General features: G+C 42.1%; 1 protein-coding gene across 5 annotated transcripts; it reads right to left on the minus strand.

Annotated features, from left to right (window-relative positions):
- Positions 1-18,978: 18,978 nt before the first annotated feature.
- Positions 18,979-109,339, minus strand: KIT (KIT proto-oncogene, receptor tyrosine kinase). Of its 5 annotated transcripts, none has more exons than XM_043906740.1 (21): positions 109,122-109,339; positions 65,885-66,154; positions 62,614-62,895; positions 61,401-61,537; positions 57,039-57,210; positions 51,493-51,682; positions 49,274-49,389; positions 35,116-35,230; positions 33,226-33,419; positions 31,916-32,022; positions 31,695-31,821; positions 31,317-31,421; positions 31,122-31,232; positions 29,645-29,795; positions 27,614-27,702; positions 27,047-27,174; positions 25,916-26,038; positions 22,959-23,070; positions 22,745-22,844; positions 22,288-22,393; positions 18,979-21,210 (listed from the first exon to the last, which is right to left on the minus strand). In XM_043906740.1, the coding sequence occupies exons 1-21, from the start codon at positions 109,186-109,188 to the stop codon at positions 21,082-21,084; spliced, it is 2,931 nt and encodes a 976-aa protein (XP_043762675.1). In that variant the 5' UTR covers positions 109,189-109,339; the 3' UTR covers positions 18,979-21,081. The 5 variants fall into 5 exon arrangements, with proteins under 5 accessions (XP_043762675.1, XP_043762673.1, XP_043762677.1 ...); XM_043906738.1 differs by having other exon boundaries at positions 27,614-27,705; positions 109,122-109,338; XM_043906742.1 differs by having other exon boundaries at positions 33,238-33,419; positions 109,122-109,337.
- Positions 109,340-144,179: the final 34,840 nt, after the last annotated feature.

Consider the following 144,179-nt stretch of genomic DNA (forward strand, 5'->3'; position numbering starts at 1 on the left):
ATGCAGAGTACATCATGAGAAACACTGGGCTGGAGGAAGCACAAGCTGGAATCAAGATTGCCAGGAGAAATATCAATAACCTCAGATATGCAGATGACACCACCCTTATGGCAGAAAGTGAAGAGGAACTAAAAAGCCTCTTGATGAAAGTGAAAGAGGAGAGTGAAAAAGTTGGCTTAAAGCTCAACATTCAGAAAACTAAGATCATGGCATCTGGTCCCATCACTTCATGACAAATAGATGGGGAAACAATGTCAGACTTTATTTTTTATGGCTCCAAAATCACTGCAGATGGTGATTGCAGCCATGAAATTAAAAGACGCTTACTCCGTGGAAGAAAAGTCATGACCAACCTAGACAGAATATTAAAAAGCAGAGACATTACATTGCCAACAAAGGTCCGTCTGGTCAAGGCTATGGTTTTTCCACTGGTCATGTATGGATGTGAGAGTTGGAATGTGAAGAAAGCTAAGTGCCAAAGAATTGATGCTTCTGAACTGTGGTGTTGGAGAAGACTCTTGAGAGTCCCTTGGACTGCAAGGAGATCCAACCAGTCCATCCTAAAGGAGATCAGTCCTGGGTGTTCATTGGAAGGACTGATGCTGAAGCTGAAACTCCAGTACTTTGGTCACCTCATGTGAAGAGTTGACTCATTGGAAAAGACCCTGATGCTGGGAGGGATTGGGGGCAGGAGGAGAAGGGGATGACAGAGGATGAGATGGCTGGATGGCATCACTGACTCGATGGACATGAGTTTGAGTAAACTCCAGGAGTTTGTGATGGACAGGAAGGCCTGGCATGCTGCAGTTCATGGGGTTGCAAAGAATCGGACACGACTGAGCAACTGAACTGAACTGATGATTAAAACTATTCAAGAAATAGTCATAGAAGGAACCTACCTCAACATAGTAAAGGGCATATATGATACGACTACAGCAAACATTATTCTCAATGGTAAAAAATTGAAACCATTCCCCCTCAGTTCAGGAACAAGCCAACGGTGTCCACTTTTACTGCTATTATTCAACATAGTTCTGGAAGTCCTAGCTACAGCAATCAGAGAAGAAAAAGAAATAAAAGGAATCCAGATCAGAAAGAAGTAAAACTCTGTTTGCAGATGACATGATACTGAATATAGAAAATCCTAAAGATAGTATCAAAAAATTACTAGAGCTAATCAGTGAATTTAGCAAAGATGCAGGATACAAAATCAATACACAGAAATCACTTGCACTTCTATATATTAACAATGAAAAATCAGAAAGAGAAATTAAGGAATCAATCTCATTCACCATTGCAATAAAAAGAATAAACTATCTAGGGTTAAACTTACCTAAGGAGACAAAAGAACTGTACACAGAAAATTATAAGACACTAATGAAAGAAATCAAAGGCAACATAAACACATGGAGAGATAGTCCATGTTCCTGGGTAGGAAGAATTAATATTGTGAAAATGACTATACTACGAAACACAATCTATAGATTCAATGTGATCCCTATCAAATTGCCAATGGCATTTTTCACAGAACCAGAACAAAAACTTTCACAATTCATATGGAAATACAAAAGACCCCTAATATCCAAAGCAGTCTAGAGAAAGAATGGAGCTGGAGGAATCAGCCTTCCTGACTTCAGATCATACTACAAAGCTACAGTCATCAAGACAGTATGGTACTGGGACAAAAACAGAAATACAGACCAACGGAGCAAGATAGAAAGCCCAGAAATAAACCCATGCACCTATGGGTACCTTATTGTTGACAAAGGAGGCAAGACTATACAATGGGGAAAAGACAGCCTCTTCAATAAATGGTGCTGGGAAAACTGGACAGATACATGTAAAAGAATGAAATTAGAACACTACCTAACACCATATACAAAAATAAACTCAAAATGGATTAAAGACCTAAATGTAAGACCAGAAACTATAAAACTCTTAGAGGAAAACATAGGCAGACCACTCGATGACATAAATCAAAGCAAGATCCTCTATGACCCACCTCCTAGAGTAATGGAAATAAAAACAAAAGTAAACAAGTGGGACTTGATTAAACTTAAAAGCTTTTGCACAGCAAAGGAAACTTTAAGCAAGGTAAAAAGACAACCCTCAGAATGGGAGAAAATAATAGCAAATGGAGCTACTGACAAAGGATCAATTTCCAAAATATACAAGCAGCTCATACAACTCAATGCTAGAAAAACAAACAACCTAATCCCAAAGAGGGGAAAAGACCTAAATAGACATTTTTCCAAAGAAGACATACAGATGGCTAACAAACACATGAAAAGATGCTCAGCATCACTCATTATTAGAGAAATGCAAATCAAAACCACAATGAGATATCCCCTCACACCAGTCAGATTGGCCACCATCAAAAAGTCTACAAACAATAAATGCTGGAGAGGCTGTGGAGAAAAGGGAATGCCCTAGCACTGTTGATGGGAATGGAAATTGATATAGCCACTATGGAAGATGGTATGGAGATTCCTTTAAAAACTAGGAATAAAACCATCATATGACCCAGCAATCCCACTCCTAGGCATATACACTGAGGAAACCAAAATTGAAAAAGACACATGGATCCCATTGTTCATTGCAGCACTGTTTACAATAGTTAGAACATGGAAGCAACCTAGATGTCCATTGACAGAGGAATGGATAAAGAAGGTGTGGTACAAATATACAATGGAATATTAATCAGCCATAGAAAGGAATGCATTTGAGTCAGTTCTAAATAGTTGGATGAACCTAGAACCTATTATATACAGTGAAGTAAGAAGGAAAAAGATAAACATCATATTCTAATGCACATATACAGAATCTAAAAAAATGGTACTGAAGAATTTACTTACAGGGTAGCAATGGAGAAACAGACATAGAGAATAGACTTATGGACATGGGGAGAGGGGAGGAGAGGGTGAGATGTATGGAAGGAGTAACATGGAAACTTATATTATCATATGTAAAACAGATAGCCAACGGAATTTGCTGTATGGCTCATGAAATTCAAACACAGGCCCTGTATCAACCTAGAAGGGTGGAATTGGGAGGGAGATGGGAGGGAGGTTCAAAAGGGAGGAGATATATGTATACCTATGGCTGATTCATGTTGAGTTTTACAGAAAACAGCAAAAGTCTGTAAAGCAATTATCCTTCATTTTAAAAATACATAAATTTTTAAAAAAAGATTGCCAGCAGAAATATCAGTCACCTCAGATATGCAGATGACACCATCCTTATGGCAGAAAGTGAAGAGAAACTAAAGAGCTTCTTGATGAAAGTGAAAGAATAGAGTGAAAAAGCTGGCTTAAAACTCAATGTTCAAAAAATGAAGATCATGGCATCTGGTTCCATCACCGCATGGCAAATAGATGGGAAACAATGGAAATAGTGACATACTTTATTTTCTTGGGCTCCAAAATTGCAGATGATGGCTGCAGCCATGAAATTTAGATGCTTGCTCTTTGGAAGAAAAGCTATGACTAACCTAGACAGCATATTAAAAAGAAAGAGACATTACATTACCATATAGTCAAAGCTATGGTTTTCCCAGCAGTCATGTATGGATATGAGAGTTGGACCAAAAAGAAAGCTGAGTGCTGAAGAATTGATGCTTTTGAACTGTTGTGTTGGAGAAGACTCTTGAGAGTCCCTTGGACTGCAAGGAGATCCAACCAGTCCATCCTAAAGGAGATCAGTCCTGAATATTCATTGGAAGGACTGATGCTGAAGCTCCAACACTTTGGCCACCTGATGCAAAGAACTGACTCATTTGAAAAGACCCTGATCCTGGGAAAGACTGAAGGCAGGAGGAGAAGGGGATGACAGGGGATGAGATGGTTGGATGTCATCACCGACTTGATGGACCTGAGTTTGAGCAAGCTCCAGGAGTTGGTGATGGATAGGGTATCCTGGTGTGCTGCAGTCCATGAGGTCACAAAGACAACTGAGTGATTGAACTGAACTGAGGACACTGGAGCTCAAAGATCTTATGCAATTTGCTCAGAGTCATACAACTAGTAATTAGCAGACTCGAAAGTCCAAGCAAAGCTGTCTGGTTCCAAAGCTCATCCTGCCAATTTGTATCTTCAGCCTTGACCACTCTCCTGAGTCATAGCTGGAATATATAGATGTCTGCTTTATATTGTCACTTGCCTGATGATGGGCATCTCTTCCACATCAAAATGAGCACGTCCAAAATAAATTCTTAATGTCCCCCCTTTCCTCTTTACCCCCAGAGTCCTCTCTTAGTAACTTTATCACCATCCACCAGATTTTCTCAATGAAAAACTACAGTTGCTATTGATTACTTTCATTCCCTAATCCCATAGTGCTAATTCATCAGCCAGTCCTGTTCACTTTGTCTCCAAACTACATCCTGAAAACTACATACCCTCATGTACCACCTTCACTGTAAGCACACTCAAGTCAGCACAGCTCCTGCAGCAACCTGCTGCTTTCCCCTCTTGCCCCCTAACCATCCACCTAGCAGCCAGGATGACCTTTTAATAATGTAAATCAGAGCAAGTCACTTCCTACTGAAAGTCCCCAATGACTTTCCGTTGCACTTAAAAAGCTAACTCTTGCATGACAGAGGTAGGTATCAGTCATTTCTTTGGTTATCCAGAATCCTATCCTACTTTGCATATTAGAGAAATTCCCTGACTTTTCGGTTTTGATGGGTGATAGACTCTACATCTCACTCAAGAATGCATCAGATACTCACTTTCAGACTCTTTGGTGAAGTGAGTAACTGACCACTTAGCCAATCAGCTCTCCTTGTCTGCCATGATGGTTATATTTATGTGTCAACTTGACTGGGCCATAGTATGCCCAGGTATTGGGTGAACCATTATTCTGGGCGTGTCTGTGAGGGTGTTTCTGGATGAGATTAGCATCTGAATCTTTAAGGATTAAAGCAGACTGCCCTTCCCAATGTGCACACTCAGTCACTTAGTCATGGCCAACTCTTTGTGACCTCATGGACTGTAGCCAGCCAGAGTCCTCCGTCCATGGAATTTTCCAGGCAAGAATACTGGAGTGAGTTGCCATTTCCTCTCCAGGAGATCTTCCCAATCCAGGAATCGAACCCAGGTCTCTTGCATCTCCTGCATATGTAGGTAGATTCTTTAGCACTGCACCATCTGGGAAGCCCCCTAGACCTCATTCCATCACCAAAAGCTTTACTTGACCAATTGGCTGAGAAAGGAAGAATTCCCTTTCTCTGCCTGTCTTCGAGCTTAGACACTGTCTTGCAGAAGACTGGTCGTCTTCTGCCTTCAGGCTTAGACTGAAATTTATACCATCTGCCATCTTGGTTCTCCAGCTTGCCAACTACAGATCTTGGCACTTGTCAGCTCTATAATCATGTGACTCAATTCTTTATGATAGAACAGATGATGGGTAGATAGACAGATAGACATCTCACGTCTTATGGGTTCTGTCCCTCTGGAGAACCCTAACAGGCCCACATACCCAGCATGTGACACAAGCTTGGGTGAGTGCAGGGACTCTGCGGGTGGCAGCAGCAGGGGCATTGGCTGCCACCCAGCGGAGTGTCCAGTGACAGGGACGGCAGCACAAGCACCGTCAGTGTCCAGCTGCTGGTCCTTGTTCTTGTCACTTTTCTACATCTGTCCCTCACAATCCTGTGGGCTATCTAAGCTCCTTACAGCAAATTCCTTTTCTGATATAATTATCCAATCATCCTCTATTACTTACTGTTACTTACAGAAGGGCTTATAAATGTGGCTAATGAAAGCTGGTCTCTGCCTCCTCCTCCAGTTTCATCACGTACCACCTCCCCACTCAGTCCCTATGCTCCATCCCTTGGAGTCCTTTTCTCCAAACTCTTCCCATCTTGATGCTTGGGTCTTCCCTGGGTATATGTAGAGGCTCCTTCTTGTTATTAAAGATTCAGCTCAATGGATCCCTTTCAGGGAGAACTTTCCTGACTCTGTGACTTAACGCAAATCCTTCTTCATCAAAGTGCATTTACTGATTACTCTAGTCTGTTTTCTTTATTGCACTAGTAACTACCTGAAAGTTTATTACTCATTGCTTTTACTTGTGTATGGTCTACCTCGTCCATTAGAAGTTACCCCAGTGGAGCAGGGACCCCTTCTGTCCTGTCAATGCTGCCTCTGCAGAACACTGGTGTCAGGCACATAAGCAACCTGCAGGAATCATTTGCAGAAGGCAGAAAAGGGAGGCCCCTTGAGGGAGAGCCATGGTGGCCAGACTTCTCAGAGGGAAGGGGTCGCTCTTCATTCTTGAGCATTGATTTCTAAGTGCAGTAAATGAATTTTGTCTTTCTGAGGATCCAAGCTTTGCCCCCTCAGGGTGTCAGCAGGGGTGGTTCTGTCCATGTGGATTGCTGCCATTCAAACCTTGAAAACCGCTAGAGTGTTTGACAGTAAAAAGTGAACAGGCCAAAAGCCACAATCGCCCCGAGCTACAAATGTTATCAAGAGAGCCCTGGCTGTGTTGTCAAGAAAGGGCATCTGGGGGTACTTTTCACTGAGAAGCAACAATAACAAGAACAAAAGATTTATTTTTTTGCTCTGGTCTGTCTTCATCTCTTCCTGCCTTTTGCATAGGAAGGGGCGCGAAGAGGAAGGGGGACAAAGAGCAGAGGAGGGTCTGGTTTTCCAGGGTTGGGAGCAATGTCTATAGGGCCAGCTTGGCTGACATGGGCAGGGAGAAAGACCAAGGCTACAGGGAAAGGAGGAGGGGAGAGAGAGGGTGGATGAAAATAACAGACCTCAGAGGGCTGAAGGGAGCTGGAGGGAATGAGAGGAGGGAGCAGAAAGGACAAGGAAACAGAGGGAAGTAGAAGAGGATGGAGAAGGGAAAAGGAGAGGAAAGGAGGAAAGGAAATGAAAAGGAGGGGTGGGAAAGAGCATGAGGCTGGGGAAGGGAGGGCAAATTCAGGGGACTGTGCATCCCAGGCCAGGTTTTTATTTTGTTTTTGTTTTCTTGAATGCTAATAAGAGCAAGTTTCATCTGGGAGTTACTGAAAGGAACTCCTGTGTTTTTAGTCTGGATCCCATCTTCCCCTCCTTTCTCTACTCCTTCCAGTGAAGTGAAAGTTGCTCAGTCATGTCTGACTCTTTGCAACCCCATGCTCCTCTGTTCATGGAATTGCAACACCAGGCTCCTCTGTTCATGGGATTCTCCAGGCAAGAATACTGGCGTGGGTTGGCATTCACGTCTCCAGGGGATCTTCCCTGCCCAGAGATCAAACCTGGGTCTCCCGCATGGCAGGCAGATTCTTTACCATCTGAGCCATCATGCCTGTTCAGTACCCATGGTAACCAACAGGCCCGTGTATTGCACTGACCCACGGACCTTGCGCCAAACACTGATCTACATGCGTTGACTCATTTTGGAAAAGACCTTATTGTAGCATAACTGATTGACAATGTTGTGTCATTTTCCGCTGTGCAGCAAAGTGACTCAGTTACACACATACACACATTTTTTCATGTTACTTTCCATTAGGATTTATCACAGGACACTGAATATACTTCCCTCTACTCTACAGCAAGACCTTGCCGTTTGTCTATCCTACATGTAATAGTTGGCACTGGCTAAAAAACTTTGTTCACTCTTAATCCTCAAAGCAACCCTATGAGGTAAGGTCAGTACTGTCAGCCCCATTTTTTCAGACGGGAAAACTGAAGCATAGAGGGGCTACCTAACTTGCCAAAGGTCACACAACAAAGTGAAGGAGCTGGAGTTCAATTCTAAGCAGTCTACATCCAGAGTCCACCTTCTCAAATATCCACTCATTCACTATATATTTATTGAGGAGATACTATATTCCAAGCACTATAAAGTCTCTTCCAACTCTCCAGGCACAGCTAACTGTTCCTGTCTCTTTGCTTCCAAGGCGTTGTACGCACCCTTATCCCACAGTGCTAAGTTGAACGCGTGCGATCCGCCACCCCCAGGAACCCATGCATTTCTTGAAGTCACCATCCATGTCTTATTTTTCACCCAGTCCTCTTCTTTCTACAGAGCAGGTCCTGAGAAAATAGTTGTTGGGTAATTGGGATTCAGTGATTGATTGATCAATATTATTTGGTGTGACTTTGGAAACAGTGCCCCCGAATTCTAGAATCGCAGGCTTCAGGTAGGGAAAATGGCAAAGCAGCAGTTAAGGCAGCCAGAAGAGAAAGTATCTATGTGCCTGTCTGAGTCCTGATGCATCCACAGCAAAGGGGTGCAGCCCAAGGGAAGGTTGGGGTCGGGGAGGGGGAAGCAAGGAAGAGTGATCTTGAAAACCAGGGTAGGAGGAATTTTGCCACAATTTCTAAGGAGCTGTGCACATCCCAGAAGGGTTCAGTTCTGACGTTGTGTGTCTGGGTTCTGAAGTCACGGCTGGGGCTGCACCTATTATTTGCTTACATCTAGGAAAGGGCCTGGGTGGAAAGACACACAAGAGAAAGGTCATCATCTGTTCTCGGCTGATTCTGAGAATCTGAACTGCAGACCCTAGAGATCAACCAATCCAGTGGTTTTTTACAACCTTTTTCTTGCTTTGGGTAGCAGATCTCTTTCTTCTAACCAGATATATAGATCAGATAAACATCAGGTAGCTCTGGGTAAATCAAGGGTGGGGACTCAAAGTCCCACCTACTCCCATCCCCGAGCTTACTGAGTATTTTGAAAACCACTGATATATCATGACCATCTCATTTCAAAAACGGTTAAGTCCAACCCCACAGAACTTAAATGACACCATCTGAAGTCACCTCGGTGCTGAACAGACTTTGGGTGGGGTTCAACGGATCTGAAGAAGTTTCCTGCATTATGTCCTTCTGCTTCTTTTGTAATAAATACAACGGTGAGGACGCTATCCTGTGCTGGCCAGCATGTGGTCTGCAGGGCACTCTTCTGGGGCCCACAGCTGAACCCTGCTGCTCACTGGGACATCAACAGACTTCAGACAAAGAGTGAATCCCTGAGTTATATTCAGCACACTTGTCGACTTGTTGGCAGATCGACAAACTCTTTTTCAGATGTGGCAGTATAATTTGTTGGAAGATTAATTTGTGTGACAGGCAGGAGCTGCCAGAAGACAACATTCCCTCCCTTTTGGAGCCTTCATTTTTTAAAGCCTAGGTTCATAGAAGTCATTATGCCAGCTTTTCCCAGAATGAATGAGGAGGCAAATGGGGACCTGCCAGGGAGGCTGGGGATGTAACTGGGGAGACCGTTGGAGACTCAAAGGGTGTAGGAAATGGAAAGCCTGGCCCCCAGGTATCTAGATCCTCAGCCAAGAAGACCAGGAATTGAGTACCAGCCTGCCAACACTTAGCCTGGATTATCTCATTTAATTCTACAAACAGCCAAAGAGCTAGAAGCTGTTTTTATTTCTATTTAATAAATGAGGCAGCCGAGGCTCAGAGAAATTACATGACTCACCTGAAGTCTTAAAGCTAACAAATGGCAGAGCTGAGATTAAAATTCAGGTCTTCTTGACTCCAAACACCAAACATTCATCACTATAATGTTCTTTTTACAATTTTCTTAATCTAAGGTAGAAGCTGATGGAATACTCCAAAGTATAATTCGGCAAAAACATTTCTGGGGTTATGGTTCAATATAGCCTTGTCCATGCAAACAACTTTCTTATGTTCGTGGAGAGAACTTACATTTCATAGGAGAGAAGAGATGAACTTATTATCCTTTAGATGATTGTGCATAAGTGCTGTTTCCAACAACTAGTCTTCTGATGGATTCGGAAAGTCAGGGAGTTGGAGGTTGTACGGCTTGACAGCTATGGGTGTGCAGCTATTATATTTTGTTGGTTATAAGCAGCCTAATGCTTAACTAATCAGTCCAAACAGGGGTAAGGATTGACATTCTTATGAGTAGGGGAACTGCAATCATTGGAGAGCAGTTCAAGGAAGGAAGTGATAACTCATTGCTATCAGAGCAGTGAATATCTAATGTAACCCTGGTGGGGTCTGGCTTTATTTTAATCATAGGCAACTGAACTGTAGATGCGTGTGTATGATTGGAAAATACCTCCTTTTCTTTCAATTTCCTTTAGACATCTAAAAAAAAGCTAATAATCTTCCTTTTAAAATTCACTGAATAAAAAAAAATAAAATAAAATAAAATTCACTGAATAAAAATCAATCCAGGCACACTTAATGTACCTTCTACTTTCTCGGCCTCTTTTTACTTACTAAAGGATATTATACTTTCAGATTTAATTAACCTTTAATGAACACACACACCTTACCTGGCGTTGCTCTAGGCCTTCTAATATGGATCATCTTTATCTAATAAATGGACTAAAATCTATTAGCACATACTTCCCCAACTCTGTTTTTAACCCAAGCAAACAAATACATGCCAACTTCTACATTTGTTAGAGGTAGGCCCCAAAATATACAATCTATAAACTTTCGGTAGCTAAAGTGATCTTTCTTATCTGAAAATGTCAGGTTTTTGGTATGTCCATGCAAAGCAAAATTGCAAGTTTCATTTACATGTGGTGATCTAGAGTGATAATCATCATACAGTAGAAGTTAAAAACATAAGTTGCAGAATATATAATCCCATTTCTTTAAAGAACAAGAAATACATACATAAATACATATGCAAAGAGAGCTAGATAGATGATAGAGGTAAAGATATATATTTGTATAAAATAGAAAGCTATGGAAGGAATCATATCAGAGTTCACACTGTTGATCTAAGAGGGATTAACAGTTAATTTGAAAGCGACAGCCTTGGTGCTGGAGAGAACTGGAAAACTTGCAGACAAGGAGGGTGTGATTCCTCCAGTATCTTCCTATTGAGTCAAAAGAGTCTCTGTTTAATGACTGAGAAATGTTACCCAAATGCCCCTGGACAGGAAACCTTCTAGCAAGAGGAGCCATCAGCTAGTCAACCACCTGGAAATGGGACAGAATTTTAAGCTACTTAACTGTCGGGAGCTTCTGTGGTTTCCCAACTGTGGTCTGTGATGGACTAGTCAGGGGTGACTGTGGAGAAGGGGAATAAAAGTCTGCCAGGCACACCTCTGGGACCCCATTGCCACGGAATGTTTTGCTTCCTAAAATTTCCTTTTAACTGGGGATTCCACAGCAACCCAGCAAGACAAGTTGAAAATTTCTGATTCCATTGAGAGAGACTTTGGAGCCAAACAAAATTTGCTTGAATTCCCTGCATCTTAGTTTCCTCATTTGTGTGATGGAGACAAAGTCCTACCTCCCAGGACTGTTGTGAGGATATGATGAAACAATGCAGGACTTCCCTGGTGGCTAAGACTCTGCTCCCAATGCAGGGGGCCCAGGTTTGATCCCTGATCAGGGAACTAGATCTCAAGTGCCACAATTAAGACACAGCACAACCAAAAGGGAAAAAAAAAATGAAATAATGCAAGTGCTTAGCACTTAATAAATGGTTGTCTAAAAGAAAAAGAGCTCACTTGAACTGTAAACAAAAGCACAGGTAGAGCAAGTGATGGGCTTGGAATACCTTTCATAGCATCATTAGCTTCAACTTTCCCTGTCAGCTTTAAACATTATGCATTTCAGAGACCTGGGTTACCCTGGACTTGTGGTTTTTACCCACACATGTTGAGCACCTGGGGAATTCCTCCTTCTCATCCTGGGGACTTCCACCTCCGCTGTGACTCACGAATAGATACCTTCTTGTATCTGAGGCCAAGGGAAAACATGTGAGGCTTTTACTGAGTGAGTGAGCCTAGCCCATGTAGTCTGTCTTGACTGAAACAGGACAACAGAGGCAGTCTGACAGAGTGCTTTAGAACCAAACTCCAAAGCCAGACTCCCTGGATTCAAATTCTGCCTTGGCAACTTACTACGTCAAGTTACTTGACCCCGCTATGCCTTGGTTTCCTCATCTATAAAATATTAAGCATGGTCATTGAGAGGATCATAAATGTGTTACATGGGTTAACAAATATACAGCATCCCCCACACCCCTGTCCAGACAGACATCACTCATCGACGGCAGCATCCTTTCTCACTGAACCTGTTTGAGGTTCTAGTATCCTTCTCGAGAAAGCCACTTGAAGAAGCTATCGAGAGATTAGGTCACCAAATGAAATCCGTTTTCACAGACTAATATCATATCAACTGGATGTAAGCAGTAGAGAAAGTCAGTTTACCCATACCCGTTTTTTAGACCACCCACCCCCTCAAGAGTAACATACACCCTGATTAGAGCAAATGATGCCATATAAGGGAGGTTTGGCACTCAGGTCTGGTGACTTGTCATGTCAACATCAATGTTTTCAGCTGCCCTAGAATGTCTATTCACATCCTGAGACAAATAACCACCGCCAAAGTGCTTGCCTGTCCTCATTCTTCATTAGCTATAGAACAAAAGCAGCTGCTAAGCCACAGACCACAGAGAAAAAGGTCAGCCTCATACAATACACCAGGGTCTTGCTGATGTGCTTGAAAAAGCACGCACAGACTTCAAAGCCAACGGTGGACAGAGACACCTAGAAGAGCCACTTGAGAACATGCATTTCAATTAGGAGCCTTTACTCTGAAGACCCAGCCCTTGGGAGGTTAACACCGCCTCCCCCAACAGCCCCGTCAAATCCACATCATGAAAGCTGCACTTAACCAACAAAAGTGGAATCAACAGTGGAGGAGACATATGGGCAACAGCTTGTTAATTTATAAGCAACAATAACAACTGCTGGAGCAAAGGAAAGGTGGTATTTTCACCCCCACTTTCACTGATCTGCAATTCCTGATTTACCCTCTTTCTCCAATGCTTCTCTGCATTTCGGACTCCAGCCCCTGCTGCAAACACTATTATGTTTTTCTCACAAGGCTGGAATGAACAAGACTGTTCTTTTAAATACAAAGGGGAAAATGTCCTTGAAGGATACGAGGGTCACATGCTACATAGGTGAGAGAGCAGACCGCGAACCTGGGAAATCAGTGGTTGATTCTGGAGCCTCACATTAAGTTTGACTTCAACCACCATTCTCACCAACATTCAGAGGAGCTGGTATTAACAATAGGAAGCAAAATGGTTGATTCGCTTTCTCTCTCTTTGCAAAATTGAAGGTGAAATGGCTAAAACCTCCTCCAAAGCGCAGAGGATACATGGAGCTTGCCTGTCTATATAACCAGCTAGTTTATAGTGACGTTGCTGTTTAAAATTCAGAGATCAAATGTACTAGAGCTTGCCTCTCAACTCCACCGCTCCTAGCTGCGGGGTTTAAGGCAAGACAGCGAGCCTCTCCGAGGCAGTTTTCTGATCTTTGACTGGAGATAATTCATACCTACCACCTAGTGTTATTTTGAGGCTTAAATAAGGTAATCTGTGTAAAACATCTGTTGAAGGACAGGGAGAATAAAAAATACCTATCAAACTAAGAAGTTATCCTGAGACCAAAAAATGAGTCAGGCAGCTCCATTTAATCAATGAACCAGTTTATTATAGAGTAACTTACACGATGGATTGACCAGACAAAGATCTGGAAGCATTTGCACTGCACCCCACACTGCTGAGGGGCCACTGGGGCAATTTTATACATAACCTAGGGTATGGGGGTACTTGCTTGGAATCAGGGAGTGCATTCCTAAGTCAAGATTTATGAAAGGGTAACTAGTCTCGTGGGTACTGGGAATACGTCAACAAAGGCCTTTGTCACTGTTTGGAGACTATCAGAGCATAGAGGTCACCTGGTTGTAATGGTTGTAAGCGATATCTTATTAACTACAAAGCTGTTCGCAACAAAGGACTTTACCACAGAGCACAGTCCTGGGTAGGAACAGTGGAAGGACAGGAGGAACTGTGTGGGTCCAAGATGGTGTCAGTTATGTTAACCAGCCATAGAGCATCCAGCGTAGACCCAGGTACATAGTAGGCATTCAACAAATGGTAGCTATCATTACCATCATCACCATTGTCTGCATCATCACTGATAACATCCAAACAAGGCAACCTATCATTTATCACTGTTATTTGATCAAAACATTTAGAGAGATCCCACTTATCTAAATAACCGAGTGAATTCTATGAGTCAAATATGTGGTGCCATCTCACAAGGAAAGAGTAATCAAAAATTAATTCATTAAAATTATTTGAATACTCATTAAGTGCAAACAAGCATGAGATAAATTTTGGAGAAAATGTTCTAAACTATATCATGGGGATGGCTGCACAACTCTATGAATTTAATAAAACCACTGAACTGTACACTTACAATGAGTAGATTTTTTATAGTATGCTAATTATACTTCAATAATGGTGCTTAAAAAAAAAAAAGTTCTCCCTGGGCAGGAGCTGAAGGGGGATTCAGATAACAGGAAGAATAAAAATTACCTTGTAAATAGCATAAAAAGACAAAAAGAAGGGAAATATGAAAGATTAAGTGACATGGAGGGTAGAGTGAGATGCTCTAAGATGCAATGAATTGAAATTCTAGATGGAGAAGAGAAACAGGATGGGCAGAGGCAGTTTTAGAAGAGCTAAGAAATACCCCGTATCCATGAAAAACATCAATCCCTAGATTCAGTGTCCAAAAAAATCTCAGTAAGAAATAGAAATTTGATCTCGTCTGTTTCTGTTTTGTAAGTTCATTTGTATCAATCAGAGCTTAGACATTTCATAGTGAAATCAAAGACTGTTAGAAGCAATAAAGAAAAAAGATAACTATCTTCAAAAGAACAATACATTGATCTGACTTTTCAATGACGACAATAGAAATCAGAAGAGGGCATGGAAATAAGGATGCTGAAAAATTTAACTGCCATTCTTGAGTTTTATATCCAGTGAGAAATGTTTTCAAGAATGAAGGTGAAGACATCACCTTTAGACAGCAAACACAAGGAGACCTGACATCTACAGATCTTCACTAAAATAAAGTTCCTCCTCTGGTTTTTTACAATCATCAAAACTCTTCATTTCTTCCACATGCTGGAGCTTGATTCCACAAATCTAGACAAGGGTTATCAGATTTAGCAAACAAAATATAGGGACATCCAGTTACATTTGGATTTCAGATAAACTATAAATATTTCTTTAGTATCTATGTCCCCAATATTGCATGGGACAGTTAACTGGGTGTCTTCTATTTTATCTCACAACCCTAGTCTAGACAGGGACAGAAATATCAGAGACCGAGTTGGAATCATCTTACTATGACAGCCACATCCCAGAGATATGAAATAGATCAGGGGTTGATGGGAGCATATCAGATGAGAGAAGACATTAAGGACCAGACCCTGTGCAATTCTGATCCTTGAAGGGGTGATGGAGGAAAACAGAGGAGGAAGACGAAAGGGGGTAAGGGGCGCAAGTTTCAAGGAGGAGCATGAAGTTTCCCTCATTCAAGAAGTATTGCGTGTCTTCTGCAGACTAGGCACTGTTCTAAATAATAAAATAACTGAAAAGTGTGCTCTGAAATTGGCATTTTGGAGATCATTTATTTTCTTAGTTTTTCAGAGAGCCAATTTCAGTACACTAGTGAGGATCAGGTCACCTGCTACAGTACGGAAGGTTTTTGAGAATGTTCTGCTATGCACTGAATTGGTATCCCACCAATTCATATTGAAGTCATAACAGTAATTTCCAGGATGTCAAAACTGACCTTATTGGAAATAAGACCATTGCAGACATACATAATTAGCTAAGATGAGGTCATACGAGAGGAGTTGGCTAACCCAACATGACTGCCATTCTCAAAGAGGAAATTGGATACACATATACACACACAGAGGGAGAACACCATATGAAGAAAATAGAGATCTACAAGCCAAGGAACGCCAAAGATGGCTAGCGAACCACAGGGAGCCTGGTGACAGGCAATAAACAGACTGACAACCTTCAGAAGGAATCAACCCAACCCTGCCAGCACCCTGATCCAGGACCTCTAGCCTCCAGAAGACAATGGAAGTCTGTTGTTTCGGCCTCCCAGTTTGTGATTCATCATTACGGCAGGTGTAACAGACTAATACACTTTCCTTTACAGGTATCCACTGGAAGGCTGCCCAGCTGCTACTAGCCAGGCTGGTCCCAACGCCCCTCCTGGGGGTGGGTGTGCAGGGTGTTTCTTCATGGAGATGCTGGCCCTGATGGGCCCTCCCAAGTTCAAGTCTAGGGTGTAGGTCTCCTGTCTTGTTTCTGTTAACTCCAGCCCAGGAGGGTGTTTGTAGCCTCCACACTGCACAAGAAAGAGAACTTCTGTCTCTTTCCCTTCCTCCCCAACCCTGCCCCAGCTACCCAAGCCCTCCTTTTCTCTACTTCTCTTCTTCTCTTTCCCACGAGGCAGCTGGGTGTTCCTCGGTGAGGCTGCCAGAAAGAACGTTCTTAGTTCCCCTTCCCTCTTCTCCCCAAAGCCTCAGCCCTAGGATGAAATGAAGCTGCATTTCCAAGGGGCTGCTCTGGGTAAACGCTGTACATTTCCTGTCTTTCCGAGACCCATTTCCTCCCAGACAGCTCTCCCTTACTCTGTGCTGATGGAATGTTTAATTATTCATTCAAAAAAGATTAATTAATCACTCATGAAACATTGTTACTAGAAGCCTCAGGAGCATCTGAGAACACCTGTTTCTCAAGAAATCTTGAAACATGGTGATCATTTAAGGGTGACGGGTGAATCTCTCCTTAGGCTAACTCCCACTGACAAGTACAGGCTTCCTAGAGAAGCTGAGACTAAGGCATCTCCATGGGACCGAGTGCTGTGATAGAAGAGGGATGACTACATGGACACAGATGGGGAGATGCCGTCACGGTAAGACCAGGTACTTCTCACCATGGAGGTGCAGAGCTCCACAGACCACGGAGTGAACTTGGGCTAGTCTTCACTCCCAGCAACTTCTCAAGCAACTTAACCTCTGGAGTGTCTAATTAAATATTTTAACAAGTGAATGATAACCTGTGAAACCAGAGACCCTAGCCCATATAGGTATGCTAATTCTAACACTGAATATAGTATAGGTGGGGAGAAGCTAACTCAAGAATCAAAATAATTACAGTACCAGGCAGAATAGATTGTAAGAGCAATAAAAAGGATGGGTACCAAGTGTCACGGAGATTCAGAGGAACTTTCAATGAGATGATTTGCCCGGTCTTGAAAGCTGGGGGCTTGCTGGGAAAGAAGAGACAACATGAAGTCGGAATGAATGGAAACAGAAGCGTGGCGCATGTTTATGAGTCTATGGTAACATGAGAGAAGAATGGAGGGAAGGCTGGAGCAAAAATAAGAGCCTTGAATTCCTGGTGATTTTAATAAAATTTTAATAAAACAGAGACATCTCTCTAGCAAAGTCAAGCTTCACAGCAAACTAGTACAGTTTTTGTTTGCATTTTAGAGGAAGATAGTAGCTAGAAGCACACTTCTGACCACGGAGTTCTACGTGGGGTAACTGCTGGGTTACGTGGGTAGTTGGTACAGGAGCATCTTCTTCCTTCTTAAGGAGCCTAATCAGTCATGACAAAACTTACCATTTTTGAGTGCTTTTTATGTAATAGGCACATGAACAGACTTCAGTTGAGTATAATGAGGCAGTCACCACTGTCATGGGAGATGAGCTTTCAAGAGCTCATCTGTTCACTGCCACAGAGCAGTAAGAGGTTGGGACAAGGCTGGCACCTCTGAACCCAGAACGCTGACACCAAGCATCTACTTGATTAAAGCTGGGTCAGTGAAGGAAACACCTAGACTAATAGAACAGGGGCCCTGGACTGCTGCTAACTCGAGACTGCACATACATGAAAAAGTCTAAATGACACTGAAAATATGTATAAAGGATTTTCTTGTTTTGTGGTCAATTAGCATTCATTCTTGTCTGTAATAAAATAATGGAAAATGCTTAACTGAAATGTGGGTCTATTTTTCATTGATTATTGGTATGTTTCTGGTCACACCATTCGCCCTCAAGACTTTAAAAGGATTCCTCTTTATTACAGGTCACCTTTAACCCCTCTTCCCTCTCCTTTCAGGAATTACTTCTGCAGGAGTAGAAGCCATGACAGTAAAAAAATAAATAAATAAAAATTGATGGTATCTGGTGTGCTTACCTCATTTTTAATAGGATTTTGTGGTTCAGGGTGAGTCTTTATTTTAAGCTGGAATAACTCTTAGGCTCTATGCAGGGTTCACTGGTCTGGACAGTCCCTCCTGAATACAAAGGATGCTCCAGTCACAAAACATACTGAATTAAACAATACAAGTCACCTCCCTCCAAGCAACTGATAGAATTTTGTCCCAGAAACAAGTGAGAATAAAGACTGAAAGGTGGAGCGTGAACATCTCAGGACGGATGTTCCAAATCTAAGCCAAAAAGAATACAAACCATTTTCTCAGGATTCCTCATGTCAACGTTGTGAATTACTTCACTGTTCATATTAATTTTTAGACAATCTCTTTTAGGAGGAAACAGGCTAGTTACATCAGTCTGAACCACATAAAATTGCTAACCAAGAAGGGTCATTTCACATGAATCAACTTAATAATCATCTTAGCAATGTTTTCTATATTCACTTTTCAATTTAAATGGAGATCTTGGGTTATAAAAATAAAATGAGAAAACACAGCACATACTAATTCTTAATAAATGTTTATCGAATCTTTAAGTATACAAATTCTAGTGATCTGATAGCCCTGCAAGCATCTTACACGCACGCATGTGTGCGTGTGCTCAGTTGCAAGGTTGTGTCTGACTTTTTGTGACCTGTGGACTACAGACCACCAGGCTCCTCTGTCCATGGGATTTTTCAGGCAAGAATATTGGAGTGGGTTGCCATTTCCTTCTCCAGGGGATCTTCCTGACCCAGGGATCAAACCCAAGTCGCCTGCATCTCTTGCCTTGGCAGGCGGGTTCTTTACCTATGAGCCACATGGGAAACCTCAACTTACACATACTAGGTACAAACCATTCTAATGTCAGGGTGAATGCACTTTAACACTTTCAAGTTTAATTTCACTGACTCTGAAATAATAAAATAAAAATTCCATTTGACTTTATATTTACACTTTTATTAGAATTCTTCAGAACTGTGAACAACTGGACAACATATCAGGAAAAAACACATAGAACATCAACATCCTTTAAACTTGCACCGCTTACATATTTACACATAAAGTTACTGTATATATAAAAAATATTTTCAAGGACCCATGGGCTTGGGAATATTCAAAAGACATTATTGCTACATTTCAATATTTACAAAAAAAAAGCCACAAAATAATTTCAAACATTAAGCTACTGCAAAGAAACATCAGATGTAAAAAAAAAAATATATAAAAATATAAACTTTCAAGAATATCCGAGACAAAACTCTCAGTGAAGTGCCCCTGAAGTACCTAGACATCTACAATTAACAACCACTTTTCTTACTATAACCAAAGTCAATAGAAACGCAAAGGAAATTTTCAGACAAAGTGTGGCAAACAGCAAAAATGTCTTACATTAGCAACAAAACGCCCCAACCTGTTACCTTTGGAAAGGTGCGAGAGCATAGAACTCCAGTGCAAATGGTTACTTTCAGATAAATGGCCACAGTTCTCTAAATGAACGCAGAGAGACCTAGGAGGGGAAAACCGTGAGGGCAGCATACCTGAATCTTGCAAGACAACACATAAACCTTGCCATGTACCCATGGACCTCCTATAATTGGGTAGAGGCAAAGAAACAAACCAACAGGGTAACACTAAGAATAATATCCAGGGTACAGCCTAAAGGGTAGAACTGAAACATGTTTCAGTAGGAGAGTAGCATTAATAAGGTCTAAGGAACAGGTACAGCATGTTGAGTATAAGTAACAGAGTGCCTTAAGTGCAGGTGGATTGCAAATAAATATGGACTTAAGCACTCCTCTGTGGAAGCTTTTGGTAAGCCTCTCTACACAGCAAGGTGAAGTGAAACAAAAGCTGGGCTGCTGCTGAAAGCAGGCTACTTCTTGGGTGCTGAAGGACCCTCCTGGGCTCAAGGCAAGACTACTCCCAAAATATTTTGTCTACAAGCATACATACACACGCACACATACACACTTATATAGATACTGGCCAGGTGTCCAGGACATGCCTGTGATGGAGGCTGAGTCTAAAGTTTATTTTTGGCTACAGAAGAATCCAAACTAAGATAGCATTGGTTGTCACTCCTGCCACAGTCATGCAATAAATCACTTTTTCAAATGGCATCAAATCCACTGAACACGATGACATTCTGAAGCTGGTCGGCTTGTTCTGGACAATCTCTAGAGCAAGTTCATCGGCTACAAAAGGAGATTTTTGTTAAGATTGTGCTTGGCAATAATTTTTTTTTTTTTAAAGCACTGTTTCCTTCAAACTTGTTCTGGCTCATTAGTTATTCCTATACACAGCAGACTCAAGCCAGAATTATATTCAGACACTACACCTTGTGGGTTCCCCCCCCTCAAATATGTGAATGTGTACAATTTATAGATGAGTATATACAAAATGCGTTCTGGGAAGCCGTCTCTCCAATTCAGCTGCTACTAGTCAATTTGATTTAGAAACCAGTTCAGAAGCATGAAGGCTCATGCCCAGCAGTCTTTATTCAGGCCCGGAGAACATTTTTCCATGGCCTATGTCTAACTCCCAGCATGAAATACTAGATTTCTTGAGCCCAGATATTCATAGGCTTCTGGCCTTTGAATAACATTCTATTTTCCGCATCAAGGGATAAGGTTTCAGCTTCTAGTCTTGCTGCATCATCATAGCATCATGGGTGATTATGAGGAATGAAGGTGACTACTGCCATGTACTCCAACTATCAACTACACTTTTCGATAGAAATTGGGAGAAACCTTGGGGAGGACTCAGTGTGTCTAGCCCATCCCACCCTCCCTTTCTCCAAGTCTGAAGTTTCCTCCTTAGCAGGGGCTAGTGTGCTATTAGGAACATAGGCAGCTCGATGGTAGCTGATGACAAAAATCACCGGCCACTAAAGGGTGCTCGTAAAGACAGGATTACATCAGGGTGTCCACTACCCTGGAGTAGGATTCGAGTCGAAGGAAAACAAAGGAACCATTGTGAAAACCCAAAGAGTGGGGGGGTCGGGGTTGTCAGGAGGCCCCCCGGACGCAGACGCTGCTTCAGACCTCTTCGTGGACAAGCAGAGGCTGCGTGGAGGAGGCGCTGCTACCCACGGAGTTGATGCGCACAGAATGGTCCACTGCGGGGCTCTCCCGGTGGGGGCTGCAGTTTGCTAAGTTGGAATAAATCTGAGGAAAATAAATCCACAGTCAATACGCCAGTCCCCACAAGGAACAAAGGGGCACATGTGCAGCTTAGGAACTGCAAATAACTTAGAAGATTCTCACAGCCAGGAGGTTGACAAGGCCTTACAGCCAAGAACCGAATCATACGGACCAGTTTTATCCCTCTTTTTCCCATGGTCTGATTATGTAAGAGGTGATAGTCCAAAATGTGCTTTTCTGCTGGGACGCATCTAGGAACGAGAACGATCTAACTTTTTAAAAGGCACATAAATTTCTGAAGCCAATTCCCATCTAATGGCTCATGTCATTCACTAAGAAATTGGTGGTTCTTCCATTGAGAACCAGGCACTTGGGTGTGAAATGCTGTCTAATTTGAAATGTGCTTTGACACCCAGAAGAGCAAGTTTCAACCTGAAAGTATCAATGGTATAATCTTAAGAAAAGATAGCTCCAAGCACAATCCAGAAGAAACAAGCAGCTTAAAAAAAAATCTGAGTCGACGTAAGGATCACTCATTCTTCCTTAAAAGCAAAAGAAATCATCAATTTGAGTTTTGAACTCCCCGCTTCTCAAATCACTGGGAGGGATCCCTCAACTTCAAGCAACTCTTCATTCTCTATGGTTTGTGGCCATGAAAGCTATCTTCCATGTTCTGGTTATACTGACTTGAGCAGAAGGTTTATTTTACTGCAGGGAACAAGCTGTCTTTTCTATGCACCTTACCCCAACCCTCCAAAGGCTGAATGGCCTGACATGTGACAGAGAGATGATGCAAACCCCCATGACCAACACTAGGGGTGGAGAAGGAAAAGTGCCAAATCCTTATGGGAACTTTTATGTCCACACTTCTGAGCGCCAAGCCCTCTACTCTTTCCCCTCTTCATCTCATATCCCTTGGCTCAGAGTAGGGGGCTAGGCAAGAAGAACTTGTTTCCATTGCTTCCCTTTCCTACGCAATTTATAGCCTAAGTGAAGGAGAGAAAGGGTGGGTAGCTTAGTCCTCATCCCCAGAACCTGAGGAGGAGGACATGCTTTAGAACCAAGAAAACGGAGTTCCATGCCTGGACAGAGTGTACTCACATGATTGGTGCTCTCTGAGATCTGCTTCTCAATCAGCTGCACAATCTGCTTAAATGTTGGCCTCTTCAAGGGATCGGCATCCCAGCAGGTCTTCATGATGTCATACCTGCAAGACCAGGGCCAATTATCACTCCTCAATACCCTTAACTGATTTACAGGTATATGTCATTCAACAATTTCAAACCTAATTCCAGGGCTACACAACTGGACATACTGAATGTCATGGGTATAAAATAAAACTTTGTGTACTGAGACTCTGCCAAAACTTTGTTTATTTGGTAGCAAGTTTTATGAAACTCAGTGACAGAAATAGCATTTGCCCAGGATGTCACAACAAGGAACCAAGTGACATTTCAAACTATGCTTAGTGAAAACCCTCAACATACGGGTTTCTGTCTTTAAAAAAGGAAGACAAAAGAGGAAACGTTATCTGAAGGAAGGACATCTGGGCCCTTACATTTCCGCAGGTGCATGGTCAGGGCTGAGCATTCGGAACCCTTCCTTGATCATCTTGTAGAACTTAGAATCGACTGGCATTCCAGGGTAGGGGCTGCTTCCTGAGGCACAAACAGTTTGCAAATCAGCATGACAATAAGCAAGGGGAGCACCGTACCACCTTAAAGAAGCCGCTCTGAGTGTGACCAAGGTGCCTTTGGCAAGGCTCACTTTACCTAAAGAGAACAGCTCCCACAGAAAAATCCCATAGGACCAGACATCACTTTCAAACGTGTACACACAGTTGAAAATACTCTCCGGTGCCATCCACTTCACAGGGAGTCGAGCCTGCGATGGAAGCACAACAGATCCAACAATGTGAATCACAAAGCTAAAAAAATAAACTGAAAAGAAAATATTCCTATGGAGAGGTGGGGTGAGAACCTGATGGGCATCTCACAAAGACCTTCTACCCATATGACCTCAGAGGACCCTGATTGCCTCTAAGAATTACGTTATGTATGGTTTTTTCAGTTTGGGGTGGTTTTTCTTTTGCAGGGTGGAGTGGGGACTGAACCCAGGCCTTGTCAGTGAAAGTCCAGAATCCTAACCATGGGACCAGCGGGGAACTCCTGTGAATTATGATTTTTGACTTTTTTTCCGACTACCTCTGAAATAAGTGGATCACCAGTACAGCTAGCCCCTGAACAATGAGGGTCTGAACTGCATGGGTCCACTTATACAAGAATATTTTTCAATAATAAATGCTACATGATCCATGCTTGGTCGAATCCAAGGACGTGGAGGAACCACGGATATCGAGGGCTGGCTTTCATTTATACTGAGATTCACTCCTGCCTTGTGCAATGGTCAGCTGTATACTATCTTCTGGAGTGGGTTGCCATTTCCTTCTCCGGGGGATGTTCCCAACCCAGGGATCGAACCTTGGTCTCCTGTACTGCAGGCAGATTCTTTACTGTCTGAGACACCAGGGAAGCCCCAGTACTACCTTCATTTTCAAGATGGGGGTCACTGAGTCTGTACAGCCTGGCGTTAGGAGCACAGATGTCGGAGACAGACGCTGGGGTTCTAACCTGGGCTCCACCGCTGGCCTTGTGTAACAGAGGTTAGTCACCAAAGGAGGTCAGTCACCCTCATCCCTTAACAGAGCCGTGGCCTCCCAGGGTAAGGGCCACATCGCGCAGCCCCTTCAGGGCCGTGTGCAGCCACGTGGCTCGGCTTCGGCCACCAAGTACTGTGTGACAGCTTCTGGAAAACGTCCTTAATGTGAGGCTGGCATGTGTCCTGTGGCCTTTTCCTTCTTGTCTCTTCCTCCACTGTCTTGCCTTCTGGATATCTTGGCTGGCTTTCTTGAGGCCATCATGGACCATGAAGCTAAGGGCCACACCAGGGATGGTATAAAATGGAAAGGTTGAGGAATCTGCTCCCTGGTATAGAACCTCCCTACCAGGCCTGGCCTGCAACTCCTATACTTGTTTTACTTTCCTTCTGGGTGTTCCGTCAAACACAGCCACAATTATCCCTTACTAACACACTGGGAACATCACATACATCTGTTAATAGAAGCCTCAGGATATCCTTATGTCAAGCGAAAATCATACCTCAAATTCCATGAGTTGTCTTGTGGGTTAAATGAGATAATGTGGGTACCAGAGCTTAGTTCAGTATGGCTGATTCACTAGGATCTGAAAAATTGCCCTGTACAAGCAACCACTCGATAAGACAGTAGTGGCTTATGCCGACTATGACTATTCCAACGTGGTAAGTGGCAGATTCAGAGTTTAAATTCAACAGTTGAACTTCACATCCTGAACTCCTCCCGCTAACATCCAGCCAAACTTTCTGTGACCATTCCTCTTAGAGACATTTCTGGATTCTTGGATCTTAATTTACCACAGAAAGCTAAATCAACCCTTCCCCTAATCCACTTAGGACCCAAAACTGGGAAGACAATTTTTTTCTGGTCTTAAAATTATTTTAGTCAGTAGGAAAAAAATAAAAATGATTTCCAGTATCCCCTCCCAGATTTTCTGCTAAAGTTCTTATAGGGGCTCTTAACCTGAGATCTATTAATAAAAGGTGTCTTGAAATCAGAGGTGCTGGGGTCATCTTTACCAAATACTACACACCCACTAAATGATAGAACCAGGTTCGAACTCAGCAGGACGGGGCCCGGAACCCACTAGCCTTTTGTCACTATTCAACGGTCTGGATAGAGACCTTTCATCCTTCCTTCCAGTAGTGCACCAGGATGGTGGGGACTTGGTGTTATTAACACTCCTAGCCTTAGCAAGTTATTATTATAGAAACGCATGCTGTCATCAGAAAGTAAACCCAGCGACATTTCTACAAAAACCAAGTCTAGTACAGCCCACCCACAGAGACGCCTCAGTGATGGAGAAGGAAATATTACATTATCTGTAGGCACACAAATAGCTACCTCTAGGAATAGCTCTGGACTGAAGATATGGGCCTGGGAAAATAGATGGAGAAAAATATATGTTCAGGACTACTGGCTTCCCATACTAATGGGATATTGCTCTGGGAATCACAGGCTCTGGTTTCAGCCTCTACTGATTCGTGTCATCTCAGACAAATATCACTAAAATACACTGTGCTTTTAGTTTCCCCAACTTTTAAAATGTGAAGACGCTGCATTCTAATGCCAAGGGGGTTGCCCTGATGATACAATGAAAATTGGCAATGAAATAAAGCACTTTGAAATAAAATCACTATGTTCCATAAGCCAATTATTCCTTATGAACGTCTTTAATAAGCTCTCTTCATTATAAGATCCAACATTCTATATGCCTAATTCGGAACATTATCTTCGATTTTAATCTTTTTCACATAGACTGTCAATCTCAAAATAAAATTTCCTGCTGTGACCTTCAGGTCCACATTTGTTTCACTTGAACAAAATCGAGTTCATTGCTATTCTCAAGCTATAATGAAAATTAAGGCTATTTCTGTTTCCTTCACATGCCCCATAATTACACAATTAGAATTAGGAATTCTATTATTGGAATTTTGCTTAAGTATACTTAATTTGACTGCTAAAACGCATGATATCGCGAAGGTGGATTGGCATTATGAAAATCATAAGACAATATTTAAGAAAACTTGAAACAAAAATCTTTCACTGGACTGTCGAGAGAGAGTGGGTACTCACGTTTCCTTTGACCACATAATTAGAATCATTCTTGATGTCTCTGGCTAGACCAAAATCACAAATCTTTGTGATTCGACCATGAGTAAGGAGGATATTTCTGGCTGCCAAGTCTCTATGAATACACTATTAGGAGAGTAGGAGACAAAGAAAACCATTTACATTTATTTTAAACTTTTTAAAGAGTGAAAGCTATACTTAATGCTAGAGTGCTGCTTATGTTATACAGCACCAATAGTTTTGCTTTACATGTAAACTATTTGGTGCACCAAAAATAAATATCTAGATTACACTTTGAATGATGCTCAAATTTGTGTTTTACATTGTTAGGACTTTAATTACTATAATTGCTTTCAAAACCAACTTGAATAAATGCTTCCCCCCCCCCCCCCCCCCGCCTTAGGACTGCTTTCATTTTACATGCTTCTCTTTGAATATGTCCTTTTAAAAAGAGTTTCTAAAATGTCTACAACTTGAATTTGACCCCTCCGAAGGACAAAGGGAAGAGGCTCTTTATTTCAGTCATCCTATATCCTTTTAGTTTGCTAATTGTTTGTTTGGAAATGTCACCAATGACACTTACGGGTAGGATCTGTAACCTCATCGTATTCTGTCAGCCTGGTTTCCTAAGAAATTCCTCTCACCCTTCTCTTCCTATCCTCAACCTTCTGATCAAATGTTTATTACTCTCTCTCGATTCCTTACTTCCCCAGCACTTGGTAAACCATACATGCAATATTTGAGGTCTAACTTCAAAAAGACTCATGTATGTGCTTCATCAAGCACTGCAACTACAAGAGATACCCTTTCCTTTGGCTGATAAAATAACTATCTCTTTATTTTCTAAGAGCAGCTCCTATATCCTAAAAGCCAAATTCTAAATGAATTCATTGCATATAAAAAATATATTCATAGAAAGCTCATTTAGACAGGCTTGCACTTTAAAACTTATGAGAACAGGAATTTCAAAGAGACAGCAGTTGGAACATGAAGAAGCTATATTTCCTCTGCTTTTGGTTACCACACTTCAAGCGACACTCTGCATTCTAACTATGGCTCTAAATACTCCCTGGGGGTGGTGGGAGCAGGGACAGGACCCTTCTGAGCACCCTTCTGAGAGTGACCCCCACTTACATTCTTTGAAGCAAGGAACGCCATGCCCTTTGCCACCTGGTAAGAAAAGCTTAGCAAGTCCTCCAAGTCCAGGGCCAGCTCGTCATCTTCCATGATAGCGGGAGTCACGTCTCTTTCTATGTATGAACCTGTGAGGAGAAGAAGGATTTTCTTAGCAATTGAAATCTTAAAGACAAAGAAAGTAAAAGACAGGGCTGGTAATCGGGGAACTGATGTGAACTTGCAGGCAAATCCTCTCCCCAGTGTTAAGGACAGGAAGGTGCTGAATCGCAAATTAATCTTCCCAATCCTGGGCTAAGTTACAAAATCTTTAAGGAAGAAGAATGGTGGATGAACACAAAAGTCTCATATTTTTATATGTATCTGATGTATTTTGATATTCATGTGTTATCAAATATGCAACAAGATGCTCAGATACAATAACACAGGCTCTGACTCCAAATACCCGCTTACCCTGATCCTATTGTAAAGAAGAACCAGTTACTACCAGGAATGGTGTTAGATTCCATGGTGGTATGAGAAACTCTGAGTCAATGAGGTTGTTCTTATTGTTTGATAGGTACCCACCTATTCTTGCAGATCTCCTCTTGTCTGCCTTGGTTGGTACTACATAAGAAACTCCAGGTTTCATGTCCATGTACTCATTAGTACTATCACTGCTGGGAGAAATGAAACATCCATCAAATCACGAGTAAATAAAACAGAAGATGGGTGAGCACACGAGAGGCAGGCTCTCTCTCCACTCCCTTTTTCACATAAGAGGCTGATTTATTTAAAGAAAGTACTGCCAAGTTTGAATGAAGAAAATCTTGTTCAGTAAGATATGAGTTTTTAATATTCAACATTCAGGTCCAATCCCTAGGAATTAGATGGCCTTTTTTGTATTCAACTGTAAAGGGGACTCTGGTTAGAAATTTCCTATCTCTTGACACCAGGGATTTAATGAGAAACACAGAACCAAAACCATTATCCCACATCACTTCAAACTCTCTAAATTAGCCTCAAGAGAGATAAGATGAAAGAGACAAGAAAGAGACAAAGAACCAGAGTTTCTGAGATGTGTTATTAGTGGGGGAAGACAGGGATCGTTAACATATAGCGACTGATGGAAGATGGTTTAAAAAAACCAAGTTTGGTTCAGATAAACACCAATAATTTGGATGATTTTCTGAACCATCTGGACCTCTTGAATCTGTAACATTTGGCTGGAGAGTCTTCAAGATTTCTAGTACTTCCTGCTTCTGATTAGCATAGAAACACCATGACAACAATCTCCTTCACAGCGTGCTGGTGGTTCCAATCCCATATGGGATCCCAAAGCACAAAAAACACTACACAGAATTGAACTATTTAGGCCATTATTACAGAAAATCAAAAAATATATATGGGGCCAAGGTTTTAGAAATAAGGCAAAGTGGTTCATTTATTCACATAAAGAGCATATGTCAGAGAAACAACCAAAGGTGGTTTGGTTTATATTATATTTTACTGCCACTTGACACCACTCAAAGTTTACAGGATTGAAAAATATAAAAAAAAGCTTCATCTAGGGTTTAAAACTTCAGCCAGAGGTACAGAAAAACACTTTAAGAGGTAATCGCCCATCAACCATATTTATCGAGGTCGCTTTGAGGGCCTGGGGTTAAGTTCAGGAGATAAAGTCTTGCCTTCTCAAAATGTAGGGGATATGGTAAATAAGAAGGAAAGAGGAAACCCATCACACAGCTGCAGGATAACATGTTTAAGAGATTGGGCATGATGACTATGATTCTGCTGGGCTGCATACATCGAGAAAATCTTAAATGTGGATCTTAACAAACACTTCGAAAGAAAAGGCACAACATGGCAGAGAATTCTATTCTGATCGTAAACTACACCAATTCTTCTTAAAGGAACTTGAAACTCTTGACATATTCAAATTCAGAATGGTATCAAGGATAAAAGAGATGAAAATAAGGTGCAGAATTTTAAAAAATGTGCTACAGTAGTTGTGCCTCTTGATAGCCTAAGTTAAGGAAAAAGAGGACAAGGAATACAGAAATAATTCCGAGGTAGATGGTGAGAAACCCTGGTATGGAGAGCTGTGTGGAGCTCCCTGCCATTCTGTTAAAGGTTTAAGGGAATTCACTGTGATAAGCTGGCAGCCTTTCCCATGTTCCCTAGAAACAGCGCCTCACTCTAAGATGCAGAGGATCCTGCTGGACAGTATAACAGACTGACGCACAAGAAGAACCACGGTAAGAGAAAGAGGCACAGAAATTGTACAGGACCCGGGCTCAACAGCATAGAGAGACTGACGTGCAGGGAAGAACCATTCCAAGAGAAACAGGTACAGACCTCATTCAGCTAGAGAGAACTAACGCTCAGAAAAACACTAAAGATACATTTTTAAAATTCAACACAAACTTAAGTTCAAGACTATTTGAATCTCTACAGTTTGAACTTTCTAAACCGTTAATCACATTTAAATGATTTAATAATTCTGATTTTGCACCTCAAAGTACCTCAGTTCACTTTTTTGAAGAATCAGCCTTGATTGCAAACCCTTATGACCCCATGAACTGCCTGTCAACAGCTATTTATGTAAATCAGTCTTACCAGGAAGACTCCTTTGAATGAAGAAGGTTCTTATAAAGCGCCACTTCGGTGTGATCTTCCTGCTTTGAGCAAATAAATGAATCACGCTTTCTTCTCAAAAAATTCAGAAGATCACCATAGCAACAATATTCCGTAATGACCAGGGTGGGCCCTATGAGCATTTAAGAGACGGTTAGAGGGAGGTGAGATATACAGACCATCCAGTCTTCCATAAAAATACTCAAGGGCGATCACAGCCATTCACATTCAGGGTCAATGCTAAGTCTACCAAGTAGGCGTACAATCCTATCTATGAACACTGCTTAGCAGAACACGGGATTCTAGGGAGTAAAACTAAACCACCTTTGTAACCTGAATTTCTGCCTGGTTAGGGGTCAGGCATGACTGCTGGTTTTAGACAGGAGTTACAGCTTTCATCATTAGTTATCAAGCTTCCTACCTGAGTCCTCTGATTCACTTGTTTACAGAGAGGGCTTCACGCCTTTTGTAATGTTATTATGGAAATGATGATGAGCATAAGCACAAAGAGCAGCATGATAGGAAAACCAACCACTGGAACCGCCAGCTGAGACTGGAAGGTGGGGAGAAACCCTGAAGAGGAGGGCCATCACGTGTGTTCGGGGCCCTATCAGTTGAACTTTTGTTTTCTTTCCCTGTTGTAAAAGTCTAAAAAACTATAGCTCTGAAGTCATTTAACAGACAACTAATTAACTCGGGCAAAAATCTCTCATGAACAATTCATGATGTCGGTGAAGCAACATTTATGGGGGCTGTTTTAAGAAAGCTGTCAACTTGACCGTGGATCTCTCCAGATCTTGAGGAATGGCTCATTTTAACACATCTTTGTTCCTTTAGACCAAAATGTTTTCTGGAAACATCATAGAAAGCCTTGATGGGAGGACTAATGAATGCTTTAAAACTGAAAACTTCTTTTTTTTTATCAAAGTGAAGTCTTTGCTCATTTGGTGTAGATTTGAGGGCTGGTAGGCTTGGAGGCCTATTTTTAATGATAGCATGCACATTAACATTAACTCTTTAGTGGCTAAATGTCATCCAGCCTATATAAAAGCTCGCAAGATAAAAGAAGAGCTTTCTGGAGGAGATGAGACATTCTCAAGATATTCAAGAGGTCAATGTTGGTGTGACATACACGCCCAGTATGTCCTGGGCATTCTACCGCATCATGACAAACACAAAATATAATTCTTAGGAAGAAGACACATGAACCTGGATCTCCTGCATTATAGGCAGATTCTTTATCATCTGAGCCACCAGAGAAACCCCATATATTCTTATATACATTAAAATATACATTCTTAACATTCAGTGGGGTCGGGGGAAATCCAGCAAGAGATTAACCACTTGGGTCAAAATCCTTCAAGGAGATTATAATCAAGCATTGTCAAAAATCATATCAAAATCTCCCACCTTTTGATAATTTGACCAATTACAAGAGTCAGGCTGGCCATGGCCTTACCTCCAATGGTGCACGCTCCCAGAAGATTCACAATATTCATATGATTACCGAGGTAACTCAAGACTTTGAGTTCAGACATTAGGGCTTCTCGTTCTGTTAAATGGGCGCTTGCTAAAATTAAAAACATCTTATTTTAGCAAAAAGCGAATCTGGGACACTGACGGTGAGCACCCATAACAGCCTGCAGGAACTTACGTTTGAGCATCTTGACAGCAACAGTCATGGCTGCATCCGATTTAATTAAGCCATAAGCAGTGGCCTCAACGACCTTCCCAAAGGCGCCAGCACCCAAGGTTTTCCCTGGAGGAAGGAAGACAGGGGAGTAAGTGGCGGTGGTGGAACTGAAGAAACATGTGTGTCATTTCAAAACCAATAGAAGAATTAGGGACAAATGTGTCAAGATAGACTTCCCTAAAGTGTACTTGATGCCAAATCTCCCAAAGGCAGTGAAATCGCAGAAATAACCCTTATTGTTTCAGGTGAAATAAAACAAAGAAAGCTACTGGGATTCCATAAAGGCACTGCTATGTGAAAACAAAAAGGTGTCATGGAAAACCCCTGTAGCATACTGACCAAAACTCAGCCTGTTCCTGGGAAATTCCCATTTGTGATCATAAGGAAGTTGTGTTGGGTCTATGTAAACATAATTGTTTCCATTTATCTCCTCAACAACCTTCCACTGTACTTCATACATGGGTTTCTGGTGGAGGGAGAAAGGGAAAGAGGAGTCATCTTTTAATGGTTAATGGTTCTACCATTACAGCATTTGAGGGAGAGAACAAATAAATGGTTACCTGCAAATATTTGTATGTAAGAATCATCACGAAGATACACATCAAACCAGCTGCGATCACAAAACCAATCAGCAACGGCGTGAACAGGGTGTGGGCATGGATTTGTTCTAAAATCAAAGAGGGATGTGGAGTTACAACCTATTTAACCCAGTCAGATCTTTACACAACACCTCTCACCTCCAACTCACCCACCTCCCACACTACCGCCCATCACAGCTGGAGTCAAACCAGGTGCATCTGAGCTCCCGGCCTTGGCTATTATCTTACTCTAGGAATCTTTTAACATAAGCACTTTCAACCAGAAAACTGTGAGAAAGAAGTTGAGATTTCCAGAGCACAAGAATAACGTTAGGCAGTTTTTCAGTAAAAAGTGACATCTGAGTGAACTCTGCACTTCAAATTCCTGCCTTGAACTTTAAGATGTTTCCTTCATGGATGTTTTATTACTCTATTCTTTATGCTTTCCTGTCTTTTCCAAATTTTCTACATGAAATATCGAGTGTCTTTCACAACCAAGAAAAACATTTTTTAAAGTGTTCTTTTCATTGCCCTGCCTGGAAAAAAAAAAATCCATGAAGAACAATATAAGACTCTTCCCCTCATCACTCAAATACTGAACAAATACCACTTTTTGGCACTCATCTTTGCCAACTCAAGGAAACAAAAACCAAACCCTATGAATGTATGCACCCAGTTCTTTTGTCTTCCAACTTCATACCAATTCATCAATTTGTCTAAGGATCATTTAACTTATGTTGGGAGAGCTAGTCATTCATGAGTCAGATTTTAAAGATGTTAAAAGAAAATAGCTCATTAACATGATTTCACAAAAGGTAATGTTAACTTTCTGACATGGTGTCTGGCAATGTGTTAAAATAACTGATTTTAAGTAACAATTTAAATAATTTTTAATTGAATTTAAATTTTTTAATTGTCCTAATTCCGTTTCTGTTTGGGTATAAGGTAAATCTATTTCCCCTATTTTATTTCTCTATCCTTTTCTAATGGAAACAGTTGGAAATACATGATTAATTTTACATATATACACACACATGCACATGCATACACACATACATACATATGTGCACACACGCATAAAATACATAAAACACATAAAGAGCATGGTTACTGCCCACACTTTATTAACAAACTAGCACAGAATGAAACTTAGTACGTTTGATGACAATCACATGCGCAATGTAGATATTACCGGAAATGACATGCCAGTGATGGAATGGACTTAAAAGTCATGATTGACATGGCAGGCAGAGTCTAAACATCCCCTTAAATTGGATTAAAAAGAAATATACCTTTGCTGTTACCTTTAAATGCAAAGTTAAAATAGGCAGAACTCTTGCCCACATCGTTGTAAGCCCTGCACTCCACCGTCCCATTGTGTTTGAACGTGCTGTCATCAATGGTGCTATGAACCACTAGTTTTCCAAATGGTAAGACAGATGAGTTTTGGATCTGTACATCCACTGGCCCAATGGGAACAGAACACCTAGGTGGGAGAAACAGCAGCCCAGACTTACTCTCAAGAGAAAATCAACTGAATGCATTGGATACCGCATACTTTTAAAACCAAGTCAGAGATTCATAATCAGATATTCGCTTTTACAAGTGGAAGTGTGATGACAAATGAGCATGTCTGTGGCACCGAGAGCAAGAAAAGCACTTGGAAGAGGAAAAAGAGAAGAGGTTTTGAGGTGAGATGTGGGTTTAAAATCCGGACTCAAACACCTACTCTGTTGACTTGTGAGTAGGACTTAAAAGTCTCCAAGACTCAGTTCCTACAGCTGTAAAATTGGGGCAGTAATACCCATCTTGGAGGGTTACTGAAAGGATTAGAGATGGATTCAGTAAGACGGCTGGCTTCCGTCCCTGCACACAGCAGCCATTTATAAATAAAGTAATTGTGAACAGATGTATGCAGGGTTGAAAAGGAAGATGGTGGAGGAAGAAAGCAATAAAGTCTTTAAGGATGAAGATAGGGCCACCCCCACACCCCAGAAGTGAGGATGCTCTGGCTCGAAGTGCCACAGAGGGAGATGGAGATAGTGCCTGCTGGGCCGAATGAACTCCAGGCGGCAAAGATCATCAGGAACCGGACTCAGATGACTCTATTTTAAATTATCCCCCCACAGGCCCAGCAATTTTGTTCCCATACCTGGCTTTACTTTCTCCCTTAGCTTGCAACACCTGCATATGGTAGATATCAGTCTTCTATCCATCTCTACTCATTACAATATAAACTCACTAATGGGACTCAGCTGTGTTTTGTTCACTAGACCCATTTCCAGCATACAGTTGGCATTCCATAAACATTTTCTCAGCGAATGTCTGCAGCTACTGGGGCTGTGTCCCCTGTGGGCAAACTTTCCAGGGGTCCTGAACCTCCCTGCTTCTCCCCCAAAGAAAACACTCAACTAAAACCCAGCTGAGAACAACAGTCTTATGTAACCTCTCTAACTTGCTGTTTATTTTTTTAAAAAGGGCTATTCTGTGAAAAATGAAATTTCTATTATTATCGTGACTACTCAATTGTGATGTTACACTGGGCTCTAAAGCCTGAGCGTAAAATAGCATTTGATGGATAAAAACAGTGATGCTGACCCCATTTTCGTCTCCAGGTAATGCGACAGGACAATTTAAGGCTTAAGTGTGGATTGTGAAAGAGAGGAAGTACAATTCCAGATGTACTCTGCTCAGGGGCTGGGCACTTCATCAAGGAGAAAACCTTTTTAAAACATGTAGCTCCCCAGCACCATATGTATGGTAATTGTCCGATCATTACTTTTTTGGTAACTTGGCAATTAACTTCTGAGGTAATTTTTTTCATGATAACTACAGTCACATTTCCCACACATATTACCTCCTGTGTATATATTGGAAATCTAATTACTCTGTCCTGGGAAATTGCTTTATCTACCTGCAGGCTGGAAATTGCATGATAAATCCAAAAGATAACCACCAAAATAAAGACGTCGTTCAGTAATCATGTTTCAGCAAACAAAATTAATGTCTACCAAGAAAAATATAGCAATTATGCTCTCTAAAAAGCCACATGGATAGAAAAAAAAATTAATCAAAACAAAGTTTTTAAAAAAAAAAAATACTTTGAAAACATATTTGAAATTCAACTGAATTGCAGTCTTTTCCTGATGAGTGTTAAGTGGTATCCAAAATAATCATCTCACCTCTGCTCTGTTCCTGGACAAAAGTACCAATCGATGGTTGGCTCTGGGAACCCTGTGGCCACGCACTGCAGCATGCCGTTCACCAGCCTCTCATGCGTCAGGATTTCTGGTTTTGCTGGAGGAAGAGAGAAGTGGCCATATGTCAGACTGCTGGAAAACCTCATCAAGGCTCCCTCTACAATTTCTGAATCTTTAAAAACTTTCTCAAGGCTTAAGAGGACCCTGGGAGAACATGTTGCTCAAAGGGGAGAATGTGAACCAGTGAATGGAAGGTGCGGGAGGTGGGTGTGAGGGTTTGACCAAGAAAAAGGCTTCCCCGGTTAGAGCTACCCATCCCCTGTGTGGACTGTTCATCCTGTGGATGTGGGGGTCTCTGAGCTCTCCCTGCCTCAGGGACGAATGAGGCTGCAGGACCACCTGGCCAGGTTTCTGTTCCCAGGGAGAGAGAACCTGAAAGATGGGTTCTGATCAGGATTCTAGGGTTCCCGACTGTCTAACAGGTGAAAATGCTGAACCTCCAATACTCTTGGCCGCCTGATGGGAAAAGCTGACTCATTCAAATATACCCTGATGCTGAGAAAGATTGAGGGCAGGAGGAGAGAGTGTGGCAGAGGATGAGACTGTTGGATGGCATCACCAACTCAACGAACATGAACTTGGGCAAAGCCTGGGAGATAGTGAGGGTCAGGGAAGCCTGGTGTGCTGCAGTCCATGAGGCTGCAAAGAGTCAGACATGACTTAACAACAACACTGTTTATTAAAGGATTCCTGCCATCAGACTCTCAAATGATTCAAAGACTCACTGGAATTTCAAGTTATTGCAAGAACTAGAATAAATTAGGAGGAGTTATGGGAAAAGAGAAGATGCCTGCCTCGGAAATTGCCCCCCTCCGTTTTTTGATGGGGGTGTGGAAGGGGTGGTGAAGACAAGGAGCTGAATCACCCTTTTTAAAGAGAAGCCAAAACATCAGAGTAAAACACAATATGGGCTTTTAACTCCAAACTTTTATTTCAAATGCAAAATAGGAATAGAAAATTAGAAGAGGAAAAGAGGAAACCAGCCCAAGAGTTTTACTCATACATATGTCTAAACCTGAGTACAATCACTGAAAAAGTAAACTGTATCAGCAGGAATGCTCTAATTTGACATTTCTGTGTAGCTATAATAATCAACTGATATTCAATCAAAGGTACCCTGCAAATTCCTGAGATTAGTGAACGGAAAAAGAACTTACATTCAGCTGTTCTACTGGTAATACACTTGAAGGACTCACACCCCCTGAGAATGAGTAAGCTACACTGGCAGGGATGGTGACGAGCACATCCAGTGTCCCCGGTACAGCTTCGCCGGTGCCGACCCCGAGCCTCTGCACAGAGCTACGGGCGGCCACGTGCGTGGCAGGCAGGCCTGAACCCAAGCGCGGGCCCTCGGTGGCTCTCCACCGAGTCTCCGGGTATCCAACGCGAATAACAACAGTAATAACGGGAACTCTTCATAGTGATGTTGTGACGATGAAATGAAATGATTCTTGACAAAGAATCAAGAGTGATTCACAGAAATCAAACAGAAAAAGCATTAATTAATGGGACTTCCCTGGTGCTTCAGTGACTAGGACTCCATGTCCCAGTGCAGGGGGCCTGGGTTTGATCCCTGGTCAGAGAACAAGATCCCACATGCCTTGACTAAGACCCAGAGCAGCCAGTAAATAAATTTTAAAAATATTTTTTCAAAAGCATTAATTACTAATTTATTACTCATTTATTATTTTTTCTCCTTAGAGTACCCACCCTCCTAGGTTCATCAAGCTTGGTAGCAATTAGGTTAACTGTATTGGTCATTCTAAATTTTCTCTTCAATATCTAATATCTTTAGACAGCATGATAACATGTATGTGTTTTAACCCGAAGAACTGGGAATTTGACATTGATTACATGACACCGATTACAATGGTCAGAGGAAAAGGCCAACAGGTCAGAAACTAATTTTTTCAAAGGAAGGCAATGCTGATAAATGACATCTTTGTAGAACAACCTCTCAGCACCTCACCTCCTTGCAGGCAAAACGGCTTGGCAGGGATCAAAGTGTCTGCATGCATGGCACACCCACCTGTCATTCAACCTGGCCCTGCTGACGGGCAGGCCGTTTGGCTAACACACACAAAAGAGCAACACTCCAAAAGCAATCTCAAGGTAGGGGCATCCTTGAGAGCTTGGAGCCAATGCCAGCTTTCACAAATAGAGCAAGAAGACAAGCCATCGTCTTGCGAAAGCATCCATCTGGCAAGTTTCATTTAATTATCATGGGCAACTGTGTGACCAGGCTGAAAAGTAGGACATAACACAGAAAACAGTGGAACTTTAGGAGAATGCTATTTGCTGAAGACGGCAGGCGCCATACGGCAGGTCTCTCTGGACTCACATTCAAGTGTCATCTCCTTTTCCTAGCCATCCTCAACTCTCCAAAGCCAAGTTGGTTGGTCTCGCGTCCCTACTCCCGAAGCACTTTAGAGCACCTGACGCACTTCTAAAATATCCTGGTCTGCCTCCATCCGACTGTTCTCAAGGGCAAGGACCACGTCTTATGGATCGTACCTCTGACTCCTAGCGGAGTCTGACCTATTGCAGACACACAGTAAGAGCTGTTAATTATTAAGTCCTCCCAAAGAAACAAGTCCTTCAAATTCCAAAGGAATTCAATTAGTGTCACAAGAAGGGACCTGGAATAACAGCCTGATGGTGACTTTCCTATGTTACACCATTTTTGCAATAGTGGGCCACGAGATAAGAAATCCGCACATATACCTGGCCATGTGGATTTTTTCTTCCATACTGAGATTAACGATGAAAGGAGAAGGCCCATACACAGACAGCAAAGATAACTGGACAGACTCCAACTGGACAGAATTCAAATGGGAATCAAGTTCATAAGACAGATTTCCTCATAACAACCTCCCTCTTGTCATTCATTGTTCCTAATGCCACATGCTGGATTTTTAATGGAATTAAATATTACTCAGTAGGAAAAAAAAGGGGGCTGAAAGGATGCTTTTTGATGTTCATGGCTGTTATCTCTGGGTAGTAGAGTTATACATAAATATCTGTTTCATTCTTTTGACTTATTTTCTAATTTTTTTTTTACAATGAACACAGCTAATAATAAACTTGTAAAACATTTTTAATTTTAAAAATTGGAACAGCTGAAAATTACACAATCAATTACATTTAGCTTTGGTTACAAGTGCCCTAAGATCCAAGCCTTCCAGCGTGACACCTGGTAGCAGTTATGCAATGGCCAGAGCTGGCCAACAGTGTGGTCCGGCTGGCCTACTTGCTCCTGTGTGCTGGTTAGTCAGGCACATTTTTAAGCTACCATCCCAACTATAACCTGAGGCAAGCCAAGCAGCTTTTGTCCTGTTGGCCCGTAGGCTGGCCAACCAAGCTCAGAGAGCCCGTGAAACTTCAAGGTGCATTTGAAGCACAGAGAGATGAGGTTAAAAAGCACATTTCTGGCCTACCTCACCTCCCCCAAGGTTAAGTAATTTGAGAATCTGACCAAGAAGTGGGGTTATTTTAGAGAATCTTCAAGGGACCCCATCAGGGCCAGGACAAGGATGTGGCAAGAAAAACACCTAAGGTGAGGAATTTAAGAAGGCTCTCATCCTCCAGAGCCTGTAGACTCAGGTAGACACCAAGAGTGAGCACCTCCTTAAATTCTGCACCCTAGGCATCTCTCTTGCCTCATCCTAATTCCAGCCCCGTCCCTAATGCTGGTGACAAGAGACTTCATTCTGAAAGGGCTAAATTACATGAGTACAGCTTGGGCTATACGTGGCAAGTTGCACAAGGAACATGTTTAATGCATAAAGAATGAGCTAGGTATAATTCTGATTCCTAAAAATGAAAATCTGGGCTCATCTGCATTTTGTAAGTGCCTCAACGCACCGTCTAAGTCATTAAATATACATTTTGCTTTTAAAGATACATAACTCCCTGCAATTCGCCAGGTTAAATCTGAGCTGTGTTTTCTTAGATATTCTGCAATCAGCAGTATACCAAATGACACATTCCCTAAATCCTCCCAAGTTGGAGGTTTAGATAAGCCTAAGAGGTGTGTAAGTTATGTATTTCCTGTAGAGATAAAAAAAAATAGTCTCGTCTCCTTTCAAAGCACTGTGGACCTGAGTCATCTTGCATCTACGACAACACTGATCAGCTCGTAGGCAGATTTCAGAGTGCTTTAACTCTTCTGAGAATTTATTGCTCATGCAATTAAAAATCCCAACCACTTGCTGATTTATCCCACAGATATATGATCTTAAAATATATTCCTTTTCACCACCATCAGGTCCATACGGAAGGCAAGAACAAGTTGAATTCTAAAGAACACAGCATATGATAGATGATAGATGATGGGAGCTGGGGGGCTGGGGATGGGAGGAGGTATACAAGTAACTGATGGGAAAGAGATGAGCATAATAGTTTTTGGCTCACCCTAACCGACTCCACCAACTCTTGCTACAAACACACATCTGCCCACACTCTCTAATCAGCAAAGAACACAGACGTTAGTGTCCATATGTGTGTGTGTGTGCGTGTGTGTGTGTGTACATGTATGTGTCCAACTCTGTGACACCAGGGACTGTAGCCCACCAGGCTCCTCTGTCCATGGGATTTTCCAGGCAAGAATACTGGAGAGGGTTGCCATTTCCCTCTCCAGGGGATCTTTCTGACCCAGGGATGGAAACTGCATCTCCTGCATTGGCAGGTGGATTCTTCACCACTGAACCACCTGGGAAGCCCAAGTGTCCATATAACAAAAGACTAAATGAAGAGGAACCATAAGGATGGATTTGTTTCTACAATTGTAGGTCTGATGACGTTTAACACAACACAGTGATGCTTTGTAGCAATTGTCACTATCCTGATTTGGATCTGGGTCAAATACACATCCCTGCCATAATATCATTATAATATAGGAATTTAAATCAATTAAGAAAGTATTTAAAAAACTCGGGTTAACTTTTACCTATAAAAGGAGTATTATACTTAAAAAAAAAAATCTCCAGAACAGATATTTTGAAAGTACATTTTGGATACTAATATATACAAAATAAACGACAAGATCCTACTGTATAGCATAGGGAATTATATTCAATATCCTGCGACAAATCATAATGGAAAAGAATATGAGAAAGAATATATACACACACACACAGAACTGAAACACTCTGCCGTACACCAGAACTAACACAACACTGTATATCAACCACATTTCAATAAAAATTTAAGAAATTACACTTTGTTTTATACATTCTTAAAGACATCCAGAAACTGGTGTGTGAGCACTTTAACAGAAATTCATTGAACCAACTAAACAAAACTTCAACTACAGTCTTCTGCCTCCAGTTATGTTTTGCAGAATGTCTATCATTAAAAAAAAAAAAATTATCCTAATAAAGTGATGTCCTAAATGAAAAAGTATGCAAACTTTTAATGCGGAAGGTGAAACTAAATATTTCACATTATAGGGGTTATGAGTCTCTCTCACACACACTCAGTTCTGCCACAAATGTAGCCACAGATGTGTATGCAAATGTGCAAGGCTGTGTTCCGCTACAATTTTATTCACGCACACTGAAATTTGACTTTTTCACATCTCACAAATCTTGTTTTTAAAATCATTCCTACCTCCCATCCATCCCAAAGAAATAAAGAAATTCTTAGATCATGAGCTATTCAGAAACAGGATACTTGTCAAATCTGGCCAGAAATTTGTCAATCCTTATTCTAAACAGCCATCAAAAAGATCTCCCTATCCTGGAAGTTAGGTTTACAAAAAATGACGAAACTACTTGGAGAAAGCCCTCCTCAGCCAGAATCACTGTGCTCAATTTAAGGAGCACATCACCGGTGACCCGGGGGTGGGGGTGGGGGGATGTGTATACACGTTACAGCGCAGTCCAACTTGCTGCCTGGCAGTGCAGACATGTGATAAAGTGCTATTTTTCTACTCTGTGTAAAGTAGTGGATTCATTTTGCCACATTAATTAAGAAGTGGAAGAGAAGGGTTAACACAATGCCCGTGGAAAAATTACATACCTATTCTTGGGTTAATTTAAATTTCCACTATACATTATAGGTGACCGTGTATACATCTGTAACCGAAGGGGACTAATTTGACGTAAAAACACATGGGGCTCAATTGGAAAGGAAATTTCCACAGAGCAGCAGTTCCACTCATATGAAAGGGACTACTCAGGCTATTTTTAGAAAAGTATGTCCCAGGGCCAGGGTCAATTCTAGCTGAAGTTTGAAAGTGAAAAAGTGAAAGTGTCTCGGTTGGGTCAGACTCTGACCCCATGGACTGTAGCCCACCAGATTCATGGAATTCTCTAGGCAAGAATACTGGAGTGAGTGGCCATTCCCTTCTCCAGGAGATCTTCCAGGCCTAGGGAATGAACCCGGGTCTCCTGCATTGCAGGTAGATTCTTTACTGTGTGGGCCACCATGGAAGGCCCAGGAACACTGAAGTATGCAGTTACAAACCTCTTCTCCTGCTTTCACACCATAAACATGAAATAACGACCAGATCACACCACCAAAGGGCCTAACGATCTAGATAAGTCACCTTGCTCTCTAATCAGTTCAGTGATTGAACAGATTCCCCAAACTAGCTACACACCCAGCCAGACCACCAACTTTCTTAGGAGACATGAAAGAAAAATGATGCCAATACGCCTGAATTTTTTCAAAATATAAAAGACTCAAACTCTGCTTTAAAATTAGGTTGCCATGATATTCCTTTATTCTTCCAGTTTAAATGTCTATAGCAATTCTTGCATCCACAGAGATCCTCTGCATAAGGAGGAGATATTAAAGTGTCACATCAAAAACAACACTCATAACTCCCAAGCAATTTAAGAACAAAAACTCATTTCAAGTTCAGGAAAAGAAAATAAAAACAGACTTCAGATACTGTCAAGTATCTCAAATTACCTATAAAAAAAATTAATGCAGAAAGACAAGAAACTATTTTTACATAGATTAGCTACCCATACTAACATTATTCCTTAATTTGGAATTGTCCTGCAAGCCAGCACAGCGTATCTTCTTAGACATATGTTCAAGATATAGGAGCATGAAAGACAATGACAGATGATAGCCTCATTGACTTCCTGCCAGTAAAGTAAGGTTGCTCATTTGAGATAAAATAAGATAATTATAAACTTTAAATAATCATTTAATAGATTTCCTTTAAAATTCAATCACATCATTTCAGAGTTCCACCTCATACAGCACAATGTCTCAAAACGGTATCAGATACTGGCTAAGGAAATAATGAAATATCCATGCAAGGAGATACCAAAGTAATATTTGGGCTTCCCAGGTGGCTCAGATGGTAAAGAATCTGCCTGCAATGCAGGAGACCTGGGTTCGATCCCTGGGTTGGGAAGATCCCCTGAAGAGGGCATGGCAACCCACTCCAGTCTTCTTGCCTGGAGAATCCTCATAGACAGAGGAGCCTTGTGGGCTGGGGTCACAGTCGGATACGACTGAGCACCTAAGCAGAGCGCTGAGGAGAAATGCTACGGGCTGGAAACGGCTCACGACGCATCACTGTTCAGCACCAAAACACAAGGCGGGGCAAAAGAACTTCATTTTTGTCATCCCCCAAAAACAAGTTTTCTTAAGTGGTCTGTAAAGATATGTATTAATAGATACATTAGCACTGGTAATCCATAAAATGTAAATCTACTTTAAAAGGTAGAATTAAAACTTATTTCATTCTTATTTTTGCCTACTTTTAATTTCAAGTTATCATACCCGTCATATAACAATTTTGTAATAGGAAAACATTGTTTTAATCTAAAAACAAATGTATGTAAGTGTTTGCACAAACCAGGCCTCATTCTGGGTATACTGTGGTAGTCTTACAGCAAACTCTGAAAAGCAAGTAAATAATAGGAAAACATTGTTTTAATCTAAAAACAAATGTATGTAAGTGTTTGCACAAACCAGGCCTCATTCTGGGTATACTGTGGTAGCCTTACAGCAAACTCTGAAAAGCAAGTAAATAAATCAGAAAGGAGTTCTGATTTATTTAGCACTTATCTTTGTAGCACTAGCTTTATTTAATGTTGAAGAACTCCAATAATTTAACACAGAAGTAGGTCAAATAGAATCCACCTAGCCAGAAAAAAGAAAATACTAAAAAAAGCAAAGCCTCTCAAGCAAAACTTTGACAAGTGTGTCAGCATTAAGTCTCAAAATTTTAGCCTCTAACACAAGTAAGGTTTGGACACTCAAATGTTTGGAAGGTTTTATCACTTTTAAAAATGGTTAAGAGGTTGGAAAACATGTCCATCTTCCAAAAAGGCAAAGTCCTAGCAACTCTGCTCTCTTGACTCACGAAGATCTGGAAAGGTGCCCCAAACCCGATAGTATTGCTTTTACCTGAAATATAATCAGAGACTTGCAGCCAGGAGGGGGACTCAAATGGTTGGCAAGCAGGCTATCCAAACCCATCTAGCTCCAAGGCTGTCCTGACAGCCCAACATGCACCTGTGGCAAATGGTGGGCTGCCCAAGGTGTTGCAAGGTGTTCTACCTTGGGGAGCTTCTCCCTGGAAGGATGGAGCCATCCATAACTGGATCTAACTATGACCACAAACGGGCTTCCCTGGTGGCTCAGTGGTTAAGAATCTGTAAGACACGTGGGTTTGATCTCTGGGTTGGGAAGATCCCTTGGAGAAGGTGGCTTCCCAGGTGGCTCAGTGGTAAAATAATCTGCCTGCCAATGCAGGAAACCCAGGAGATGTGGGTTCAGTCCCTGGGTTGGGGAGATCCCCTGCAGAATGGAATGGCAATCCACTCCAGTATTCTTGCCTGAGAAATCCCATGGACAGAGGAGCCTGTTGGGGTATAGTCCATGGGGTTGCATAAGAGTCAGACACGACTTAACGACTAAATAATAACAATGACCACAAATATGTAAAAAGCAGCCCAGATTCTGCAGATGTGGTCAAAGGGGAACATTCCCATCGAAAGGCCTCATTCTGAATGATTTATTACTTTGACTGATTTGGGTATACTGTATGATCTATAAATAGTCGCTTACACCAGACAGGATGTTAATTATGTGATGCAGTGGTTTAGAAATAATGCATTAGTTAGCATTTCCTTAAATTGTTTCAACCCCTCTGTTAACACTCTGCCATAAATGAAGGGAAACTGGTGATTCTGAGAATTTGGTGTAGAGTTCAGCAGTCATCCAATCGAGCTTAACATCATCTGTGTTCCATGTAAGCCCAAAGATGAAAGGCAAGCCTTTTCATTCTCCAGACTTTTCTTGTCCTGCTGGCCATTCTGCACCACCACCTGAGTACCACCATTCTCTCACTCAACTTGTGAAAGTGCAAGTGTCAGTCACTCAGTCGTGTCCGACTTTTTGCAGCCCCACAGACTGTGACCCGCCAGGCTCCTCTGTCCACGGGATTCCCCAGGCAAGAATACTGGAGTGGGTTGCCATGCCCTTCTCCGGGGATCTTCCTGACCCTGGGATCAAACATGGGTCTCTTACGTTGCAGGCAGATTCTTTACGGTCTGAGGCACCAGGGAAGCCGAAGTAGGTCTGTCATTAAAGGACAGAAGATCTTTGAGACTGAAAAGAAATCTCCAAATACCATTTGCTACAAATTTTAAATTCATAATGTGGATCTCGAAAAGCTACCAGATAACCTTTTACTGATATAACACTACTAGTGCCATTCTAGGCTACTGGCAAATCAGACTGCAATGAGCTGTCACCTCAAACCTGTCAACCTGGATATCATCAAAAAATCAAATGATAACAAGCATAGGCAAGAATGTGGAGAAAACAAAACTCCAGGTTCCTTAATGTAACGGGACGGTGGGAACATAAATTGGTATATCCATCATGGAAAGCAACACAGAACTTTTTCTTATCTAGGATATCTGTACTCCCACATTCACTGCAGTAATTTTTACAACAATCAAAGTATAAAAACAATGCAAATCTCCTTCAGTGGATGAATGAATAAAAAAAAATGTGGTGTGTGTGTGTGTGCATGCGTGTGTATGTGTGTGAGAGAGAGAGAGACAGAAAAGTCGAGAATCAGGATTAATTAGGGTTAAAATACATGTTTGGCCTTTCATTTGTCCTAGATCTGGTAAAAACCTTTATTGTATGACATTTATTATTACCAAAGAGATCATAAGTTTCTCTCCGCCCCCCCGCCTTTTCTTTGCTAATTTGTAAGATTTCTATAATTATATTTTTTTGCATTTTTAAAAAATTTAACCTTTTTATTTTCTATTGGGGTATACTTGAAACAATATTGTGATAGTTCCAGGTGAACACTGAAGGGACTCAGTCATATATTTACATGTATCCACGCCCTGCTAAGAAGTCACTTCAGTCGTGTCTGACTCTGTGCGACCCTGTGGACTGTAACCCACCAGGTCCCTCTGTCCACAGGATTCTCCAGACAAGAACACTGGAATGGACTGCCATTCCCTTCTCCAATATATGTATCCATTCTCCTCCAAACTCTCCTCCCATCCAGGCTGCCACATAACATCGAGCAGAGCTGCATGTGGTATACAGTAGGTTCTTGTTGCTTATATATTTTAACTATAGCAGAGTACACATGTCCATCCCAAACTCCCTATCTATCTCCCTAACTATCCCTTCTCTCTAGCAACCATTAAAGTCTTTCTGTCATCAAAGAGACCACACATTTCTAATGTACCATCACAGGCTACCTAACCTACAGAATCTTGGTCTTATCACTTTTTCTAACACCTGCAGGAATCTTGGAAAGAGTAAGGAATATTAAGAAAACACTTTTGGGTAGCCTTATAGTTCCTAAAACCTTATTTTTCACCAAATTTTGATCTGAAACAGAAACAAATGGCCGTTTTCATCAAAGATATGAAACTTTCTTTTAGAATTAAGAATCTGACTTCTATATACATCTTTAATAAGCAATTCAAGAATAATTATAGCAATGCAAGTTCAAGGCAAAGAATTACTGATTTGTTTGTTTCAGTTTTTGGCCATTACAAACCACCTTTAAGATCACGGAGTCAACAGACCCATGCAAATCACGTCTTGTTAGAGAAGCTAAAAACAGTACTAAAACATTTTAAAGTTTAAATGTACATAGCTTTCTCTTAAAGCCTCCCACATAAGTGATTAAAACACAAACACACACATGTACAATATTCTCAAATTTTCAAAGCAAATGAAGTCTTCAACTACCAAATGTTTAACTACTGAAATCAAGGATTTCCTTGAGCATTTCTCATGGCTGAATCTATTAAGCAATTATGCATCCCTGTCACTAAAAGTAGCCTGAATTTCTACGCTAACAGCATGCATTTATTATTCTGATTTTTATTCATTCTAGTTTCTGCAGAGCACAGTTCCTTTCACCCTTGGGGCTCAGTTTATTTACAGAATAGACCACACAGCAGATCTACATATGCATTTGGCTTGCTAAAATAATATGTCAAAATGGACACAACTGGTCTAAGTTTAAATTTTAAAATTTTTAGCTTTTGATTTTAAATTTAACATAAAAAAAATCTTGCCCCCTGATAGCATCAACTAGTTTTTTTTTTTTTTTTTTAATCCAAAAAATAAAAAGTCAGCAAAGAAATTAGCTAATTATATCTGTGAAGGGCAATTGGGACACAGTTTCTAAGAAACAGATAAAGTATTCACACAAAAATGCTACCTCTGTCAAAGCATCTGGAGATCAAGAACTCCAACGTGCTAGGTAAGTGAAGGAAATGCCTTTAGTCAGCTTAGTGTCTGTAATAAAGCGACTTCGATGAACAGAGAGACCCCTGAAGAGCTGAGCCAACGCGAGGACCCACTGCACACCGTCACCCGTGTGCCCAGGGCCTTGAAGCAGGGGCTCAGCCCGTGCTGGAAGTATCTGTGACCCAGGCCCCAGAGTTACAGGGAACCCAAGAAGAGGATCATTTGGGAAGGTTCAGGCCATTTCCTCTCTAGTCTCAACAGGCATTAATTCACCAGCAGAGGTGATCAATACGGATCCTGTTGGAAGGCAAATTAGGCTGGTAAGTAAAAACATAGCAATTTTGTCACCCAGAGAAAAGTAAGGGTGACTTCAGAGATGTCTTTCTAAGGTCAATGACTCATGACTGACTGGCAGGCCACATACTGGCAAATAGAAGCAGGAAAAAGGGGAGAGAGATCTTAATGAGCCTTGAAGCCAGGGAGAGATGGATACAAATGACACAATTTTAGAAAATTCCCAACAACTCAGCTTCTCAAAGTGAGGCCTGTGGAGTAGACCATGGCCACAATCTGCTAGTTCTGGTGTACACTATGTAAGCACAGAAGCCAAGACTAAGCATTGAGAAGGAGCAATTTCACTAATTATATCTGTTGAGTCTAGGATTAAAAAAAAGATCCATTCTGGGATTTTATATATCTTTGTTCTTTTCCATCTCTGCATTCTAGTGACTGGTTCTTTCTGTATTTCATTAAGAAACATTGATTGAGAACAAATTGGAAACTACAAATACACAAGGTCCTTGACCATAGTTTGAGAAGCACTGCACTAGAACGCCTAAAATAAAGTTCTGCATAGACAGTAATGCATATGATGTTTGCAAGGATATTGATTCACCTGCAATCATCTCTTCAATTACTTGAACATGAAGATTTCTCAGAAGAAGGCAATTTTGCCCATGTGTAATACACTAGTCTCTGATTAACATCTGAATTAATCTAGAGATACCTGAATTGCAGGCCAATGAGAATACCATGTAATCAAAACTGTTCTGAAGAACCGAGATGTTAATTAACATGTTTCCCTGGGAAAAGCAGTTTTGTGGTCATACAAATTCGAGATATATGCTCAATCTCACACCTCCTTCTGAGCAGGCAAAATATACATTAGTGTATCAAGGATGCTGAGAAAGTCTGTAGCTCAGAAAAATCTGTATGCGGATATGATGCTCTTTATCTAAATACACGTTAACACCTTGCTCAGGAAATACAATTTTGGAAATGCTGGAATAGACAAAAGACTCCAGATTAGCAACCAAAAACTTGTCTTGAATATCACTCGCTAGCTGTTTCCGGTCTTCATTTGTAAGGGGATCATGCTCCCCACCCCACCATGCTAGTGAGCGGCACCATCACAGAGGTAATGATGGAGAGTCATTCCACATAGCAAGTAGGAAGCTCCTGGAAGATGGGGAAATGGCTCCTCTCCTGCAGCCCAACACATATGAAGGGCTCAGTCATTACTAAGTTGCTTTCCAGGGAACGTTCCAGGTTGTCATCTTACCCGCTCCCCCCCCCAAACCCGCCACCAGTGCACTCCAGATAGCTAACTCTGACGGTCATTTTGTGGACTGTCCCTTGGGACCTCATGTCTTTGGAGGCCTCCAGACTTTGGTCCCCTGCTGGTGTGGTGTGGTGGGCACCTGCTCCTCTTCCTGGGAAATGCAGGTGACCTCACAGTAGAGCCAGGAGCAGGTCGTACACCTGAGAAAAGTCCCAGCAGGTGAGGACAGCCTCTACGGCTCAACCTTTGTACAGAGACGTTGTCCTCCCACCTTAAACCACCGGCTCCCTCCTCCCCCAGTCCCCGCACAGCACACAGCAGGAACACCCTGAGCTGATCAATACTGCATTCACTTCACACAAAATAATACCCTAACCCTGCAAGAAAAGGTGCTGTAACAAAGAAATCGTTTGTCGGGCCTTGACAGCACCTCTTTCCCACCTAAAACCATAATCCAGCTCCTATTCAACCTCCGGCTCCCCATCTCAGCAATCAATAATAATACATTCTCCCTCAAACTGTTGTTATTTTTAACTTCTATGTCTCCTCTGTTGACTTCAAAGGGCAGCACCCAGCATCTGAGCGCCAGCTACAAGGTCATGTGGTCAGTGAATTGTAGGACAAGGAATCGGTTTTTGTACACATCCTTCCAACCACCAAACCACGAGGTCTTTGTTAAGGTCAAAATTATCATGAAACATTATTGACCCAGTACACAATGAACTCGGGGCGGCAGCTGTTGCAAACACCAGCCACAACTTAAAAGAATAAAAAATAAAAAGATAAGGAACCATTTGTTCTACTCACTGTTCACGTAAACATTAAATGTCACGGAAGAATTGACATCAGAATTGGACACATGAAATGTGTAAGTGCCTCCTTCAGTCCCTTTTAATCTGGTTAGATGAAGTTCACTTACGTATCTACAAAAAAAGAACAACCCATCAGTCACCTGTGGATCACCTACCTCGAAGTGTGTGGCTTTTTCACAGTTTCCATCTGGAAATCCATGCCCATTTTGGAAAAATACGTCCCATGTGATTCAGTATTAACAAATGCAAACACACACCAATATTTCATTGAGACAAATGCCTGGTATGTGAGAACAGGGTGGGGAAAGGCTTTCTCGCCACAAGGCAACCTCACCCTCGTCCCGTGCTGTCCTTATGCCCAGCACCCTTCCCCGCCCTGGTCCTCCGTTCAGCCCCCTTCTCACCAGGGTCCTGAACTCACCTGCCTGGCCAGACCCCAGACTGGCAGGCCTCTCCACCAAGGTGTCTCAAAGCAGACACTTCAGGGCCATGCAGCAAGGTCAATACCATGGCCCTCGCCTTCATTCTGACAACACCAGCATCTCCTGGTTCTCCTCCCACCCCTGCTGTTTCTTCCAAGTGGCCCCTGGAGCATGTGCTACCGGGGCTTCTGTCTTACACCAAGGTTATCACAAGTGGCTGTGTTCAGCACAACCATCAGGGAATTAGTGACATAGGCTCCAGGGTAGACGGAGCTCTCTGGGTGGCCCTAGGTCCCCACGGGCCACAAGCAACTCTGCACGTGGGTGGCTTGTTCCTGTCACGCTGCATACACTCCCAGGGCATTCACGCTCCTCTGAGCTACTTACTGTCGCTTACAACTTTCAAATCCTGATCGCTAGTCCAGACCTCCCGGTCCTACGCTTCTTTCCTCTCCAGACCTGTGTTCATGGCCCCCAGTGCAAAGCGCCCCTAGGACGGGACTGCAGCTCACCCGCATCCTTTTTACCTCCTTTCCCCTCCCTACCCTACTTCCCCAACTCTCTGCCGGGTCTCTCTCTTCTTAATGAAGCCCGTCCCTGTGCATCCCACTCTCAGGAGCTGCATCCAGGGAACCCGACCTACGAAACATTCTACCTGAGTATCTCCACTCAAGATCCCACAGGCAAGTTTGAATTCAACAAACCCCTATCTCAGTTCACTGGATTTGCCCCTCTCCCTCCCCCTGGAATGCTATCGCCTCTTATCATCCAACCCGGCTGCCCCAGCCAGACTCCCCCCTCTTCCCTGCCCCTTCAGTCACCGAGTCCTTTAAGGAGGAAGCCTGGACACCCACCAGTCCATCTTCCTCCCGATCCACCCTCCAACCCTTAGACCTTGGTCCAGGACAGTATCCTCTCTCACCCACATTCTTACAATAGCCAAGAGCTCCCAACCAGGGGAAAAAAACACCAATTCTAACTAGGCACCGACCTCTTACAAACCACCGGCTCTTGATGAGATTACTTAACTCGTCAAAGTCTCAAATTTCTCTTCTATAGAAAGAAGGGAAGTAAGCGTGCCTCCTCATAGCATTTGTGAGGACTAAAATTATTGAGTTAATGTACATAAGGGAATGAGAACAGCGTATGGCCAGAAATAAGCACATAAAACTTATCTGAGAATCGAATGAGAAGTCTGATGTAAAAGAAACTTGGGTTCATTGCCTGACCCAAAGATGCTTAACGATTCTTAAGTTTCCTTCTAGCTTTAAAAATGTAACTAAAGGCACTAACATGCCTCTTTCTCTGAAAAGAATTATTTAATGTGGCCCTAGTATATGCTATTGACTGCTCTGAACTATTCCCAGAACTCCAGGACAGGACTGTCCTCTAATTCACAGATGAGACAACTGAGGCATGGACTCTTCTGGGTGCTTGAAACACATGGCAAAATGAAGGGATGAAGACTCGGGGAGCAGCCCCAAACTTCCTTCCGTACCAGGTGTTTTCTCATACACTGATGGTTACAGAAACAGGATGAGGTAGTAGTTAAGAATCCACCTACACTGCAGGAGATGGGGTTTCAATCCCTGGGTCAGGAAGATCCCCTGGAGAAGGGTATGGCAACCCACTCCATTATTCTTGCCTGGGAAATCCCATGGCCAGAGGAACCTGGCGGGGCTACAAGCCCATGGGGTCAAAACAAAGTCAGACATGAGTTAGTGGCCAAACAACAAGAAGAGAAGGGGAAAGGTGTAACTGCGTGATTGCCAGGAGAAGGCCCCTTTCTTACCTGATGTTACTTTCATTCTCAGACTTGGGATAATCGTCCCACTTATCAGTGGAGGTTCTGTTCATATATATCCACTGTCGGTGTTCAGGTTTGGGATATGCCTCATACTCAACAACCAGATCCACGTTCTCTCCATCATTTACAAATACTGTTGTGTTCATCATAGGGAAGATATTAATGAATCCTTTATCTAACCACAGCAGAATGAAACAGAAAGGAACTGTTATCTGCAAAAATCTTAACAAATAACACAGCTTCATTTTTGGATTATAAAGGTACTGGACTGATTTCCAGTGTTAACTGGTAGTGCCAAGTAAGCTGGTAAAGAATCTGCCTGCAATGCAGGAGACCCTGGTTCAATTCCTGGATTGGAAAGATCCCCTAGGGAAGGCATAGGCTACCCACTCCAGTATTCTTGGACTTCCCCGGTGGCTCAGATGCTAAAGAATCTGCCGGCAATGCGGGAGACCTGGGTTCGATCCCTGAGTTGGGAAGATCCCCTGGAGAAATAAATGGCAACCCTCTCCAGTATTCTTGCCTGGAGAATCCCATGGACAGAGTAGTCCATGGGATCACAGAGTTGGATAAGACTGAAGCGACCTAGCATACACTTAACACGCCAAGTAAGAATTTTAACCAGTCATTTTACATTTTGTTTTGCTCTTGGAGAATTACAGTCATAAATGAGAAAGGACACACATTGGAAATGTTTATTCTCTTATTTTTATCTCTTTAGCAACTCTGTTAAAGATCTATCACCATTGGATAAGTCTTTTAGAACTACCAGTCCTGATGCATATTATGCTAAAAATTATTTGGACTAAATAGCCCATTCCCTAGACCCAATATAACTGTATATGTGATAAGAAGATGTCATAGATCAAGGAGGGGAAGATAGCCCCAGTGTTCAATAAAAATATTGCAAGAATGTAATTTAGTATTTAAAGAAAACTAAACTTATAAATATATCTTTTTATATCATACATCACAGATGATTCAGAACAGCATTTTAACAGTTAAGCCATATTTTTAACTAAACAACAAGATTGACTTTTATTAAACTTTGACCAAGCTGGGGGTGGGGGCAGTTTTCCAGGCTTTTTAGAAGCAATCAAAGAAATAAAACTTATAAAAGACAAATCTGAATATATAAACATTTTCAAATGTCTATATATAGAAAAATTAATTAAGGTATTAGGACAAAGAAGACATGAAAATACAGAAGGAAAAATAAACTAGTAATTTAAATAGGGGATCCCTTTTCACATTTATTAAAAATAGCAAAACTTCAATAGAGCTGTTAAAAATAATCTATATCCTTTCTATAGAAAACTAGCAAAGCTAATTTGAAATAAACTTAATAATTTTGCAAGTGTAATTAAAATAGCATGCTGAATTACACATTGTAATTTGGCACAACTCCTTTAGAAAGCATTTTAAAAATTATCTATTTTTCAATTTAATCCAGAGAACGCTTCTTAGTGAGGTAGATACCTACATGCAAAAAAGAAGTGCTATTTATCCTAGTCATAATAATCTTAAAAATGAGAAAAGGGAGAACTGGTTAAGTAAATAAAACATTCCTTAGAAATGGTTATGTAATAATACAATGGAGAGCTTGAAAAAGACCATAATAAAATAATTGCCAATATTATATTTATAACCTTCTTTTATGGAATGTTTACTTTGTGTCAAGAACTGCCTTAAGTTCTTTAGTGTATTTTATTTACTAATTATGACAAATATTTAATTTTACAGCAATACTGAAAGAGAACCTTCAGTTCAGTTCAGTCGCTCAGTCGTGTCCGACTCTTTGCGACCCCATCAATCACAGCACGCCAGGCCTCCCTGTCCATCACCAACTCCTGGAGTTCACTCAAATTCATGTCCATCAAGTCGGTGATGCCATCCAACTATCTCATCCTCTGTCGTTCCCTTCTCCTCCTGCCCCCAATCCCTCCCAGCATCAGGGTCTTTTCTAATGAGTCAACTGTTCACATAGGTGGCCAAAGTACTGGAGTTTCAGCTTCAGCATCAGTCCTTCCAATGAACACCCAGGACTGATCTCCTTTAGGATGGACTGGTTGGATCTCCTTGCAGTCCAAGGGACTCTCAAGAGTCTTCTCCAACACCATAGTTCAAAAGCATCCATTTTTTGGTGCTCAGCTTTCTTCACAGTCCAACTCTCACATCCATACATGACCGCTGGAAAAACCATAGCCTTGACTAGACAGACCTTTGTTGGCAAAGTAATGTCTCTGCTTTTTAATATGCTATCTAGGTTGGTCATAACTTTCCTTCCAAAGAGGAAGCATCTTTTAATTTCATGGCTGCAGTCACCATCTGCAATGATTTTGGAGCCCCAAAAAATAAAGTCTGACACTGTTTCCACTGTTTCCCCATCTATTTCCCATGAAGTGATGGGACCGGATGCCATGATCTTAGTTTCCTGAATGTTGAGCTTTAAGCCAACTTTTTCAGTCTCCTCTTCCACTTTCATCAAGAGGCTTTTTAGTTCCTCTTCACTTTCTGCCATAAGGGTGGTGTCATCTGCATATAATCTTATAACCCCTAATTTATAGATGAGAAAAGAAACCACGTCCTGGAAAGCCATATAGCTGGCTACCCAAAGGCAGAGCCTAACCATGAATACACACAGTGAGAGGCCAAGGCTGGCTCCTTACTGTAGCATACCCTAGAGTCTCCACATACTTTAAATGAGAAAGAGAGAGAACCTAAGGTTATATGTATAATTAAAGTCCTGTTGCATACACAAATATAAACCATATACCAAACCCTAAAAATGGTTATAGCAAGTCAGTGGAATTATGAAGGAGTTTTAATCTTATTGTTTTATTTCTTTTTCAAAATTGAAGATGGAGTTATAACATTTAAGACTGTCATTCACTATCTATGGTACTATTTAGTTAAATATATTTACACCCCAGGCTTCCCTAGTATCTCTGTTGGTAAAGAATCCACCTGCAATGCAGGAGACACAGGTTTAACCCCTGGGTGGGGAAGATCCCTTAGAGAAGGAAACAGCAACCCACTCCAGTGTTCTTGCCTGGAAAACCCCATGGACAGAGGAACTTGGTGGGCTACAGTCCATGAGGTCGCAGAAGTTGGACACGACTTACGGACTAAACCACTACCACCTACTGAGTAGCTATCCTCCGGAGAGCATCTAACATGCAACTGATACCCCACATGAGGTTGCCATTAGAATATTTACTGTTTCGTTTCCTACAGATTCAGAATAAAAAAAAAAAAAAATGAAGTCCAACTGTCCTTTGTATCAATAGAAAAACATTTTTCAGGTGAAATTTTAAAAAACATCCAAACGAAATCAAGCTGGAAACCACCATCTTGTTCTAATACCTGAATCATAAATGGTGCCCCTCTGTCATTCTTTAAGCTAATTTAAGTTAGTTTTGAGGAAATGTTTTATCTGAAAGCTACATTAAATTTTCAGGTACTCAAGGTCATAAATTCAAAGATAAAACACAATGCAAAATATAGAAATATTACAGGCGATATTATTTGCACTGATTTCTGTCACAATCATCATGAAATACTAGTTCGTCTGTAGTTTTCTATAGTCTAGTTTGGTCAATATGGTTTTATGTCCTATGTAATAGAACAGAGTTTCAAATTCATGAAGTGTAAGAATTATTAGAATCAAAAAATCCTACCTGGCTTGTTATAAAGTATGATTTAAGAAACTGATGAGACATTAACCGTTAAGTGCAAACACTACACCAGGCACATGTATAAAATCTGTTGCCTTTCTCCCTTCTACAGCCTTGGGAGTTAGAGGGTGTGTGTCTTGTAAGAGAAAATACGGGCAGAGTTAAAGTGGGGGGCATTTGAAAGTTAAGTGGTAGAGCCCCAACTCAAAACTAGGTAGGGGTCATCCTAAAGTCTTGTGCGGCACACCACTCCACTCTGTCCAAATTCTACTCCCAGCCCCTAAAGATCACTTTTCTCTGTCTCTTCCTGCTCTTGTCCCATCCCAACCCTCTCCCGAAACAATACAGATTCAGATTACATGATCCCAAGTGTTTCCAGTTATACAGTTATATTCTTGGAAATTGATGAATGGATTTTAAAAATCTGATTACATACAACAATATACTCAAAACATCCTTACTAATTGCTTTCTGGAGCTGAAGCTGATCTATCAGCATGCTCCCTAATCAACTTAGCAAATTAGCACTTATGGAGTTTAATATTTTAAAAGCATAGCCTTTTATTCAAATTAATAAATGGTTCACAGTCATGTTTAGGGACAGAATAGTACCCTCTCTTGGGACTAGCTCTGTAATTGCAAACAAAGCGTCTTTTTCACGTTCATTTTGGTGAGACACTTTCCATTACAACATGGGCAGAAACACCAAACTCATATGAGATAATTGTGGGATAAATCATAAACCTCTAACACTGCTACATAAATTATTGAAGAAATATGGGGGGAAAGAGAGAAATGAAAACAAATATCATGTAATTTTATTATTGGTGAAATTATGATGAAGAATTTCACCACCCTACAAGTATTTAATCAAAATCAAGCAATGAGAATGTGGTGGCATCCAAAAAAAACACAAAAAACAAAGCAAAAAAACCAGATTAAATGCAAACAATACTGAGAGCCCAAAAAGTGTAAAAAATTTTTTTTAATTACTATACTTTCCAGTAACTCAAAAACATCACGTATTTTACCACAGTCTGCTCTCATTAAGTAGATGCTTGGGAAATAAGTATTTAGTCAGATTGCTAGAGCCCACTCCAGTGTTCTTGCCTGGAGAATCCCAGGGACGGGGGAGACTGGTGGGCTGCCGTCTATGGGGCCGCACAGAGTCGGACACGACTGAAGTGATTTAGCAGCAGCAGCAGATTGCTAGGTCAGGGAAAACTAAACCAGTTGTGTGTACCAGTTATGGCTTAGGTTAACATGCTTGTTCACGCTCTGCAGAAACAAGGAGCCATGGCCAGTGGGCTGCCTCCCTGAAGGTTTATGTGATAGCCCTGTAGGGTCAGAGGACAGGGTAAGGTGAGGGGCATGCTGAGAAGGAAAAGTCAGTTCAGCCCTTTCTGCTGCCAAGTGACTAGAGCCCATGAACGGTAGAACAAAAAACCAGAAGGCTGAAGAACCTCACCAAAAGACCCGGAGAAAGCCATTCAGGACTAAGCATACGTCTTTCTCCAGAGAAAAAAGTCTCCATCCATTTCCAAACTCAGGTCATTCAGCAAGGAGTAAAATTTTGGGAAAAGCTCAACCTACATTTGTTGGGGTATGGGGGTTAAGCAGAGAATGACACATTCAAACACCTTCACAGCTTTTCACTTGCCTCTATTAAATGGGTAGAATTTGCTTTTATGCTCTGGTTGAAAGATCTTTTTTTTTCATGTATTCATTCATTCATTCAGTGATACTAAAATCCGTTAAGAATCTGTTCAACATTCCATTAATGTAAAAAGGAAACTATCAGATAATTTCTTCATTCACTATGCCAAGTAATTTACCCATTCCCAGAGATATTTACCTACTACTTCTAAGGTTGTTGTGACATTTGCCGATCCAAAAGTATTATTGGCGTAACACATGAAGACGCCAGAATCATTAACCCTTGCCGAGCTGATAGTCAACCTTTCCTGCCGGAGATAACTGAAATCACCCTGATGCCAGCTATTCTTCTTCGTCTGTGCTTTAGTCTGCTGCTCTCAGAAGGGGAGGGCAAGAAAGAAATCAAAGATTACCATGCAATTTATATTCAGGATCTTTCCTAGATAAATTAAAAATAGCAGCAATTAACTTCTCCATATTAGCATTCATTATACACTACTTAAGTAAGAATAATAAAACATCATGACAAGTCTGTCATTGGAACACTTCCTATTACAGGACTATATTGAAAGATAGTCATTATTAATGATTGGAAAAAAACATGAAAATTCATTTCTTAATAACCACAGCATACATAATTCCAAATTCTCTGCAGTGCTAAACATTTTTTTTTAACAGTGCCAAATTTTAAAAGCTAGTATATTAAGAAATACTAGAGGATACTGATATTTTACAAGTCAGCATACCTGTATCCTATCAATATTTCCTGTTTTATAAACATATTTATGTCTTTTCTACATAATAGATAAATAGCAGTAATTGAAAAAATAAATCCCAGTGATTGAAAACACATCACTACTAACAATCATGTTCTATTTTATTAACATTTATATTATTTTCATTAATAAAAATAAATTTACAATGTCTAAGATTAACTCGAAAATTCATCCTATTGTTCTTACCCAGCAGAATTTTGGCAACTATTAAAGAGCATTCAGAAGTACACAAGACATGTGAGAACCAAACCCCAAATTATTTACACATGAGCTGAAGAAAAAAGGCTGTGCATTTACTCTTGTGGTATCACCATCCTACTGTTAATATTTGTCTGCACGTAAGACAAGGAGAGAGTTCTTGTATGGAAACCTCATGGGGAAAAAACCATAATATAAACGACAACCATTCTCTGAAAAAATGAAAGGGAATAGCATAGAGTTTTCTGCATCTTCCAATTTTTTTTAAATGAACGCATTCCTTTTACAATGGGGAGGGGTAGGTGGGAAGTGAGGAAACAACTAAAAAAAACCCAAAATAACAGTGGATATTGACATGGAACAAGATCAAGGGAGACCCCTGTACAGGCTATGGTGGACTATTAGCATTAGACCATTCTGACAGTACTGTGAGTGAGAACAATCCTGCTGGAAAGCAACTCGGAAGCATGTTCAGAGCCCTGATCAACTCCAGCAGATTTATCTCCAAGAAACAACTCAACAGGAAACAAAAGCTCCAAGATATTTGCTGAAGAGAAAAACTGCACATGACCTAATGTGTACCAGGTATCAAAAAGACTTTGCATACATGAAAATTAAAAATGCTTATTTTATGTAAAAAGTGTAAAATGAGTATACCTTAAGACAGTAACCATGTGTTCATACATATGCATGGGCACAGAGAGAAAAGAAACATGGAAAAAAATGTGGGCAATATAGCATTTATAAGGACTAACCACACGAGACTGTAAGCACTTGAAATGCAAACTGAAGGGTGTTTAAATATAAAATATGTCCCAGACTTTAAAGACTTAATATGAAAGAAAGTAGTGTAAAATAGCCCATTAATAATTTTTATGTTAATTACATGATAAAATGTTTTGGATACATTGGACTAAATATATTAAAATTGATTTTACTTTGTTTTAGTGTCACGTGCCTACCAGAAAATTTTAAATTACACAGGAGGCTCACATTCTATTTTTACTGCACAGTGCTGCTAATGTACAGTGGCAGAATTATAGTTATTTCTCTTTTTTCTCATGTTATTATATTTTTAGAAATTTTTTTACACTAAAATAAGCACACATAAAAGCTGACTGCCAAAGCTGAATGTTTTGAAATAAAAAGAAGAGAAACCTGCTTGGTTAACTAACTGTGAGATCTTGGCCAAGTCAAGGATGCCACTATGGTCTGAGATTTTATTTCCAAAAATGAGTAAGAGAATAAAAGTCTTTCAAGGCCTTTCCAGTCTGGAGCACTGTGTCGATTTGAAGATACTCCTTTCTAAGAGATTCTTCTAATAATTGGCAGAAATCTGACATTTTTGCTGCCTAACAGCAATTGTTAAGAAGACACGAAGGGGAAATGACATTTTTCTTCGGCCTCTCCTAGTCCGTCATGTTACAGACTTCTCCTCTGTAAAGGCAGAGAGACGATGGACAGGTCACATACTATATTCTACATTTACCGATTCTTCCCTCTAGTTCCTGCAAAGAGCCCAGGAGTCCATTGTTAGGGAGCTAAACAGGACAATGAATGCACTGGTGCTGGAAGGAATAGTTTGTCGATAATTGACAAAATATCAACATCCAAACCTGAAGGCCATGATTTAGGATACTGTCGAAGATCACGATTAAAAGCAGTAAAAATATGAGAATGTATAAGCCTTAGAAAAGCTAACCAAGATTTACAGTGTTGAATAAACTCCAAGATTCTCTTACATTTTAAAACAAACAATTGCAAAAACTTTCCAACACTCAATTCACCCTAAATTTCATTGTGAGTTAAACTTATTCTAAATGATTCAAATCAAATTCCACAGATTTTTAAAATAATTTGATAGTGCTATAATAGCACCAAGTATTCCAAATTAAGCCAAAGGATGTCAGTAAAAGATTCATGGATGAACTCTGGCATTTAGCCATGAGCCCCATCTGCAAGTCACACGTTACATAGTGTTTGCACGTGATTTGGTTTTCCTTAACCCTTGGAGGTACGCACTGGGATTTCCCCAAAGAGCTCCCAACACTGCAGTCTTATCTACCAGTGCCAGTGGATTAATTGGGAATGGCAAGCAGGGCTCCTGGGAAAAAATGGTTCAGAACAAAACTGCCTGGGGCAATTTATTTCCCATCTCAGAAAGGCTAATTTTCAAGTTATACAGAGGCTCAGCTATACACACAGTCTAAATTGTTCTCTCATCTGAAATCAAGGATCATAGAAAGGCAATTAATATGGGATTGTGTTCTGTAAGGTTAGTCAAAAACCCATATGTAAGCTATTGGTTTTATTAGGTTATATGATATGAAAACTAGGACTTCTTTCTCTGAGACGTTGGTTCCATTCTCCTAGTCAATGGCAGACTTCACTTAGCAAGGTATCATCCATCACAGGTCTGCGGGAACACCATCATAAGGCTTTGCATTATGTTAATCGCCATGGTTACTTATTTAGCATAGGATTCTCTAAACAGGCATAAAATTGCCAATTCAGAGCATGAGGAGGAAGAAGAGGAAGAGGAGGAGGAAAAGACAGTATTTTTTTCCTTCCAATGTAATACGTACCTGTGTACTGAAGAAAAACTACTATGATAGCAAATTAACTAGATGGCCAAGACTATGCAAACAGAAATTATTGAAAACTCAGTCGATGGGAATCTTAAAAGCAAAATACTAGGGAAACTAGACATTTCAAAGACTTTGCTATTAGTGTGAGTGAATTCAGAGGGAAAAAACCCTTCAAATATAACTAGCCAAAATTTATTAAGATATGCCTAACACAGTATCTGACATATAGCAGACATTCAATATGCATTTGTCAAATGAATGATAACCTAAACATGTCCAAATGCTTCAGATTGAAGATAACCACTTTATTAATAGCGACTAAAACAAATAGAAAACCATTAGCAACCTGATCTCAGGTAAGCAGTCTCAAAGGAGGAAATCAGACCCATACACAAAGAAACCCATCTCTCAAATGGACAGGCCTTTCCATGGGGGAGGGAAGGGCTTCCTGGTTAATATCTGAGATCACATTTCTTAATATGGAAGGGGAAAATGGCAACTTTTCTGGCCTGAATAGTTTCCATAATAGCTTTATAAAAATCAAGATAGCTATTCACTGAACTGTTAATTTTCTAAAAAATTTTCCCCACTAAAGTCATTCAGAGAAACAGTATGGAGTAATAACAAGTCTAAAGTTTTTGACTTTCTCAAAATAAATTTACAAAATGACATTTCTTTGTTACTAGTAATGAACATACACGTCTGCATATGGTGCTATGAAACAGGGAAATACACATCTCAACACACTCCAGACAGCTCCACCTCTGACAGACACACCAGCTGAGCCATCCTCAGGATGATTAATAGACTCTCTCAGAATTTGAAAAAGAATGCATATATATGTACCATGCCATAGAGTAGAAATAAACACAACGTGGTAAATCAACTAGACTTCAATAAAATACATTTCTTAAAAAATAAAACTTCTTTAAAGAAAAGCCTTCAAACCTCCCACACAGCATGATACATTGAGGAAAATGGAGAAGACAGTCCACTCACCTGGCTGTTTTCCTTTATCCACATAGAGTCCACGGAGCTAGACACGTCTTTTATCAAGCATGTCACCGCAAACTCCTCTCCTTCCCGGAGAAGATAGCTGGGTTTGGACACAGACACAAGTGGAACAGCTTTGATGGCTGGAATAAAATGAAAAGCGGCCCTCAAACAACTGGTTGCACTGTAACTTAACATTTCAACTTTCCACTTTCCCGAAGCCATGCCCAGCTCACTCTGCGGTCTTTTAAGTAAAATATAAAGTACGGCACTAACCAATCTGTATTACTTATGTACCTGAAGACATCAGGAGTTAAACTGTGCATCCCTCAAGTAAATTAATTAATATAGAGTGAAAAAGAGAGAATGTCTACTCTGAGATGGTAATAATCCTGAACAAAGCTAGGCAGAAACCCTAGCATAGTGAAGCTGCCTTCACCTTTACTTCACTTGATGGTTTCATGAGGATGTGACCAACAACTAGTTATATCCTTTTAACCAAACAGGCAACTTTCCCAGGTACTATAAAATTAATATCTTGATTATTTCTTAAAATCACAGGTTTTAAATAATCAAACTTTCCTCAATTCCAAAGAGAACCCTTTTCAAAAGCCTTAACGATAACTATTCAATAGCTAAATGCCCACTGGTGTTGAGTTAGATGTTCTCTGAAATACAAAATTCTAGGTATCCTCCAGCTACCAAAATATTCTACCTCATGTTGCATTCATAACAAGGTCCATTGTCAGCTGGTACTTTCCTTCTCAGATTGTGAACTAAGAAGGCATTAAAATTAAATATTTAAGGATGAAGTCAATTCACAGATCAACAGTAAATCAAGGAGTGAATAATCTATATGCTAATCTTTTCAAACAGTGTAAAGCCTCCCAATAAGTTTTCCTTGAAAGGAACACTGTGCATTTACTAAACTTTGGGATGTCCTTATGTCAGTAGGTTTAATGATTGTCCCCAGAACCATCTAATTGCTCTTCCCTGGTAAACCCACCCAGCCGGTGGCGGGTCTTGTGCCAGTCACGTGGTATGAGGACTGTGAAATAAAGAATTTACAAGCAGCTGGCATTATTTTGAGGCCGGGAGAACCGATCAGAGCAGCTGCCTGAGTGATCAACATACTAATACTAAGATGGACAGCGAGAAGAGAAGTCTTTTAAATCAATGGATGTTCTAACACCCAGCCAAAAGCAAACAAGGGCCATACCTGCCCGCACTTTCAGGGTGAATTTCTTGGACAGCATGGACTTGCCCCTCTGATTCGCTGAGCAGTGCAGACAGAGCCGATGGTACTCACGCTTCACATTTCTGATTGTGATGCCTGCCTTGGGGTCGGCCACAAACGTCAAATCCTTGGGGAGTGGTTTCCCCTCACACCCCGTGAGAGAGTAATTGGTCACCTCGGGGTCTGTCAGGGGACAGCGGACCAGCGTGTCGTTTTCTTCTTTCCCATACAAGGGAAGGTCAATCAGGAAAAGCTTCTCAGGGTCTACAGCATAACCGACAATCAGTATTTCAAACGGCATGTTTTTAAAATGACAATGAAAACATTTTATAAAGATCTAAGATGTTGCCTTTCGGGAGGACTTCCCTTGTAATCCTGAAGTCAAATACTTCCACTGCAGGGGGCACAGGTTTGATCCCTGGTTGGGGAATTAAGATCCCGCATGCCATGTGGCTTGGCCAAAAAATTAAAAAATAAATAAAATGTTCTCTCTCACAGCAAAAATCCCCAGCAGCCCAAATGACTGCTGACTTTATTCTTTGCAAATGAAAAGTAGAATTTATCTGAACTATACTAATAAGGGAAAAGGTAACACTTAAACCATGTCAGGCACATCTACCTTTCTCATTTAATCCTCAAAACACCTATAATGTGATGGGCGGTATCATTATCACCATTTTATAGATAAACCAAAGTCTCAAAACTAGAAACTCTCCTTAAGTGATGTGACCCAGAAATGGCTAGAAAGAATTCAAACCCAGGTCTGACTGATACCACAATCTGAGCTCTTAAAACTCTGGGAATATTTTACTATAATATTTATAAATATAAATATTGTGAAAATTTTATTTTTATTTTAGATTTTATTTTTAAATTATAAATTTATAAATATAAATATTTATACATATAAATGTTTCGTTATAATATTTATGAATATAAATATTTGTAATATTATTATATTATTTTCTTTTTTCCTAAAACAGATAACACTGCAAAGAACACAGGCCAAGAATAGGCAGCCTGATGACATCTAGTAGTGTGGGGGAAAGTGTTCTCCACTAACCCGAGTGACCTTCTTTCTGGAATTCACAGTCTCCAGGATCCTCCAGCTTCTGAAAAGAATCTAGAAAACTATCAGGGGGCCATACAGTACAAACAACATGTGGTCCGTGCTCTATTCATATTCCTTGAAAGATATGCATACATAGAACTTCTGGAAATCAAATAAAGTGCTATGCACAAGGGGAGCGTATGAGGTTCAGCAATGCTGTGGCAAATACATGACTGTCCAAACCAGGACACTTGGAAGTGAAAGAGGTGCAATCAGTCATTGTGCTGGGATATCTGGCACGGGCTGGGAAAGCCTCAGGCCGACTGGAGCCTCTACACAAACCTCATTCTGTGCCCACAGTATGCTGCCACCTCTATGCTGTGTAGTGATCATACCAACACACGGTTGGGCCAACAGATGACACTTAAAACGTTTTCTCATCTTTGGGCCACACTGCAGCATGCGAGATCTCAGTTCTCCAACCTGGGATCAAACCCGTGCCCCCTAGAGTGGAAGTGTGGAATATTAACCACTGGATCACCAGGGAAGTCCCTAAAATGTTTTTTAAATGTCCTTTCCACATGCAAATTGAGTGCTCCACAAAAATCAATGACATAATTGAAATCTACTTTTCATATAATTTTGACCAATTTTCAAAGAGTTTTCTTAAATGAATTATGCACCTCCCAGCCTAACTAATTTATTCTGCAAATAAATTATCTCATAATGGCTGAAATATGGTTTGAGGCTATAGTTGGTTATTTTCCCACTTAACTCTTTCTCAGTCACTTGAGCTATAGTTCCCACAATGCCCTGAATTCCTTCACTGCCATAAGACAAACTATATAGGCATCTAAACATCTTAAACTGGTAATAATTAAATATAGTTCTAAGTTATTGAGGGTGACTTCCCCTATAAAGAAAACCTGAGCACTCTGTGAGACTGATTTAGCTAATGCAGCAGTTTCCCTATTTATTCAGACGTCTACCCATCCTATTAATAAGCAGAATGACACTTCATTACCACCTGGAAATTACAGAGTACCTTCTTGAATGTCAAAGAATAGAACACGGGCGGCTCAACAATTATGAAACATACCCAGAGGCTAGCTGTGGCTTGTGAACGTGTATTTCTTTTCAGCTATCCACCCAGGAAAGAGTAAAAGATAAACTAAAGAGAAGCAGTTTCAGTTTCATGGCAACCTTCTTCATAGTGAACAGGAGAGTCAATTTTACTAACCTTCCATAGAGCTAGAATGTGCACTAATTCTGTCTCCCTGAAAACAATTATATAAGGAACACAGAGCAGGTGATCTTATCCAAGTGTTGCTGTGAAGAACAGTGACTTCAGAGGTTGTTCAGATCCACAATCTAGGACAAATTTATTGGATCTTCTTCCACAATATCACAGATGAGGTTGCAGTGACAACCTCAGGCCAGGTACAAACCCAGGACAAGAACTGAAACTATTTCCCCTCCTATAACTTTGTTATGTCTCTTAAGCTTTAAGTATTCTAGTTTTCACACCAACAACAAGACCCCTCCCCTAGGCCTTCCCCTGGCCATGCCAGGAAACCTCCTTCTGACAAGGTTATTAAAAGCACAAACACAGATGAATCACTGCATTCATCACAGGAAATGAGGTACAGAAATCCAACCATCACATTTTCCTTTTGTTTCTCAGAGGTCACAATTTTCTAAATGAATGAACCGACTACCATTAAGAACTCAGGAAGGACAGAGGGTGCTTAACCAACGGAATTGTTTCTGGAATTTACTCTCTAAAAGTGGGTCAATTCATTTGAAGCTTTGGTCTGTTTGGGGCCTTTGGAGGCCTTCAGTTCCCTGAAGTGTTTTTACTAAGTGGGAATATCTGGGATCTCACGGCATTAAAATGCTGTCTTCCCAAAGGGCCTAATTTATTCTCAGGTTTACTCACACCACCAGGACAAATGGGCTAAACCATATTGCAATCTCATTAGGAAGAGCATCACAGCCTTACAAGACCTTCAGCTGGAGTCATACCCGAAGCCACTGTGTATCACAAGGTGGGAGAAAACTAACCAAGAAAATTGTGTTTTATGCTTTCTAGACCCAGCCAGTAATATTTTATCCATGACTCAGCCATCTCTATGTCATCCTTAATTAAGGACAGGATATAAAGTTCTCTAAGCATAGCATCAAAGAAAGCTGAGCATTTACCTCTAACAAACACATAAATGGAACTGCTCAAGCCGGCTTTATTGGTGCACGTGTAATTGCCTGTATTTGTGGCCTCTGCTTTCTCGGTGATCCATTCCGGGTTTGTTTTCTCACTCAGTTGACCCAGGATCTCAAAAGTCCACTTGACAAATCCCGGATCAGTGCATAACAGCCTAATCTCGTCGCCAACACTGACAATTAACTCTGATTTTGCTGGATGGATAGATGGTAGAGACAGTTCCCCTGGACTCACAGATGGTTGAGACGAGCCTGCCAAGAAAAACGAAAATCGTGTTGAACATGATCTTTTTCTTGGGCGAAATAAAGCACTTCTTCCAATATTGATTTCCATCTTCTGTGTACTCGACAATAAAAATAGGACAAAGCTGCCCAGCTATTTATGGTGAGAGAGTTCTGTTTAAAGTTTCTAAAGTTCATCTAGAAAATTAAGTTATTTTCGGCAACTTTCATTTAATCCTGAGGGTCACGCTTGGTATGCAAGCCAAGACTTGCTGGATGCCATGGCATTCTCTGGGTTAAATACACAACAGGGTCAAGCTTCCGCTCTGAATATGGGCCACTGCAATAACACTGACATGCTGACACCCAGTCTAGAAACAACAAAAACAAAACCTCACACGATTAAACAGCACAACAAAAAACTACCGGCCCATCACTCTTTAGGCAAAACATACACGATCATGAGAGCTTGGCTTTTCTTACGGCTTTGTGAATTCAGTTATTCCTATGCAGTTCTCTTTATTCGGTGATGGTCATTAAAAAAAAAGATCTTTGTGTTTCAAATGATAAGGCAGAAAATGAAAATCTTATTTTAATGGTCAGATCATGAGATTTCATAGCCGATGTTGGGTTGCAGCCTGATCAACCTAATGCCTACAGAGATTTGCTACACAGCAAATTAAAGATACAAAACTAAAAGGAGTGTCTAAATAGCTCAGTTGGGAAAGTGTCAGACTAAAGATACAAAACTAGAGACTCTGAATATGAAACTGGAACCTTAGAAAATCACAGCAGCCAATCCATTCATTCACTTATGCACACAAGTGCATACACGCATCTGTTGCATGAAGGTAAGTATCTGTTCATTATTTACAAGCTGCAAAAGCACCCTGTTAGATGCTGGGAGAAAATCCACGTAGAGGGGACACACAGTCCTTACACTCCAGATCTTCAAGTACATAGTGTTCAATGCCAGAATAATGAAACACAGATACAAGACTTAGCTTCAGGCTACAGAGGAAGAAGTGGGCTGGACTTCCACAGTATCAGAAGAGGAGAAAGAGCAGACAGACAGGTATCATAGACAGACACCAGAGACACTGGTGCGCGGTGAGATACCTGAGATCAACTAGACTCCAGGAGATCAGTGAAAAGTTCTGCCCGCAGGTTGGCAGAAGCCACAGAGCTCACAGTTAAGGATTTAAGAGAAAGAGGGAGATGTGAGGCTGCCAGAGAAAAGAGCACTCTAGCGGTGGCGATGCCATGAAAAACACAAGAGGTTGACTCACGTACGATCCGGGGTGGGGGGGGGGGGGGGGGGCGCGTGGGCACCAGGATGACAGAGCTCCCTGGGGGGCTTTCAGTCACCTCTGCAGGATCATGGCGGGGGATGGTTCATGTGCCTTGGATTTGTGCCCCCCTCCACACGTACAAGGTCAGAGACAAGAACTGACGTGGGTTCTGAAGGAGCAGCAAAAGCCGCCCAAGCCAGTGGAGGAAGGGGCGGGTGGGAGGTAGGGGCGGCCAGAAGTTCAGGGCAGAGATGGAGATCTGGTGAGAAAGGGGCAGAGACAGGAGAAGCAGACACCTGCTCCCAGATGCTACACCTGGACGATGTGAAATTCAGATGGAGAAAGAGCAGTACCTGTGAAGTTATAAGACAGGATCAAATAATCCAAGGAAACGGTTTTGTAGAAAAAAGAGGAACACAGTGAGTACTGCTCGCAGGGTTCTCCCAGCTCAGAGTGGGTAGGGAAGGGTCAAGACAGGTTTTTTTTTAAATGGGACTATCAGAAAGGAAGGGGAGAGGCTAAAAAAGACAAGGGAAGCAACACATCAAAAGGCTCCCAAGAGAAGGTGGGCGGGTCCCAGGGCAGATGCTGAGCAAGATCAAAGGGAACGAACACAGGTCCCCAGATCTGGTTAGGAAGACACACAGGAAATCCAATTTCAGTTGAGTGGGAATTTCTGTTGGCTTCAAGGTTAAAGCCTGCAAGTGTAGACCTCTTCCTGGAGAGCTATGGCAGGAGAAAGCACAGAAATAGACCTGTAGTTAAAACTTTAGTAGTAGTTAAAAGGTTACAAGTTTAAAAAAAAAAAAAATTGGAGGCATGCTGACATCTGAAGATAGAAGAAACAGACTCCATGGAGAGGGACAGCCCAAAAGTGCTCTGTAGAAGGGTTGAAGTTGACCCCTGAAGGTGTGTATAAATCACCAGTCTCAGTTTAGTTAGCCAAACAAATATTTCATCTGGGTGCCTTCCAGCCATGCCATCAATTATAGCCCCATGATGTCTCGCAAAGTACACCCCAGATCAGAAGATGCTGGGCAGCCTTGAGTCACAGAAGATTCAACAATAAGGTGAATTAGTCATCAAATATTACCGAGCACCAACATAAGAAAAGTGTGTGCCCCCAGACTGAAGCTCTAAATGGTGGAACCAGACTATGGAAATAAAGTGGTTGGGGTGATTTTTAGTCATACAGACTGTTAAATAATGAAAATGGGCACAGTGGTAAGTGAAGATGCTGGTTTTTCAAGTATCTCCTTTAAAAAGGAAGTACTTCCAATTTAATCCAAAAATTCTTAAGAATTTATACTGCAAATGTATTTCAATCTGGGCTTCCGTGGTGGCTCAGTGGTAAAGAACCCAGCTGCCAATGCAAGAGATGCGAGTTCAGTCCTTGGGTTGGGAAGATGTCCTAGAGAACGAAATAACCACCAGGTTCCTCTGTGCATGGGATTTCCCAGGCAAGAATACTGGAGTGCGCTGCAGTACTTCTTTCTTCAGTTAGTTATTATAGTGAAGCAGTAAGGCAGCCTAGGTAAGAACTTGACTTTTTTTCTTTTTGAGGTTTCTAATTTTTTTAAATTGAAGTATAGTTGATTTACAATTATGTGTTAATTTCTACTATAAACAAAGTGATTCAGTTTTATATATATATATATACACACACACACACACACACACATACACACATATTCTTTTTCATACACTTTTATTATGGTTTATCACAGAATACTGAATATAGCTCCCTGCGCTATACAGTAGGACCTTGCTGTTTATCCATTCTGTATATAACAGTTTCCAGCTGATTTACTTCCCTCAGTACAATCACCTCTAGAGATAAGACTGTCTAGATTTGCATCTGCCAGGATGCAAGTGTGTGATCCTTAAGAAAGTTACCAAGCATCTCTACCTTGGTTTCCTCATCTGGAAAGTGGGGACAGTAACAGCACTTAATTCATAAAGCAGTTATGGAAAGCACTCAGAACTGTCCTCAGGCACACAGAAAACATATAATAAATACGAGACATGATTACTCTAAAAACAGTCTCATCTTCCCCTCCAATCAGTCCTGACTTACTCATTTCCTATGGAAGTAACTGGGCCCATCATTTCCCAGATTTCTGCCTGACTTCGCCCTCCTTGGCAATAAATCATACCAGTCTTTCCCCAGAGCCTCTGTCACACATCCCTGTATGCCTCTCCACTCCTGCTGCCCTGATCCCAGGCGTCATTTACAACGTCCAGAAAGAACATCCGTTCCTGAAAGATCTCCATGCTTCCCGCCTCCACTCACCCCACCCTCAAATCCTCCTGCCTCATAACCCTGAGATCCATCAGCCCAAAACACTTTTTCAACAGCCCCAACCCCAGCCTCAAAAACCCTAACAGAGGCAAGCAGCAGCTAACACTGGCATCATGCACAGTTTACAAACCACTCTCATGGTGTTAATTTCTAGCTGTTTCCCTCTTGGACCCAACCTGCCTCTCCAATCCTTTTAGCCTAAGGATCAGCTCTTCATTCCATGCTACGCCCACCTCTCTGCCCATGCACCCAGGACATAACTACTCCACTAATTTGCCTCCTTATCATGAAAAAAAGCCCAGTCTTCATGGATATTGTTTGTTCTCTAACTATTCCAGGTCACGACCACCTCTTCCCACTAAACTCTCCAAAATCTTCAGCTCCATCACCCATTTGGCTTCTGATGCACAATAGTGGTCTACATCTAGATCTTACCTCTTCCTACTCTGGGGTATTAGGGCCCTCAGAACAAGGATCATAAATCGTACTCCCTCCCCAGCCCAGCACAGTTATACAAAAATTCCCTTCAATCACTGACCATATAAAAGATTGGTGGAAGGACAGGTTCTGAAACACCTAGCCCCAGTAACAGATGTCAACAGTCTACTGACCTATTCTCCAAAGGAGGACAATGTCTATTCTGCTGCTCTACTAAGGAAAAGTAATGGCTTGATTCATCCATTAAAATTACTATAGATACCACCAAAAGAAAAGCTTCCAAATTTGAGATCACTAGCTTACACTTTACTTTTAGAGTTAAAAAAAATAAATTTTAAAAATAATTACCACCAGAGGCATTCAGGGTTTTCTTCTCAAAATAAAGTATAAGTTCAACCCTCAAACTTGAGCATATACTAGAGCGGGGCTGTGGATATTATTTATTCTCTTTTCTCCAAACTATCTTGAGTGTTGTTATAATGTTCTCTCTCTCACACACACACACACACACAAAGATTAGAGGTTCATGTTAAATATATATATATATACATACACACACACACACACACACAAATACGCAGACATATATATACATACCTTTATATTAAAAGTCAATATCAATAAATTAGTCCAAGTGAGCTTTTAAACTGCTCTGGAATCATACACTTTGAAATGAATCTGTATATAGCAAGTTCTCAACAAACATTTGCTGAATGAGGTTTTATGTCAGGACCCTTTGCATTTGAAATGTACTCCCCTAATGATGTTTGACTAATAAAAATACTGAGTTATTTTCTGTTTCCTGAACATATGTTAATTAATGAGTCCCCCAAATATGACAGATGGCAAAACCCACCATTCTGAGGACCAACCAGTATAGTGAATGATGGCTGGGGGCTAGGAACTCCAGGATCTATTCAGAAAATACTCCAGGTATCCTGCTAAGTGCTGGACCTAGGAGACAGTCCCTGCTCTCAAAAAGCATAAATAAGAGAGGAAAAGGGCACTTATGAACAGTCAACAATGCAAGATTTTAATAGTAGTTCAAAACAAATACCAACATAACCCCTGTAACCTCTTTGACCAGTATAAAATTCAACCACACCCAAAAGAATTGAAAGCAGGAATGCAAATACCCCATACACCAACATTCATAGCTGCATTATGCACAACAGCCAAAAGGTGGAAATGACCCAATTGTCCATCAACAGATGAACAGGTAAACACAACGTGGTGTATACACAAAACAGGAGTATTATTCAGCCACAAAAAGGAATGAAATTCTGACAAGCTGCAGCATGAACTTTGAAAACTTTATGTTAAGTGAAATGAGCCAGACACAAAAGGTTAAATATTGTATGATTCCTCATATATGAGGTACAGTAATAGGCAAACTCACAGAGACAGAAAAGAGTAGAGAGGTTGCCAAGGGCTAAAGAGAAGAAGGATTGGATAGTTATTCTTTTGATGGCTAGAGTTTCTGTTTGGGATGATTTGCTTTAGGACACGGTGATGGTAGCACGTCATTGTAAACACACTTTAATAGCACTGAATTAGACACTCCCAAATGGTACCTTTTATGTTATGTATATTTTGCCACAATTTTTTAAAAACTTAAAATCAGTAATTCTTAGATTTAAAATCAATAAATCAATAATAATTAAAATTGATCTAATTTAAAATCAAGGCCCAGGTGAAGCCTCAAACTTTCTCAGCCTCCTTGGCTCTTTCTTATCTGACCACTCGGACCTTCAGTAGCAGCCTCTGTGAGCCCCCCAAATTTATCTTAAATCCACATCACTAAAAATTAATCACTGTTATTATTTTCATTCAATCCACACATTTGTGGCTTAAGGGCATGAACATCACCTTTTCTTCCTAGCTTTCTACTACCTTATACAAAGTAGGCATTCATAGCAGAAGCTCTTTAACTCTCTGGGCTGAATAACCCAGTTTTTAATCACACTGACTACTACCCAAGAGACTTTAATGCTCAAGGCTACCAGATTCTTCTTCCATCCATCTTTCCTTCTCTCCTCATACTATCTGAGTCCTTTGGTTTTATTTTCAAACCTGTTTATAGAATTTGAACTTGACAGTATATTATATATAAATTGTGTGTGTGCTAAGTTGTTCAGTAGTATCCGACTCTGTGTGACCCTATGGACTGTAACCCGCCAGGTCCCTCTGTCCAATACTAGAGTGGATAGCCATGCCCTCCTCCAGGGAATCTTCCCAACCCAGGGATCTCTTATATCTAAGCACATGTTATGTCAGTTGATGAAATATGAGTATGTGTTGGGGGGAAAGCTGTCAATTCTCTGATAACTAAGCAACACTCTACAAGGGTGGTTCAACTGGGGAAAAAAAAAAAAACCCACAAGTACTTCAAGCTAAATGTGGGTGAAACACTAGAAGAGTGAGAGAAGGCCTCCAATTCACAAACATGGGGGGATTCTGCATTCCAAGCTAAAATTAAAAACTTTGCAGACTTTGTATTGTGGGTGTGGAGGACAGCAGCTCTGAGAATGGTCTGAGAATGCCCATCAGTCAACCCAAACTCAGGAAAGGTTTTGCTTCTCCATCAAAAAGAACAAAGCTATCAATCTTTCTTTTCTTAAGCAAAATAAGCCCATTCAAGGTAGACCTGTTATTTTCTGTAATCTTTGGATTAAACTCATTGAGAGTCCACACGGGGCTTCTACAGAAGGCTCTTAATGACCTGTGTAAGTGGGGGTGACTTGCTTGAGCAGAGGAGGCTCCCGAAGCACCTACAGTAGTGGTTGGACCATGTCAACGGTTTATTCAAACACGTCTCACCTGTCCTCCTCCACAAATATCCAAAACATCCTTCCCAAATATCTGAAGCTGCAAAAGCCAGATTTACAGCTGAAGTTCAAAGTAAGGAAGTCATTACAAAACCTTCTCCTCTTTGGACACAAATATAAGGAACCAGGCAAAATAATGGCATTGAAGACGACCCACGTAGAGAGGCTATTCTAGTTTTGGGGAAGCAGGGCTGTGACAAAGGCAAAGAGCAAAGCTCTACTGCAGTTTAGCTACTCTTTGGTTCACATACTATTCAACCACAATTCGTAATAAAAGAGCTAATGATTTGTATATCCTACTGTTCCTGACATACTTTTATATCCCCATAGGAGTAAACTGGATAAAAATCAAGATGGAAGGACTGTAGTAATTGCCCACAACACCCATGAGGCTTGAAAAACAAGTGGATGATACTGGAAATAGAATAGAGCTGGGGGAGGGAGGTATGAGCTCAGTGAAAACCACAGAAGTCATAAAAACTGCTCCTGCTCAGTGGCAGGGAGAGCGTGAATCCACTCTGGATCCCCACGCAAACAGAAGGAAGCCCTGCCATGGGGGCCCCAGCACGGTCCCATCCCACAGTGGTGAAGCCATTCTACCAGAACCATTAAGAAGTCACTGGTGTCAACACGATCTACTGCATGATTATTACCATGGTGGTGAACGAGATGCTGGTGGGGAACGCAGTCTTGTAAAGGAGACAAATACAATGCAAGTGAAGCAAAAATACTGAAAGATGACAAACAGGTCCCAAGACTCAAAGGAGGCAGCTGTCCTTCTGCCCAAAAGGAACAGGAAAAGCTCCAGGGGGAGGCACTGTGAGAGCTGAGCCAGGAAGACTTTGTGTGTTTGCATGTGTCTGTCTGTCTGTGTGTCTGAGGAAAAGTTCATCCAATGAGGACCCCAGCCCACCCACTCAACTGTGAGCTCTCAGAATCCAAAGCAAGGTTTGCACCCATCTCTAGCCTCACGGGGTCCCAGGAATACAGAAAGTGCTCAGTAAGCGCACAGTGAAGGCATGACTACATACAGGAAATGCAGAGGTGCAGGATCGGGGAAGATAATTTAGGACGTCACCTTACAGAGCAGTGCTTTTCTCATCTAAAAGATTGCTTAACAGTCTTCTTGAAGGTCAATTTCACTCAGTGACAAGTAACTGTCAACGCTTGTTTTATACTACAATACATACCATAAAACAGAAAAAAAATCAAATGCATCTTTTCAGAGGGGGAAAAACATGAGCTTTCAAAGAAACTGAACTACATCCCAACTACACACTCCCAAACACATCGCCCAAATCCTGACTATCTCCAACCGGGAAGAGTCCCTCCACAGGTAAATCTGAGAACAGTCTTAAATGGATCATGTGAATTCCAATTTACAATTGTACTGTTTCCGATGGACCTGGGGGGTAGGAGAAAAGTTCAGAGTTATCTTTAATTTTGTAACATAGAGATTTAAAGGACTCAGCTGAGTAGAAGTCACTGCCTAAATCTACTTGGTTCTAGACTTGAGTGAATAAAAAGTTAACTGACGCAACTTCCTCACCATCCTGTAAGTCTCTCACTGTAATATTCCCATGTTTGGAGACTGAAAAAAACATTTCCTTGGTACAATGCAAATTTGTACTTAGCTTTTGAAAATAAAGGAAATTTTCTCTCTGCATGCTAGGTCTTGGTACTACTTTAGGTCCAGGATATTTAGCGATTACACAAAATCTGTTTCCATGTTCAAGGCAGTTTATGGTTTCAAGTAATAGCAATAGAACCATTGTAAAATGATCAGCCATTTGAAAGTCAGTTTAAAAAATCACAAAATAACAAAGATTTCCTGCAGCATAGCTTTTTTTTTTTTTTTTTTTTTTAAGCAACTCAAGTGTCTTTCAATGTTGGTCTAAAGATTATGAATTTATTGAAAGAAAGAAACCAAAAGACAGAAAGAAAAGCTGGAGTGTTAGTCATGAGTGGCACAGCAAAAGGGCTCAGAAACAAAGCCAGCGCTTCTGAAACGTGTGTTCACGGATGCAATGGTAATTGAGCTTCTACTATTTGGCCTGGGTGGGGCCGGGGACCAGGAATACAGAGCAGGGGATAGCAGCCCAGTGGGGAAGCTCGACTCACACAGATAATGACAGTACAATGAAGCAAGCACAAGCAAAAAGGGCGTGGGGGGGATGGTAGAAGAGGGGTCAGAAAGGATTCCTAGAGCTCGGATTAAAGAATGCGCGTGACCTGGCCAGGCTGCATGTAGACAGAGAAGACGGTCTATCAGGTCAGGGGCCACAGAGCAAATGTCACAGAACCAGTGAGGCGCATGCTCAGAAGTCATGTGTCACTCAGAATCCCTGCAGCATCAGGACGTGTAAGGCCAGAGACCCGTCTCTGTCGTCTTAAGGAAGTGAGCCTGCCCTGATGGGCCACTGGTGTGTTTGGGGGGGACCCCTCTGGGAGCAGGGAAGGCCAGTACTGACAGAACAGGACTAGAGACAAGAACAGCCAGGAGACCAGATCCAGACAGGAGCTAATGAGAACAGAAGCCAGGTTTGGGGAGGGACAGGAGAGATGGGCGAACACAGGGCCTTGGGATGGGCTGGATCTGAGCAGTGCGGAAGTTAAGAGGAAGGAGAGAAGACACCCCAGTTTGGGGCTTACACCTATGAGAAGAGAGGGGGCCAAAAGCCTAGGGGGGGATAAAACTGATTTAGAGATATGCGGACCAGCAGGTGGTCTCTAGAAGGTCCTGCAAACCGAGGTGGGGTACTGGGGGAGATGAGGGCCGCAGACATACTGATCAGCACCCAGTGGGCAGTCAGCGGGTGGGATGAGGGGTGTCCATGAAATCATCCATGAAGGTAGTGGAGACTACAAAGAACAGAGGGGCCAAGAAGAAAGAGACAAGGCCCAAGGTGGCTGAGTAGGGTAGAGATGGCGAAGACTTGATTGGTAAGAAAGAAGCAGGAAACGCCAAGCTAGATGGTGAGGAGGGGCTCCTAGAAGGATGCTAGATTCTCATGGCAGTAAGTGGGGGAGCAGAAATGGTCAGAGAACCAGTCTCAAAGTCTTCAGCACAGAATTGATCACTGGCAGGAGGGAGCAGCGATGAGGCATAGAACTTACACCACTCATTCGCACCCCTGACTGCACACCAGCACCCCAACCTCCCAGCCCGACCCCCCGGCAGTCCCGGCAGAATCTCTGATGGTACTGCAGTCACAGGATGTGGAAGAAGAGCAGCCCTGACTGCATGGCAAAGGAAGGAGGGGCAGGAGGGGAGGGATGAGCCAGGGAGATGGGAGGGAGGACTCCTGAAGTCAGTGAGCAGAGCGGGCCCATGTGAAAAGGTGGGAGGATGAATATCCACAGGAGCAGGCAGCCAGGGTGCACAGCAAAGGAAGCAGGGACGGGAAGAAGAGACAAAGAGAGACAGCAGAGAAGGTCCCGAGGCAGGCCTGATGCAAGCACCAAGGAAGCCACTGCCTGACCTCAAGGGCTGATGCATGAGGCAGAGTAAAAACACCATTATTTTTAAGCCCCTCTTTCTTTGGACCTGTTCTTTTCAGAAAAATGTCGATGCACAAAGGAGCCAGGGGACCACACCTGAGTCCCACACTGTGCTGGACGTCTGAGCAAGAGTGATTCATCCATGCTCAGAAGGGATGTCCCACTGTGAACGGGGGTGCCCTTCTCCAGGAGGCAGGATTGAGCAACACGATCCCCACCACCCCCTCACTGGCTCCCCTTCCTGCAGGCTTTCAGCCTGGGTGGATTCACCTGTGGTTTGGGCTCCTGCCTCTGCTCCCGGGGCCAGAGTCAGCCCCTCCATTTTCTGCCTTAACCACATGGACTAACCCAGAACTAATAAATCACCTGTGTTGATCACACCTTTCCTGCAGTACTGGCATGTTCTGCTTTTCTGGCTGTTATTCTGATCCTGGGCCAAATCACACAGGCCTGGTGCTCTGCCATAAAGCATGTCCCCACTCAGATCTGCCAATAGTCCCCAACTGGGAGCCTCCCGGTGTTTGAACCCGCAACTCCTTCCTTCCATCAGCTCCCCACTCACAAGTGCGCCATCTGGTGGCATGAGAAGACATCCGCGGGCTGTTTTTGATGTTGGGAAAGCACAGCCCAAGATCAAGGAGATCATCTGCATACCTGTAAGGAGGATTCAGCATCGAGGATTCAGCTTCCCATAAATGCCTTTGAAAGACACAACGCCTGTCAAAGCTTTTCCCAGGCTGGAGGCGACAAGCAACGCTATTAACTGTCTGGTGTCTGCTAAGATATTTAATATTTGTACGTTTTAGACGAAATGTGTAATCGCATATTTTTCCTCTGAAGCAGTTAGTGAAGGATGTGAAGAAAAAATGTAACGGTGGGGACATAGAGAAACTGTAGATTCTAAATCTTGAGCAGGTCCACAGGCCTCTGTTTCCTCTTCTGAAAAACTAAAAAGAGGGCATCAAAAGCCATCAAAAGCTCTAGGATCTGTACCTAATCAAATACTTAGGTCTTAAAAAAGATTAAAAAAAAAAAATATATATATATATATAAAAAACCAGTAGCTAGACATAAAAAGTACTCAACTATTTGCGGCAATCATTGAACAGCAGCGATTCTCTTATTATATAAGTAATATAATTAATTGCCTGCTTTGTTTTTAAACTACTGCTTGAATACAGAATTAGAATAAGGGCCTAAACATGGAATTCAGTCCATGTTTATATAGCTCTTATAGCTATTTATAGCTCTTATATTTTACAAAGTGAACAGTAAGCATGTGTCATTCATTGGACAATGAAAGGATCCTTCTCATCTTATTATCCTGCAAAATCGCTTCTAGATACACACACATCCTCAAAGGCTTTCACAAGGCTACTTAATATATTTCCTACTCACTTATCCTAAGAAAATACAAGCTGATGTTTGAGGAAGCAGAACTTCTCCTCTGATCTTAGACAAAGATCTGCAAGGCCATTATGAAGTGGGTCTTTGGGGAGTCAGATAAGGTCTGGACTTGACAAGCACGATGTATCAGGATCCACCCGTGCAGCAGAAAGGAGGAACTTCCTCATTTCCAGTGGGTTTTCCCCAACAGCCTAGTGCGGCTCCTGTTGTAAATACGTAGATTTCCGTGTTTTGAGTTCTGGGAAGCACTTACAGAAAGAAGCACCAGATAAGAAGCAGAAGGACTCAAATCAATAAACACCAGAACAAGACCCTTACCATCTGTGAAGTCTGGGGTTGGGGGTGGAGGTGGGGGAGCTCTTGATTTCTTTCAGTGTTAACTTCCTTGACTTAAAGAACAAATATTAAATAGCAGACACAATTAATAACTTTACTCACCACCTGCAACCTGAGAAAAGCTTTGACAGATGTCGTTTCTTTTAATGGCAAAGTGAAAAGGAAGAGGGCGAGAAGGGCATGGAAGGCCAGCCACGCTAGTCAAAGGCTGACTTCACCCCAGACCTACCGAGGGCCCAGGAAAACTGACATGGGCGCATCTCACTTCTGAAAAGACTCCCTGGCTGCACGCCTCACAGAGGGCAGAATAGCCAGGCCCTTGACGGGACCTGCAGAAGGACCTGTCAGACAGAAACTGACTTCATGGCAGCACTGTCTGAGACGTGCGCAGTTGAGAGTGTGGGCAGCGAGTTCTAATCTAATCACCATGCCTTGCCCACCAGCCAGGAAACTGACTGGCTTTCTCAAAATGCCAATTCCCAGGCTCAAGGGGGGAAATGAGGCCGAGTTAAAAGCAAATGAAAGCTTATACAAAATAAAAATATGTGACATTTAGAAGTTCTAGTTTTAATTCTACAGCATCTCATTTCAATGACATCGTATTGTTACTGATAAACAAAGGACTGTCATATATGTTATATATAACATAAATACATGTCAGTGGGGGTACTTAGAACATTTTTTGTTGGTAAAATATATGGAACATAAAATCTATCACTTTAACCATTTTTAATTAAAAAATGGAATGGCAGTAAATACATTTACAATGTCACGCGACCACCACCACTACCCATTTCCAGAGCTTCTCCATCATCCCAAAGTCAAAGTCTGCACCCATTCAGGAATAGCTCCCCATTATACCATCACTCCCACACCCCAGCCCCTGGGGACCACCATTTTACTTGCTGTCTCAAAAATCTGACCTCCCTAGGGATCACACATAAGTGGATCCATACAATACTTGTCCTTTCGTGTCTCACTTAACTCAGCATAAGGTCTCCAGGGTTCATCTATGTTGTTAGTGTGTGTCAGAATTTCTTTTTTAAGGCTGAATAATACTTCACTGTATGTATTACATCACATTTTAGTTTCTCCATTTAGCCTGACATTTGGGTTGTTTTCCTGAGGCGCTTTTTAAACTCTGTCTTCAAATGTGATCTGTATTTTTGAAAGAGCTCGCTCTGCTTTTCTAACTCGGAAAGATGCTTGGAATAATACGTGGCTTAAATAGATGTTTAAGCTAATTTTCACCATAATGGGTAAATCAATACATTTTATTAGTGATTATACTCTGAATTCTGCTTTTAATAGAACTGTCAGACAAGGGAAATTGCACCTTCCCCTCTATCCCAAACATTAGGAGGACAGAACTTTTTCCTTTTGTTTCCACTTTCAAAATGTCGTTTTATAGCTGGTTTAAAACAAAGAAAGTAAAAACAAAATTGTTGATTAAAAAAAAACAAAAAGGAATTTTAAGCACTTGCCAGAGAAAAGGTAACCAGCATTGGTTGTATCCAATTCTTTGTGACCCCAAGGACTACAGAGCCCATGGCGTTCTCCAGGCCAAAATACTGGAGTGGGCAGCTGTTCCCTTCTCCAGGGGATCTTCCCAACCCACGGATCGAACCCAGGTCTCCCGTACTTCAGGCAGATTCTTTACCAGCTGAGCCACAAGGGAAGCCCCAACTCTCTTGAAAAGAGAAGTCAAAGGGAAGGGGTCAAATAGTTTACCTGCAGCCCTGAACAAGGTGGGGCAGAGCCCCAGTCTCCCCCCCTTTTCACAAAGTAAATAGAAACATATGAGGAGCCCCTTTTTATCTGCCTGCACTAGGTGTCATAAAAGAGGGTCTGTTGGTTAGGTGCTGGAGAGAGCCCATTTTCAGAAAGGCAGTTGCATGGGTTTTAGGATCTAAATTAAAGGACTGGGAATAAGGCTGAGGGCAAGAGTGAGCTGAGGCTCCCTGCTTGGGGCCAGGCCCCAGCCTGGGGCGGGGCGGAGGGTGAGGCGAATCACCGAGGTGGAAGGGGTAGAACCACATGGCTTGAGGCCAGAAAAGGAACTCAGCCTGGGTGGCCTCCATATTCTCATAAATCCAAGGCTGAGGCTCAGATGGGTTTTCAGGGAGGCATATTAGCAACTTAACTCTCAAAAGAGTCAAAAAAACTAATATGTATATACATGGACAAAGCAAATGTGGCGAAATGTTAATCGGTGAATCTAAGTAAAGGGTATCCTGAAGTTCTTTGCATTCATCTTGCAACTTCTGTAACTTTATTCAACAGTATTTTAAAGTCTAGAAGCCAGCTCACAGACTGGAGATGACTTTGCTTTTCTGAGCTTGGATGAGCAGGGGAGGCCACAGGAATAAAATGGAAACATTATGGGTTGTGGAGATTCCAAGTTGAGCGATGTGAAACTTGGGGAAGTTACCTGACCTCTCCAAGTGTCAGAGTTCCGACATCTATAAATCAGTAGTGAGTGAGCTACATCAGGATTCAGACATTATCTCAATCCTATACCTACCTTATGGTCAATAAATGGTTGCAAATGAAAAAGAGTGTTTATAATGTTTGTTTCAAAACTTCCTGTGTTTATTCCATTTCACTTTATCTATCAGGAGTTTACACTGGGTATGAGAGTATGCTGAGACCCAAATGTAAAATAAACACAACAATCCATTAATTGGCAAATACAGAGAGCAGATTATCAGCTTCTTATATCAAAAGTAAGAGTCTCACCAAGCCACTCTAGATCTTGAAACCACTATCTTTAAAGAGGATTTAAGTTACTTCCCTGGTTGTTCAGTGGTTAAGACTCTCTGCTTCCACTACAGGGCGCACCAGTTCCATCCCTGGTCAGGGAACTAAGATCCTCTGTGCAGCACCCCCCAAAAACAAATGAGCCCTCACTCTTAATACGTGTATTGTTAATAAATTACACCCATGGATGCTATTGCCAACCCTTCCCCTGATTGTCAGCAAGGCTTACTGAGTTTCTGATTCGAGGCAAAATGCTCCCATTTTGAGGCTGTCACCTCTGGGAGGTAACTTGCATACTGTCACTTTCTACAATAGGAATGAAAAACCCTAGCTTTATCTAGGCCAAGACAAATTGACCAAAATGAGGCAAAGGAGTGCGTGTCAGTTCTATCAAACAGATCTGAAAACGGGCGGGAAGAAAGATGGTGCCCCAATATCAACTTCTGTATGCAGAGTGAGCAGGTCTTCCCAGAAGCCCTGAGGGGACAGAGAACAACAGTCATTTCCATGAAAACCCCCCACAGGCCACCTTTACCACTTGGGCTACTGGCCTGTCTATTATGAATATCTCCATGATCAGAGGATTTCTCCCCTTTCCCACATCCCTGGATGCATTAATACTCAAGAACCTCTCTTGGGTGTCCCATAAGCCAGATTCCAAACTAGAAATCATGAGAGTCTGCTCCCCTGTGCAAGGGACTCCCCCTTCCAGCAGAAGGATTAGATGATGGTGGCAACTGCTCTTATAAATAAAACTCACTAGGTGACACACCGTCAAAATTGCATACATTAACCACCCCACGTGTCCTAGGAATAAAAATGGGACTACTTCTCCCTACCTTTTATTCATTCATCCAAAAACTTTTATGAATATTTGCTATAGGCTGGACCCTTGGGCAGCAGTGAAAAAGGCAGGGTCTTTCTCTCTCCCTCACGGAATTTATATTTAGCTGCACAGGTCAACCAGTAATTCTCCAATCACACAATTACAGTGTGCAGAGTGGGGAGACATCCACCGTACAAGGTGCCCTGACCTGACCTACCCTGGGGGGTCAGAGAAGAAACACGCCAACTAGGGTCTGAAGGGCACCAGGAATCAGGGAGAAAATGGTGCCCCCAGCAGGGACAGACGGGCAGGGAGCTCCAAGGAGCAAGGACAGCTTCAAGGAGTGAAGCCAGCACTGAGAACAGAAGAGGAGGCAGGTACTGTGTGCAAAGTGGAGACCAAGTGGAGCCACTGGAAGCCTCAGATGGCACCTACATGGACAGACTTCATTCCAAGTAACACTGAGACGTCTCTGAAAGGTGTGATCAGAGAGGAACACAATCACATTTACTGCTTTAAAATACAATCCAGACGGGCCTTTCCATCACCGTTCCCCCACCCCCACCTCCATGAATGACTTTTCAGCGTCCACCAGGGGCATGGTCCCTCAGAACTGCAATTGTCTGCTTTCCTGTCTGGAGCAACTGAAACGCCTATCTATCTTTTCAGTGCAACAGAAAGAGAACAGGGAATTGCACACTTTTCTAACATTCAAGAGGCTACATTAGCTTTAATTTTTTTAACTATCTCAGCCCAACACTATAACAAAGTTCAGTCATTCTTATACTCAGGGCTAGTGGTTTTAAAACTTTAGCTTGTACCAGGTACAGCTGGAGAGCTTGGTAAAAGGGACCGCTGGGCCCCGTCCCCAGAGTTTCCCAATTTGGTGGGTCTGGAGTGGGAAGGGAGAGTTTGCACACCCCTGAGAAGCCCCAGGTGATGTTGCTGCCACTGTGGGTCTAGGACCACACTTGGAGAACCAACCATCCCCTCCCTGACAAGGCAGTCAGTTACCAGGAGAAACCTATGGCATTAGTGCAACAAAAAAAAAATTCTTTTTAACCAGAATTAATCTGGATCTGTATCTTGGAATTCAAAGCAAACCTGCAAAAACAGATTTTCTTGAGTGAGCAAATCTGCCTGGCTTTTACACCTAGAAATCGGCCTCGCGCTGGGTCCCCCTGACAAGCTTTGGCAGCCACTTGGGCACAGATTTCTCGAATCCCCAAGCTTTAGAAGTGGGAAATATTGCAGAATTCACCAGGAACAGCTACAGGACTCCGGAAGAGTGACACAGGGTGGCAAATACAACTTCTGCGGCACACCAGGCCTCAATCTGGTGCATGACATGCAAGAGGCCACATCCACAGCCCAGGCTAACCAGTGACGACCTCAGGGCTCCCGCCTGCAGTGGGTCACAGCCAGCCAGCCCAGGCCTCTCCTTAGACCGTGTGTGCTCCTGCACAAAGTCCTATGAAATGCCAGGCACTGCTTGGTGAGTAGTCAGATACCACTCACCAATTTTCTAAATTGCTAATCAGATAATTGCGGCAATCATCAATTCTGCAGCCATTCTACTTTTGAATACACAAAATAAAAAATAATTAGACCCAAACAATCACATTGGACTAAAAGCACACTAATGGACAAAATTAGTTTATTCAAATTTGTTGCAACATTTATCAAAACACTTGGCTGGTCAATTTGCTTAATGAGTATTGACTTTTCCCTTAATTTTTCTTGGGTGACATTCACTTAGAGCAATACATTATGCCTGTTATCCTTTGCAAAGGATTCTTAAAGACCAGCTCCATTTTGAAATGATTTCTTCTCAATCTCTTCATAGAAAAACCAGAAGGAAAAGTCTGAAAATGATCTTGCTCTATTTTCCAGAATTAAAAAAAAAGTTTCCACTATGCCCATTGAGTAAGTTTTACTTTTTATTTCAATGGCTTTAGAATAATGGTTGTCCCTAAATACAGGAGGAAAAGGGGGCCAATTCTAAATTGTCACCTTTTAGCATGTAATTTAAATCAATGGCCAATTGGAGGAAACTCAAGTTGAAGGAAGGAAATTTCGTATTTTTGGAAATCTAAATTAATATTATGTCAAATCCTGGCAGCAATTTTTTCAAATGACTATAATTAGAGATATGCAAATTCTTCACTGGGGGAAAAAAAGCTGAAAAAGAAAAATGCACCTAATTAAGTAATGATTTTATCTTTATTAGATAGTATTAAAAGTGCAAATGTGGTTTAATCCTTTTAACACTATAAGTGGGTGGCTCTTTACACCTTTTCGTCAGAAACAACAGCCCAGAGATGACTTACTGGTCCTCAGATAATTTCAACCATTACATTTTGTAACACTAAGTTTAGAATATGGCTTAGGTATCCCATAAAGTGGCCAGTTTTCAGATAGTTAAAAGCACTAACTTTTCTATCACACATTCTTATATTTTGAAAGAAAATTACTTTTAAGTAAGACAGCTATTATTAGTGATTTAAGGTCTTAAGACTTTGCTATTTTGCTAACAGACCCAAAGGTTATCAATTTTATGTTTAAAAAGCCCATAGATATTCTGGCAAGATGGTAGTGGGAGCGGAATTCATTGAATCTCCCCATTTCATCCTAACCACACAAACAGACAAATAGAGCAGAACCAAAAACCCACAGATAGCACCTACAACAAACCCAGGTGATAAGGGATCCCCACGCATGCCGTGTATGAAGGAAGTGGGGACAAACCATCAGGAGCTTGAAGAACTGCCACGGGATACTCGCTGGGAGGCTCCCGTCCCCATTCTGGAGCACCCACGGAAGCTGGCGGAGTGCTCTGCAGGCTCCAGCTTCCCTAGGAGTGCACAGGTAGTGTGTCCCATGGACGTCTAAGGTGCTGGAATGTTCCGGGGTGGGTGAGGTCTAATCCCTATGAGCTAACAAACTAAGTCAAAGCTCCAGACTGCGGAGAAACTGCTAAGGACGACTCCAGGGTGAGTGAAGCGGGGCCAAGGAAAGACTCAGTCAGAGACCAACAAGTGAAGATCTCAGGAGTAGAAGAGTCAAGTCCATTTTTCTAAGTCACTTCGTGAAAACAATGTAAGTGGGTTTTTCAGAATTGAGAAGCTAGAAGAGTTATAATGGTTCTACTAAGAGTACAGGAAAACTAAAACTCACAGTGAACAACAGAAAAGAATCACAGTTGAATTCCAAATGTTTTATTTTATAAAGAGAGGGTAAGGAACAGAATCACATCCCTAGTATAGACAATAAAATCATGCCAGAAAGGCATATATGAAAACTATAATACTTCAAAAATGAGCTAAAAGAAATCAAAAAGTTATAAAAGAATAGACTCAATTGGAATTTTAAAGTCATAAATGAGCTGGTTGATTGTATATATATATATATGTAACTGAATCACTTTGTTGTATACCAGAAATTGACACAACATTGTAAATCAACTATACTTCAATTAAATAAAAAAGAAAAAAAAAATGAGCTGACTGGAGAAAAGATTCGAAAAATGGAGACAAAAAAACTAAGAAAAGGGAGGAGCCAAGATGGCAGAGGAATAGGACGGGGAGACCACTTTCTCCCCTACAAATTCATCGAAAGAACAATTGAACGCAGAGCAAACGTCACAAAACAACTTCTGATCGCTAGCAGAGGACATTAGGCGCCCAGAAAAGCAGCCCATTGTCTTCGAAAGGAGGTAGGACAAAATATAAAAGATAAAAAGAGAGACAAAAAAAAAGAGCTAGGTACGGAGACCCGTCCCGGGAAGGGAGTCTTAATAGAGGAAGTTTCCAAACACCAAGAAACCCTCGCACTGGCGGGTCTGGGAGAAGTTTTGAATCTCGGAAGACAACCTAACTGGGAGGAAAAATATATAAAACCCACAGATTATGTGTCTAAAAGCAACTCCCAGCAGAAAAGTACCCCAGACGCCCGCATCCGCCACCAGCAATTAGGGGTGGAACGGAGAGGAGCGGGCTGCATTGCTTAGGGTAAGGACCGGGCCTGAGTGCCCTGAGGGCAATCGGAGGGAGCTTTTGTGAGATTCCAACTTAAACTGTGGGATAGCAAGAGAGAGGGAGAAAATTAACCGGCCCGAACACACTGCCGACCGTTCGCAGAACAAAGGGTCTGAGCAAGTCCAGAGAAGAGTTCGCAGGCTCCGACCCGGCCCAGCCCCGCCGGAGGCAGGAGGCAGGGGGTAGGGGTAAGGGGCAGGCTCGGCCCCAGAGGCTGCATCCCCTACCACACTGCAAACAGGCCTCCAGTTTCTAACCAAAGACCTCCTGAGATTCTGGATGGTCGACATCCCGCGGGAGGGTCGCGGGGAGACACAGGGCGCAGGCACCCTACCGGCGCGGGCGGGGACTGGGGCTGAAGGTGCACGCACCCGGGGAGACTGCGCCCGTCAAGCTCCTGGCTGCCTGAGCTGCTCAGGCCGGGGAAGGCACAAAACGCAGGCGCAGCCGAGTCCGCGCTTTTGTGGAAGACCCGAGGGCTGGAACCGCGCGCGCGCAGCGCAGGGCACACTCCATATAGAGCAGCCGGGAGCCTGAGCAGCGCAGACGGGGAAAGCAGCGCCAGCCTCTCCCCGCAGCGCGACGGAACTAGCAACCTGAACAAGAGACCACCTCCGCCTGCCTGTGTCAGGGCGGAAATGAAGCTCTGAAGAGACCGGCAAACAGAAGCCAAATAAACAAAGGGAACCGCTTCAGAAGGGACTGGTGCAACAGATTAAAATCCCTGTAGATAATACCGACTACACTGGAAGGGGCCTGTAGATATCGAGAAGTGTAAGCTGGAATGAGGAGCTATCTGAAACTGAACCGAACCCACACTGACTGTAACAGCTCCAGAGAAATTCCTAGATATATTTTTACCTTTTTTTTTTTTAAACTAAAAAAAATTTTTTTCTATTTTTTCTCTTTTATTTTCTTTTAAAATTCCCTATTACTCCCCCATTACTCCTTAACTTTCATTTTCATAGATTTTTATGATTTTTTAATTAGGAAAAAATTTTTTCCTTGTTTTTTCTTCTTTTTTTTTTCTCTTATTTTCTTTTAAAGTCCTCTATTACTCCTCCACTACTCCTTAATTTTCATTTTCATTTCACTATAACCTCGCAAAAAAAAAGAGAAGCCCTATTTTTAAATTGAACTTCATATATATTTCTAAAATTTTTTGTTTTTATGTTTTTAATATTGTATTTTTAAGAGTCTAACCTCTACTCTAGATTTTTAATCTTTGTTTTTCAGTATGTGATATAAATTTTGGACATTTAAGAATCCAATATTCAGTTCCCATTTTTACTCAGGAGTGTGTTGATTACTCTCTCCCACTTTTGACTCTCCGTTTTCTACCTCAGAACACCTCTGTTTCCTCCTTTCCCCTTCTCTTCCCAGTCCAATTCTGTGAATCTTTGTGGGTGTCTGGGCTACGGAGAACACTCTGGAACAGACAACTGCATAGATCTGTCTCTCTCCTCGAGTCCCCCCTTTTCTCCTCCTGCTCATCTCTATCTCCCTCCTCCCTCTCCTCTTCTTCATGTAACTCTGTGAACCTCTTTGGGTGTCCCTCACAGTGGAGAATCTTTTCACCATTAACCTAGAAGTTTTATTATCAGTGCAGTATAGTTGGAGAAGTCTTGAGACTACTGGAAGAATAAAACTGAAATCCAGAGGCAGGAGACTTAAGCCCAAAACCTGAGAACACCAGAAAACTCCTGACTACATGGAACATTAAGTAGTAAGAGACCATCCAAAAGCCTCCATACCTACACTGAAACCAACCACCACCCAAGAGTCAATAAGTTCCAGAGCAAGACATAGGACGCAAATTCTCCAGCAACACAGGAACATAGCCCTGAGCGTCAACATACAGGCTGCCCAAAGTCACACCAAACACATAGACCCATCTCAAAACTCACTACTGGACACTCCATTGCACTCCAGAGAGAAGAAACCCAGTTCCACACACCAGAACACCGATGCAAGCTTCCCTAACCAGGAAACCTCGACAAGCCAATCGTCCAACCCCACCCACTGGGTAAAACCTCCACAATAAAAAGGAACCACAGACCTCCAGAATACAGAAAGCCCACTCCAGACACAGCAATCTAAACAAGATGAAAAGGCAGAGAAATACCCAACAGGTAAAGGAACATGAAAAATGCCCACCAAGCCAAACAAAAGAGGAGGAGATAGGGAATCTACCTGAAAAAGAATTTAGAATAATGATAATAAAAATGATCCAAAATCTTGAAAACAAAATGGAGTTACAGATAAATAGCCTGGAGACAAAGATTGAGAAGATGCAAGAAATGTTTAATAAAGACCTAGAAGATAAAAAATAAAATAAAATTAAATTAAATTTAAAAAAAAGACCTAGAAGAAATAAAAAAGAGACAATTAAAAATGAATAATGCAATACATGAGATCAAAAACACTCTGGAGGGAACCTAGAGTAGAATAAGGGAGACAGAAGATAGGATAAGTGAGGCAGAAGATAAAATGGTGGAAATAAATGAAGCAGAGAGGAAAAAAGAAAAAAGAATCAAAAGAAATGAGGACAACCTCAGGGACCTCTGGGACAATGTGAAACGCCCCAACATTCGAATCATAGGAGTCCCAGAAGAAGAAGACAAAAAGAAAGGCCATGAGAAAATACTCAAGGAGATAATGGCTGAAAACTTCCCTAAAATGGGGAAGGAAATAGCCACCCAAGTCCAAGAAACCCAGAGAGTCCCAAACAGGATAAACCCAAGGCAAAACACCCCAAGACACATATTAATCAAATTAACAAAGATCAAACACAAAGAACAAATATTAAAAGCAGCAAGGGAGAAACAACAAATAACACACAAAGGGATTCCCATAAGGATAACAGCTGATCTATCAAGAGAAACCCTTCATGCCAGAAGGGAATGGCAGGACATACTTAAAGTAATGAAAGAGAATAACCTACAACCTAGATTACTGTACCCAGCAAGGATCTCACTCAGATATGAAGGAGAATTCAAAAGCTTTACAGACAAGCAAAAGCTGAGAGAATTCAGCACCACCAAACCAGCTCTTCAACAAATGCTAAAGGATCTTCTCTAGACAGGAAATGCAGAAAGGCTGTATAAACGTGAACCCAAAACAACAAAGTAAATGGCAACGGGACCACACCTATCAATAATTACCTTAAATGTAAATGGGTTGAATGCCCCAACCAAAAGACAAAGACTGGCTGAACGGATACAAAAACAAGACCCCTATATATGCTGTCTACAAGAGACCCACCTCAAAACAAGAGACACATACAGACTAAAAGTGAAGGGCTGGAAAAAAATATTTCACGCAAACGGAGACCAAAAGAAAGCAGGAGTCGCAATACTCATATCAGATAAAATAGACTTTCAAATAAAGGATGTGAAAAGAGACAAAGAAGGACACTACATAATGATCAAAGGATCAATCAAAGAAGAAGATATAACAATTATAAATATATATGCACCCAACATAGGAGCACCGCAATATGTACGGCAAACGCTAACGAGTATGAAAGAAGAAATTAACAGTAACACAATAATAGTGGGAGACTTTAATACCCCACTCACAACTATGGACAGATCAACTAAACAGAAAATTAACAAGGAAACACAAACCTTAAATGACACGATGGACCAGCTAGACCTAATTGATATCTATAGGACATTTCACCCCAAAACAATCAACTTCACCTTTTTCTCAAGTGCACATGGAACCGTCTCCAGAATAGATCACATCCTGGGCCACAAATCTAGTCTTGGAAAATTCAAAAAAATTGAAATCATTCCAGTCACCTTTTCTGATCACAGTGCAGTAAGATTAGATCTCAATTACAGGAAAAAAATAGTTAAAAATTCAAACATATGGAGGCTAAATAACACGCTTCTGAATAACCAACAAATCATAGAAGAAATCAAAAAAGAAATCAAAATATGCATAGAAATGAATGAAAATGAAAACACAACAACCCAAAACCTATGGGACACTGTAAAAGCAGTGCTAAGGGGAAGGTTCATAGCATTACAGGCTTACCTCAAGAAACAAGAAAAAAGTCAAATAAATAACCTATCTCTATACCTAAAGCAACTAGAGAAGGAAGAAATGAAGAGCCCCAGGGTTAGTAGAAGGAAGGAAATCTTAAAAATTAGGGCAGAAATAAATGCAAAAGAAACTAAAGAGACCATAGCAAAAATCAACAAAGCTAAAAGCTGGTTTTTTGAAAAAATAAACAAAATTGATAAACCATGAGCAAGACTCATTAAGAAACAAAGGGAGAAGAACCAAATTAACAAAATTAGAAATGAAAATGGAGAGATCACAACAGACAACACTGAAATACAAAGGATCATAAGAGACTACTACCAGCAGCTCTATGCCAATAAAATGGACAACTTGGATGAAATGGACAAATTCTTAGAAAAGTGTAACTTTCCAAAACTGAACCAGGAAGAAATAGAAGATCTTAACAGAGCCATCACAAGCACGGAAATCGAAACTGTAATCAGAAATCTTCCAGCAAACAAAAGCCCAGGACCAGATGGCTTCACAGCTGAATTCTACCAAAAATTTAGAGAAGAGCTAACACCTATCTTACTCAAACTCTTCCAGAAAATTGCAGATGAAGGTAAACTTCCAAACTCATTCTATGAGGCCACCATCACCCTAATTCCAAAACCAGACATAGATGCCACAAAAAAAGAAAACTACAGGCCAATATCACTGATGAACATAGATGCAAAAATCCTTAACAAAATTCTAGCAAACAGAATCCAACAACATATTTAAAAAAAATCATACACCATGACCAAGTGGGCTTTATCCCAGGAATGCAAGGATTCTTTAATATCCGCAAATCAATCAATGTAATACACCACATTAACAAATTGAAAGATAAAAACCATATGATTATCTCAATAGATGCAGAGAAAGCCTTTGACAAAACTCAACACCCATTTATGACTAAAACTCTCCAGAAAGCAGGAATAGAAGGAACATACCTCAACATAATAAAAGCTATATATGACAAACCCACAGCAAGCATTACCCTCAATGGTGAAAAATTGCAAGCATTTCCCCTAAAATCAGGAACAAGACAAAGGTGCTCACTCTCACCACTACTATTCAACATAGTTTTGGAAGTGTTGGCCACAGCAATCAGAGCAGAAAAAGAAGTAAAAGGACTCCAGATAGGAAAAGAAGTGAAACTCTCGCTGTTTGCAGATGACATGATCCTCTACATAGAAAACCCTAAAGACTCTACCAGAAAATTACTAGAGCTAATCAATGAATATAGTAAAGTTGCAGGATATAAAATTAACACACAGAAATCCCTTGCATTCCTATACACTAACAATGAGAAAACAGAAAGAGAAATTAAGGAAACAATACCATTCACCATTGCAACAAAAAGAATAAAATACTTAGGAGTATATCTACCTGAAGAAACAAAAGACCTATACATAGAGAACTATAAAACACTGATGAAAGAAATCAAAGAGGACACAAACAGATGGAGAAATATACCATGTTCATGGATTGGAAGAATCAATATTGTCAAAATGGCTATACTACCCAAAGCAATCTATAGATTCAATGCAATCCCTATTAAGCTACCAACAGTATTTTTCACAGAACTAGAACAAATAATTTCACAATTTGTATGGAAATACAAAAAACCTCGAATAGCCAAAATAATCTTGAGAAAGAAGAATGGAACTGGAGGAATCAACCTGCCTGACTTCAGACTCTACTACAAAGCCACAGTCATCAAGACAGTATGGTACTGGCACAAAGACAGAAATATAGATCAATGGAACAGAATAGAAAGCCCAGAGATAAATCCACGAACCTATGGACACCTTATCTTTGACAAAGGAGGCAAGGATATACAATGGAAAAAAGACAACCTCTTTAACAAGTGGTGCTGGGAAAACTGGTCAACCACTTGTAAAAGAATGAAACTAGAACACCTTCTAACACCATACACAAAAATAAACTCAAAATGGATTAAAGATCTAAATGTAAGACCAGAGACTATAAAACTCCTAGAGGAGAACATAGGCAAAACACTCTCCGACATAAATCACAGCAGGATGCTCTATGACTCACCTCCCAGAATATTGGAAATAAAAGCAATAAACAAATGGGACCTAATGAAACTTAAAAGCTTTTGCACAACAAAGGAAACTATAAGTAAGGTGAAAAGACAGCCCTCAGATTGGGAGAAAATAATAGCAAATGAAGCAACAGACAAAGGATTAATCTCAAAAATATACAAGCAACTCCTGAAGCTCAATTCCAGACAAATAAATGACCCAATCAAAAAACGGGCCAAAGAACTAAACAGACATTTCTCCAAAGAAGACTTACAGAAGGCTAACAAACACATGAAAAGATGCTCAACATCACTCATTATCAGAGAAATGCAAATCAAAACCACAAGGAGGTACCATTACACGCCAGTCAGGATGGCTGCTATCCAAAAGTCTACAAGCAATAAATGCTGGAGAGGGTGTGGAGAAAAGGGAACCCTCTTACACTGTTGGTGGGAATGCAAACTAGTACAGCCACTATGGAGAACAGTGTGGAGATTCCTTAAAAAACTGGAAATAGAACTGCCATATGACCCAGCAATCCCACTCCTGGGCATACACACCGAGGAAACCAGATCTGAAAGAGACACATGCACCCCAATGTTCATCACAGCACTGTTTATAATAGCCAGGACATGGAAGCAGCCTAGATGCCCATCAGCAGACGAATGGATAAGGAAGCTGTGGTACATATACACCATGGAATATTACTCGGCCATTAAAAAGAATTCATTTGAATCAGTTCTAATGAGATGGATGAAACTGGAGCCCATTATACAGAGTGAAGTAAGCCAGAAAGATAAAGACCATTACAGCATACTAACACATATATATGGAATTTAGAAAGATGGTAATGATAACCCTATATGCAAAACAGAAAAAGAGACACAGAGTACAGAACAGACTTTTGGACTCTGTGGGAGAAGGCGAGGGTGGGATGTTTCGAGAGAATAGCATCGAAACATGTATATTATCTATATTGAAACAGATCACCAGCCCAGGTTGGATGCATGAGACAAGTGCTCGGGCCTGGTACACTGGGAAGACCCAGAGGGATCGGGTGGAGAGAGAGGTGGGAGGGGGGATTGGGATGGGGAATACATGTAACTCCATGGCTGATTCATGTCAGTGTGTGACAAAACTCACTGCAATGTTGTGGAGTGATTGGCCTCCAACTAGTGAGAATAAACGGAAAAAAACTAAGAAAAATGAAAGAAAAAAAAAATCACTTCAGAAATAAAGGGTAAATAAAAAGAACACAAGAGCAAATAAAATGAACAATGCCTCAAAAGAAGTAGAAGGAGGAAAATGTTTTAATTCTGTCAAATTATGAAGATATTAAAAGGATTTGAGAGAAAATGGTCAAAATAAAAGACAGGCAAAGAAGACCTAACATACACAAAACGGGAGCTCTAAAAGCCAAGATGAAGAATAGAGCCAACAGCAAAAGCTGCACTGTAGGCAAATTTAAATTTATAGTCGAGCCCAGATTCCCTGCATTGTCAGTGGATTCTTTACCATCTGAGCTACCAGGGAAGTAGCACATTATGTCCCTGGGGGGAGGGGGAAAAATCAACCCACAGCATCTAACACTACAGAACTACTAGACTTCAAAGAATAAAGGTAAAAAACAGTCCTTTGGGTATCTAGACAAATATATCAAGCTAAATACAAGGCAAAGAAAATCAGATTGCCAGCAGACTTTGACAACTCTTTATGGCAAAAGACAGTATAGTAAAATATTAAAGAACCTTGAGCAAAGAAAAGATGAGCCAAGGATTTATATCAAACAACCTGACTTTTAAGTATAAAAGGCAAAGGCTACAGACAAGCTTCTGTGAACATAATTCAGGAGCTACTTCCCATGAGTGCTTTCTGAGGTACGTTAGAGAATGAGCTACAGAAAACCAAAATTTCAGGAAAGACAAGACCTAAGCCCTGCTGGCAAGCATTAAATATACATTTACTTGCAGAACTAAGATTAAATGATGATTAAAAAAGGAGATAGCAGAATATGTGACTGCTATATATTGTGATAAAGCAATTTTGGTGCAGTTTCAGAAAAGTTAGGGGATGGAGGAGTATCTGCAAAGCAGAATATGCTTGCTGACTGCCTTATAGATAGTAATTGGGAGTACAAGAGTATCTCTTCAAATCCCAAGCTAGGAGAGAAAAGGGAAAGAACAGACTAGGAACTAATTTAAATGTTATTCACAGAAGGCATCCAATAAGAAATTGGGCCCAGAAAGAGTGAGCCAAGAATATTATATAAAGGTATCGGTATAAAGGCAACCATTAGAACAAAACCCAAAAATTTTGCAAGTACTCAACAGTATATCCAAAACAGGGAAAGAAAATAAAATTATAGAGGAACACACCATCTATTGATGTTATGTTGTTAAAAAAGAAACCAAACCTGAGTATAATCATACCTCTATGTGACAAGTTCACAGGAAATTCAGGGAACAGGACATGTTAAACAGCCCACAGGGATGCAGCAGCAGCATTTGGACTGTGGAAAACTGCACAGGACAAATCCTCAGTTTCTTCAGCAAACACTGGGGAAGACAGCCTACAAATTAGAAATGACTTAAAGGCCGCACCAGCCAACTGACAATGTGGCTCTTGTGCGGATTCTAGCAAAAGTTTATATATTCACCTATGTTTTCATATTTATTTTCAATAAAGGAAATGTAAATCCTGGATACTCAATGACATCGTGGAACTTCACTGATTTTGAAGGCTGTGACACTGGCATAGTCATGTCCAGAGAAGGGAATCTTTCTATTTTAGAACTACACACTGGAAACATTCACAAATGAATTTCTACAGTGCTTGAGATATGCTTCAAAATAATGGCAGGACAAGGTGGGATGGATTCCCTGGCAGTCCAGTGGTTAGGACACAGGCTTTCACTACCATGGACCAGGGTTCGATTCCTAGTCAGGGAACTAAGGATACCACAAGACACATGGCGTGGCCAGAAAAGGAAAACAAAATGGGAGGATGAAGTAAGGAAGAAAGCTGGTGCTGATCAACTGCTGAAGCTGGATGATGGGTATATGAGGGTTCGTTACATTTGTCTCCGTGTGTGAGATGGTCCCATAGTTATTATATATTTGCCTGTGTACATGCTATGCCAATTCAGTCATATCTGACTCTTGGTGACCCTACGGACTGTAGCCAACCAGGCTCCTCTGTCCAAAGAATTCTCTGTGCACATGCTATGCCAATTCATGTGACTCTTGGTGACCCTACAGACTGTAGCCAACCAGGCTCCTCTGTCCAAAGAATTCTCCAAGCAAGAGTTCTACAGCGGGTTGCCATGCCCTCCAGGGGATCTTCCCGACCCGGGGATAGAACCCACATCTCTTAACATCTCCTATATCAGCAGGTGGGTTCTTTACCACTAGCACCACCTGTGAAGTCGCAATATATAGACTTACATTTCTGTGTATTTTAAAGCTATATTTATATAGTTTTTAAAGTTATTGTGAGATCCAATTCCTCCATCTTGAAATAAAATGGCTGCTAATAAGTTTTCAAATAACCCAGGAAATAGCTGAGAAGTCACAGGCCCCTCTCCTGTTTCCTTCCTACCCTAGTCAACCGAGAGCAAACTTAAACAAAGTCTAATACATTTAGGCTCTGATGTTCTCACCCCAAACAACAGGTGCTAATGAATGATGATGACACTGGATTTTTATTTTATTTCTACTCTCAGCTTAGAAACACTAGTCTTCCGTCAAATCTAGACTAAGTGCTTTAAAGCAACTGATTTCGTAATTACTTAAGCGCCCGCACTTGTATACCTAAGGCTGTTGGTTTCATCAGAATTGTAACCTGACACTGTACCAAGCACCTGAGTTCCCACCTTAATGCGGTCATTAAGTAACCACAGCTGTAGTCACTGGGGATGCCTTCTCTTCCACACAAAACTCCTGAGAGTACCCCCGGCTGTCCCCAGACAGTCTTCATCGTGGATTCTTTCCCGAGGATAGACACTGTACCACCAAAGGCGGCACGGCCCCACTCCACGCCCAAGAGTGGAGAGAGGAAGGACTTCCCTGTCCTGTGTGCCGAGAGCATCCATGCTCACTGCGGGGAGTCCTCGATTCGAAGCAGGAGGGCTTATCACTTCATGGACCTCTGAAAGTTCATCCTAAGGCTCAAATGCAAAGAAGTCATCCTGTCCTCTCATCCAGGCTACTGCAGTAACAGTGGAGCGGAAACACCCTGCCCAGCATGAAACAGTGGCCACACTGTTATAGCTTCACCACGACCTGCGTGCTTTGTCAGACTCAAAGTGATAAATACATGTATCGTTAAAAACGGAAGGTGGTCAATCTCGACAAGAAAAAGATGAAAGAATGTGAAAAGGAGGTACAGAGCCTCCCGTCCTTGGAGACAGACTGGAGAGCATTCAGCCTGCCTCCCTGAAGCATCTCTCTCAGCTGTGAAAAACCATTCTGGTCCATTCTGAGAAAAAAATGGTTCCAAACCTACAGAAGGATGACGGACTTTTGGCACATTCAAGACTCCACGAACTCCTCAGAAGTGAAGACATTCCCTGGCATTGTGGACACTTCTGTCACCGACTTTGGTACATCCTTCATCAGTACAGTCTCATACCTGCTAGAGAGGCTGAAGTTACATGACAAGCTGGGAGGCTGGGATGTGCTCAGCCCTTTGAGGGCACCACAGAGGCAGACAGGACTCAAGAGACAAACATCTCACAAAGCTTCTACCGAGTTGCCGCGACCCTGTTCCCTCCCCACTCCCATCTCTATTTTGCCTCCTCTGGCCCCTCCTTCCCTGTGACCCCCAACCCTCGGAGAAATCTTGCGTTTCTTTACTTCCTTCTTTAATTGACCCTAATGCAAAATAGAAATATATCTAAATAAAGCTGCTTTCTCGCTAAGAGACCCTAGACTTTTTCTTTCTTCTGGGCTCTTTGTAAACCTGGCCTCATGAAAGGAAAAGAATTCACTAGAACATAAGCCCCAAAAGGACAAGGATCTTTGCCTCCTCATGGCTATGCCCTGCCACCGCATCAATAATTATTTGTAAACAAATCTATAAACTCCTGGTACATGTAGGGTCCATTGAAAAAAAAGATACTGAAGGAATGAAGAGAATGAAGCTGTAAACCTTAAGCACTAGAGCTTTATGCCCAGAGGTGCGGCTCCAAGATTCCCACATGGAGAGAGAAGCCATCTGCCCCTGCCTGGACTGTGCTCACCTGCCTGGACTGTGCCCACCTGCCTGGATTGTGCCCACCTGCCTGGATTGTGCTCACCTGCCTCACTGCAGGCTGCTCACTACCGGAGCACTTTCGGCATCCTGGCCAGCCTCTCCTGAGAAGGCACTCATTCTGAAACTAAAGTGATCATTTAAAATAATATCCCTTGAAAATGCTGGAATGGAAATTAGGCTACACATCAGATCTCCTTAAAAAATTCATAAACCCTTCTACATATGCTAGTTTATTTTAAACGGCTGGAAAGAAGGGTCCTTTTTCATGAAAGTGAGCTAGAAACTTGCCTACAATTTCCCTGTAGTAAATATACTAACTATTCTAAAATAACGAGAAAAACATTTAAACATCCCAATTAACTGTTTTCAAGTGGTGATTCTAATGATGTATTTTTAAAGCAAGGATCCTAGTTTAATTTGACTAATGACGAAAAGCCTAAAGCCTGTGCAGTTTTACCAGGCTGTTTCTTGAGATGAAAATCTTCCATCAGCCATTAAAAAAGAAATCTACATTGTGAAGAACATGATGGAAACACATTTTAACATTTTACAAACTATAAAACACACTTTAAAAGGAGCCACAGTCTTTCCAAGTAGAGTAATTCTCAATTTTTTAAGCCATTTTAGTCTTGTTTTCTTTAAAACATGTCCTAGCCAAGTAGAAAAACAGCCAAAAGCCACACAAAACCACTAATATTTTCCCCAGAAGTCAAATCTACATTAGATCTGTTTCTATAAATACTTCCCTTCCAATAAAACAGAGACATCAATTACCAAACCTGATAACGCCTCCTTTGTTCAAACCCTGCAAAGCAATTCCTCTGCTAAATCTGCATAGGCCATTATATTTAACTTACTGGCAGCCCTGATTGTTTTCAAGAATTTTAAAACTTTGAAATAATCTGAGTCACCTGGGGTAAAACCAAACGTTTTTGCTTCACTCAAGAACTTAAGAGATACAAAGGAAAAAGTAAGGACTTCTCCTCTTTTCATTTACCCTATTATTTTTTAATCCATTAGGTCAAGTACAAGGCATTCCCTGGAAAATACCATCACTCACATCTTTATCTCAAATCATAGTTCCACCTCTCACAAACAGCTACCTCCTCCCGGAGGATCACTGCTTTGGAAAGGGCAGTAACCAGCACCCCTCATTACCTTTGGAGACCAAAAGAAAGCAGGAGTCGCAATACTCATATCAGATAAAATAGACTTCAAAATAAAGGCTGTTTGAGACAAAGAAGGACACTACATAATGATCAAAGGATCAATCCAAGAAGAAGATATAACAATTATAAATATATATGCACCAACATAGGAACACCGCAATATGTAAGGCAAATGCTAACAAGAATGAAGGGGGAATTAAAAATAACACAATAATAGTGGGAGACTTTAATACCCCACTCACACCTATGGACAGATCAACTAAACAGAAAATTAACAAGGAAACACAAACTTTAAATGACACAATGGTCCAGCTAGACCTAACTGATATCTATAGGACATTTCACCCCAAAACAATCAATTTCACCTTTTTCTCAAGTGCACATGGAACCTTCTCCAGAATAGATCACATCCTGGGCCATAAATCTAGCCTTGGTAAATTCAAAAAAAAATTTAATTACGTTCTTAATACAGGACTAGGGAACCCAGAGCAGATCAGAATTCTTTTCAAGGCTTGAGGGTTTTACTTGCTGCTGGGGATTTTTTTGTTTGCTAAACAAATGAATTTATGCATATTTATGCATAAATTTATGTTGCATACCTGAGTTACCATTATAATAAATATTTAAAATTTGTTAATAAGTTAAGACTCAAAGATTATCTCTTGCTACTACCAGATGTTGAGCATACAAAACCTGTGATTTTGGCTGGGGGCGGGGGTGGGTAGGTAGGAAGGCAAGGGAGGGTAATCAGCCCTGGACTTAAAAGCAACTCCAAGTACACATCCATGGACCTACTCTGGATTCGCACTGTGCAGACTGTGTGTGTGTGTGTGTGTGTGTGTGTGTGTACACGCGCACGTGCGTGCACTGGGCATAGTGTATATGTGTGTGTTAGTTGCTCAGTTGTGTCTGACTCTTTGCGACTCCAGGTTCCTCTGTCCATGGGTTCCTCCAGGCAAGAATACTGGAGTGGGTTGCCATTTCCTCCTCCAGGGGATCTTCCCAACCCAGGGACTGAACCCAAATCTCTTCAGTCTCCTGCACTGGCAGGCAGGTTCTTTACTACTAGCGCCACCTGGGAAGCCCACAATATATGTAATACCATGCAAAAGTGAGATCTACACTCTTCCTAAAATTACTTCTCTGAGTAAGCACCTCCTTGACCAGATGACACTTATAAAAATCTCATCACATATGGCATTATAGGAAATACTGCAATTACCGAAGAAAAATCCAGATGCCCTAAAACTTATCCTCTCTCATATTCTGTTAGTCTCCACAGAGATCGTTTTCTACGGGAGTCTTTCAGCTAGCTGCCACCCTCTGCTTCCACTGTTCACACCCTCATCAATCGCCCCACTTCAAGGTTTAACTTGGTTTCCAAATCTCCCTTGCAATCAGCCATTCTACCTGAGTCCAATGCAATATGTGTCTTACTTAGCTTCTGGGCCCGAACTGTTACTTTAAGTCTTATAAATTTTACTACATTAGCATCTACCTAGCACTTCTGTTTCCATAGATTCCCGTTTCCTTCAAGGCAGGAAATCACAACTCAGAAATCTTCATGCATGACGACATGACAGGTGAAATGATGTAATCAACTAGAGACTGCTGAATTGCAGTTCCATTTCTACCACCTTCCCCTGCTGGATGGTCGGCTGATTTAACAACTGCCATTGAACCATGACCACCAAATGACCAAAGGGAAGGGGCAGATGCGAAGGGAAGTGAGAATGCTGGGCCAGCCCCAGAGCAAACAGTCCATCCCTGAGTAATCAAGGGGAAAGGGCTTCCTTCATCCTTACAGACCTCAGCCTGTGTGCAGCCTGGCTGACTGTGTCTCAGAATCACCAGTCGGTGGGGCAATCACAGCACAGCCATTCTTAGGGCAGGGCTAATTATGGCTGATTACAGATTACTCTAGACCTCCAACTTCCTTGTTTTTATTCTGGCCCTCAGCTTAAGCTATGGCACTGTACAATTCTTTCTGTGGTTATTTTCACCATCCCCACCTCCAATACATCAATCAATAATCCAGTTTTAGGTGCAAGTTCCTTACTGGCTACCTTCAATATAACCCAAAATTGCAAAGATCCTGTTAGTCTACCCAGAATTGATGAGAAACACTCCACTCCACAGCCACAGCAGTGAAGAGAGAAAAGGGGCTGGTTATTTTATTTAGCAAAGATTTCAGGTAGGCCCCTAAACAGTCATCATACCAACTGGGGGGCGCAGGACCTAACCATTTAAAGACGAAAATTACTTACTTGGCTTCTGTCATACCTGCAGCCAAGACCCTATAACTAGTTCTGGTAACACTAAAGTCTTTTCAACCCTTCCAATCAAAGGATTTTCCACATAAACAAAAAAACCTAACTTCCCTTCTGGGGCAATTCAAACTAGTCTTATTTAGTCACATTCTTCACTCATGTTCTGCAAATATTTGAAGACTGTCATTCACTAAACCTCCCTTTACCTTATCTTCTTCAGGCTTAATAAATCCAATTTCTTTAAGTTGCTTTCAAAGGGCCTATTTCCCAAAGCTTTAATCAACTCTATATCCTCTTCTATACCTAAAACATCCATTTTATTCTCTGAGAAAACCAATAAACATCCTTTTTTAATGGTCTAATGCAGAGAATAAATACAGAATTATCTTTCTGTCATCAATTTCTTTTCAGGAAAATTTACTTTTCATTACATGACTGGTACACAACACATAATTCTTTCTAATCCCCAAATCCTACTGCAACATTACAGAGCCATGTTCTGTTGACCTTTGGAGCTTAAGTTTTGTTTTTCACTTGGACCTGACCCTAAGAAGAATTTCATTTATAGCTATCGTAGTTTCTGTGAAATTGAGTTTCAAGAAAATGCAGCCTGTAAGTAACCAAAAAACAAACATAACATCACATGCCCTCTTTCAAAAGGGCTCATCCTCAGTTTTATTTCTGTTAATTCCATAGCACCCCCAGTTCTGTTACCACACCCACAGTAACTCCTGTTCCCCCTCCTCACTATCTCATCAGTGACTGGCAAATCCAAGATGCCTGTAAGTTGGCCAAGTGAATTAACCAAATCCGCCACCTTTATCTTGCCCTTATATCTAAAGTGTTTCTCTTTCTCTCCAGAGCATGCACCCCAACACCCAAGCGCTCAGTTCCTCATTCAAAGACCATCTAATCATCTAAAGAGTGTGACTGATGGACCCCTGCCCAGTTCCCCCAACATATAACGCTCAAAGGCTTAACCCCATTCTAACAGAGGCTCAGAAACTCTTTCTTAGATATTTGTACACCCATGTTCATAACAGCATTCTTCACAACAGCCAAAAGGGAGAAGCCAAGTGTTCACTGATGGATGAATGGATAAACAAACTGTGGCAGACACGTACGTGTACATGCACTGCCTTCCTTAAAAAGGAAGGAAATTCCAACGTACACCACCACATGGTGGTTTAGTCACCAAGTCATGTCTGACTCTTGCAACCCCATGGACTATAGCCCACCAGGCCCCTCTGTCCATGGAATTCTCCAGGCAAGAATACTGGAGTGGGTTGCCATTTCCTTCTGCAGGGGATCTTCCCAACCCAGGAACTGAACTAGACAGATTCTTTACTGACAGCTACAAGGGAAGCCCTGAAACTTGAAGACAGTATGCTAAATGAAATAAGCCAGTCACAAAGACAAGAGCTGAATGATTTCTCTTATGTGAGGTCCATAGAGCGTCACAATCATACAGACAGAAAGTAGAATGATGGTTGCCAGGGACTGATGGACTGTTTCATGGGTTGAGAGTGCTAGGTTTTTGTAAGATGGAAGTGTTTGATCCTAAATAAAAATGTGACGATAACACCACGGAGCTGTGCACCAAAGAATGTTCACGATGGTAAACTTTATGTGTATTTTACTAAAACTTAAACACACACACACACTCCTTAGTTTCAGCTGCCCACAGCAAGGGGGTGCCCAAGTTCTCGGAGCTGGCTGGGGAGTGTGCCCCAGGACAAAACGGTGAAGCAGACAGCCCTGGACTGGTGAGCAAAGCTGCGAGGGCCACTGCTGGGTCAAGTCTACCGTAGCCTTGACTACAAAAGCATTTTGCAGAATCTGGACCAAACCCAACACTAAAACAACCCTCCCGCGCCAATGATCCTTGAGGCTAACCAAAGTCCTCCTTTCCAGCCTCTTCCCTCCAATTCCTTACCCCAGTCCTAACATGAATTGAATCTTCAAATAAGTTCTTAATGTCTTGCTCCCTCTTTCAGGAGTTTTTTCCAATACAAGCCTCAACTACAGACACTCTGCCCTCCTTTAAAAGGTAGATCTTAGTGTCAAATATTATCTCCCATATGGACACTTTTACTGATCCCTGATCCCTATCACATGCCCACCAAGATGTAAACTCCTCTCCTTTGAAATACTGCCTGGGTACTCTGCACTTATGACACCAAATTCTACTTTGAATTGATGGTTCTGCTCTCACTTTTTTCCTCCACAGCCCAGGAGTCCACACGTACAGTACCTGCAAGGACCAAAGCATAGGGATTGATCATCCTTTGCTAAACTGAATCTGAAACACTGACTGAGCAGAGCTCTATACACGTGCTGGAGAAGAGGCCAGAGTCTAAACTATACTGGCTGAGCACTGCTGTGTCCAGCAGTGGGGGCAATGGACAAGCCCAGCCTGGTCCTTCAACAGCTGGAGAAGAACCTTGTACAGTCATGGAGGAACCCCTCCCTCTCGAGGCTTTCAATGCCACTTTACAAGGCATAGGGTTCAGGGACCCTCTGTGAGCTACACTTATTATTCACAGTGAGAAAATGGCCATCTACAGAACCTTCCTCTCCGAAACTTTTATCCAGAAAGCTGCACCCCCTTTTGTAGAAAGCAGCTATGAATAAGGTTAAACATAGAACCAGGGAGAGAACACAACGCTAACGGAATCTTAAAACAAACAAACAAACAAAAAACAAAACAGACATTAAATGGATCAGCTTCAGGACTTCCCTGGGGGTCCAGTGGTGAAGACTCCATGCTTTCACTGCAGCGGGTGCAGGTTCTATCTTTGGTCAGAGAACTAAGATCCCGCATACCTCTCCATGAGGTCAAAAAATATATATAAAAGTAAGAAAATTACAATAAATGGATAAACTTCATCTTGATCTGGGCTTCCCTGGTGGCTCAGATGGTAAAGAATTTGCCTGCAATGCAGGAGACTCGGGTTCAATCCCTGGGTCGGGAAGATTCCTTGGAGAAAGGAATGGCAACCCACTGCAGTATTCCTGCCCCATTCCAGTATTTCTGGAGAATCCCATGGACAGTGGAGCCCGGTGGGCTACAGACCATGGGGTCCCAAGAGTTGGACCCAACTAACACTAACTCATCTTGATTAATACCAAGACAAACCCCTCTATGTAACCTGGTTTTAAACCATTTCTAAATTTCTTTCCCAAGAGACAAAGCTGAAAAAGAAACATTAAAATCAGCCTGATGGTGGAGTTCCCATGCTTTCCCTGTAAGGGACGCTATGCAAAATGTGTTTTGTGCATAATCTAATTTTCTCCTTCCAGTAGCCCTATGCCATCATTCCCATTTTACGGGTGAGGAAATGAAGCTTGAGCGAGGTGAAGGGTCTCATCCCAAGTCACAGAGCTGGCAAGAGGTAGAACTGGATTAAAAAAAAAGAGAGAGAATTGGATAAAAACCCAGCTTGTCAATTTCAGAGCCCAAGCTCTTAACTGGTATGCCACATGCCCTGAATAGCAATTTCGCATAAACTTTAAAGTTCAAAAAAGCCTTAAAAACATACCTGTCAGAAAGGTATGCAGCCAAAGATATCTAGCGAAATCATTTCATAACTAAAAGGTAAGCACTAAGGCTAACACATAAGATGAATGGAAAAAATTAGGAGTGATAAATATTTTCACTGGAGAAATCGGTTTTTTTCCTCCTGAGGAAAAAATAGTCCAAGATCTGTTCAATCTCTAAGACTAGTGACTCCCAACTGTTATGTCAAAAGCTATGTAAAATTCAAGACAAAAATTAAAGTTTATTTCATTTTAAAAGTTGTCAAAAACAAACAAAAAAAAAAGTTGTCAAAAATCTGTTGGTATCTGCATGCAAGGGTTATAAAGAGAAATAGTCAAATGCTACACACTTATGAAGTTTCTTCATTTGTTAGGTGGCTATCCCATCCCAGACCCTACACCAAGTATTTTTACAAGAATTTGTTTCTAATCTTTAAAGTAATCATATTAGAGCAGGCATTAATTCCATTTTACGGATAGCAATAATTTCTAATTTATAGATAATAATTATGTATTAAACTTGACATGTATTGAATATGTACCATGAGTGTGCCAGGCATCACCATGCTAAAAACTTTATATGTAGCCACATACTTACTGACAGAGAGGTTAAGTAATTTTCCCAACGTCACACAGCTAAAACTAGGATGACAGAGGGAAGCTCAGCAAGAGTAAGCAATTCGTTCCACGGTCACAAAGCTGTCAGTCATGGAGTCGGCAGACTAAGACAAAGCTGTCTTTCATTCCTTAGGCCTGTGCTCCTTCCACCAGGTACCTGCAATATCCTACCTGTGCTCACTGGAGCCCAAGGCTAAATGCCTAAAAGCCTGACTGGCAGGAGAGAGGGACTGTCTAGAACAACAGGAAGAGATGAGGTCCCATGTAAAGAGGCAATTTTCAATTCTTCAAGAGAATTGAGAAATCTAGATTTTGATACAAATTCTCCATATTTTAAATACTTCCCCAGTGTTTTCCAAAAACAGCATCATGTGAGCCAAACAAAGCACATCCAAGTAAGGGCTATCGTTTTACAATTAAGTGTCTGAAGTCAAAAAATGGGCCATCTCAAGTCCAAAATGTCAGAAACCAGAGCTGCTAAGCCAGGCTTATTCATAAGTCCTCTCTACTTTCAACAATGATTTATACTGAATTCGCTCTATATCCAAACTTTTACCTCTGGTAACTCCCTTGAAGGCCCTCTTCACTCTGGATTTACAGCCATGAAAATATCCAAGTTAGAGACCACGTGTGAAATTTTGCATGCCTAAGGTTTCTTCAAATGTCTTTCAGTGCCTGTTTTTAAAAAGACACCAAACACGAACACGGTAACATTTAGCACACTTCCCTAGCCTGTCGGCTGTTAAACTAAATTCATTCTGGAAAATACTGCCGCAGCCTTGACCATTGCCTTGAGGGGTTCCCGCATTGCAGTCCAGCTTCAAGAATTCCGCTCAGGACACCACGGCTCATTTCCTGGTATCCTTTAATCAGCTGGGGAGACTTCAGGAAATGAGTCAAAATCCTAAGACCAACTTTTAGCGGCCGTCAACAACAGCAGCAAAATCCATCACCACAACATCTGTACATAAACGTGCTCCAAGGGAAGCCCACAGAATAACTTGGCACACCATTTGTTTGGGAGAGAGAAAGGTTTTGGGTGGTGAACTGCATTATAACTCACGGTGCTCATCCAGGGTAAATGGCCAATGGTGTTATCCATCGCTGGGGGTTTTCTCTCTCACAAGTTCCCCACAAGTATACAATGCAAAGACCATTTTTTTTTTTTTTAATACAGTGGGGAAGGAAAAAAATTTCAACTAACTTGCATCATCATTTTAGAGACAGCACGTCTTCATTGTGGAGGGATTCTAACTGGAACAGGGCAGTTCCCACCTAAAGCCCTCAAGCTGTGTCCTTCCGTCGTGTCCAGCTCTTCTCGACCCCATGGACTGGAGCCCGCCAGGCTGCTCTGCTCATGGGACTCTCCAGGCAGGAATACTGGAGAGGGTGCCCTCATACCCAGCATCCAAAGGGGAGCTATCGTACATATATATCATACATACCCCTGGGGAGCTATCACTGAATGATTCCCCCTTCGATGAAACTTCCCTCAAATTGAGAACTCTAGTTCAGACACCCTGTGACAGGCAATTCAAGGTCTTTTTTCATCAACATTGGGAAGGTAATAATCTTGACCAGCCTATATTCCCAGAACCTCCAACAATGCCTAGCATACAATATGTAATAGTTTCAAAAAAAAAATCTCACTTTATAACCAATTGAGAAATCATGTGAAAGTATATACACCTGGGCAGATGGGGCCACTCTCAGGCTTTACCACTGATTATTGTGGGAACTGGCTTATTCTCAGCCAGTTTCTCCAGCTTTGGTATGGATGGTAACAGGACTACCTCCAGGGCTTATCGAGAGGACTGGAAATTTCAGGCAATGGACCCCAGAACGGGATCTGGCACTAATGTGAAATTTAAGGTACACTAGAAAAACGTGTTGCAGTAACACAGCATGAGTGATTTATAAAGTCTTAAGGAAAAAAATGTGTGGATGGGTGGGAGAGACCAGAGAGGGCATAAATGAATTATCTGGGTTTCCTGTATAAGACCGTCATGTTATTTCCAGCAGGATAATAATCCAGAATGTTCTGCGTCCAGCTGCTGAGAATGACTCTAGCCTCACATCTGCAGGAACGAGGACAGGGTATGATTCACTATTCCTTGCAGGTTCATCCTGCTGGGTACAGGAGTTGTAAACATTGCAAGGGGTGGGGGGCGGAAATGGAGGATCCTGCAGAGTGGGCACCTCCTAGCCCTCAAAGGGAAACTGTAGGCAAGCATGTGGATTGGAGAGAACACACACCTCGCTGCTTTAACCAGAGTCAGATGAGCAGGGTATCACCAAGGAGTCTCTGTGACCAGGAGAGGCAGTGGAATTTCAAGGAGGCGGGAAGGATTCAGGGAAAGAGTTCAGAAGTATAGAGTCTATGCTCACGACACTGAAAGAGGAGAATTTGGGACCCAAAGGATCCTTCATGGTGCAGACCCCTCACTACCCTGTGGAGGAACGTGCGCTCCCCTGAATTTAAGGGACTGGCACAATGGCAGGCAGCCAATAAAAGCTGAGAAAAGAATCGGAAAGGCAGCAGGAGCCTTTGTCACTACACCACACTGCCCCCCAGGAGCCAGACCTTAAAATCCCCTTTGCCAAAACATTCTCTAGGATGGAGCAGGCTAATTCTGAGGAAGAAGGAAGCTATTCATTTAATTTTCTAAAAAATGGGAAACAGTCGGTGTGGTGGTTCTTGTGCCCCCATCGGGTCCAGTGCACATGTCTTAAATGAAATTAAAATATCAAGGCACCAAGATGTAAGGGACCAAACATCTCATTTGAAGCTTAGGCAGTCAAATGAGCCACCGGAATCCGGCCACCCGTTCATGATCCTTCCTACCTCTCTTCCCCACAGGAAAGCCCTCACAATGCCTTAAGATTGTATGCGAAAACTAACCAGCAGTCAGAAAACTGACGAGACAGCTCCACAATAGTTGATAGCGATGCTTCCTCTGGAGCCCCCGAATTCCAGCTCAGACTCACTTTCTACCCTAACATCATCAAGTTAGCCTTACGGGTTAAAAAAAAAAAAAAAAATGACGTGGGAAACAGCAGAGCTTCAGGGGGTTAGCTGGGCGACTTGCACCCGTTTGCGCACCAGCGACACCCAGAAAAAGAGGGGGCAGGAATGTGATTGAGGGCTTCCAGGAGCCTGCAAATCCTCCTCCTCCACCTGAAGACCCAAGTTCCCGCGCAGATATAACCGATTTTCACAACAGCTTTAAAATTTTTTAAGTAAGATTTGCAGAAAGTTCCATTCCGTCTCCCACCCCCCACCTCGGGCAGCCGTTAAGTCAGTCACGCGAGAGGGTGTGTTGCGAGTCTCAATATTCCCAAGGGAAACGGACCTGCGAATGGAGGTCGCAGACACCGAGTGAGGGGCTGGCAGAGCCCCGTCAGCCTGGCCGGGCACTCTGGCCGGGCGTGGGCGGCGGCCGGGGTCGGGGACCGCAATGTCTGGGCGCGCCATCCCTGTCTCCCCCGGGAGCAGGCAGCAAACGCAGCCACCAGCCGCTCCGAGGCGCGTTGCAGGAAAAGAAACGGCACGCGGCAGAAAGGGGCGAGCCTCGGGCACGGATGTACAAAAGCCAAGTCTGCAACCTAGCGGCTGCTTTCCACACCCCTGCCCAAGTTGTCTCCGGAGCCGCACCTCCAGGTTCGCGGCCACAGAGCCGCACGCTCCCCTCTGCTGAAAGCAAAACCGGGGGACCCGAGGACGCCGCAGCCTTCGACTCCGGTCCAGCGTGGCGCCTGGAGCAGAGGAGGCAGCGGGTGCGTCCCCAGCTCTGGGGCACAAAGAGCGCCGCGGTTTGGAAAGCAGCCGCAGCAAAGAAAAGGCTCTCCTCCAACTTCGCCCTCGGCGCGGCTGAGAACCCGCGGGCCGGTTCTCACGCACAACTTTTAACAAAAGGAAGCAACGGCCGCGCCTCGGCCGGCGGAGATAACGCGCTGCGTGAGAACTCCCTCTCCGCCCGCCTCTGACCCCGCTCAGCTCGCCCTCCTCACAAAAGCAGCCCTGAACTCACACGCAACCCGCTGCCCTCAGCCTAAGCCCCTCGCCGCCCGCCTTCCTGGAAGACCCGCAGCTCAGCGCCCCCACCACCGGCTGCCGAGGGCTCCCGGCGCAGGTGAGCAAGGCAGGGCGCAGGAGAGTCCCGGGGCCGCCCCGAATCTTCCCGAGGCTGAAACGCACCGGCAGCAGAGGGGCCCGCAGCCCCCTCTCCCCAGCCACCCCAACGTATTCGGACCCTCACGGGGCACAGCTGCGCCGGGGGGGCGCGGTCCGAGTACCCGCAACGCCCTCCCACCTGTCTGGACGCGGAGCAGGAGCAGCAGAACGAAGAGGAAATCCCAGGCGCCGCGAGCGCCTCTCATCGCGGTGGCTGCGCTGGGACCGGAGCTCTGTTCCACGTTCCGGCTCTCGCCCGAGTGCCGCGAGCGCGGCAAAGCCGAGCCCCCAGAGCCGCGAGCGCCGAGCCGCGGCCCCTCCTCCCAGCGCCCTCCCCCTGCGTGACGGCCACGCCCCTTCTGCGCGCCCCTCCTCGCCTCCCCTCCCTCCCTCCGGCCTGGGTCTCGCTCCCGGGCGGCGGCGTCTGACCCCTGTTCCTGCGAGGTGCTGAGCCCGGGGGACTGAGCCCGCGGGGAGTGGTTGGGCACGTCGGCCCTCGCCCCGCGCCCACGACCCCAGAGCCCATACATCTCTCCACCTCTCCGCCCCGGTGATGTTCCCGGACGAGAGTGGTGTTGCCCGCCGCGCGCTTTGTGAAGCTGGGCACCGCGCGCACATCAGGGGATCGGCCCGCCACCTGGCAGATGCTCCCCAGACAATAAAGGTCCGCCACCGCCCCTCGAGCAAGCTCCCGAAGGCGGAGGCCGGACGGCGCTGGTGGTGGAGGGGCGCGGGGAACAGGAATTTGGGGGGGGGGGTGCGGAATTGGGCCCCGACATTCTCCTGTATTTCTGTTGTTCGAGGGGACCAAGCGTGGCGCCAGGAGCTGCGGTAGAAGGCTGAGCCCAGGCGTAGGTAATTTTTAAAGCCGTTTCTGCACCTGCTCCTCGACCTGTAAAAACACCGTTGGTTTCTATTGGTCGGCTTGGCCGCTGCCGAGACCTTTCTGGAGACTGGGGCTTTGGGGTAGGGAGGGGCCTTGTGAAGTTTACTCTTCGAGCTTGAGTTTTTAAACCCATTTGCGCCAAAGTTCTTGTACTAAAAGCCCTCTGAGCGTCTTTTTTTTTTTTCCCCCTTGTACTGTTTCTGTGCCTCTCTATCAGAAGGTATTACAAGGGTGGGGGTTCTTGTGTTCCTCCTAGCCTGCAGCCAGAGCAGAACAATAGTAAAATGATCCTCTTAAGCCAAGTTTTTCACGGCCTAGGAAGTGCTTTACCCAAGGAAACAACAGTATCTGTGTAGGGTTTTATAGTTCCTCCTTATGCTGAATGTTATTTCATGCTCACAATAACAGCTTTGTGAGGTAGGTAGAGCAGATAGGTTTATTATTTCAGTTCTAAAAGTGGCCCAAGATCACACAGTTAAAAGAGGGGAGACCCAGCCATTATAAGATTGACTCCAGGTATGATGAGTCTTCCCTCTGCATTCTGAAAAATCAGTAAGACACCTCTCCATTCTCTTCAGAATGGAAAATAAATGGAAAGTGCCCATAAGAAAGAGCTGTGGAATAATTTAGATGCATTTAGACTCTTCTCTAAAGTAGCAGCCAAAATTTATCATTAACCAGTTCTTCTCCCCTTATTTCATACTGAAAGCTCCCTTGTTCCATGTTGGTAGGACCTAAACTGGTTTAAGAAATGTAACTTTTTTTTTTTTAAACCATAATTGTCATACCAATGAATAGTAACATTAACAGGAACCATAAAATATGGGGGGTGTTGCAAAACCACAAAGGAGCAAACATTAAATCGGGGGCTGAGGCAAGAGGATAACATACATTCTTTACAAGTAACTGCAGTTGGACCTCCAGTATAATTAGCAAATATCTGTAAATCATTAGAATTATTAGTGAAAAGGAAAACGTAAGGAGAGGGCAAGCAAGCTAATGCAGAGAAAAAGAAAAGGAAAGTGAAGTCGCTCAGTCGTGTCCGACTCTTTGCGACCAGGTGGACTGTAGCCCACCAGTCTCCTCTGTCCATGGGATTCTCCAGGCAAGAATACTGGAGTGGGTTGCCATTTCCTTCTCCAAAGAAATGTAGCTTTTAAAGTTAGCTAATCACTTAAAAATTATCACTACTCAATCAATATGGATATATGACCACCTCTCTTTAAATATATTTATTCATTCAGTAAGCACGGAAGTGTCTATGGAGAGCAAGGAGGAACTAGGCACTGGGAGGACCATTGTTCATAGAAGGTGTGGGCACCCTGCCACAATCCTTAGAGTCAAGTGTGGGAACCCACAGTCCGATGTCCTAGCAAAAGTTCAAGTCACACAGCTATGGGATGACTGAAATTCAAAGGGTACTGTACTCAGGGCCATCAGACCACATCTTTTTCTGAAAATGACAGAGATAAAAGGTACCACTCAGAGCAATGATAAGTTTCTGATATCTTGATTTATTTCTAAAATCATTTCATAGTGGGGAGAAAAATCACTATGTGTTAAAATATCAACATTATGCCTGAGAGAGAAAATTTACGATTTTCTTCTTCAATCAACTGATATTGGAGAAGAAAACAAGTCTTCAGAAGATTGGATGAAAAGAGACCATGTTGCAATTTAATTCTAGGCAGGAAACTTCTATCCAGGAAAAAAAAAAAAAACAATAGAGAATTATACAATGCTGGACTATCATTCATGTTCTCCATTCAAAAACACCTATGAGCATCTAGGTAAGCATATGCTACAAAAACCGATAAGATGGTGTCTCTTCCTAGAGGATTCTCATTCCAGGTGGGAAAACAGATACCCTAGTAAGAAACTATAATATCTGTTAACAGGGGCCGTGTTCAGCCTGTATGTACCCAGGATGGCCATATTGGTTGGGATAATATTGAAATCTTTCTGTACTCATTGAGAAAAACAAAAAACTACTTCCCTAAACACCTTCTCATCCCAACTCCCCTTAAGAACACCCCAAATCTCCCCAGATCTAGCAATTAAAGGTTTAAGGCCAGGCATGGCAGAGAACCACCAATCCTAGTGCCTTTAGGGCTATTAGCTATTTTTCATAATACCCTCTGCTAGCTCTGTCCTAAAAGGAGGCATGTAGAAGGTGCTATGAGTGAAATGCCAGTGGAATGCACTGTTTTAGATCGTGTCCAGTAGAAACATTTACAATAATGGAAATATTTTATATCTCAGGGGATGATGTGTGGGACCAGTTCGGTACTATTTTGTGGTAGCCCTTGCACCCTTTCATGAGTTATACTTTATATATTTTTATTGTTTTCATAATTGTATTAGAGCTCTTGATTGCAAGTTGTAGAAACTCAACTCAAACTGACTTATGCAAACAAAAATATGTAAAACCTATTAGCTCAGATAACTGGAAAGTCCAGGGATGATGATGTTCCAGGCTTTCCTAGGTCTAAGAGCTCAGTCATCAGAAGTTGAAGATGTGTTTGTATATGTACACACACATGCATTCTTCTTCATCTCCATCCTTTAGCAATGCTTCCCTGTATTACTTTCCTGACTTCATATGCAGCTCTAGACTTACAGCTCATTGCAGATGCAAGCAGAGCGTTTCTGCCCTCAGGAACATCTCCTACAAAAGTGCTGACTTGGCTTAAGTCACATGCTCATCTAGAACCAGTCACTGAAACCAGACAGATGGAACATAAGGATCAGCCCGGCCTGGGTCACATGCCCAGGCCTGAGTCACATGCCTATCCCTGGAGCCAGGGTTAGGGGCCCACTTCATCCACATCGCAAGGCTTCAGAATGTGGAGGGCTGTGTTCTCAAAGGAAAACTGAGAAGGAATGTTGCTGCACAAAGAGACCAGAAAGGTTCGCTATAGCCTCACACAGCCCAAATCTGTAATTTCAAATTTTTTTTTTTTATTTCTGATTGTAAAAGTAAAGATGCTTATTGTAGAAAATTTAGAAAATACCAAAAATTATAATGAATGAAACAAAACAACAATCCCCCAAGGTATAATTACTGAAGAGTTCATTTTGTTATGTTTCTTTTGAATCTTCCTTCTCTGTTTATTCTAACTTTTTTTTTCATTATATGGTTTAAGATTTTACAATATTTGGTAGGTTTCTATCTAGCTTTTTCACTAATCATAACACAAGCATTGTCCCAAATCATTATCAATTCTTTGGAAACATACCATATAATGGTAACATAATGTTCAGTCAACCCTATATATGTACCATAATTCTGGACGTTTCATCATTCCTCTATTTTTTCCAGTTTTTTTCCTATCATAAATTACTTGGTGATGATCTTGGTGAATAAAACGTCCCTGCCTCTGATCACTTATTTAGGATGGATTCCCATAGATGGAATTACTACATCGAGGGGACAGTCATTTTCAAGTTTGCTCCTTGATAGTCACTATTTTTCCAGTCATGATTTGAAAGTCCATCAAATGGGAGAAACGAGTGTATGATCATTATTGGTAGACTGTTTTCGCGATAATGCTCACAGTTAGTGAGGACAAAAGAGGATGATGTGTGCTCTTAGGACAAGCTTTCATGCAGTGTTTATTGAACACCTGTGTGCCGAGTGTGCTCTATTTGGTGCTAGGAATGTGGAGTTGGACAAGACACAGATGCTGTCCTCATGGGATTTGCAGAGAAAGAAGAGGGACACATCAGGGGCTCAAAGATGAAATCAATATACGTGCTCTAACAGAAGTCTGCACAGGGTGATTTTGAATGCAGAGGAGACCCTTGATCATATTGTACAGTGGCCTCATGAAGCTCCCACAAAGAGTTGGCAGATTCTGAGGCATGCAGAAGAGAGGAGGGCCAAGAGGGAGAGGGAGGAAGCAGGCATGCAAGGGGCTGGAGGCAGGAACCAGCATGAGGCAGATGGACCACTCTGTACTTCATCACAGCACAGCTGTAGGGCATCAGGGCCTCACAGGAATGGGAGACCACAGAGATAAACAAGGATCATTCCTGCCAAGAACCATGGACTTCATCCTCTGATGGAGAATGAAGCTATGAAGAGTCACTGCAGGACTGATCTGGGGCCGGATGTGATTCAGATTTACATTTTGGAAAGAGAGTGGGAAGACTCAGTGAAGGGTAAATGAAAAGGAGCCAAAACTTGAGAAAATTGCCAGGAGCCTGATGTGGTGATCCACAAGAAGAGTGGTGAACTGGATTAAGTTAATGGAGGTGAGAATGGTGAGAAAGGGTGAAAAAGAAATGCTGAGCAGAACTTAGACCTTGATCCCCAACTGTGCTGTGGAAGGGGAGTGGAGAGAGGGACGGATTTCTGATGTCAGTTCCAACGTGCTTCCCTTCAGCAAGACACAGAAGCAGGCTTGTAATGGAATGTGAAGGATGTGGAGACGGGCCTGGTGGGCGTGAGGTGCTCATGGATGCCGTGTAAGCTAGACGTGCAGTCCTGGAGCTCAGCATGGGTCCTGGCCATAGGGAAGTGGCGGCGGCCAAGGGTTTGGATAAGCTCACCCCTTATCCTATGGAGTGTCCCCCGTGAGGAAAACAGGGGGCTGATGTCATACCTAGGGAAACGCCCACATTTAGGGGATAAGCAGAAAAAGGTCTCACAAAGGATCCTGATAGCAAGGGTCAGAAAGGCAAACAGAGAAAGCTATGGCTCAAGGAGATTTCACGGGCATGGGCGTGTTCAGGTGTTGCCTATCTCTTAAGCAGGTCAAATAAGATAGAAATGCATCTTGTTGCCTTGTAAACATAATAGGAAATGGCAACACTTAGCAAGTTCCAAATTCTTTATGTTGATGGAAACTAACCCATTTCAACCTCACAGTAACTCTACCAGGTAGGTACTCTTGGTACCCCCCAGTTTATAGATGAGGAAACTGAGGCTCAAGAAAGTTAAGTAACTTACATTAAATTTACACCAGGATTCGAACACTTGGCAGGCTGATTCCATCATCCTGGTACTTAATTCCTGTGATAATTCACTACCCTACTTAACCTCAAGGTTATTGGTGACTAAATCCATACTCTTGCACTCAGACACACACCTATACACACACACTCACACACACAGAGTTTGTGACACCAGAATTTAGGCTGCAGTGGGTTGAGTGATACATTCAGGGTGAAGAGATGGAGCCTAGGATTTATTGCTAGACACATTTTCAAGAAATTGAGTGGTATAAAAAAAGGAGGGGATGGGGCAAAGGACCACAGGGAGATTGGGAAGCCTTGAGCAGTTTGTAGGGTGAGGTGAGAACACCGGAAGAGGGAGATTTGTAAGATCCAGCTGGCAGGAAAGGGGAGATGAAAACAGAATCTAGGGAATTCCCTGGTGGTTCAGCTGGTTCGGGCTCCGTGCTTTCACTGCCGGTCAGTTCGATCCCTGGTCTGGGACTGAAATCCCACAAGCCAGGCAGGCAGAGCGGGCAGAGAGCCTCTGTATTCACTCACTCCATCAAGTCCGACTCTTGGTGGGCCCGTGGAGGAGAGCCTGCCAGTCTCCTCTGTCCGTGGGATTTCCCAAGCAAGAATGTTGGAGTGGGCCACCGCTTCTTCCTCTAGGGATTTGGGGTCAATTTTTAAATCCTGAAGTAATTTATATCTATATATAAATATATACATATTCTGTATTTTAGTACTTAAATATATGTCTTGGACATTACTTAATACTTATATATGTATACTTTTTATACTTAGAAGATGACACTAAAAGATTATTATACTTAACAGCAAGTACTCCTCCTGGGTCTCTGTAAAAAAAATAAATAAATAAAAATCAACTCAATAGGGCCTCTTATCTAAATCCTTGCTACTTCCCAGAATCAGAAGTATTTCTAAACTTAAAAGTCACATTTGTGTTCCATAAATCTCTACAGCACATGGCTCAGGCATCTCTGAAGTCATATATCTTTCCTTGCCTTTGATTAGAATTATTTCTAACCTTGTCATAGCCTTTCCGCTAAATAATACATTCTTTGAGGAAACTGCGCTGTAATTCAACTGTGGGTCTCACTGAAGGCCTTGTACAAGGCAAAGCAATGATACACACAGTAGGGACTGAATGTCGGCAAGATGGAATTGCTGACAAATGTGTATCTAACGGGGTGCCTTTTTCTTTAACTTTTATTTTACCAAATTTTTTTGGGGCCCCAAGAAATCTAGCTTCTTTTTCTGAAATTATTCTTGTTGTCATAAATTTGTGCAATCCAAGTGTGTCTTAATCACACACTAAATGCCATGACCTTTTCACCTTTGACATTTTTCTTACGCTCTGATAAAGAAGTCACGTTGCAGGAGAAAGGAAGGAAGAAAAACTTACTTTAAGATTGAAAGTATTAAACGGTCAAGTAAATACCAGGAGGAAAAAAGTATTTAAAACACACAAAAAAAAGAATACATATAAATGAGGTATCCTGATTGATGAGGGAGGGAGAGAATAGAATTATTTAATCTTCTTGCCATTCTTGAAATTTGCAACTAAATGATCTCAGATTAGGGACGGTTCCCTCATTCTTTGCTTTTTCTCTAACTGAAGGATAGTTAATTTACAATGTTGTGTTATTAAATGTACAGCAAAATGATTCAGTTATACGTCTATATTATGTGTATATATATGTATATATATATTCTTTTTAGGATTCTTTTCCATTATCGGTTATGTAAGATACTGAATACAGCTCCCTGCACTATACAGTCCTTGTCGCTTACCTATTTTATATATAGTCATGTGTACATGTTAAACTGCCTTCATTCTTGATTGATAGAAACTGCTTCCACGATTGATGGGATAACAATACTAACACGGCCCTCGGTCTTCCCGTGCTGTAGCAGAAACCATTCCCAGTGACAGGAGTGGCTCTGATTTTGGTTGTCTGCTGGCCCCCAGTGTTTAAAGTAACGGTGGAGATGGAGGTATATACAGAGCAGGCAAGGGCAGGGGTGAGCGTGAGGAAGGGGCCCGAGACACTTTGAAGGCATAAACCAAACAATCCAGGAGGAGTGCTTATTCTAAGCATAAAGATTATAGCAACCTCTCCACCATGGCTATCTCATTTCAATTTGGAATCAGACCTCTTCTATCCCTTGGGCCCTTTAAGACAGAAATGTCTTGGAGATGTGTCTGCAGGGATTGAGTCCTTCTGACCTCAGCTCGGAGGAGTGTGTGAACCCAGAGAGAGAATGAGAGAGAGAGAGGATGCAAGTGCAAAATCACTAGCAAATTGTGGTTGACAATTAACTTTAATTGACTTGCACACTAAAAAAATAAATCCTGACTAAAATAATCATCCTCATCGTCATCGTCCATAGTAATTATTATTGTGTATTATAATTATTCCTGGCATAATAACCGGAACTCCCCACCTTTCTACTATGAAATGCCTTTAAGACTTATTAACGGGTCATAACCACTTCCAGGTATAAAAATAATAGATAATGTTTGTTGAGTAGTTATGATGCCTTAAGTGCTGATCTGTTTGCCTGTGTTAACACATTGCTTTTCCAAACAACCCTGAGAGGTCAGTCTATATTTAGCCCCATTTTACAGATAAGGGGAGGAAGGCACTGATAGATCAAGTGACTTAGTTATGGTCACCTGGTTAGTAAGTGGTGGAGATGGACTTGAACCCAGGCAACCAATGAGCAAACATCTATCCTGTGCTGCTTCCCTCTGCACACAGTTTATTTCACTTAGATAGTGGATTTTCAACTTCATACTCAACTGCTCAGAACTAAAGGGTAAGGATTTTTTTTTTTACCATCTCTGTATTCTCCACAGTCTTTTTGTTTTTTCCACAGTCTTTTGTACTTTTGAAAGTTCAAAATTTACTTGCTGCAAATTAACTATTTTAAAAGAAGTTGAAAGTGTTAGTTGCTCGGTCATGACCGATTCTTTGTGACCCCATGGACTGTAGCCTACCAGGTTCCTCTGTCCATGGAATTTCCCAGGCAAAAACACGAATGGGTTGCCATTTCCTCCTCCAGGGGATCTTCCCAACCCAGGGATTGAACCTGGGTTTCCCACACTGCAGACAGATTCTTTACCATCTGAGCCACCAGGGGCCTAAGTGAGTGGTAAATGGGGCAGGCAACTGGAACCCTGATAGGCTGTTTGATGAGATTATTGTTATTTTTTAGGTAATAGCATTGTGCTAATATTAAAGAGTGCTTAGCCTTAAAAAAAAAAAAAAAAACACCATGAAATATTGCAGCAACTTGGATGGACCTAGAGAATACTATGCTTGGTGAAATAACTCGGAGAAAGACGAATACTTTAAAGTAAAAGTGTAAGTCGCTCAGTGTTGTCCAACTCTTTGTGACCCCGTGGACTACAGTCCATGGAGTGGATAGCTGTTCCCTTCTCCAGGGGATCTTCCCAACCTAGGGATCAAACCCAGGTCTCCACATTGCAGGTAGATTCTTTACCAGCTGAGCCACAAGGGAAATCCAAGAATACTGGAGTGGGTAGTCTATCCTTTCTCCAGTGGATCTTCCCGACCCAGGAGTTGAACTGGGGTCTCCTGCATTGCAGGTGGATTCTTTACCAACTGAGCTATCAGGGAAGCCCTATATGATATCACTTATATATGAAATTAAAAAAATACAAATAAATCTATATACAAAATGGAAGAGGACTCACAGAAAACAAACTTATGGTTACCGAAGGGGAAAAGGAGGTGGGAGGAGGATAAATTAGGGGGATAGGATTAACAGATACAAACTACTGCATAAAATAGATAACCAAAAAAGACTGACTGTATAGCACAGGGAATTATACCCAACATCTTATAACAACCTCTAGTGGAATATAATCTGAAAAAAACCCACCCAAACCACTATGCTATATACCTGAAACTAACATGATATTATAAATCACCTATACTTCAATAAATATTTTTTTAATGAGTCCTTATAGTTTGGATATATACTGAACTTTTTATGATGGAATGTCTGATGCCTGATGGAGGAGGAAATAGCAACCCACTCCTGTAATCTTGCCTGGAAAATCCCTTGGACAGAGGAGCCTGACAGGCCGCGGTCCATGGGGTCACAGGGAGTTGGACACAACTGAAGTGACTTAGCATAATGCTTGAGATTCCCTTCAAAATTATCCAGTGAGGGCTGGTAGGTGGAGAGTGAGTGGGAATACAGAGGAAGCCAGATTGGCCAAGCGGCTAATGATTGTTGAAACTGGGTAGTGGGACCCCTGGGGCCCATTATACTATTGGTGATGTTTAACTTTCTCCACAATAAACAGTGTTTGGTTTTTTAAGTTGTTTGTGGTATTAAACCAAGTGGGAAAAACCATGGGAATGACTGAGGGTAGTGGGCAGTAAGATCTACACCCCCACAAGCTCATCAACAAGCTTAAACTTGACCCAGCTCCCCTAAATGCTCTAGACCCAGCATCTTTCTCCCTAACATGAGAGGTTTGCCCTGGACATGTTTCTGAGATTCTCCAGAAATCTGTCCAGCTCCAAAATGTTGATGACTCTCATATGGGGACAATAGTTTAAAGAAACAAACAAACACCACCTCTTTGCCCTTGTGGCCAAGAGGAGATGCTGTGTGTGTGCGTGTGTGTGCGCGTGTGTGTGCATGTGTGTGTGCGTGTGTGTGCTCAGCCCCTCGGTGGTTCCTACCTCTTTGTAACCCCGTGGGTTGTAGCCCGCCAGGCTCCTCTGTCCATGGGATTTCCCAGACAAGAATACTGGAGCGGATTGCCATTTCCTTCTCCAGGGCATCTTCTCAAACCAGGCATTGAGCCTGAACCTCCTGCATTGGCAGGTGAGTTTTTTACCACTGAGCCACCTGGGAAGCCCCAAGAAGAGATGCTAAAGCCTCTCATGCTCTGGAAACTTCTTTAAGCACTGCACCTCTGGCCTTCATTCCTTTTGCTCCCTGGCTATGTGATTCTGGGCAAGTTATTGATATTTAACCTCTGCACCTCAGTTTTCTCATCTGTAAAATAGGGTTAAAATAGCACCCCAACCACCCCACAGGGCTGTGAGTTAATATATGCAAAGTGCTGAAAGCAGTACCTGGTATATAGTAAACACCCAGTAAATGAAAGATCTTTTTTTTTTGCTATCTTAATTCTATAGCTATTAAAATGAATTGTGATTCATTAAGGAGAAGTGATTTGGCCGAAGTATATCCACTTTAATAAACAATGGAGCAGACATTTAAAGGCAAGTTTTCTGATCATAAATCCAAGGCTACTTCCACTCAAATTGCCCTCTGAGGGCATTATTATGAAAGATAGCAATTATGAAAAATTATACTAGGCAACAATCTAGGAGGGTAGGGTACTAGCCTAAGACTCCGGCAGTCATCAGAAACCAAGTTAACATTTGTTGTTAACACAAAAACTTAGTCTGAGTCGCAGACTATGGGCTCTGGGTCTTGGAGCCAGCCAGCCTCTCCCCCAGACAGCCTGGAGCCCGGCGCAGTGCAGCGGGAGAACACTGTGTGGCTGAAAGGTAAATTACAAGAGGCAGCAAGACCCAGCCTAACACAGGGGAGGGGATGGGCATTCTTTTGTTTGCAAACTGGAAAGCTTCTTAACCAGGAACACTGGGCCCTTTGGAAAGTACTGGTCTTCTGGTCAGGCTGACCTCAGGCGAGCCGTTCATTTTTCAAATGGTAGCAAATTATGAGTAATTTTCCCAGCAGCTCCACCATCATTGGCCTTAATCTGTCATCTCAAGATTACTTTTGTAATGATCCTTTTAGAGACGTTAGATGACAAAGAAATACAGTTGATCTCTGTTTATTCACATAGAGTTTAAAGATATGCTGCTAAAGAAAAAGGCAAGTCACAGAGTAGGCTGTGTCAGATGACTAAATATTAGGTGGAATCCTACAAAGGTGTTGATCATTTGACCATTTTGACCAACAGAAAGAGCAGTTTTAGTTGGCTCCACCTAATATAGAACTACTTTTCTAAAAGGATATACATCACACTGTTAACTGTTCATCTTAGGCAAGGAGGGTAGATTTGGGGAAGGGGGAAGGAAGTAGGCAGGTTCACTTTCTTCCTCTTTTTCTTTCTGTACTCATTGAATATTTATTCAAGTCGGTTCATGTATTACTTTTATCATTTAAAAAATTTTTTAAAAGTTGCTGTTTGCCAAATTTAGCTGTGTCAAGTATTTCTGAAAGAAACTTAGGAATTAATTAATACTTATGTCAAATTAAACATTCCTATCCTCAAACACTTTTGCATTTTGCATATCCCAACATACACACTACAGATGTCACCAACTTTCAGGTTTCCCCTCGACTGAATTTTTTTTCTAGTTGAAGTATAGTTGATTTACAATGTTGTGTTAGTTTCTGGATGGACCTAGAGATTATCATACTAAGTGAAATAAGTCAGACAGAGATTTGTAGTTATTTTTTTGGCTGTACCACATGGCTTGTGGAATCTTAGTTCCCCAACTAGGGATTTGAACCCTTGGCTGGCAGTGAAAGCATGGAGTCGCGAAGTCCTAACCACTGGACCATCAAGGAATTCCCTAGAGTTTTGTATTTTTATCATCAATTTGACTTATCCACTTACTTGCTTTACTTATTTCTTTCTTTATGAGGATAATGGGGATAATTTTCTTTATATTTGTTTTTTAATGGAGGCAACAAACATTTCTAACCCCTGAAGGCTAAGTTAGGGACCCCACTGTGTGTTTCAACTGGTGTGACTGCTGACACACATTTTGGGCCTTAGGACTTTTCACTCTGTATTATAATCGCCCATTTACCTGTCTGTTTCTCCCAAGCTCTCCCATCCCCTGCTTCCACCAGAACAGCAACGGGAAAATCACCACCACATTCACTCATTAAGCCCTTAGCACAGAACGTCCAGCATAATAGGGGCTCATCAACATTCAGTCAATGAATGAAAGCTTACATGTCTCGGGGGTGGCAACTCTTTTCATAAATTGTTCATTTTTATCTTTAAAAAAAAAAAACACTCCATGCCATGTTTATAGCAATAGCAGAGCAGAGCTGTAAAGAATTACTCATGTAATGGTTCAAGGGCGAAGAGCTAAAAGCAAGTCAGAAACTTGTTCACGTTTTGTTCAAAGCCCACTAACATTTCGACATGTATTAAATGTTAATAAGCAGCTATCTGGGTCAGTGGGTTAAGTAATAGCAGTGGTAGAAGGTGAGAGGTGAAGAAATACATGAAAATTACATTCGCAGATGACGTGGTTCACCAGAGCGCAACTTGTAGAATAACATGCAAATGATTTAACCGTGTTATAGTTTTCCCTTTTCCTGCACAGCAGGCTTGGTAATGTGACAACATTCTCTTTACTTGGGCATCTGCCGAGCCTGGCAAAATCTGAAAATATCAGGAATAAGCCAAGGGGTGGGTCACCTTCTTCTCCTTAGTGGCAGGAAAAAAAAAAAAAATTAAACAAAAGTTTCAGGAGCTGGTGATCCAGTTTGTGGCTCACCCTTCCCTACTCCACACATTTGACTGCTTGTCTGCATGTTCTCATCAAGGCCAAGGAAAGAAACAAAGAGGTTTTGTAAGCTACTGCTCCTTAATGACATTGTGTGTGTGCTAAATCACTTCAGTTACATCTGACTCTTTGAGACCCTATGGATGCAGCCCCACCAGGCTCCTCTGTTCATGGGATTCACCAGGCAAGAATACTGGAGTAGGCTGCCATTCCCTTCTCCAGGGGATCTTCCCGACCCAGGGATCGAACCTGTGTCTCCCACGTTGCAGGCAGATTCTTTACCGTCTGAGCCACCAAGGAAGCCCTTAATGACAATACAAAATGATAACTAATGGATTTTGAGCACTCACCATGTGCTCAGTACCCTGTTAAAATCATTGGTCAAGGGGAGAGTGTGGTTTTGCCCACTAGGGGACATAAAACTTGCTTTGGATGAATTGTCTCATTTAACACTCAAACCCCCATTAGGAGATCATTGTCTCTATTTTACAGATTTGGTAACTGAGACATGCAGTGGTTAGGCAGCTTGCTCCAGACCACACAGCTAGTAAGCAACCCAAGCCTGTCTGACTCTGGAGGCCCTAAACTTGGCCATGGAGTTTTGGTGGAAAAGGAGCGGATCCTCTTGAGTTTGCTGTGTATTTTATGATTGCATGGCAGAGGACTGCTGCCATTGGGCCCTAGGGTCCATCACTGGCATCCCCTAGGAACTTGAAGGCAAGTGACATCTCTTTGCTCAAGAATGTGAACTCTGTAAGTGTACTTATTGCTCTTTGCTATATTTTCAGTTAAAACAGTCTAAGACTGTGTTCTTTTTATGAAGATAATACTGATTTGTAATTAACAGTAGTTATATTGAATGAAAATACTTATAAAGCAGTCTGTGTATAGTTCTCCAAAATAATAAAAAGTATTGGCCAAAGAATGAAATAGTAAGTGCAGCCTTTCCTCATTCTATGGAATTTTTCTTCAGCCTTGCATCTCAATGGGCAGACTCTATTCCAAGTTATGTGAAATTCATGAAGCAGCCTTATAGACCTTATCAGCTGTCATTTTCCATATTTTACAAGAATTGAAATTTTAAGTATCTCAGTGCAGTGCCATAGTACCAGACCCAGCAAGAAGATATTTCACATGGTTGTAATTGTATTTTATACATAAGGGCTACCTTTCCCCTTCAAAATCCTCAAAGGCCTGTCATTGGCGGACTCTACGGAAAATCATCCATCCTTCCATGAGGCCAAAACAGGTTCCATATTTAATGGGCCAACGTAAAACATACTAGAAATATTAGTGTACATATTATGTTTTTTCTTCCTCTCAGTGGGTAATGCTTCTTTTACATTCCTACCTCTTGCCATAATCAGATTTCTTGTTTACTGACTTATTAACACATTTGACCTGATAGTTTTCATCCCATATATCTAATGACATTCTCAGCTATTGGTAGCAGGACAGAACAGGGAACTCTAGGATCATCCAGACCCCCAAACTATAGCTGAAACATTACCATCTTCGCATTAATGCCCAGACTTTGTAATACCGCTCCAATGTACTGCAATGGTGCTTAGTTAGAATTGGTGAAAAAGAGGAAGAGGAAAAGACCCTAGGAAATTCATAAGGAGGAGGGGGAAGTTTTTAAATAATTGAACCATTGTTGTTTTTTAAATTATACTAGTTTTTAATGAGAGAGTATAATCAGTTCAGTTCAGTTGCTCAGTCATGTCAGATTCTTTGCAACCCTATGGACTGCAGCATGCCAGGCCTCCCTGTCCATCACCAACTCCTGGAGTTTACTCAAACTCATGACCATTGAGTCAGTGATGCCATCCAACCATCTCATCCTCTGTCATCCCCTTCTCCTCCTGCCTTCAATCTTTCCCAGCATTAAGGTATTTTCTAATGAGTCAGTTCTTCACATCAGGTAGCCAAAGTATTGGAGTTTCAGCTTTTCAGCATCAGTCCTTCCAGTGAATATTCAGGAATGATTTCCTTTAGAATGGACTGGTTGGATCTCCTTGCAGTCCAAGGGACTCTCAAGAGTCTTCTCCAACACCATAATTCAAAAGCATCAGTTCTTCGGCACTCAGCTTTCTTTATAGTCCAACTCTCACATCCATACATGACTACTGGAAAAACCATAGCCTTAACTAGACAGACCTTTGTTGGCAAAGTAATGTCTTTGCCTTTTAATATGCTGTCTAGATTGGTCATAACTTTCCTTCCAAGAAGCAAGTGTCTTTTAATTTCATGGCTGCAATCACCATCTGCAGTGATTTTGGAGCCCAAAAAAAATAAAGTCAGCCACTGTTTCCACTGTTTCCCCATCTATTTCCCATGAAGTGATGGGACCGGATGCCATGATCTTAGTTTTCTGAATGTTGAGCTTTAAGCCAACTTTCTCACTCTCCTCTTTCACTTTCATCAAGAGTGTCTTTAGTTCTTCTTCACTTTCTGCCATAAGGGTGGTGTCATCTGCATATCTAAGGTTATTGATATTCCTCCCAGTAATCTTGATTCCAGCTTGTGCTTCCTCCAGCCCAGCATTTTTCATGATGTACTCTGCATATAAGTTAAATAAGCAGGGTAACAATATACAGCCTTGATGTACTCCTTTTCCTATTTGGAACCAGTCTGTTGTTCCATGTCCATTTCTAACTGTTGCTTCCTGACCTGCATACAGGTTTCTCAAGAGGCAGGTCAGGTGGTCTGGTATTCCCATCTCTTTCAGAATTTTCCACAGTTTATTGTGATCCACACAGTCAAAGGCTTTGGCATAGTCAATAAAGCAGAAATAGATGTTTTTCTGGAACTCCCTTGCTTTTTTGATGATCCAATGGATGTTGGCAATTTGATCTCTGGTTCCTCTGCCTTTTCTAAATCCAGCTTGAACATCTGGAAGTTCACGGTTCACGTATTGCTGAAGTCTGCCTTGGAGAATTTTGAGCATTACTTTACTAGTGTGTGAGATGAATGCAATTGTGTGGTACTTTGAGATGTCACTTATATGTGGAATTCAAAAAATAATACAAGTGAGTATATATGAAAAACAGAAACAGACTCACAGACACAGAGAACAAACTCGTGGTTACCAGAGGAGAGAAAAGGGGTTAAGGCCAAATTAGAGGTGTGGGATTAAGAGATACAAATTACTATGCATAAAATAGATAAGCAACAAGGAAATATATATTATATAGCACAGGGAATTATAACCATTATCTTGTAATATCTTTAATAAAATATAATCTGTGAAAATACTGAATCTGCTGTATACCTGAAACTAACATGATTTTGTAAATCAACTGAACTTCAGTAAAAAAGAATATTAGGATACAATAACATATACCCTTTATTTTGGAGAAGGGCATAGCAACCCACTCCAGTATTCTTGCCTGGAGAATCCCATGGACAGAGGAGAGTGGTGGGCTACAGTTTATAGAGTATCAAAGAGTAGGACACAGCGGAAGTGACTTAGCATGCACGCATCCTTTATTTTAACAAAATAATTCAATTTCCTGGGAGATCTCTTACTCAAATCTAATATTAAGTTAACATTAAACCACATCATTGAACAAAACCTGAATTAATGCATATTTTATCTTAGTTTCAGGAAAAAAATAATAACAAATATTTAAGTTAGAAATCTCAAAACAACTTTGTCTCTTGCCGCTACCCCTCCCCCACCTGTCTAATCCATGCTGCACTCTGCAGGGAGAGTTAGCTTTCTAAAATAAAAGAATGTTAATTTCAAGGCCTGTCTCAAAAACCTGCGATGAATATCACTCTTACCTAAAAATAATGCTCCAATGCCTTAACATGGCATTCAAACCCTTCTAGATTTGGCTGTAATTTAGCTTTCTAGCCTTATTTCTTGCCAATTCTCACTTCTTTTTATTTCCCTCATCACTCACGAAGCTTTCATTCCAGTCATAGCAGACCATTCAAGGCTCCTAAAACATGTGTGCTATTGTTAGGCCCTTTACCTAAATGATCCTTGTCATTTTACCATCCAATTCAACCCATCCTTCTAGGCCCAACCTAAATGATACGCTTCTCCCATTCTTTTCTCAACAATAGAATCCTTTAAAACATCCAATAGGTATTTTTGGTCACTTACATAGATATTTGTAGTATATACTAGTTTCTGAGCTCAAATTTTATCCAATTTTTATAACATAGAATTATGCCCACAATTGGGAACCAAAAATGTTTGACTTGAATGAATTGACCACAGGGGGTGTGTTTTGGGCACTAATTTGCCTGAGGAAGCTGAGATTATTGTCTACACTGGCCACTCTGCATTTGGTGTATTTTGAAGGTGTTTAGGAGTAAGTGGTGTGAAAAAAAACATGTCTTGAATAGGTCAATTCCGCCAGTAACTATGAGATCTGATTCCTTCACCATCAAGTTTATATCAGTTCAGCAGCATTTCCTCAAGTCCCTCAACCCCAACTATCCCACCTTTAGGCTTAAGATGCTTAAAAAGCAAAAAAGAACTTTTCCCACTTTTGTTTTCCCAGAAAAGCCACTTCCTTTCAGAAACTCCAGTCATACAGTAATTATTATATTGGTACAAGGATTTTGGACTCAGTGCCATACAATTTTCATTATAATTTGCAAAAACCTGGCAATTTAGCAATGTCTTTACTCTTGGTGGAACAGCACATAACCCATGATGCAAACATTTGGCCTAAATAAGGCCCACTTGGGTATATTGTACTTAGGAATTTGTAAACAGAGAAATTTCAGCTTTCAGATCCTTTATGAAGAAGCAGCCACCACATTCCTTCAGGCTCCTACTCTCTTCTTTCTCTCTTAAAGACTCCCTAGGCCCTAAAAATGGAACAGCAGAGACTGCTTTCCTGACTCAAAATTTAAGGGGGCCCAAGTAGCTGCTGAGGCACCAGCTAGACTTAAGCCTGGTTAAAGGACCCACTCCTAGGATGCAATCTACAGACAAAGGTTGTTAGTCTTGAGAACGACCTTGAGGCAAGAGTCAACAGCTCCGTAATCTCCAGGCACTCAGCAGAAACAAATGTAAGAGCAGACTGGTGGGTAGGAAGTATGGTTACCTTTGGGATATAAGAGGTTGTAGCCCTTTTAAAAGGAACAAATCCTACCCTACCAGGCAATAGTTTCTGGGTAGGAATCAGGGCCCCTTTTTGCTCAGAATTTCCAATTTTCTAAGAGAAGCTGAAAATCTAGATTTGGGGCCAGGGGATCTCCCTATTGGGAAACTAACCAACTTTTATTTTCAAACATTGTACAGAGAAATCAATCTGCAGGCTGGATGTGGCCTGAGGCTACCAATTTGCAATCCTGGTCTTAGGGACCACTTAGTCCACCTCCTTTATTTTATAGATGGATATAAAACAGGTGAGATTGATTTTACACAGTTGGTTGGAGGCAAAAAGAAGACTAAATTCCAAGTCCTCTGATCTCCAGTCCCCTTATCATCATTCACCTTGGATTCTGAGACTCTGGAATGTAAGGACTGAACTAGCCTGGAGGTCTCTTACCTGGTTCAGAACATAGATTCCACGCTCACTTGAAGTTACTGGATAACAGGATGATGGATACATTTCAGGTCCCTCTACTATCTCTCAAAGCCCCTGGAACTAGACTAGCACTTCCTTTATATGGATCATCAGATACACCTGAGAACCTTACCAACTACAGATTTCCAGGTTCTAACCTAGAACTAAGCAGTCTGAGGCTCTAGACACATGTATATTTTTAGTAAGCCCCATCAACGATTCTCAATGATTCTTAAGTTTGGCTGCTCTAGGCTGGGGAGCCAATATGGGCCATGCCAGGAACTCCAGATTAATTCCATTCCAAGGCTCTGGGCTCGAACATGGAGCATCACTCCTCTTCTGCTAATTTTTTCCACGTTTTAAAAAGTGCTCTCTTCCAGTTTGCTAGATTCTTGTGTTTGTTTGTTTTTTCCCACACTTTTAGAAAAAAAAAAAAGGTGAAGGAAAAGCAAACTTTGTCATGGTAAAATTTTGGTCTTTAATAGTACTGCTGGGTGCAGGATATTTTTGTTCAGAAATGAACCTAAACAGCTGCAATGAGCTACTTAATTAAATCATGAATGATACATTCCTCATAAATTATACTTACACATTTTATAATTTTAATAGTTCTTATTTTTTTTACTATAATCTGTAAACATTTAAGTAGAAGCTATGAATTAGATTTTGAAATAGATGAGTAATTTTAGACTGTGACATCCATTTTCATAGCATTCTAGTTTATTTTAGGGGACAATTAGGAGCACTTATAAAAATGTATCTAATTGCTAAGCTAAATCAAACTCTGCAGTACTTGGATGTTTTTACCCTCATCAGTCCTATTTTTTCCCCACAGTGACCAAAACAGTAAGAGGATGGAAGCAAAAAATAACATTCTAAAAGCCAAGTGCTTATCATAAACATAATTATCATTTTGAAATCAGCCCAGATTTGCTTAGGCCAATAACTCTTCATTTCTAGATCTAGTAAATCCCTTGTCAAATTGACCCTGATTACAGACAAGGCTAAAGTACTTACTGATCAAATGTAACTTGAACCTCTTTATATCAACTTGAAATGATTGGTTACATTGTATGGGCACTTCACTTGTTTTCAAATGCCTGCATTAAAACTCAGATTTCATCAGTAATGATGATGATGATGGTGATGGTGATCCTCTGCTGCTAACTCATCATCTATTGATACAATAGACACCTTGATTTGTCCAGGTACAAGCTGTTTGTCACCTGTCAAGGCATATGGCCCAGCAAGGTTTAAATAATGCCTGTTCTTATTTCCCCCTTTCTTTGGGAACATGGGTATCCTTGAATAACTTTTATTAGCTGAGTTAGCTTGATCCTAAGAGGAAGAAATCCATTCAGCTTCTTACATCATGCCCAGAATTTAACAACAAAGAAAATCTCAAGAATAGCAAAAAATGTCTATTATTTATTACTGTAGTAATAAATAACCTACTGCACCACTGGCAGAGAAATTTGGAAGAATCTCTGAAGGACCAATCAGGCCTAATGCGTCTCAATCTTGCACAAATATTCCCTGAGTTGATTCTACATTTCTGAAGGGTTTGCTGCTGAAATTCTGTATTTATCTGGTTTTAAAATCCCATGTATTTTCAAGATGCCTGCAGTGGGGCAGGATTCCCAGTATCCTTGGTCACCATCAACTGTTAGTAGAAGCGAATGGAGGGGACATGGACTTCCAAACGGGGCCGCTGCTTGCCAGCCTCAGCCCCTCGCGCCATGTGGCAGAGGTCCCCAACTTTTAAATATAGGAAACTCATTTAAGGCCTTCCCAAGTGGTGCTTGTGGTAAAGAACCCACCTGCCAATGCAGGTTCAATCCCTAGGTCGGGAAGACTCCCTGCAGGAGGGCATGGCAACCCACTCCAGTATTCTTCACCTGGAGAATCCCATGGACAGAGGAGCCTGGCAGGCTAGAGTTCTTGGGATTGCAAAGAGTTGGACACAACTAAAGTGACTTAGCAAGCACATAACTCATTTAGAACGATTTAAAATACTACCCATAAACAAAAACACTTCTGTAGGACACCTCTGGCTGATACAATGCCAGTGTGTAAACTCTATATTGTGAGAACCATGGCTATGTGCATCTAAAGTTTTAGTGCATCAGTTTAGAACTTCCCCCCTGGATAGCCTTCATGTCACAGGAGTGCATATATGTGTCAGTCTCTGTTCTAGATGTTGAAGCTGCAGCAGTGAACAAAACAGACAACGTGTGCTGACATTCGAGTAAACGTTCGTGTTCATAAAATCCACAAAGGATGAGACAAGAAAGCATGAGGAACTGGGGAACGAAAACAATCTCAATGAAATTGAGAGCTAGATGATTTTAATAGAGACTTCAGCATGTCATATAAAGCTTAATAAAATTAAAAATTTTTTAAAGCAGACTTTGTTGTTGTTGTTCAGTCGCTCAGTCATGTCCAACATGTTGCAACTCCATGGACTGCAGCACATCAGGCTTCCCTGTAGTTCACCATCTCCCGGAGCTTGCTCAAATGCATATCCATTGAGTCAGTGATGCTATCCAACCATCTCGTCCTCTCCCATCCTCTTCTCCTTTTGCCTTCAATTTTTCCCAGCATCAGGTCTTTTCCAATGAGTTGGCTCTTCACATCAGGTGGCCAAAAGCAGACTACTTCATGGAAAATGTACCCTTTTGAAAAGCCAAATATCAAAGTGTTTCTTGATTTAATAGATATTTGTTGAGTTCCTACTTTGTGGCAAGTACCTTACTACACAAGAAGAATACAATGATGAATAAGAAAAGCATGATTTTAGCCCTCTACACTCAAGTTCAGAAGGCAGAAAATAAATCAGAAAAAAGAAAAATAAATGATAATAATAATGTGCATGCTCAGTCACATCTGACTCCTTGCGACCCCATGGACTGTAGCCCACCAGGCTCCCCTGTCCATGGGATTCTCCAGGAAAGAATACTGGAGTGTGTAGACATTTCCTATTCCAGGGGGTCTTCCCAACCCAGAGATTGAACCAGGCAGACTCTTTAACACTGTGCCACCATGATAAATACTATGAAAAGACTAAAATAGAGACTAATGACCAGAATGAGAAATCTAGTTTAAATAGGATAGTCTGGAAAGTTCTGCCTGAAGAAGTGACATTTAAGGTGAAGTCTAAGGAATGAAAAGGGAGAGCCACTTGTAAGAGAAGAATAGGATGGAGGGAAGATTTCTAAATAAATGAAATAGCATGTTCAAAGGTCCTGAGGCCTGAAAGATCTTACTTAAGGAATTGAAGTCTAGTGTGGGCTAGAAAATAGTAGATTGAGCCTCCAAGGACAGTTAGTGCCATGGATCCACAGAAAGGATTTCAGATTTACCTAAAGGCAAAAGGAATTACTAAAGACTTTTAGTCATGTTGTTTGTTGTTTAGTTGCTCAGCTGTGTCTGACACTTTGTGATGCCATGGACTGTAGCCCACCAGACTCCTCTGTCCATGGGATTCCCCAGGTAGGAATACTGGTGTAGGCTGTCATTTCCTTCTCCAGGGGATCTTCCTGGATTGAACCTGCATCTCCCTCGTGGCAGACAGATTCTTGACCGCTAAGCCACCAGGGATGACATAATTTGATTTATACTTTTTTGAAAATCACCTTGGCCATTGTGTGTGGAAGAAACACACAGGAGTCAAGCAAGCATTGACACAGAGAGATAAATTAGGAGGTCATTGTAAGCAATAGTCTCAGTTGCAGGTAATGGTTGACTGCCCTAAGAGAGAGGCATTAGAGACAGAAAGAAAGGCATTATCTCAGATACATTTTGATTGGGGGGGTTCCCCTCAAGTCCTATGACTCTCTCTGCTTGTCTATTCTTATTTTCTCTGGGAAATAAAAATCACAAGATTTAGTCAACCTTGCCTTCTGATATGAAAAGTCAGTACAGGAAATGGACAGTCCAACCAGCCTAGTAGTAATAACTCTGTGAGCTGAATTTCAGAGTTTAAGTCCACAAAGATAAAAATCAGGGGCATGGTTCTGCCTGCTGAGTATCTCCCTTAATGCCAAAAACTTGGGTCACTAGGAGTTCTTCAGAATCTGAGAGATACAGACAGCATGATCGTTCTTCTTATCAAAATACTTTGCACATTTGTTTTGTTGCTTACTTACTTTAAAAAAAAGCTGACACCATAGTCGCAGGGAAAGCTTCACTGTGACTCTTAAGTTAATAGAACTGATGAGGAATTAGTCTTCAAGAAAAATTAAATAAGTCCAACAAACTGACTTGGTGACTTGGGATTCCTGTGGCTAATTTTTTTGCTCTGCGTGATAGGAGCACAGTGAAGCCAGCCTGGGCCCAATGGGGCAGTGTTCCCAACAAGCTGGGCTTGAAAATCAAGCATATTTGAAAAAGAAAAATCAAGGTAAATATTTGTGATACAGAGAGAGGAATAAGGAGAGGAGAGTGGAGGACAGGGTAAGAACTCTGAGCCCAGAACCTCTGCAAGGAGATAGTCTCTTGAAGCCCCCTCTCTGGCTCCTAATTCGATAGTGTGGTCCTAGCTTTACTCTGATCAGTCACATCTTCTGTAACCCTTTCTGGTGTGGGTTTGGACTGGGGAGAAAGAAAATTGGAGAACATCAATATGAGAGAAATCAGCAGAGGTATTATTGTTGTTCAGTTGCTCAGTCGTGTCCGACTCTTTGTGACCCCGTGGACTGCAGCATGCCAGGCTTGCCTGTCCTTCACCATGTCCTGGAGCTTGATCAAAATGTTCATTGATTTGGTGATGCCATCCAACCAATCTCATTCTCTGTGGCACCCTTCTCCTCCTGCCCTCAATCTTTCCCAGCATCAGGGTCTTTTCCAATGAATTGCCTGTTTGCATCAGGTGGCCAAAATATTGGAGCAGAGGTATTAGGGTTGGAGTATTTGAAGTTCCTCAAGTTTTAACACTCCAAGTGGAAAAGGAACTAAGAAAAAGGCATAAAATTAGTAAAAGGTTTAGTCTATCTTACCAACCCTTATTTTACCTTGAAGGGAGGCCCAGGATCCTCAAAGAACACCAATCCCTTTAGCTGATCCCTGGAGTCAGTTTTCTTAAGCTCCTTTTTCTCCATCCAATCCCAGCTCAAACTAAAGTTAGCATCACCCTCTTTGACAACCTGGTTACAGTTGTAAAAGATTAAATGCTTAATCCAGGGAATCAGTGCTAGTGGAGCGCTAATCTACTAACATGAAACAGAGACTTTGTAGCCAACTTCAAGAATTCAGTCAGGATATCTAAAGATTTTAAACTTCTTGAGAAAACTGCAAGGTCTAAATCAAGGGCTTCTTCCCTTAAAGTTGCCTTTGTGGATATGTTGTAGCCTAAGAATGATTATGGTAACCATACATGGTTCCTATTGGCTTCCCAGGTGGCACTAGTGGTGAAGAATGCACCTGCCAATGCAGGGGACATAGGAGACATGGGTTTGATCCCTGGGTTGGGAAGATCCCCTGGAGGAGGGCATGGCAACCCACTCCAGTGTTCTTGCCTGGAGAGTTCCGTGGACAGAGGAGCCTGGTGGGCTACAGTCCATGGGGTTGAAAGGGGTTGGACACAGCTGAAGCAACTTAGCACCCACGTATGCACATGGTTCCTGCATGTGTCAGGCAGTGTCCTAGGAGCTGTACTTGTGTGATGTCATTTAATTCCCACAGTGACCCTCCAAGGTCATCCAGCTAATTTGTGAGTGGCATGGAGTCTCACTAAGGCAGCCTGGCTCCAAATATGTGCTCTTTTTTTAAAAAATTTATTTATTTATTTATTTATTTGTTTTTGGCTGAGTTAGGTCTTTGTTGCTTCAAGGGCTTTTCAATAGTCGTGGCGAGCGGGGGCTGCTCTCCAGTTGCAGTCCACAGGCTGCTCATTGCGGTGGCTTCGCTTGCTGCAGGGCACAGGCTCCAGGGCTCATGGGCTCAGGAGTTGGCACTCTCGGGCTCGGTAGTTGTGATGCATGGGCTTAGTTACTCCACAGAATGAGGGCTCTTCCCAGATTAGGGACTGAACATCGTCTCCTGCATTGGCAGGTGGATTCTTTACCTCTGAGCCACCAGGAAAGCCCCAGCTGTGTGCTGTTAATACCCCTCTTCTCACTCTCTAGCCCCAATCCTGGTCCTAGCTTTAGTGATATGTCTTTCTAAAAAATATTTATTTATTTTTTTGGCTGCGCCAGGTTTTGGTTGTGGCATGTGGTATCTAGTTCCCGACCAGGGATCCAACACAGGTCCCCTACATTGGGAGCGCAGTCTTAACCACTGGACCACCAGGGAAGTCCCTAGTGATATATGTATTTAAGTCATGTTGGCTATTCTTATAGGATTCTTCCCTCTCCTTTCCAGCTCACACGTGAAACATTGGGTTTGGGTTGAAAGAATAAAATAGGAAAGGAGGTCTGAGAATATTGTTAACTACAAAACCTATTGCATATGGGACTCACCAGATGTTAGGCACAGTGCTGAGAATTCTACATTGACTATCTGTTTAATCTTTACAACAATCCTAAGATAAATACTATCACCCTCTAAATTAGAAATGAGGAAACAGAGACACAGAGAGGTACGGTGATGTCCCTAAGTCACACAACAGGAAGAAGTGGAAAAAAGATTTGAAGTCAGGCTTACCTGCTTGAAAGCACAAGCTCAGAGCCTCTGAACCTGTGAGCTACACAGTCTGTCAGGACTCTTACGGTCTGTTCTCTCTCTGGTCTTCACTCAATAAGACAGACGGGTCAGCTGCTATATTAGATACCAGGGTCTGCTCCCCAGGTCTCCACTGCAGGTCTGGGGCATGCATTCACTCAGCTACTGGAAGCATCGACTGCTGCTGAGTGCTCTCCAGAGAGACCCTTGGTGGGAGAGAACCACCTTGGCCAACATCATGCCCCTCCCCAGGCAACCCATGGATAATGACTACATTCAGGGGTATAGAAGACGCTCAGCCCCTCACCCTAACCTGAGTCAACTCTGAGTTATCCTTTGGGTAGGCTGAGGCTTTGTTGCATCTCCATCACAGTTGATCATTCCCCTTGCCACCCAATTCAACTTTCCACATACTCCACAGGTATTGATCCTAAGACCACGAACCAATAAATTTCCTGCATGCAAATCTCAGTCTCAATGTCTGTTTTCTCAGAAATTGGACTCCCAAGAGTCCTAGAGCCCTCTCCCAATGCCTAACCTTGTAATGCCTCTCAGTCATGTGCTAGAAGAGAGAGGGGAACAAACATTTCAGTTCAGTTCAGTCGCTCCATCGTGTCCGACTCTTTGCAACCCCATGGACCACAGCATACCAGGCCTCCCTGTCCATCACCAACTCCTGGGACTTACTCAAACTCATGTCCATTGAGTCAGTGATGCCACCCAACCATCTCATCCTCTGTCATCCCCTTCTCTTCCCATGTTCAATTTTTCCCAGCATCAGGGTCTTTTCAAATGAGTCAGTTCTTCCCATCAGGTGGCCAAAGTATTGGAGTTTCAAATTCAGCATCAGTCTTTCCAATGAATATTCAGGACTGATCTCCTTTAGGATGGACTGGTTGGATCGCCTTGCTGTCCAAGGGACTCTCAAGAGTCTCCTGCAACACCACAGTTCAAAAACATCTATTCTTCGGCATTCAACTTTCTTTATAGTCCAACTCTCACATCCACACATGACTATTGGAAAAACCATAGCTTTGACTAGATGGACCTTTGTTGGTAATGTCTCTGCTTTTTAATATGCTATCTAAGTTGGTCGTAGCTTTTCTTCCAAGGAGCAAGCATCTTTTAATTTCACCAGTGCAGTCTGATCTGCAGTGATTTTGGAGCCCCAGAAAATAAAATCTGTCACTGTTTCCATTCTTTCCCCATCTATTTGCCATGATGTGATGGGACCGGATGCCATGATCTTAGTTTTCTGAATGTTGAGCTTTAAGCCAGCTTTTTCACTCTCCTCTTCACTTTCATCAAGAGGCTCTTTACTTCTTCTTCTCATTCTGACATAACGGTGGGTGTCATCTGGATATCTGAAGTTATTGATATTTCTCCTAGCAATCTTGATTCCAGCTTGTGCTTCATCCAGCCCAGCGTTTCTCATGATGTACTCTGCATATAAGTTAAATAAGCAGGGTGACAATATACAGCCCTGACGTACTCCTTTCCTGATTTGGAACCAGCCTGTTTGTTGTTCCATGTCCAGTTGCTCCTTAACCTGCCTACAGATCTCTCAGGAGGCAGGTCAGGTGGTCTGGTATGCCCATCTCTTTCAGAATTTTCCACAATTTATTGTGATCGATACAAAGGCTTTGGTGCAGTCAATAAAGCAGAAGTAGATGTTTTTCTGGAACTCTTGCTTTTTTAATGATCCAATGGATGTTGGCAATTTGATCTCTGGTTCCTCTGCCTTTTCTAAAACCAGCTTGAACATCTGGAAGTTTGTGGTTCACGTACTGTTGAAGCCTGGCTTGGAGAATTTTGAGCATGACTTTGCTAGTATGTGAGATAAGTGCAATTGTGTGGTAGTTTGAGCATTCTTTGGCATCACCTTTCTTAGGGATTGTAATGAAAACTACCTTTTCCAGTCCTGTGGCCATTGCTGAGTTTTCCAAATTTGCTGACATATTGAGTGCAGCACTTTCACAGCATCATCTTTGAGGATTTGAAATAGCTCAAGTGGAATTCCATCACCTCCGTTAGCTTTGTTTGGAGTGATGCTTCCTAAAGCCCACTTGACTTCACATTCTAGGATGTCTGGCTCTTAGGTGAGTGATCACATCATTGTGATTATCTGGGTCATGAAGATGTTTTTTGTACAGTTCTTCTGTGTATTCTTGCCACCTCTTCTTAGTATCTTCTGCTTCTGTTAGGGCCATAGCATTTCTGTCCTTTATTGTGCCCATCTTTGCATGAAATGTTCCCTTGGTAGCTCTAATTTTCTTGAAGAGATCTCTAGTCTTTCCCATTGAATTGTTTTCCTCTAATTCTTTGCATTGATCACTGAGGAAGGCATTATCTCTCCTTGCCATTCTTTGGAACTCTGCATTCAAATGGGAATATCTCTCCTTTTCTCCTTTGTCTTTAGCTTCTCGTCTTTTCTCAGCTATTTGTAAGGCCTCCTCAGACAAGCATTTTGCCTTTTTGCATTTCTTTTTCTTGAGGATGGTCTTGATCACTGCCTCCTGTACAATGTCACGAACCTCTGTCCATAGTTCTTCAGGCACTTTATCAGATCTAAACCAACATTTACTGCACCCTTAATCCACATGAGACACAATAGTGGACAGCTTACGAAGATGACCCCATGAGCCCAAAAGGAATCAAGTAAAATGTTGTCACTGCCCCTTTACCCAATGGAGACAGCAAGGTTTAGGCTTGAGGGAGTTGTTTCCAGATTACAAAGTTGATAAGGAGATAAACCAGATTTCTGGTTATCAAAGTTTAGATAGTGTGGTAGGCTGAATAATGGCCTTCTCCAAAGATGTCTAATCCCTGGATCCTGTGAATATGTTACATTCTGAGGCAAAATGGCCTTTGCAGATGTGATTACATTAAGGCTCTGGAGATGGGAAGAGAGGCTGGATTATTCAGGTGGGCCCAATGTCATCACAAGGGTCCTAAAGAGTGGTCGGCAGGAGGGTCAGAGTCCATGAAGGTGATATGAAGATAGAAGCAGAGATAGGAGTAATCTCAAACCAGGAGTTAAGAGACATGGGGAGCTTCTGGGAGCTATAAAAGGCAAAGAAAACAGTTTTCTTCTAGAGCCTTCTGAAGGAAGGTTGGCTTTCTCCAGCCACTTTAGATTTCTGACCTCCAGCACCACAGTCATCTGTTGTTGTTTTATACCACCCTTTGTGGTGACTTGTTAGACCACCCTTTGTGGTGACTTGTTAGACCACCCTTTGTGGTGACTTGTTAGACCACCCTTTGTGTGACTTGTTACAGCAGCAATACTAGGAAGCCAATACCGCTAGGCTGTGTCTTCTCTCCCCACCTCGCCCTTTTGCATCTGTTTATGTGACTCTCTTGTGTCACCTCATCCCACTCTTCCCTTTCAGTAACGTCAAGGTTACCCTTTCCTCCGTTGTGGGTACTCTGAGAAGGGTGATGGAGGCTCTCCCTCTGGCAGCCTTCTCTCTGGTAGAGCCAGTCAGCTGTCGGCCAGCGTCCGTATGCCAAGCCCTGCTCTGGGTGCAGCTGGAGAAACTCCTATTAGAGCTTTTTTAAGTGGAACTCCTGTACTTACCTTCTGGGCACAAGCTGGTCACCTCTAACTTTGGGTTGCTTTTCTTGCTGCTCATTCCTATCTTCCTATCCCTTAGTCCCAGAGCCCAGGGTGAAGCTCCTTGAGGAGTCTAGTGCAATTTGAAAGGAAAAACAAGGGTGGATATGATGTCTGCATTCCTCTTTTAAGATCAAAGCTTTTCATCGCTGCTAACAGTTCACTGGGATTTGACTGTCTCAGGTCTGGGGTGTGGCGGGTGGGTAGAAACGCAACCCTAGCTGGGTGGAATGGGAAGTCGCGTTTATGGAGTCTAGGCTCAGTATTAGGGCCACCCCTGTTTCACCAAGGAGAAAGTGGAGGCCCTCACTCAGATCACAGGCTGAAGCGAGGCAGCTGCGCCTGCTCAGTGCTCAGTTATGTCCAACTATTCCGCGAGCCCGTGGACTGTAGCCCACCAGGGTCCTCTGTCCACTGGATTTCCCAGGCAAGAATGCTGGAGTGGGATCAAACCCGCATCAGTCCGACTCCAAAGTCCGTATGCTCTTTCTATGCTCCCCTTACTGTAAGAATTGTATTTTATGAATGATAACATTGCAATTTCTCTTTCTTTCCCAGCATCACATCCAAGGTCATAAAACACAGTGCCACTTTTACTTGTTTTTTATGTTTGTTCTTTTAACAATTTTCCTACCTTCTACTCTAGGTGAGTCCATGACCCCTCTGTACCACACCTCCACAGCACTCGCCAGCTCTCACGTCCCCTGGAAACGCAACACTGGTATCTTGCCAAGAAGTTTTATCTACTGGCAGTTTCACTGGGATCTCTGATTTCAGGCATCCCAGGGCTCCTGCATGAAGTACCAAACTTGTGTAGGCTTCCTCTTCTTGAATTCCTACAATTGCGATATTTGCTACTCACTTGTTCCAGAAGCTGCAGTGATTGCCCTCTAGACTCCTATTAAGAGATGCTGACTTGTTAAAGTACAGAATTACAGAGCTGGCAGGGTCCTTGGAGAATATCCATTTTACAGATAAAGAAACTGCAACCCCAAATCACACAGTTAGCTTAAAGTGGTCAAGGCTGCTCCTTGAGTCAATGACAGGATTGTCCATGTTGCTCTGCTGTCGGTCATCAGTTGGGTTTCTTATTGCTTAAGAACACAAACTTTGAATCTAGGCTTCCTGTTTCCAAGGCAGCTTCTACCACTTGCTAACTGTGACCATGGACAAGTTTCTTAACATCTTTGTGCTTAATTCACAAATCAGGAATAAGAACAAACTTCTTAGGATTGAGGTGAGTTTACAGATATGAGAGTTGGACCATAAAGGCTGAGCACCAAAGAATTGATGCTTTCAAACTGTGGTGTTGGAGAAGACTCTTAAGAGTACCTTGGACTGCACAGAGATCAAACCAGTTAATCCTAAAGGAAATCAACCCTGGATATGCATTGGAAGGACTGATGCTGAAGCTGAAGCTCCAATACTTTGGCCACGAAGAGCCAACTCATCGGTGAAGACCCTGATGCTGGGAAAGATTGAGGGTAGGAGGAGAAGGGGGTGGCGGAGAATGAGAGGGTTAGATAGCTTCACCAACTCAATGGACATGAATTTGAACAAACTCCGAGAGATGGTAGAGGACAGAGGAGACTGGCATGCTGCAGTCCTTGGGGTCTTAAATAGTCAGACACGACTTAGTGACTGAACAACAACTAAACGGTTTAATATGTGTAACTGCCCGAAGTAATCATTCAGCAAGTATTCATTATTTCACCTGATGGACTGAAGATTTTAATGAAACAGAATTACCAAATTTTTCTGCAGTGGTTTAAGAGACTTGCAGATCTAGGTGGGTGTTACAGCAGAGTGGGGAAGAGTATTTATTAAAATGAATTGTTAAAGTTGTGGCCCTTTCTGGGCTGCAAGACTTTGGGAAATTATTTAACTTCTTTGTGCCTCAGTGTCCTCATCCCTAAAAGGAAGAAAATGAAAATATTGATCAGTGAGGGCCATTGGGGAAATTAAACAGGTAATCCAAGCTCAAGTCCTGGGACATAAAGGCTTCATATTTGTTAGCTCTTATTATAAGATACTATTATATATCTTATTGGGCCTCGCCATTGGTACAGTGTTAAAGAATTCGCCTGCCAATGCAGGAGACACAAGAGACGTGGGTTCGAACCTTGGGTCTGGAAGATTCCCCTGGAATAGGAAATGGCAACGCACTCCAGTATTCTTGCCCGGAAAATTCCATGGACAGAGGAGCCTGGCGGGCTACAGTCCATGGAATCACAAGGAGTTGGACATGACTGAGTGACTGAGCACACATAGCAAGTATATTATTACGTACATTTATTTATTATTATAGAGATAATGTAGACTTCTCTCTTGGAGAAGGAAATGGCAACCCACTCCAGTGTTCTTGCCTGGAGAATCCCAGGGATGGCAGAGCCTGGTGGGCTGCCGTCTCTGGGGTCGCACAGAGTCGGACATGACTGAAGTGACTTAGCAGCAGCCACAGACTTCTCTCTATAATTTTTAGTCTAGTTATTAGTAAGTCATGCAGAATTACTTAATATGTATAAAGCTTTGCATTTACAAAATAATTTGTAATCACTGCATTCCTTAACCAATTAATGTGTATTGCTCAAAATAGCCCTGGGAAGTTATCTGAGGATCTCTGCATTTATGATAAGTCTTAGAAACTCAAGGTCACACAAGGAGTTGATGGTAGAATTAAGAAGGAAATTTGCAGTCTCTGCCTGTTAGTTAACTCCCTGAAACGTGTGTCTTTTCTATCTATTCCTGATAATTTATATCCCATCAAAAAACCGTGCTTATTTAGCCTGATATCAATGGGTGATGACTGCACAGGGGCTTTGAGGGACTCAGTGCAGAAGCCTCTCAGACCTGCCTGTGTGTGTGTACTCAGTTGCTCAGTTGTGTCTGACTCTTTGGGACCCCATGGACTGTAACCCATCAGGCTCCTCTGTCCATGGGATTCTCCAGCAAGAATACTGGAGTGGATTGCCATTTCCTCCTCCAGGGAATCTTCCTGACCCAGGGTTCAAACCCATGTTTCCCTCTCCTGCATTGGCAGGGGGATTCTTTAACCGCTGAGCCACCGGGGAAGCCCCCAAACCTGCTTGCATCCTTGCAAAAAGCATGTAGCTCCCGTGGAGACTGAGGATACCAGGGGGGTGGCAAGCTCTGATTTGGGATTTTCTGGGAAGATGGGGGAACAGAATAGGAGCTGGGAAGTTAATAAACACAGGATTCTGCAAATGTCTTAAAGATAGCGAAAGAAGGTAACTTTCTAGGGATAAGGTCAAGGGGAAAAAATACTCTTGAAGAAAGGCTGTGCATATCTGGAGAAATGTGATATCAGTTACATTACAAACTGTGTGTCCTAACTAAGCTGTCCTAGTATTGATGGCCTGTGCCTTTCTAAGGATGGAAGCACCTGGCAGGAGAAACAGCCACAGACAAATTTCTGAGGCCTGAGCCAACCTCCCAGTGAAAAAAAGGGGAGCTCTAGTCTAAGCCAGGAGGGTGCCAAGAACGAGCCCCAGCCCCACCCAACCTGGGGACAACTGCGAACAGTGTGGCCTGGGGCCATAACTCCACCTCCAGACAGCTGAAAGGCTCCAGACAGCCTTTCACAGGCAAATGCACGCGATAGGAATCAGGAGTCAGTTTTCTATCCTGAAGCCCCTGCTCACCTTTCCAGGCAGATGAGTCCATTTCCCCCACTGAAGTCCCCTGTGCAAATGGATAGTCTTTTACACAACAGCTCTGAACAAGGCAGCAAAAAACACAAAAACCCAGGGCTGGTGGTGAATCAAATTGTATGTATGTGCATAGCTCTCTGTGCAAACTGAGTCCTTCAACATACAATAAAAGAGCTTCAAAGACTCTCCTCTTGATATAACAGAATTAGGTTCAGCTTTTGAGTTGTTTTACGACTGAATTTTTGCCTCTAGTTTCCTGAAGTAAAACATACCTTTCCCCTGCAAATGGTCTCTCTTTAGAAGATAACAAAAACAATTAATAATTGTTGTAAAACCATAATATCGATTGGTCCTTGCTTTGCTTTCTTGACCTCGGACCTAAAAATAAGCTCCTACAGTAAAAGACCCCCTCGGAGACTTGATTATAAAACAGAAGTATTTACATAACACAGCAAAGTTTCAGGAAACTCACTCCAAGGACACCTTTTCATTCCAAATAAAGCAAAAGTTTGGAAGGATATACCATATCCCAGTGACTTTGTAGAGAAATTCTAAAGACCTGACTACAAAGAAGCCCTCCCAACTAGACTTGGGGGTATGCTTTTCAACTTGGCCTCATCTCTTTCCCCACATTTTAAAAATTGCTCCAAGCCAGAATTCAAGTTGCATACATGAAGTTTGACACCTCCACTCCTATCACTGCCACACACTGCTTCCAAGAAGGGGGGTTCCTCCTGCTCTAATGACTTATGAAAATGTGTCCATTGTCTATGAAATCAATCCACCAAACCAAACATCAGCCCTACGGAAGGATGGGCTGTCCATGCCTGACCCTGAAAGTCAACAACCAGGCATTTCTCTCAGGCAGGAAAAAGGAGAGGCAGGTATTCAAATGTCAAGGCCCTCTATTTTGAATACCCAGAGTCCCCATTTTAAATTTGAGAGACCTCAGCAAAGAGCATCCTGGCATGTCTTAATAGTTGCCAAGGGATGAAGAGGGATTAGACAGATGCTGGTACCCAGCTGTTCCCCAGCTTCACTGAAGTCAGAACAAGAAATAACATTTTAGACCAGTAAGGGGGAGGGCATGTCATTTAGATATCATAGGAAGTACTTAGGCAGTAGTGAAAGTCACTCAGTTGTGTCTGACTCTTTACGACCCCATGGACTATGCAGCACATGGAATTCTCCAGGCCAGAGTAGTGGAGTGGGTAGCCTTTACCTTCTCCAGGGGATCTTTCCAACCAAGGGATTGAACCCAGGTCTCCCAAATTACAGGCAGATTCTTTACCAGCTGAACCACAAGGGAACTAGAGAAGGTGCTCAATACATATCAGATCGAATCCTTGAAAGAATACATAGATGAATGGATGATGGAGGTGGGAGAGTTCTCCATCTGAAATGTACTGGGTTCACTCCTTCAGTGTATCTGAGGGATGAACTACACTGTACCTTGATAAGCAGTCACGCCATAAGTTCTTTTTTTTTTTTTTTTTTAAAAGTTGCTTGTTTATTTTTGGCTGTGCTGGGTCTTCGTTGCTGCAGGGACTTTTCTCTAGTTGCAGCGAGCAGGGGCTTCTCTCTAGTTGCAGTGCCTGGGCTTCTCATTGGGATGGCTTCTGTTGTTGGGGAACAAAGGCTCTCGGCACTCAGGCTTCAGTAGCTGCAGCTCCTGGGCTCAGCACAGGCTCAATAGTTGTGGTGCATGGGCTTAGTTGCTCTACAGCATGTGGAATCTTCCTGATCAATGTCTCCTGCATTGGCAGGCAGATTCTTTACCACTGAGCCACCAGGGAAGCTTCCCATTAGTTCTTTGAATCCCTGAGATGTTTCAGTGCCATGAACACTTGAGGGGCTCCTCTGTGCTGGGCACTGAGAATTTGCCTGAGGAACTTCAGGCTCAGTTCAGTTCAGTTCAGTCACTCAGTCGTGTCCAACTCTTTGCAACCCCATGGATTGAAGCACACCAGGTCTCCCTGTTCATCACCAACTCGCAGTTTACCCAAACTCATGTCCATTGAGTTGGTGATGCCATTCAACCATCTCATCCTCTGTTGTCCCCTTCTTCTCCCACCTTCAATCTTTCCCAGCATCAGGGTCTCTTCTAATGAGTCAGTTCTTAATATCAGGTGGCCAAAGTATAGGAGTTTCAGCTTCAACATCAGTCCTTCCAATGAACATTCAGGACTGATTTCCTTTAGGATGGATTGTTTGGATCTCTGGCAGTCCAAGAAACCCTCAAGAGTCTTCTCCAAAACCACAGTTCAAAAGCATCAGTTCTTCGGCACTCAGCTTTCTTTATAGTC

This window comes from Cervus elaphus, chromosome 6, assembly GCF_910594005.1.
Source record: "Cervus elaphus chromosome 6, mCerEla1.1, whole genome shotgun sequence".
NCBI lineage: Eukaryota > Metazoa > Chordata > Mammalia > Artiodactyla > Cervidae > Cervus > Cervus elaphus.

What these genes read in the sequence shown, in the direction of transcription:
- KIT (XM_043906743.1), bottom strand. Translation starts at nt 66,236, where the DNA reads ATGGAAATCAATATTGGAAGAAGTGCTTTATTTCGCCCAAGAAAAAGA. An exon ending in CACCCTGAAAGTGCGGGCAG is followed by an intron (nt 61,538 to 62,613) that starts GTATGGCCCTTG and finishes ATTTTATTCCAG; the next exon opens with CCATCAAAGCTGTTCCACTT. An exon ending in ATTTAAAGGTAACAGCAAAG is followed by an intron (nt 32,023 to 33,225) that starts GTATATTTCTTT and finishes CTTTGATTTTAG; the next exon opens with AACAAATCCATGCCCACACC.